The sequence below is a fragment of the Eulemur rufifrons genome, chromosome 18, assembly GCF_041146395.1.
Source record: "Eulemur rufifrons isolate Redbay chromosome 18, OSU_ERuf_1, whole genome shotgun sequence".
NCBI lineage: Eukaryota > Metazoa > Chordata > Mammalia > Primates > Lemuridae > Eulemur > Eulemur rufifrons.
The window spans coordinates 43,381,548-43,525,726 of NC_091000.1; positions in this window are offsets into that span (position 1 = coordinate 43,381,548).

Sequence of the window (144,179 nt, forward strand, 5' to 3'; positions counted from 1 at the left end):
GTATAGTTACTTATTTTCCCTTTGTAATTAATAATTATTTTGTAGAAGGTATGTCAAGATTATATAAATGTCCCATTATTCATTAAACTATGAATCATCTGTGGTGGTTCAATTTTACCATTGAGATATAATCCATTGTGTCCAACTGTCCCATATTTGGCCAGTGGGAAGTCTTTCTATATGGTGTCTGTGCCCTTATCATTTTTTGAAAGCTCTCTTTCTTTCTGGAACAAGATATTTCCGAGAAACACAATAATTGTTTCTTTCTGGAAGGACAAAATATTCCAGTTATGGAATCACCCCTTTCTCCAAGGAGTGCTGCTTTCCTTTAGAGGAAAACGATATTTAGAAACCAAGCTCTGGCCACTAGGTGTTCTCATGATATGGGATTTTTCTGCCCCTGGGCATCTCCAGTGGGAAATCTATATCTAGGCTTCAGACACACACAGATGATATAGAATACACATATATATATATATATATATATATATATGAAAATCATATTTATAAACCAAGATCCAACCTATAGAAATTCTCATATTACTGGATATTGCTGCCCCCAGGAAAAAGCATATATATACACATACACACACACAGATAATATAGAATATAGATATAGATTTATAGATATATAGATAGACATAGATATATAGGATATAGGTATATGCACATAGCCTCCCAAATACATACTTACATCTACATTTATTTTTTATCTATCTCTATCTGTCTAGCATATCTGTATATACATGAATGTGAGCTCATACTGATAGCTTTAATTCCAATTCAACATCACAGGTTTTATCTAGTTTCCTCATATTGATAAATCTCTTCTGTAATAGTGAGAAGGCTGATTCTCATTATCTTTAATATATTTAGACATTTGCTCAATTCTCCTGTACATAACAAATCTCCCAACCACACCAGGACACTGCCTTATTGTTGTCCCTAACCCACCTGCTGAACTGCTGCTATGCTGGGCCTAAAACCTGTGTAGCAGCTCTAACCAGTATTAGGGTGGAGGTGGGGTAGAAGAGAAAGGGTGCTGATGGCTTTGTATTATATTATTCAAATATTTAGGAAGAAAGGAAGGGAGGGAAGGAAGGAAGAAGAGAGGGAGGGAGGGGACGGAGAATAAAGGAAGGAATTGGCATTTAAAAAAAATTTCCCAAATGTAAATCAAGGACTAAAGACTCATTGCTGTAAATAATGTAATTTAAAGACTTTGCAAGATAAGAATTACTTATTGGCCCTATCATATTGATTTAATAACCCATAGGATAAATTGTATATCAAATAAATGATAGACTGATGAAACATAACTTCTTGAAAAGCAGTTGAAATCTTTCTTTGATGTTAGTGCTTCCAACATGCATTGGCCCAGAAGATCCTTTATTCATTCTGGATTTGTTGAGTGAGAAAAATAGCGGAAGAAAATGTATTTCTTATCTGTTCCCTGAGAGATGAGAAACCTCAGGGAAAATACTCCATTTGAAATGGCCTACTTAGAAAGATAATAAAATGGAAGAAGGCCAAACTATTAGCAGTAAATTTGACTATAATATTGTAAGTCCTACAAGCCAGTTGGATAGTCAGAATTTTTTGACATAAAGTATTGGCCGTGATAAATTAATCACCAAAAAATTAAACCTGAATTAAAATGCAACTTTCTAAGGAATTTGTGTTTAGAACTAACAATGGCAATGATAATTGACTCTGCATACATGGTGAGAAAAGCTAAAGGTGAGTCATCACAGTGGAGGATTTCTCTATACACCTAATTCCTAATCGGTTTACAAGTATAAATAAAGGTCTGAGATTAGGACAACTGGTTAAGGACCGACCTGGTATAGCCTCAGAGGAACAACTAGTGAATACTGCTTCTGGGAATCATTTGATTACTAACATCATGAAAAGCTGACATCCAAAGTTTGAGGAAGTATAAGGCACCAGTTCTGAAATAACACAAATACCTCGGTACCAAAAATAGCACTATGGTCCACTAAGAAGAAGGACTTTGGGAATTATTTACTAAATGAAGTTCATCTGATTCATTAATTCAGAAGTCAGCAAACTATAAACCATGTGCCAATTCCAGCCCTTGATCTGTTTTTGTACAGTCAGCAAAGTAATGGTATTTGAATTTAAAAACTTAGGGTTTTTTTTTCTTTTTCTTTTTTAATAAAAAGGATGACAAAAAAAAGAAAAGAAGATATGTTACAGAGATCACTTGTGACCTGTACAGCCTAAAATAGTTACTCTATGACCCTTTATAAAAAACGTTGGCTAACCCTGCTGTTTAAACAACATATACTTTTTCTAGGTGTTTGAGAAAATACAATGGAAAAGTTCAAGTTAGGTGTAATAGGACACCAAATTTATCTACTGTTTATGCCCCAGTTTCTGGTTGTATATGGTTAGAATTAACAGCCCCAGCAACCCAATATTTGCATATTCCATGAAGAAAAGGCAATTTGTAGAAGTAGGTTAAATATAGTATACTACCTTAGAGGGCTTAACTGAATATTAAATGTCTATACATGTATGTAGGTACATGTTCATCTAGATAACCAGCTGTCACATGAAGGCACATAATAAATGTTAGCTATTATTTTTATCCCTAGCTTTACAAAGCTTTATTTCTTCCTACTTACAAGCTGATTCTCCTAGATCCTTGCTGGTTCTCTGAGATCTTAATAAACCAATTGGTTTACACTGTATGCAAATGAAGAATGTTAACTAATAAAAAAGGATGTCTTAGATAATTGTGCTTGCACTTGAATTTTAAAATTAGGGCATTTTGAGAAGCCATAATGCTCAGTCAGCCAACATTACAATGCTATAACATGAGATTTAAAATTTTTGTATATGTATGTTTGTTTTAATGATTAGTGGAACACAGGTAATAGCTATGTAGGAAATTTTCTCCAGCAAAGTTATCTGTCATGGAAATTACTTTACATTTTCTTATTGAGGTAGAATGGAAGAGATGGAATGAAATATAGAAGTTTTTTAAAATATACAATTATTTATTTAAATTCTTAATAAATAAAAAAAAGTGTTTCTATGAAAAAGAAGAAAGATACTTTCACAGTTTCTTTCTGTACATCATAAAGGACAGAAGTCCTAAAACTGAATCATCTTAGCTGAAGCTACACAGTACCCTAAATTGAGAAGTTTCCATCTTCAACATTTGTAGTACACATCATAAATTCTCTATACGCACATACTTCTTCCACATCACTGATATCACTCGCTTTTATCTTTGGGCTGTCATTTTTAAAACCTGAAGTGAAAGACCATTTCTTACATTTTAGTCTTCATAAACTTAGAACTTGGGCATCCGACATTTCAGCCTTAAAGTTCCAAGTGGTCTTAGAGTCAACATATGATAAACTATATAACTAAAAGTGCTGTTTTATGAGTTTAAAGGACTCTACTTGCCTTTGATATAAATTATAGATTCTTGCTTCCTCAGGACATACATTGCAAAATAAAATATATACATTTAGGTTTTTTTTACCAGATGCATAAGTCAATTATATAAGCCTGGATTTTCAAACAAATGAATTGTGAAACTTTTAAATCCAGGCTTCTAGTTTTACCGTACATATTGAATAACTGAATTATCTATATTGAATTATCAGTGTGGAAATATTGTCCAAAAGTACAAAATAATTATCTTTTGAAAAACATAAACAGCTATTATTGGAAGTGTGAAATTTCCAGGAAAACAAAGTAATTTTTAAACTTAATACTTTATTATTCTATGGCAATTTTTCTTGTTTTTGCTTTAAATTTACTTATTACTTTTACCTAAAATTAACTTTTACACTACACTAATTTTATTAGTGTAGTTTTATTATACAAAACATGTTGAAAATAAAGAAAATTCTAATTAGTCAATGAAGGAACATTTTGGTAGTTTATAACATTATCATAAAGAAAAGAATACCTGGAAACATAGAAATCAAATTCCGTCCTTATTTGGTTTCAAAATGTAATTAAACTGCTTCTTTGATAATTAAAATATTATGCAATCTAAAATCTGTTCATAATCACAAGATAACAAGGTGAAAGATCTCTACAGGAGAACTAAGAAACACTGAAGAAATAAATTGAGGATGACTCAAACAAATGGAAAATCATATTATGTTCACATATCGGTAGAATTAACATTGTTAAAATGTCAATACTAGTCAACATAATTTACAGATTAAATACAATCCCCACCAAAATACCAATGCCATATTTCATGGATCTAGGAAAAATAGCTCTGCACTTCATCTGGAACCAGAAAAGAACCCAAATGGCTAAAGCAATCTTAAGCAAAAAGAACAAATCTGGAGGCATTAAATTACAAAACTTCAAACCATACTACAGGCAATAGCAACCTAGAGAGCATGATATTGGCACAAATATAGAGACATAGAACAATAGAACAGAATAGAGAACCCAGATATAATACCTTCCACCCACAGCCAAGTGATTTTTGACAAAACAGACAATAATATACACTATGTAAAAGAAACGCTGTTCAATAAATGATGCTAGAAAAATTGGATAGCCACATGCAGAAGAATGAAACAGGATCCATATCCTTTACCACTCACAAAAGTTAATTCAAGATGGATAAAAGACTTAAATGTGAGGCATAAGAATTCTAGAAGGAAATGTAGGGAAAACTCTTCTAGATATCAGCCTAGGCAAAGAATTTAGGACTAAGACCTCAATGGCAATGACAGCAACAATAAAAATAAATAAATAGGACTTTATTAAATTAAGAAGGCTCTGCACAGTTGAGGAAATAATCAACAGAGCAAAAATAGACAACATACAGAATGGGAGAAAATATTTGGAAACTATATATCCAATAAAGGGCCAATTTCCAGAATTTGCAAAGAACTCAAGCAAATCGGCAAGGAAAAAAATGAACAACCCCATTAAAAAGTGTGCAAGAAAAGGCATGAACAAAAGCTTTTCAAAAGAAGATAGACAAATGGCCAATAAACATACGAAAAAATGTTCCATGTCACTAATCATCAAAGAAATGCAAATTAAAACCACACTGAGATATCACCTTACCCCTGTTTGAATGGCTTTCATTAAAAAGTTCCAAAACAATAGATGTTGGTGTGGATGCAGTGAGAAGGAATGCTTATACACTGTTGGTAGGACTGCAAATTAGTACAACTTCTATGGAATACAGTATGTAGATTCCCCAAAGAACTAAAAGTAGACCTACCCTTCAATCCAGCAATCCCACTGGTGGCTATCTACCCATATGAGAAGAAGTCATTTTATCAAAAAGACACCTGCATGCAAATATTTATTGTAGCACAATTCACAATTGCAAAGATGTATAATCAACTCAAGTGCCCATCAATTCATGAGTGGATTAACAAAATGTGGTATATGTACACCATGAAGTACTGCCCAGCCATAAGAAAGGATGAATTAATGCCTTTTGCAACAATCTGTATGAAGACCACTATCCTAAGTGGAGTATCTAAAGAATGGAAAAACAAATACCACATGTACTCCCTACTAAATTGAACTAAGGGATGAACACGTAAGTGCACAGAGGGAAGTAAAACTCAGTGGAAATCAAGCAGGGGATGGGAGGAGGGGAGAGCAGGGGCCAGGGGAAACCTACCTAATGGACACAATTAGCACTACTCTGGCATGTGCACACTTGTAGCCATGACTCAAGCATTATAAAATCCATCCATGTAACCAAAAACATTTTTACCCTTTTAATATTTTCAAATGAAAAATAATTTTAAAAAGCCGTAAAATATTTAAAAAGCACTCATAAATAAAGGATAAAGTAAAAATATATTATAAATAAAATATCATCAAAGTTCAAGGAAGGTTTTTTTATTCACAGCTATAATTTAAATTGAATCAATGAAAGCTATATTTATTTCCATGCTTCCTCCCTTGTCAGTAACCTCTGCTAGTAATGAATAAGCCTCTATAACCAAGTAAATGAAATAAAAAATAATTAATATGAAATTAATAAAATTTTTGGCCTTCACCTTACTCTTTGTTTTATTTTTCCAATTGTTCAAAATCAAACTAAGATCAAGGGCCACCATATAATGGAGCCTTTCTCAGTGACTACAAACCTAATTGTTTTTATTTGAAATAATAAGATATAAAATCAAAAGTATAGAATTTGGGGTGCTAAATATATATGAAGAGATGACTTTAGTGCAGCCCAGATCTATGAATTGTTCCTTGGATTTTTGTACCTGCAGCCTGTTTTCTACTTTGCAACTTTTGAGTATAAGCCAGATGGGTTTTTCATTTATGCAGTTTTGTTTTTTAGGGCTATGGCTTGAACATGAGTCTTTAGATGGTGTGGAATGGCTGCAGCTTATGTTGACTGTATCCAGAAGAGGATGAAAGCTTCAGGAAGTTCCCTGAGCCTTCAGTGAATAACCCATGAGCATTACTCAACTCTCTGCTTTAGAGGAAAGAAGCAGCTGGGTTGGAGAGGCCAATGCATGGCCTTGGAGAAGAGAAGAGGTGCCTAATAAGCAAGGACAGGCAGACTCAAGCAATACCTCTAAGCCCCCGTTTTCCTAAACCTAACAATGAGATGGCCACATGAAATGTAGTCCTTAGCTAGAAGCTACCAAGCCATAGTATGGACCATTTACAAGGCATGGGCCTGCTCAGGTACAAGCAGTGTCAGGTTCTAGCTATACTTTTGCTAAATATTGTGATTTGGAAAAAAGTTAGATGTGTAAAAGATAAAGTCTTTATTGTCTTTTAGGCCTTAATGATCTGAACAGTATTTAAAGGCTTTAAATTAAAGGTACTAAGTTGTGCAGATGCTATAGAACATTTCTATTTTTATTTTTATTTATTTATTTATTTTTTTGAAGTCTCGCTCTGTTGCCCGGGCTAGAGTGAGTGCCGTGGCATGAGTCTAGCTCACAGCAACCTCAAACTCCTGGGCTTAAGCGATCCTACTGCCTCAGCCTCCCGAGTAGCTGGGACTACAGGCATGTGCCACCATGCCCGGCTAATTTTTTCTATATATATTTTAGTTGGCCAGATAACTTCTTTCTATTTTTAGTAGAGATGGGGTCTCGCTCTTGCTCAGGCTGGTCTCGAACTCCTGACCTTGAGCGATCCACCTGCCTCGGCCTCCCAGAGTGCTAGGACTACAGGCGTGAGCCACCGCGCCCGGCCTAGAAGATTTCTGATGCTCTGTCTTTAAAGTTTTGGTGCCTGGCTGAGGTAAGCAGCATAGATCATCCACTGCAAATTCCTGTTGAAGTCTTGTTTAAGTGCCTTGTTTAAGTTTTGGACTACCTTGACTTCTAGGATAGAGATGAGGAGGGGCTAGCAAACCTTTGTTTATATGGCTTTACACAGGCTAAAATACATGCCTTATCAAGAATTTCAATTTGGCTCTGGATTTTTTAATTAGATGGATTCTGATTACAGCCTTTGATTTCTGGGCCTAAATATTGATTTCATCTATAAAATATAGCATTTTTCTTCAATTAACAGCAAAAGGAAAATAGCAACCTTTCTTTTAAAGAGAATATTTTTAATTCTTGGTTTAAGATAAACAACTTGGTAACATTTTTGCAAATCCAAAGTTGAAATTGAGCATGCCAAATCTTTGCCACTAGTAATCAGCTATACTCAGAAAACAAAAAAGCAACTAGAATGGTTAGAACAATAAATGAGAAGGAATGGAGACAAAATAAAAAAAAATAATAGGCTAATTCAGTCAAAGAAAGAGATACATGCCTTATAAGAAATTTGAGTTCTTAGGAGACAAGCTCAACAAATATAAGGGGAAATTGAATCAAGGAGGCAAGGATAAACTGATAAAAAGGGAAATAGGCTTCTAGTTTAAAGAGAGCATTAGGAAACAGAGAGCTTTACTGTTATTAGATGGGAAATAAATGACTGAGACCAGCAAAAAGTAGGTTTCTGAGAGGAGCAAGAAATGACAGCCTGCAGCCCAGAACCAAAACCAGGAGCCAGGAGATAGGAGCTGATATTTGAGAACAACGGAAGTATTGAAAGATAGTATGTTCCAATTAAAAGTGGGGAATCCATAGTAATAGTAACTTGGAAACATACCTTAAATATTGTGATAGCTTTATTAAGTAGATATATAATATGTGGAAACATTGGAGAATTAATATAATTCTCTATGAGTTTCAAGCTGACACAGCCTTTGTAAGTGGGGATAAAATTATTGTCTGTACTGCAAGAGAACATGCCCAGAAATATGTGGAATTAGAACCTCAAGGGAAGGTAAATGGGACACATTCAAATGGAATTAGTCAATTAGTAGATTGAGTCCTTGCTTTGGTTAGATGGGGAGCCCAATGGGAGAATATCTCTTTTGTGAGATTATTCATCTCAGGACTGCTACAGGGAATATTTTGTTTAAAATAAAAGATCCAACATTTCTGCTTCTTTGACATACTATCTTAAATTAGTTTCCTTCTGCTTATTGACAACTCTAGAGAGATGTAACCTTAAAGATTTATGTTAATGTGCATATGTTTTAGGAAAACTCTCCAAAGTTATATTTTATGAAAAATAATTTTAATTTAATTTTTAAATTTTATTTTTACTGGGTGTAGACTTTAAGACTTATTTTCTTTCAATCCTCGGAAAATATCTCCCTACTGTCTCTTGTCTTCTCTTGTCATTAATAGGAAGTCGGCCATCAGTCAAATCACCATTTCTTTGAAGGGAACTTGTATTTATTTGTTTTGTTTTTTAAGGTAATTTTCTTTTTGGTTTGTTTTATATTCTAAAGTTTTACTGTCTGTAGATTGATGTCTTCTGTTAGTTCAGAGAAATTTTCAACTGTTATCTCTTCAATATTACTACATTTTATCTCCCATCACTTTCTGCATCTCTAATAGAGCAATAATAGAGATAAATAAGTATATATATATCAATATAAAACATATAAAATAATATTTTATATTGTAATTTATATGCAGTGAATTCAAACCCAAAAAGGATATCATATAAGTAGGAAGGGGAGTTATGAGTTAATGTATTCTAAGGTTCTTGAATTATTTAAAAGGATAATAGATTTTTAATTAAAAATAACGTTGGATAAATGAAAAAAGGAAACTGACAAGTTAAAATCTCTGAGAGTATATTAGAAATGCAAATGAATTGGCTAGAAATCAATGAAAAGCAAAATGAAAGGGAGTGATAGATTGCAGCAAACTATACTGGCCCTACATTCCCAGAGAAGGAATAAAGAAACCTAACATACAGAAAGGTAAACCTAATTTAGCTGAGTTATTTTAAAAGACACTGGGCACAGTGGGGGGGGGGAATCTGTGGCCTTCTGATTTCAGGATTCTTCTTTTTTAAGCACAAATGGAGGCAAGAAAAGTTTCATCTTTCTCTGATGCACCTCTTTTCATGAAAGAATTTGTTCTGCAAAATTTGGATTCAGTAAAAAGGCTGCATTTAAGAACCTAGAAGGCCACATTTTGCCTTAAGGCTGGAGGTTTATCCCATTTATTCAGAAAATGACATAGTTCCCCAGTGTATATTTTTGTCTATTTTATCAAAGATAAGTTGGCTGTAGGTGGACGGTTTCATTTCTAGGTCCTCTGTCCTGTTCCATTGATCTATGTCTCTACTTTTGTGTCAATACCATGCTGTTTTGGTTACAATAGCCTTGTAGTATAGTTTGAAGTCTGGTAATGTGATGCCTCCCAATTTGTTCCTTTTGCTTAAGATTGCTTTGGGCTATTTGGGCTCTTTTCTGGTTCCAAACAAAGCATAGAATTATTTTTTCTAGATCTGTGAAATATGACATTGTTATTTTGATGCAGATTGCATTGAATCTGTAAATCACTTTGGGTAGTATGGACATTTTAACAATGCTGAGTCTACCAATCCATGAGCATGATATATTTTTCCATTTGATTGTATCATCTGTGATTTTTGTCCTCGGTGTTTTGTAGTTCTTCATGCAGAGATCTTTCACCTCCTTGGGTAAGTATATTCCTAAGTATTTTATTTTCTTTTAGCTACTGTGAATGGTATTGAGTCTATGATTTGACTTTCAGCTTGACTGATGTTTGTGTATATAATGCTACTTATTTGTGAACATTGATTTTGTAACCTGAGACTGCTGAATTTATTCATTCCTTATTCAGTACATGGTACTGGGACAACTGGATAGCTGCATGCAGAAGAATGAAATAGGACCCATATCTCTTACCACTCACAAAAATTCATTCAAGATCGATAGAAGACTTAAATGTAAGACATGAAAACATAAGAACTCTAGAAGAAAATGTTGGAAAAACTCTTCTAGATGTTGGCATAGGCAAACAATTTATGAAGAAGACCCCAACGGCAATCACAGCAACAACAAAAATAAATAAATGGGACTTTATTAAATTAAAAAGCTTCTTCACAGCCAAGGAAATAAGCAACAGAGCAAACAGACAACCTACAAAATGGGAGAAAATATTTGCAAGCTATACATCTGATAAAGGAATAACTAGAATCTATAAAGGACTCAAGCAAATCAGCAAGGAAAAATGAAACAATCCCATTAAAAAGTGGGCAGAAGACATGAACAGAAGCTTTTCAATAGAAGATAGACAAATGGCCAAGAAACATCTGATAAAATGCTCAATGTCACTAAACAGCAGGGAAATGCAAATTAAAACCACAATGAGATATCACCTTACCCCATTTAGAACAGTTTTTAATAAAAGTCCAAAAATGATAGATGCTGACATGGATGCAGTAAGAAAGGAACACTTGTACACTGTTGGTGGGACTGAAAATTAGTACAATCTCTATGGAAAACAGCATGGAGATTCCTCAAAGAACTAAAACTAGACCTACCATTTAGTCCAGAAATTCCACTAATGGTTATTTACCCAAAGGAAAATAAGTCATTTTATCAAAATGACACCTGTACTTGAATGTTTATTGCAGCATAATTCACAATTGCAAAGATGTGCAATCAACCCAAATGCCCATCAATTCATGAGTGGATTAACAAAATGTGGTATATGTATGCCATAGAATACTATTCAGCACAACGAAGGATGACTTTAATCCCTTTTGCAACAATATAGATGAAACTGAAGACCATTATCCTAAGTAAAATATCTTGAGAATGGAAAAATAGACATCACATGTACTCACTATTAAATTAGAATTAACTGATGAGCACACATGTGCATAGAGGGAAGTATAACTCAATAGAAATCAAACAGGTGGAGGGCAGAGGAGGGGATGGGTGAAAACCTACCTAACGGGTATAATGAACACTCTCTGGGTGAGAGACACACTTATAACCCTGACTCAAGCACTAAAAAAATGATTCATTTATCCAAAAAACATTTGTACACCCGTAATTCTTTGAAATTAAAAAAAAGGAAACTGGCCTAGTTAAAAGCAATGCTGGAAGAATCAAAAAAGGAAGAAAAGACAGGTTTGTGATGTGCATGGAAGTGCTATGGGTGGTAATTTGTATTGTATTGAAATTTAAAAAGTAAATTCAGTTACAAGTTTTTTGAAGGAAACTTTTTAGTTGATCAAAATTTGAGATTGGGGAAAAACTTCCATAGAAAGCAAGTTTCAAAGGTCTAAATAATACATAAGAAGTAGCAGTGGATACATCTACTGTACTTCAGAATTAAAAAAAAAAATTGCTCATAAGAATGAGCAGGCTAAGATACTAGCTATATATTATTCTCACCACAATATAAGGTGCAATGGAGAAAAATGGAATTACGAAGTTCTGAATATAATGGATATATAATAAAGGCATCTTAAATTATTATTTCTGATAACTGGGGCTTTGCCAACATGCCAAATTTCTAAATTTTTCAAAAAAGGCAGCTATGATTCATCTGTATTGATGGAATCTCCCCACAGATATTATACATGGCTAATACAAAATTAGTATGTTGATGACAGATTATGTTTAATTCAAAATATATTTAATTCAGAGGTTGTATATTCTTGACAGCTTCTACCCACTGATTTTAGTGCTAATGAACCTGAGTCAACTTTTATCTTCTCTCCAATACCATTGAATCTATGTTGTGGTCTTTTGCAATATTTCTAACAGTTCTGGGAACATTATTTTGCCTGTGATAACTGTTATTGGGCCTGATTGGATGATAACTGGCTTTTCTAAAATTTTAAGGGATTGGAAACAGCATAATGGTGAGCTTTTCTTTTCTTATTTCTGGACTTCATTAATTGAAGAATATCAGAGATGTGACCTTTAACCAATCCAACTTCTATAAAATTATGGATTTACAATGCCCTCCCTTGTAACTGTTCAAAAATAAAACTAGGGAAGACGATTTTTGGACTTTATTATAACTCAAGAATCTTAAACCTTGAGCTTTATCTCAAAAGGAAAAGATGATATAATTTTGGCCTTAATTTCTTTTAAGGGGCAGTATAGCATAGTTCCTTTTGAGAGGCAGCATTTCATATTAAACAAGAACCAAAGTCTTGATCCATTGCCTGGATTCAAACTCAGGCTTCACTACCTATCAGCTGGATAAACTTGGATAACGTGCCTAACTATTCTACAGACGTGAATATCAATGGGACCAAAAGTGTTGTGAGAAATAAATGATGTTATTTGTAAACTATTTTGAATAGTGCCTCACATATGTTAAGTACTGTACATATGCTTATTTCTAGCACATCTGGACATTAAATTCTGAGTAGATTTAATATTTGGTCCTTAATTTTCCCCCTGGGTTTGATAATAAAAATTATTTCTATTTAGTCAAGAGCATTTTTCTTTTTTTTTTTTTTTTTTTTTTTTTTTTTTTTTTTTTTTTGAGACAGAGTCTCACTCTGTTGCCCAGGCTAGAGTGAGTGCCATGGCGTCAGCCTAGCTCACAGCAACCTCAAACTCCTGGGCTTAAGCGATCCTCCTGTCTCAGCCTCCCGAGTAGCTGGGACTACAGGCCTGCGCCACCATGCCCGGCTAATTTTTTCTATATATATTTTTAGCTGTCCATATAATTTCTTTCTATTTTTGGTAGAGGTGGGGTCTCGCTCTTGCTCAGGCTGGTCTCGAACTCCTGAGCTCAAACGATCCGCCCACCTCGGCCTCCCAGAGTGCTAGGATTACAGGCGTGAGCCACCGCGCCCGGCCAAGAGCATTTTTCATTCCTCATTTGTTATATATTTAGGTAAGAGGTTAAAAGTATGCTAGATTCATTAACACATTATAAATTAACAGAAAATTCATAACCTTTTCTACTTAACTCTTGCAAAGAACAATATATTGTGCATACACAATTCATAGTTATTTAATTACTGAAGTAGTTAACAAGTTTAAGGATAAAATCTCAATTTCCCTGAAACAAAAATCTATGACAGCTTTTGATTGTTAAGCATTTTTCTCTTCCAGCAATTTGTCTGCTAACCTCTCTAATGCCAATGCATATATATTTTTCATTAAACAGTACAAAAACTTCTTCTGTATCTTTTCTTTTTTGTTATTTTGCTCCAATTATCTACATTTTATATAATTTTACAATTGCTCTACTCTTTGTATATTTTTTTAATTTTTTGTTCGTTTTACTGTTTTCAGATTGGGAAGTTTCCATTGACATATTTTTAAGACCACTGATTATTTCTTCAGCCATGTCAATTTACTGATAGGCTTACCAAAACATTCTATATTTTTGTTAATATTTTTATTATAGTCTTTGTTTAAATCTCTAACAGTTCCTTTTGATTATTTCTTACAGTTTCCAATTCTCTGGTATATTACCCATCTGTTCAATCCTCTGTAATATTTCACTTTTTATACTCTGTTGAGCACCTCTTGCCATACTCACTTATTCTCCCTTTAGAACACTTACTCACTTATGCATAAATCAGAATGGAGCTCAGCTTTTTTCCCAACTATGAGTAGTTATTGAATATAATCTGTTTTCACCATTTTTAATAATTTCTGGCTGTGTTTATCTCTGACAGTCCACTGTTATACTAAAGTCCTGCCTATTTTGTGGTAAGGTAGAGAGAGAACACTCATTGAAGACTTAGTTCAATTAACCAATTGGGAATAGGGATCAGACTGAAAAAAATCTTTTTCTTTTATAAAATAGAGCTTAAAACTTTTCCCCTGATGTGTCAATTAGGATATGACACTCTTCTTTGATCATATCATTTTTATAGATAGAGACCAATGCTACAAATTCTTAGAGTAGATAATCATGTTGATTATTTGACTCTGTAAGATTTTGGCAGTGGCATCTCTAATATTACATACATTTTACTTCCTTAAAGGAATTTTCACAGTTACACACTAGCTATTATTGCCCTCCTGCAATGAGTTTCATTGATCTTTCTTAGTGTTTCATTTCTAGCTGTTTGAAACCTACCACAAAGACGTTTGTGTTTTCAGCATTTCTATTTTCAGATGATACTGCTTTCTACCCTTCACCCTCCAGCCTTCAGTTTTTTTTTTTTTTTTTTGTAGATATTTCTTCCTTTCATGTCTACAAGTTTTGGTATGTATTAGGGACAAGGACTAATATTATTACCATCTAAATATATTGCAATATTTATGTCACAATGTATAATATTATGTTCATGATCCTTTTCCAAGAGGCCAGATAGAGACATAACAAAGAAAAATCTTGTCCATTTGGAACAGATCCAGTCTTCTTGCTTAAAGTCAGAATAATTTTGAGAAATTCATACTTCTATTTTGGTATAAACTAGGTAAGGAATTTTCCTTTATGTATGGATCATTTAATAGAAAATGTTTGAGTCACTCAAATATTGTATAATTGGTTGTCATATTTGAACAACGCTGTGAGAGCAATCATGTTTGTTTTGATTTACTTTCCCTGGCAGAATCTGCATTCTTTCTGAATGAAGATCTGTATCTCTGAATGCTGTATCTGGGTTCCACTGCTTTATATAGTCCTTTGAACTGATATTTTACCTTTGACCATACTCAGCTAGGTTTATCCTAGCCAGAAGCCAGGTCTATTTCTATTTATTCTTAGCAGAGCAGTTACAATTTTATGTTCTTTTTCCTATTATTCACGGAGCTCTTTATAATCTCTCTTTTACATGTAAATTTCACTATTTTCCTTTACCATTTGAAAACCTTTGAGAAATGCATTCTATACTAAAGACTGAATAATTAATTCTCTATATCTCAAAAGATGATCTAAGAGACAGATGGTAGATTTGTATAGTGTAGTCAACCACTCTCTTCAAAGGATCCCTAATGTTAGATATTTTTTTTGCCATCAATTATAACTCATCAAATATCCAAGAACATGGTCATAGATTTTCTTTAATAATTGGTAAAAATATATAATTTTAGAGCAGTTTCCTTGTAACATTGTAACGTGATTTTCATTTCATTAAGAAAACAAAAAAACAAAACTACCAAACCATTCCTGCTAGTAACCTAAACCAGTGAAAATGACTAAGTGGAATAATATTAAGCTTCGTTTTTTCACAAGAATTTTACTTTACTCTTGAATCCAAAGAGATAGAAATTCAGAAATGAATATACATAGGGTAATTTAGGGACTACTCGAGGTTGGATTATAAGCCTGACTTCATCTCTCAGATGTTTTTCAGTCACTTATATGTTACTGGAAAAAAAAATAGAAATATTAAAGCAGTAATGTCTTAGTCTGTTGTGCTGCTCTAACAAAATACTGAGGCTGGGTGATGTATAAAGAACAGAAATTTATTTCTCACTGTGCTGGTGGCTTGTAGTCCAGTATCAAGGTTCAGTGACTGGTAACAACCCATTCTCCACTTCCAAGATGACACCTTGTTGCCGTATCCTCCAAAGGGGAGGAATGCTGTGTACTCACATGGTGGAAGAGTAGGAGAGCAAGGGGTGAAATGCTGCATGAACCTCTTTTGTAAGGGCCTCAATTGCATTCACGAGGGAGGAAGCTGATGACCTCTTAAGGCCCCACCTCTTGATAATATCACATTCTCCATTAAGTTTCAACACATAAATTTTGGAAGGGTCACATTTAAACCATAATAAGGAATGAGAAAAGTTACTGATTTCTGAGTGCTTTGACGAGAATTATCAGTGAAATAATCTGAAATGTCCAGAATATTTCAATAGATCTGAGCCCTAGGAATTTCTGGATTTGATAATGGGCCATAGGATATTAGGAATGTCCACACTCAAGATACTATTCATGTTGATTAAAAATGCCTATTTGTGCTAAGGCAGAGTTATTCCAAAGGAGGGGAATCATAAAAGACTCTTGGTTTACTTCATTATATTTCAGCATTTAGCATTAGAAAATAGATTTTGGAAAAGAGATCACAAAACACAACTTTTACCCAGAATCTTTATAGTTCTCATTAAATCCTAAGCAGTGATAGGCTAACATTTGTTGGATCTATATGCTATTTATTTCTTTGCATGCCTTCCTCCACAAGGCCAAGTTGATAATCACCAAATAAACTATCAACTGTTTTTTTTCTTCATTCAGAATGCAGATAAATTTTCTAACCGATGCTCCATCTTCTATAAATTGTATTAATTTTACAGATTTAATTTCCAAATGTATTTTTCTGGTTATAACATGAGAAAAGTTATCAAAGATCAATTCTTTCATTTATCATTTAAATAAGCAAATTTTTATGTATTTTATAAAAGACTTTGGTTATGTGATAAATCCATGCAAAAGATAAAACCATATAAAATGTATGATTTTTACATGTATTATAACCTATATATTTCATTCATTTATAATCACATATTTACTGTACACTATATCTATGCAGAATAGTAATGGAATTATTGTCTTATGCATTTTAAAATTCATTACTTCTGATGCATTTTTTCAAAATTATTTTTCTTAGTATTAACTTATAAATTATTTTTTAATTTCAAAATATTAAGGGGGTACAAATGTGTTTGATTACATGATCCCTTTTATAATGCTTAAGTCATGGCTATAAGTGTTCCCATCACCCAAATAGTGTTCATTGTACCTGTTAGGTAGGTTTTCATCCATCCCCTACTTCCCCCTCCCCCCTGCTTGATTTCCCCTGAGTTTTACTTCCCTCTGTGCATACGTGTGCTCACCACTGAGTTCCAGTTTAACAGCAAGTACATGTGGTATTTGTTTTTCCATTCTTTATATACATCACTTAGGTTAATAGTCTCTAGTTCCATCCAAATTGTTGCAAAAAACATTAATACATCCTTTTTAAATGGCTGAGTAGTACTCCATGGTATACATATAACACATTTTGTTAATCCACTCATGAACTGATGGACACTTGGGTTGATTCCACATCTTTGTAATTGTGAATTGTGCTGCAATAAACATTTGAGTACAAGTGTCTTTTTGATAAAAATACTTCTATTCCTTTGGGTAGATACCCAGTAGTGGGATTACTGTAGCATATTTCGATGGATGGTCTATAAGTTTATTTGCATGGTTTCCAGAAAGCTTTGGTTAACTGACTCAAGTTTCATTGCTCTAAGCCCAGGAACATGATAATCTGAGAAAGATGTTCTGGACTAGAGAGGCTAAGAGTTCTGAATGAAGCCTGAAACTTATGTCTGTTTGTTTTACTATGCTGTACATTATCATCTTACTGTACTGCATGCTGAGATTGTTGAGCGATAATGTGAAACTTGCCCAGATGAGATAGTGAGATAGTTGCTGCCACTCATCCCTTCTCTGTTCTCCCTCTTTTTTTTTTTTCTCTCATTCTTTGGATTGTCTTTGTGTTTTATTTTATTTATTTATTTATTTTTATTTCAGCACACTATGGGGGTACAAGAGTTTAGGTTACGTATAATGCCCTTCCCCCACGCTCCCGAGTTAGAGCTTCAAGTGTGTCCATCCCCTAAACAGTGCGCATCGCACTCATTATGAATGTATATGCCCATCCCCTCCCCCCCCACATCTGCCCAACACCTGATTAATGTTATTCCTAAATGTGCTCTTAGGTGATGGTCAGTGAAACCAATTTGATGGTGAGTACATGTGGTGCTTATTTTTCCATTCTTGGGATACTTCACTTAGTAGAATGGGTTCCAGCTCTATCCAGGAAAATACAAGAGGTGCTATATCACCATTGTTTCTTATAGCTGAGTAGTACTCCAACAACAAAAAATAAATAAATGTTCTCTCTCTTTCTCTTTCTCCCCCAGCTCACACGCACAATCATTAAAACTGTGCAGAACTACTCCGCTCTTCTATCCAGAACTAAAGTATTTATTCTCTCAGCTGCTAACAAGTCACAGTTAATATCACCTCCAAGCATTGTCTTCAGCCAAAGAATGCTGCCTCACACTAGTCTGCCACTGCTTCTATGGGTAACTTGCGTCTAAAAGCAACAACAAATAATTCTGGGGTGTAGGAATGTTCAATACAATATTTGGGGCATATGTAGACTCAAAGTATATATACTAAAATATATACTTACAAAAATTTGTTCATTGTTAATAAGAAACTCAAATTTGACTGGGCATCCTATATTTTTATTTACAGCTCTATCTGAAAGGCTATGTTAGAGATTTCTGCCCAATTTTACTTCTCTCACTCACAGGCAGTTGTTTCAGTGAACTCACCTCAATAAACTGCCTTCATCCTAATAACTATCTCAGAGTCTGTTTCCCAGGGAACCTTATCTATATCAGTTGGTGCTAATTATGTTCCAAAAAGAAGACTCTGAAATTAAATTTTTGGAACTGAAGCATCTGCCAGCCAGCTGGCAAGGAAAACCCTGTGACTGGTAGTACACAGGATAGTAAGAGCCTCTGACATGCAATCATTACAATTTCTATGGTAATATATCAATATGGGATACTATTACAAAAAACAAAACAAGGTAAAACCTTAGTGAATTTCTCAGATCTCAGTCATTTGAGAAATTCAGGAAAAATAGTAATTATAAGAACAATATAATAGAATAGCTATTGCTGAGGGCCATTGATACACTGGGATTTGAAAAGGACGATGTAAGGCTTAGAGCGATTAATCACTAATTTAAGGCAACGCAGCACATAAATACATAAATATAATTATCTCTGACATCTGGAGGGCAAAAAAGCTGACATTCAGGCATGGGACTTCATTAGAAGAATAACAAGAAATACAGAAAGTTTAAAATATTAATTCAGAATGTTATGCCAAAAAGACCCTGATTGGAAAGAAAAATGAAACATAGGATAGGGAAATCTTGGTTAGAAATCTTGAATCTCCAGATTTTTTAACCCTATGGCGGCTTTTTTTTTTGTTGTTAAAGGCCACTCCTCTTTCATTGCTTGAAGATGATGCTGAGACCTTGGCTTCGTAAGACAACTTGCTCCTTCTTAAGATGTATCCCAACCTCTTTCACTACTACTAGATCAATGTGGAAGGATAAGTTTCAATATGAATCATCCAGGCAGGTGCTACTGGTAAGAGCTCCACTATGGGAGGAAAGGGACTACACTCCAAAGAAGATACAGGACTGAGCCAATGTATACTGTCAGGATCCAGGAGTATAGACATGGAACAGAGTCCTACGGAGATTAGACCAAGAGTGGTTCAATATTAAGGTGGATAAAAAGACTATCACTATGGAAGCACACTTTCTGGTTAAGAATTTAATACCCTGGCAAAAACCTTGGAATACAGAAGTAATAGCCTGTTAGAATGGCTTTGGAAGGTTGAGCAAAGTGCTAGCCCACACAAAGTGAAGTAGAAATGCCAAAACTTCTATGTCAGGTGGAGCAAGAAGAACTGAAAAGGTTCAGTGAGGTCAGCAGGCTAAATGGACATATTGATATTACAAAAGACTATAAAATCTACCAGCTGACCATTTTCCCCAGAAGGCCCACAGGTCTGTCTATTTAGCAATGCAATAAGGCATGCACTGTGAAAGGCTCACCAGCATCATTGGATCAATGGTAGCTCCCTACAGAGGTCATGGTTGATAGTAGTTTCTTGACAACAATGAGGATAATAGGATCTTGAATAACAAAGTCAAGAAGGCAGCAGTTAGCTGTCAGGAAAACTAAAAAAGATGAACACAAGTATTGAAATGTGCAGAAAAAAATTAGAGTGGAAACCATACCCAAACAGTCACAAAGCTAGAAAATTGTCAGTAGAATATAATCTCCCTAGGGGAAGAATAAATAAGCAACCTTTAAGAGTAGTCTCAAAGTACCCAATCAGAAGAAATGAAGTATGGATGATTAGAATTCCAAAGGAAGTCTATACAATGAAAAATCATAATCCTCTGCACAGTTTTCATACATGTGCCGGTTTTAAAATCCAGAATCCATTTATTGAAGGAGAAGCCAGTTCCTCATGAAGAAATGATCTGCAAAGCTACAGCAAATTTATATGATAATGATTATTAATATTCTTTCCTAAAAAGCATATAATCATTTATTCTGACAATTATAAACTGAAGAAAGGAAAATACCAAGACATTGCAAGAATTTCTAGACATAGATTCAATTTGTCATTGGTATTTAGATATGCAAAACATTTTTATAGCCCTCTTGTTAGTGAGGGACTTATAAAAATAGAATCTTAGCTTAGGTCTAGTTCATAGCAGGTCCACTGAGCCCATGGACCACTCAGTAACGATTTCCCTGATCTCTCAAGTGATAATTTTAATATAGGCAATTAGTAGCTTTCAGAATCCCAACCTTGGCCTGTTTTAGATAAGAGACATCACAGTCAGGAAGGTCAAATAAAGGCTGTTGAACTGGTCTCTACCCTGTCAAGACAGTAGGGGAAAAACAATGCTGCATCTGAAAGGAAATGGTAGGAAGCAGTGCCACCCTTACAGATTTAAGGTGTGCAGTATGTTAATCCCCATTATCTCCATGTTTAATTCACAAATCTGGCAATTACAAAAGCCAGATGGACTTTAGGCAATGGCAATGGGACCAAGTATTAGAAGTTAAAGGGAAAGAAGTTCTACAGAATCATGCACACAGACTTGGAAGTGCACATGAATTATGAAGTTCTTTGTATTTCACACTAAAGCCCATCAGTCATTAAAAGAAAGCATTTTTAAAAAGCAAGCAGATAGAATGACTTGGCGAGTTATCAGCTGCCAGTTTCTTGCATTGGCCATGGCCCATGCTGATACATTGAGCTCATAAATGGAGCAGCCATGGTGACAAGGATGGAATCTGTAAATAAACTCAATAGTGTGAACCTGCACTCACCAGTGACAACCAAGTTAGTATTACTGTTGGAGACGCAAGCAAAAGAGCCCAACACTGAGCAGTAAAGACAACATAATTGCTGAAAGAGAACAACCAGCCCCTTGATAAGAAGTTTATTATAATAAGCCCATCTATGATGAAAGGAGCAGAGATTTTGATTAGACAGCATAAGTTATGAGTATGGGTTGCCTTCCTTGACCACGGGGCCTCAGAGACCACTACTATCCAAGGATTTATAGAGTGACTAATTCATGGACACACGATTGTGCAAAATATCACAGGAGACCAAGGGACATACATTGCAGAAAATGAATTGTGTATGTAGGATCTTTAAACTCACTTGTTCTATTATGTATTGTGCCATCCAGAAGCTTCCAATCAGATAGAATGATGGGAAGCCTTTTGAAGAATAATCTGAAGTGTCAGCTTGGAAATGAGACACTCTAAAGCTTGGATGTCATTCAAGGATACAGTTTACAGTTTAATGGCCATTACATGGCATTGGGTCTCTAATTGGCTAAAACACATGGTACCATGAACCAAGATATGTAACTAGAATTAAATTCATTTACCTTGATTCTCAGTGACCCATATGTGTGATTTGTATTTTCTATTCCTGCAATTCTAGGATTTTCATATCCAGAGGTCCTGTTCTCACAGTAAATACTATTACTACCAGATATAGCAAGAATCCCATTATATTTTGTGTTTTTTTTTTTTTTTTTTTTCTGTTTTCTGATCTCTTGGGGCTTCTCAATGATGCTAAGAGTTGAGAAATCATGGACAGGAATAAACATCCTGGCAGGAGTAATTTTCTCAGATCATCTCTACAAGGTAGGGCATCTGATTTACAATATGGCTGGGAAGAATACATCCACTGGGGGGTCTCCTGTTACTCTGCTTTCCAAATTCAACAGTCAATAGACATGTACAACAGCTTTAAGAAGGAAATGACAACTAAAATCTTAGAGTTCTCAGGAATGAGTATCTGAGCCACTTTGCCAGGTAAGCTATTGTACTAACTTGAATTTTCTAAGAAGCAAACAAGAAGAACTATAGTATACAAAGACTTTTTTTGAGGGAGTGAGGGATAGGACTGCAAAGGATAAATGAGAGTGGTAGCAAGGAAATCTTTAAACCCTGATGCAAACCTGACACATGTGAAAGAAAAGAGGCAAGAAAGGAAGATTGTGCAAGAGGACCCTCAAAGAGCAGCAGAGCTCCACAAATCTCCAGCAGTCTGCTAGGGAGCTCCTGAGCAAAGAGTAATTGTGACCTTGTGGAGAGCTTTCCCCTCACTCTGCTCAAGCACACCAGTTGTGCTCAATCATTTGAGAAAGAGGAGGAGAGAATATGGCTTCAGGGTGAACACCAAAGTGGAACCAAAGCTATGGTGGCTTGAAGATGTCAGGCAACTACCTTACTTGTAGTGGGTATGCTTGAAGACAGAATCGTGCAATACATCTCTGTGTTTTCCACAGCCACCTGGACCAGCAGAGGTGCTAGATAAAAGTGAAGGGAATCCAGAGTAGCAAAGGAGGAAGAGGATGGATATCAGCTGTAGCCTGCAATTAGATGCAGTGACAGGATGTGTAGCTTATCCCACCAGCATAAATGCTTTAGGATTCATCCAGTTTGTGGCATATATCAAATGTTTATTTCACTTAGCTGATGAGTAAAATTTCATTGTATGGATATACCACATTTTGCTTACCCAGTCATCTGTTCTGTGGACATGATAAAGCCGCTAGAGTGTAGAGAAAGTGACCCAAAGTAATCCAGGTAAATTCTTGTGGTAAGTCCTGGCATCTTGGAAAACTTCCCCAGCCTTGATTTCAAGCCTGGGAGAATATTTAAGAGATGTTATCATGGCAGTGGTACAGCACATACTACAGATTAAACTGAACTCCTTAAACGAACTCCCCACACTATGATTCAAGACTAAATTCAGTCTACGGGCACAAATTTTGGGGCCCCAGCCAGAAAACAATTTGGATTATGTTGCAGAGGCTGAAATAGATGACATCAGTAAAGATGACTTCACACCTGATACAGGGATTTGGGTACCCAAGAAACGCCGCAAGTTCATTTGGTTGAGCCTTGATCGGCCCTTGTATGGCTTGAAAACAAAAATCAATTCGTCATACTTGCTCACACACAGTTGCTCTCTCCCTCTCCATGCCCTAAGACCCTTCCCTTCCTTTCTAGCCCTATCTTAGCTTATTTAAGGAGCAAAATGATTTGGTTGGGCTGAGGTCTTCCTGTTCCCAAGGGAGTCTAAAGTCCATATACATTTGAGGTAATGCATGGAGGTGAGGAATTCAAACTTTTATGACTCTTTTGAATATAAGCACCCAATTCACCATCCTACCCTACAGACCAGCTGAATTCAGCTAATTGAATTAGGGTAAGGTTCACAGGAGAGTGAAGAAGCTAAAGCAGTGTATGTCTGAGGCCAACTGGACCAATTCTTTATCCTATATTGTGGCTTCATGTGCTGAATGTGTAATTGGTGTTGGTATTTTACATGTCTACACTGTGAGTGAAGGCATTTTCCCTATAAGGAAGAGCTTCATACAGAGAAATTCTATATTTTTAAGGCCCCACAAACTCATTACCCCTTTTGAGCTACAACTCTCTGAGGCTTTTGATTTTGCCAACTTGAGCCTCTGTCAAATAGGTGGCAGCCTCCACCTCGTTGAGTCTCTTGGAGTGGACTCATCACTTCCCCGACATAGGTACCAGGTACACCCTTTCGAAAGACAGATTACTGTGGGGCTCTTCCAAAGCTGAACTCCTCACCTCTGAAGTTCTTGTGACTCTCTGGCCTGATAGGCGTCAGCTCATATTGAAAGACTAACAAGGTAGGAAGGGCCCAACAAGTCTTGCTTGTCAAATGGAAGTTGTATATTCAAAAATGCAGTTGGCCTGACTGCAGGAGCATCTCAGCTTTACATGAAAAAGTGGCAAATTTCCCTTTAGGGGAAACTTTATGCCTCAGTCTTTCAATGGAAGCAAAGCCATTGGCTTAGTGGGGCTCTAAATTCATAGTGGTTCCTTTAAATCCCTTGACCTGATTCACAGATGATTTGGCTAAGCTGAAAAACAGATAGGGCTGCTGTGGCTGCTTGGAACCAGCTATGCAGAAACAAAAATGGACATGATCATCCTGCTCAGTGGGTAAAATGAAGCCATCCTTATAGTACCAGCCAATACTCCCCTTGACAAATTCTATTTTTTATGTCTTTTGGCTTTGCCAATGGTCCTAGTTGGACTGCCTTTTGGAAAACTACAGAATGGCAGGTAAATGAAATCCCTTATTAGGACACTCATAAGGATATCCATGTAATGGTCACTCTCTGATGAGATTGAATGGAATCTGCTGGTAATTAAGGCTCCGTCTTCCTGCATGGTCACTAGTGCTGCCTGGATCCATCATCCCATTTGGAATGGCAAGATATCTACCATCATACACTGGAAGCAAAGTAAAGCACTCTGTGTTTATAATATACAGTTATCTGCATGCCAGGCTGTGAGTCCTGCCAAAGTTTGTCACATTTGTCTCATAGTGAGGATGGCAGCATTGCAAGAGGCATACCTGTTTTTTACAAGTTGACTACATTGGCCTTTTACCTGTTCTTTAGGGGTATCATTGGGACCCCACTGCTGTGGACACTCTTTTAGACTGAGTATTTATAGTCCAGTCCAATCAGCTAACTCAAGCAATGTAATTTTGATATTTGAAACTCTCCTGTGTCATGCTTTTAGATTCCTGCACTATTTGTACTCTGAGAATAGCTTGCCTTTCATCACAACATTGGGCTGATAGTGAAGGTATTTAGTGAACCATCCACAGACATTTATTAAATTTTATAACATTGTCCTCAAATGTTGACCCCCAAATATTTCTGATTCTACCTTCTCCACCCCCTCCTGATATATATACCATATTGGGGAATTTTGGTCACTGAATGTGGCTGTCTCCAAAAAGAGATCATCTCCACTTGGCCAATTCCTGGGTAATGATTAGAATGGAAGTGTTTGGAGGCTATACAGAGTGATTTTGAAAACTTGGCATTTTATCATCGTGTTATGCTTCTTTCTTTTTCACAACAGTTCTGAATAACAGCTGGATCAAGAGGGAGGCCTAGAGGATTCAAATTTAATTCTGCACCAGCCACCTGGATTTTCTTGTTGTATTGACACGGTCATAGATCATAATGATAATGACCATGTGATTCAGTGACTTTGAAACTACCTCCAGGTGTCTATACAGGCCATAGTGTAAGACATAATTAGCCTTTGTTAGTTTTATAAAAATACTATTATCCTTCTTGCATCTAACTCTTTCACCTGGTGTGATTCCCCCAAAGTGTTGCAAGTAGCTTAAATTCAACTGACTGTTGGGTCTTCCATTCCTAACCAGAGAATGTTGACCAAGAATTGATCTCCATTCTCCTGATCTTTACTGAAAAGGCCATCAGAAACAGCAGAGAATTACTCTGGCATTGGCACCACCCACACAACATCAACTGTCAATGCCTATAATCATTTTGGTAGCTGTCACTTAATCATTCCATGGGTGGATGAATACCACTCAGCTGGTGTACTAACAAGATAGGCTGGACCAACTACTCTCAGACTGTTACTCCAAAATCAAATCAAGGACTAGACTCAATTTCTATAACTGAACTGGGAATGAATTTGCAGGTCCTACGAGCTGTCCAAGAGGACAGGTGGAAGCAATGACAACATGTCTCTATCACTGATATAGGTCCCACCTGAAAGAGGGCAACAATTGCAAACAACACTTTTTTTTTCCCCAGAGGCAACATGTGCACTCTCTGGGTTACACTTCTTATACAGAAATTCTGTTTTGTGTGTGTATTTTTTTCACTTAACATAAAGACCAGTACAAGAAATTGTTCAGCAATTTATTAATGAGTAATATTAATGACTTTGATTCTATAACCACACATAGAAAGGAAGACATGGCTCTTCATCCACGACACTTTATAGGTCAGGGTCCTTGTTATTTTAGACATGAGAATATCAAAAAGATTCTGCCTAATTTTATCTTAAGGAAGTGTTCTTTGAATTGAAATCAGCAAACATCCTGCTCTCCAAAATGCTATTAAAGCTGTTCAAAATACTGTGATACCGGGAGAGCTGGACAGATGGTAAGTATAAAGAAAATGGAAGTCAGGTCTAGGAAATATTGTGAAAATCTAACAGTAAATTTCAGATTATCACTTCCAAAATATAAATGAAGTTTTCCTAGCGGTAGTAGCAAAGTTAAACATTTAGCTCACATCTTATAAATATATATAGGAACAAAGATGATATGTTCTTTCATAAAAAGGCTAATAATTTTTCATTAATATGACATCAAGCTGTAGAACACACTTTTTAAAATTTTGAATATCTGCGAGAACTATTACAGACTACTGACCACAGTTTTTCCTGAAATTTATGTTGGTGTTTATTCATATAAATATTGTTTCTTTTCACATATGTTACCTATATTACTATCCTATAAATAAAATTTATAAATGTGTATTTTATTATAGATACTGTCATCACAGAATTTTAATGAATACAATTTTAATTATCCTGTTGTAAAAATATTTTATTTGTTATTCTGAGCAGGAATAAATATTTTACTAAATGATCTCAACTTGTCTACAGATTGCAATTAGAAATTCAATGACTTGTAGGAAAAACAAACTGCTGACATTGGGCTATATAAAACACTTAGAGAATTAATTTAAGAATAATAACTAAGCATTTTATAAGCATTTAATTTATCTTATTAATTAAATAATTAAACTCTGACATTCATTAAAATTCTAGCAATTATATTAATGAATTTAGTTTAAAAATTGAATGTGTTATATGCCATGTCATGTTAAGAATATGGAAGCTCTTCAGTCACCTTTGCAAATTGGATTATCCAAGATATTAGAAAATTAGCATCATTATTAAAAAAAAGAATATTAATAAAAGAAATACAGCTATAAATGTCAGTTCAGTATTATTTTCTGTATCAAAACTATCAAATAGGAATAGAATGTGAACTATAAATGAGAATTGCATATGTAACTTTAAATTTTCTGGAAGGTATATTAAAAAGAGAGTAAAAGGAAACTGGTAAAATTACTTTTAATAACATTTTATTTAATTCAATATATCTAAAGATTTGTATTTTAATGTGCAATCAATATAATTTATTAAATTCATATATGGCATTTTCCCCTATACTGATTCTTTAAATATTGATTTGTGTTTTACTTTTAAAGTACTTCTCAAATTGAGCTAGCTGTATTTCAAGAGATCAAAAGCCTTTTTCTGTTAGTAACTAATGTATTGGACAGTAGAGCTTTATATTTTAGACACCTCAATGAATAAAATACGTGTGTCCTTGATTAGCTATAGTTTAGCCCCCCACTTACAAGTGTGAATATGCTACATTTAGTTTTCTGTTCCTGAGTCACTTCACTTAGGAGAATGGCCTCCAGTTTTATCTAAGTTGCTACAAAATACATAATTTATGGCTGATTAGGAACAGAACTACCACATAATACAACAATCCCACTACTGGGTATGTATCCAAAGGAATTGAAGTCAGTATTTCAAAGAGATATCTGCAGTTCCATGTTCAGTGCAGCACCATTCACAATAGCCAAGATATGGAATGAAATTGAGTATCCTTCAACAGATGAATAGCTTAAGAAAATGTAGTATATGTACACAATAGAATATTATTCAGCCACAAAAAAGAAGGAAAACCTGTCATTTGCAATAACCTGGATTAACCTGGAGGACATTATGTTAAGTGAAATAAGCCAGACAGAAAAGACAAATACTGCATGATGTCATTCATGTGTGGAATCTAAAAAAGTTGATATCATAGAAATAGAGAATAGAATAGTGATTACCAGAGGCTGGGGAGCATAGGAGAGGGGTGAGAATGGAGAGAGGTTTGTCAATGGGTACAAAGTTACAGTTAGACTGGAGGAATAAGTTGTGGTATGCTATTGTACAGTAGGGTGACTATAGTTCACAATAATGTATTGAATATTTCAAAATAGCTAGAAGAGAGGATTTTGAATGTTCTTACCACAAAGAAACAGTAAATATATGAGGTGATGGATATGCTAATTAGCCTGATTTGATCATTACACAATGTATGTATTGAAACATCACATTGTACCCCATAAATATGTATAATTATGTGTCAATTAAAAAAACTTAATTCACAAAGGAGCTACAGGATAATTACAAAAATTATCATAAATACAAGCACACGCACACACAAACACTCTCCTATGTATGTATGGCTTCTCCACCTATCCCTTATTTACTGCATTGACTCAAAGAAAATATCTCTGGAGCAAGACTTAGTAAATTAAATTCTATATGTGGTTATAAAGACAGCTTTTCCATAAATAAGTATGACTGTATTTGTAAAATGTTGTTTCAAACCACAGAATTTCCCAAACTATTATTCTTTTATACCTGTGAATATAGAAAAATATGAAAATTGAGTTATTTTATACTATGGTTTTAATGATATGACTTAGACTTATAAGCCAATTTTGATGATAAGCAAGAGCTCTTTCCAGGAAATGTGTTTAATATTTAACGCACTTATATTTTTATTTTTAATATTTAATGAAATTATATATTCATTTGTTGTTTCTTGAAACATTTATTTATTTAAACATGCTTTGGTAAAACTACTCAATATATTTTTACTAAAGAAATATTCTCTCTATAGTATCATTTGTAAATGCAGGAAATTAATGTGTTTTTATTTTCTCATAGAAAAATGGCACTTTAACAACATTACTATTTTAACGTACTGCTGTGGTTCAAGTGAGTGTATTTCATATTTTAGTATTTAGAATGTGAGTCATTAAAGAGCTTTATTTATTAAATTTTTGTGACATATGTTGAATTTATTTTTTTCTGGTTAAAAACACAGAAATATATATCTTTTAAACTGTTCTGTTACTTTCATTGTTATTCATTTAAATGAATCCCATTGCAATATAGTTTTACTTTATATTACTTTATGGTGGATTTATATCATTTAATTTTAATTTAATGGTTCTTTCAGTAAACTTAAAAAAACATATTTTTGAAGCTTCACTATGAGGTCTTGTTCAGTTATTAACATAGAGTTTATCCTTTTAAAGAGTAAGGTCTGATGGCTTGCAATATGGAGTATACTTTTGCTAACCTTCTGAGATTTATGAACAATTGCTTTAGAAGCATTTACGCCAACAGATAAATATCATAAAAACTTTTCATTAAATTACAATTACTTTAATTGATCTGCCAATTTTCTCCTTTAATGAAAATTCATTTTAATGTATGAAATCCAACTCAAAATGTACAAAATTGCCAAAAACCTGTGTTTTTTAATGTGGTTTGACAAATTTTCTATAAAGGGACAGAGAGCAAATATTTTAAACTTTGTGGCCTACATGGTCTCTGTCACCCTCTTCAACTCTGTATTATAACACAAAAGTTGCTATAAACAATAATTAAAAGGATAAGTGTGCATACGTTTTGGTAAAGCTATTTACAAAATCAGCATGCAAGCCAGCTTTTGCCTGCCGTAGTCTGCCAACCTCTACTCTAAAGCAGTGCTTCTTGAAGGATGGTCCGCAAACCAGCACTATCAACATCACCTGTGAACTTAGAAATGCAAATTATCGGCTCCCATCCCTACAAAATCAGCATTTTGTGGTCTGGGTTCCAGTAACCTATGATTCAACACGTCCTTCATTACCTAAAGAACTTAAAACACAGATTGCTAGACCCCACGTGGGAGATTCTGTCTCTGTAGGTCTGGGCTGGGCCTGAAAATTTACACTTCTAACAAGCCCTAGATAATCTTGACGGAGCTGGTCCCCTTTGAATGGCACTGTTCCAGAGGGCACTAAGATTATGTCATGTGTCTTCCTTTCCTAAATAAATTTCATATGCTTTATTTTTAACATAAAATAATTTAATTATTTGCTCATGCATTCATACAAATATGAATACATTCATACAAATATAAAAACAAATATTTATTGAGAAACTACTATGTGCTATGTGTTAGAGATTCAAAGATAAATAACAAAGACCTTAATTTGCGTTGCTATAAAATTGATTCAAACAATTCAGTTTAAAAGAGTAAAACTTTAAAAAAAAACTTTGGATTTATCAAATAAATAATTATTGAACACTACTCATGATATTTTTAGTACTATGCTAAGTGTTGGGTATACAAAGTTGTTTGCTCAAGAACTTACAAACTGGTGGAGGAGTAAACAACAGACATTTTCTATATGATGGTTAGGTATCACATTTAAATTGACACCTGAATATTGTGAACAATAGTTAAATAAGCTAGAAAAAGGACTCCAGTGAGAGGGAGGACTTTGAGAAATGTCAAGGAGCAAAATTAAATGGTGAATGCTTCTTTCTTTAAAGGACCTCTTCCAAAGGATTCAAATCTCAAGTGCTTATCCAAATGATTTCAATTCACCTGTTTACCTCCTGACCAATTTTGATGTTGAATCCAATTTATTGCTCACAAGAAGTCATGTAACACTGCGTAACATGCAACACTCTCTGTGTCTACTCTCTGTAGAATTCCATCCTTCAGTTTCTGTGATAGTCACCATTTATGAGTCACTTGAATCATCATATTTCAATAGTAGGCAATATAGGCCATTTTTCCAGTATTCTTTATTTTTTTGCTTTTTGTTATATTTTATTTTTCTTTTCTATGTTTACATTTCACTATTCATTATGTGATATATTTTGGTGAATTTTTTGAAGTACATGACTAACAGTAGTAGTAACTTCAAAATGTTAAGTAGGTAACTAAATATTCCACCGAGACATTCTAATTTAGCTATATCATTCCTTTTATTTCAGTACTCCTGAAAGCAGTCATATTTCATTCCACTACTGCCCCCTCTCATTTAAATATAATTATATAAGTAAATCTCATAGTTCTACAAAATTGTAAATGCTAATCAGATATGTAAACTACTTTTACTCACAATTTGCTTTTTCAATTGTTATAAATCTTTTTTTTATTCTCCATGTTAGATATTTCTTTCACAATTTACTTTTATTTCTTTATTTTTAAAATAATCATATTTCAACTCCAAATCATCATTTTAAAATAATTTTATTTCTGTTTTAGTCTATAATACTGTGAACTAAAATAAAATCTTAAGGCTCCCCCCCACCGGCTGACTGAATGGACCCCCTCTTGGCCAAGGGGATGTCATAAAACTAAATTGCCTGCCATGAGGAGGGAGGTCAGACATGCCTCATCATGGCCCTCTCCCTTCTTGGAGACATCCTTTGTAACCCATTAACAGGCCTAAGGTTATGCAAGATGAACCTGCAGGTCCTCAATTTACACAACAAATATATGTCAGTGGCTTGTCTCTGATTAACAGCTCCTTATCTTAAAACATTCCAAGCTTTTAGACAAAGCTTCATGTCTTTAACGAATTACAAGTCAAAGAATCTTTAAACTCACCTATAACCTGTAAGTGCCGCGCCCCCCCCCCCCAAAGTTTCACCTTTTTGGGCCAAACCAATGTATCCCTTCCATGCGTTGATTTAAGACTTTACCTGTAACCCCTGTCTCCCTGAAATGTATAAAACCAAACTGTAACCCAACCACAGCGAGTCCACTTGCTCAAGGCTTCTTGGGCATGGCTCCAGGTCACGGTCCTCAAATTTGGTTCAGAATAAATCTCTTTAAAATTCTTTTACAGAGTTTGGCTACTTTTACGTTGTCAAGATGTTATTGTGAATACAACAAATATCTTCTGAACTGAGTTTTATCTATATTTTATTCATATCCCTTTTGAACTACTGTCATTCTACTTTGAATTATCTTTCTCTTTATTACAACAGACATATTTTCAATTTTTTTAATATCTTGACCTAGGTCACTTTGTTTGTTTCAGAACAGTAAATAGGATTTATTATTTATCTATATCATTTGTGTTCTTGACATCAAATTTTTCTACTGCTTACTCTATCAAATCAGTGCATAGTCTCTAAACTTATAAAGCCTTGAGATAAGCAGAAATAAGCATGAGAATTTATATGTATATTTCTATGAGTATATTTGTATTTTAAAAAAATATGTTTATAATGGAAAAATTATAAAATATTTGCGTTTATATTTCTCATCCTAAACATTTTTCCTTTCAAAATGAGCAAATTAACATTGATTTTCTTAATATTTCAATCTGTCATTCAAAATTAACTCCAGTTTTTGAGCCCTGTAGAGAAAAAGATTCTTAACTTACAAATATGCATCACTCCTTTTTCCTATGTTCTATGCTCTCTCTGAAGATTATTTGTTCTTTTTTATTTATGGGATTCATTATTTTGCCTTTTAAATGATATTCAAGCATCCATTGTTGAAAACTAAAATGGTTTCAACATAACTAAATATATATTTAACAAATATTTAATTTTTTCAAACTTTGTGATTGAATTTGTTCTTGTATTTATCTTAGTACTATGGCCTATAAATGATACAATTTTCTTGAATATTTTTATCTATATAATTTAAGAAATAAAATAAACTGGAGGAAAATAATGACCTTTTTAAGAAAATTTGAACATGTACACAAATTCATTATTCAAGTTGCTCTTAAAAGTCCATTTAAATATAGCTCCCAGAATGTAAAGCTGTTTGTGTGCATGTGCAAATGAGAAACATAGGTGGAGAGAAGAGAGAGGAAAATAATAAATCTATAATATCTCAGCTTCTATTTATTTTTTATTTATAAATAATTTCTCTATGATTGTGCTGACAAGGATAATAAATGGTGGAGAAAAATTAAAAGAAATGTATATACACATACATACACACACACATATATATATATATCAGGTTCTGAATATACTTAAGAATAATTTTCTTATACCTGAAAAATATTTATAGATTTCATAGGCAAATTTCTTGATATATGAATAATTTATTCTACCAAAATATTTCACATCATATTGAGCATTTCCAGTAGTACTCTATATTCATCCTGACTGAGTTAATATCAGAAGTCTATGCCAAATGCTTTTACCTCTATTGTCTGCACATGGAAATTTATCTAAAGATTAAATTATTTTTAATTTCAATAACCTTGAAATTTTCGTTTTAACTGTAATGCGTTCTTATGTTGCCTAGGCTTTTCCTGCTGTCCATGATTTTTTTCTTTTCTTTCCCTTTCCTATTATTTAGTCATTTTTAATTTCAGAATATTTTCTTTTTAAGTATAAGAAAGAAGGTTGGATAAATCTCAAAATCTTGACATGGCTTGATATATCAAAGGACTCTACATACACTAATTAGTCTTCTACAAATATACTGTTATTCCATTGTTACAGAATTTAGAAAGAAAATTATCATGGCTCTAATTTCATTTTATATGTTCTCTCTGGTGGCAGAGTCTAGAGATAACCACAGAAATGGCACCTAAGAAGGGGAAGGAAAAGAATTGTTCATCAGCCTTGTATCTCAGGTGACTGAAAAGAGAATACATTTGGTGTCCGCCACATTTTTGCATCCTTCAGTGACACTTCTGTACATGTCACTGATCTCTCTGGCAAAGAAATCATGTTCTATACGACTAGTAGGATGAAGGGGAAAGCTGACCAAGAGGAATTCTTACCATAGGCCACCATGTTGGTTACTCAGGAGGTGGCCCAGAGGTGCAAGGGTCTGGACATCTCTACCTTACACATCAACTTCCAGGCCACAGGAGAAAATAAAACCAAGACCTGTGGGCCCAAGGCCCAGTCTGTCTGCAGAGCCCTTGCCCATTGATGAATGAAGATTGAGTGGATTGAAGATTTCATTGACATCTTCCAACAGCACAGTAAGGGGAGTCGCTATTGTAGCTGTCTATGAGCAAGATTACTTAAAATATTGGTTTCTGTTAATAAATTTGGCTTTACTAAGCCAAAATATAACATATTATCTCTAAAGAACCAATATGTCTGAATGACGGAAATGTTCTGAAATAATGAGCATATCAATGGGATACTATTTTTTTTTATTCAGGTTCTTTTCTTTTATACTTTATTTTGCATGACATTCTCCAGCCAGCCTGAGTAAGCCAGCTGCCACAAAGTTATATGGAAGGTAGGATTAAGATTTTTATAGCAAAAATAATAGAGATAAAAGTTTTTGGCATTAAGTTTTTGACATTCCAAACAGGATTGTTGCCCAATACAGCAGGATTTAAAGCCAGTCTCACTAACAGAAGATATCTTATAAAACTTCTATCATATAAAAGCCAAGTCTAGGGGATTCAGAGTTTCTATCATACTTGGGCTAAATCTTCTCAATTTATGATGGCTAAGCCATAAATGTTTCTGCCTAGGGAAAAAGGGTTATATGATTTAAAAGATGCACAATTTCTGACAGTAGGCCCTTCTTGACCTATAAAGCAAGGAAATCATGGAAGGGAGAGTAGCCATTTTTTATAGTCTTGGTTTTTCTCCTACACATTTTCCACAATCTTGGGGAGAAGAGGAGATATTAGAAACCTATAAGAAAAAATTCAGGGGGCTAGATGGCAATGGAAAATATGGCAGAAATTCCTAAGTAGGTGAAGGGGGAGGCTTGTGGCTTCTTGGTAAAGCTGTCCATATGGTCATTCCTGACATGGACAAAGTGACAAAAATATACTATCAGCAGGTGGCCCCTAGAAGAATGATACTATTGCAAAATTACTCATTTGTTCATGGTGTTTACTTGATATACACAGAATCCATGAAGAGGGACTAAAATGCACTGAGAACACTAATAGACTAGCATAGGTCTGGGGTTGAATGAAAAGGATTCAGTGATTGATTTCTAACCACCAACTAAAAAAAAAAAAAAAAAAACCAGAATAATTGCACCACAGCTGGTAAAATTTCGGGGAATAACATATATATTTTAACTTGCATTTCACCAATGAAGAGTTTAGGCCAGCACGTGATAGCAGAAAAAAAGTATAATTCACTCTAATAAATATGTTTAGGTGATAGAAATTTTCCATTTCTCAAAAAATATAGTTTTATTGGTGCTGAACAGTAAAGCAGACACAGTAGAATTTAAATGATTACACACCTCTTTCATTTGTAACAATTTTTACTTTTATTTGTACTTTCTAATTTATCTTTTTTTTCTTCTTCCTCCTCTTGAGAGGATACTAAATAGACAAAGAAAAAACTGCAGGGAGCAAAATTTTGATACTATCATTACATAGGATGGTTTTCTCATTATAGAACTTCTCTTCCTGTTATCAGTATTAAAATGCCTTTCATTATGGATATGCCTTTGAAAATTATATTAATAATTTTTAGAGGCTCCGAAGCTTCTTTGGGGCTGGACACAAAGGAATGGATAATTAGTTGGTGACCCACAGGAGGGTTTTGCCATGATGGAAATGAAGCAATTTAGCCCAGGGAAGTGTTTCAGAATTAGAATCCATTATATAACATTGCAGGAATTTTAAAAAATACGAGAGAAGCTACTGTTAAAACACAGTAGGAAATAAAATGTGTCTTCTACAAATTAGAGGAAGGTGTCATTTGTAGTCATATGGCATTATGCTAAATATACGAGGTTAAATTTAAACTAACTAAGTGTGATGGCTTGAGAGAAATAAAATCTATGATTATTTGAATTGATAAAGGACAGAATAAAGCTTATAAAAGACATAAGTGGAACTAAGTCTAAGCATTTTTGTTATTCTGTCATTTACACTTACACAAATGAATTACTGAAAACCAATCTTTGAAAAACCAAAATATATGCAAACAAATCTACTTACCTTTTGAATTCTTAAAACTACCTTATTTAGTTTACCAAAAAAAAAAAAAATGAAAGTTCAAATCTGTAAAGTATTAAAACTATACTATGGGCTCTTTTTTAAAAAGCCGTATTTGTCACTTCAAATGTAAAGAATATGGAATGTCCTTTATGAATAAATAACTTTTAAAGTTATATTTTACAAGTCCAATGTCATCTTTAGATAATCATCTCAGTAGCACTGTGGCAATGCATTTGAATCCTTCCTCATCACAGCCGATGAGAACACCATTCTTTTAATTTCTGACACCAAAAATATTGGAAGCTGTCTTGATTCATTTCTTTGTCTCACTAGCCCCCCCCAACCATGTAGCTATCTTCTTGTTTCTACTCTAAAAATATATACAGAATTCAATCACTTCGCCCACTTAGTTGAGCCATCCTCTTCTCTCACTTAGATTAAAGCATTATATTCTTAATGGTCTTCTTGATTCTCTTCTTGCTGTGTTACAGTTTATTTTCCACACAGAGACAAGATTCTTTATTTGCAATAGCCATCACTTCTTGTTACTCTCTGGTCAGGACCCTGCAACAACTCCCATTTCACTCCTAAAAGCCACACTTCTTCCAATTATCTACATGGAGCCCCATAATCTAGCAAGCACTCCCCCAATATATACACTTCTTTTCTACTCTTCTCCTTCATGTTATATAAAAGTTCATTTTGATAGGAATATAGAACAATCTTAAATTAGTAGTATCAGATAGCAGTATTTTCAAAATATAAAAAGCAAAAGTTAATAGAACTAAAAAGGGGAAAAATCCCAATTACAATTCGGTGTTTTTACATTACCCAATGTAAAAGAGGCAAGCAAAAAAAAAAAAAAAATCAGTTATAATACAGAAGACTTGAACAACATACGTAATCAATTTGGTCTAATTGACATATGTAAAACATTATACCCAACAGCTGCAAAAAATGCGTTCAAGTACAGAAGGAGCGTTCAGCTAAACAGACCAGATACCTGGACATAAGACAAGTCACAACTAATTTCAAAACAACAAACATAAAGGATTACTATATTCCCTTATTATAGTGCAGTTAGTATAGAAATAAATACCAGAGAGATAAATAGAAAATTCTCAAATATTTGCAAATTAAGCAGCACACTTTAAAATATCCAGGGGGTAAAAAAGAAGTGCAATCAAATTTCAGTAATAATTTCAATTGAATGATTATATAAATCCGCCAAATCCTTAATCTTGGATGATTGCTAAAGCAGTGCTTATTGCTCCAAATGTATATATTAGGCAAGAAATGCTGACAAAGAATGACCAAAGCTTTGATCAATCTCAAAAAGCTAAAAAAGGACAGTCAATCAAAAACAAATAAAGTAGGTGAAAGGTGAAAATATAGGTAAGGATAGAGGTCAATAAAATATAAAACACATGTTCAATAGAAAAAATTCCACAAAGACAAAATTTTGTTTAACATTGATAAAATGGATAAACCTCTAGAAGAATCAAAGAAGAAAAAGACAAAAAAGAAAACTTGCCAAATAAGAAGAAAAAGAGAACATCAGAAGAGAATTTGTAGACATTTAATAGATAAGACAATATATACTAACAAATTTGGAAATTTATACATAAAGCAAAATTCTCCATAAAACACAGCTTTCTAAAGCTGACAGAAGAGCAATAGAAAATTTGAATTGTCTGTATCTATTTAAAAAATGAATTTAATGAGGCTGGGAAAAAAAGAAATACATTTTTGTAAAACTTCCCGTAAAAAAGGACAAGCAAACAAACAAAAAAAAATCCAACCATAGACAGTCTCTTTGATAAATTCTTCCAAAAATTTGAGGAGGAAAAAATACCAACTTTATACAACTTCTAGTGGAGAGAAAAGAGGAAACACTCTCAACAAGCTTTACAAGGCTAGACGAAGCATGATGTAAAACCCCAGACAAAAACATTCCTGGGAAAATTACTGAGCAATAACTCTCATGAACCTAATGCAAAAATCCTAAATAAAATATTAACAAGTTAAAGACAAATCTGTCTAAAAAGAATAATCCATTATGACTGGGATATATTCCATAAATGCAAATTTGTTTAGCATTTGATAATCAATCAAAGTAGTTCAATACTGATTCATGAAAAAAAAAAACAAATAAAACTCCTAAGCAAACTGGGAATAGAAGGAAACTTCTTTAATCTAATAAAACATACCAACAGCAACAGCAACAACAGAAAAAAACAAAGAAAGAGGCTTCGTAATTTACAAAGAAAAATGGTTTATTTGACTCACAGTTCTTCTGGCTGTACAAAAATCCTGGTGCAGCATCTCCTTCTGGAAAGGGCTTCCAGATGCTTCCACTCATGGTAGAATGTGAAGGGAAGCCACTGTGGACAGAGGCCACAAGGTGAGAGAGAGAAGTTGGAAAGTGCCAGCTCTTTTTAACACTCGGCTCTTGTGGAACTAATAGAGTGAGAACTCGCCATTCATGAGGCATCCACCCCCAGGACCCAAACACCTCCCTTTAGGCTCCACCTCCAACATTGAAAATCAAATTTCAACATGCAGTTTGGAAGGGTCAAACAAACCAAGCTATAGCAGGAACTGAGGAAGTGTGGAATCAAGAGGGACATGCACAGAGCTTCCGCACCATGCTAGTCTTCCAGTTTTTGTCATAGATGGTGGATATGTGGTTTAATAGTTAATAATTATTGTCTAGAACATGTTTGTTTCTTTTGTAGTTAAACTCCAAATCTGGTATATAAGCCCTATAAGAATCAACGTACTTTATATTTTTAATATGAGCAGCTCTATCTCCAATTTGCTTATTTGGTTGTGTAAACACTAGATAAGAGAAAGGAAATAGCATAATAAAATCATTGCAGGTAGAACATGGCTTTGTTGTTTTTGTGAAAAAAATAGTCAAAATATTAAAGAAAGAGTACACTGTAGTACTTAGTATAAAACAGTTTCATTCATTTTTAATACTCTGCTCCCATAGACTCTGCTCCTGTAGTCTTATTGAAAATTGCAATAGAAATATTAAAAGTTCTTAAAATATTTAAAGAAAGCACAATTTTTGAGAATTAAAATTGTGATTTCTACTGTTAACTTTTGCCTTAGAGAAGGCAACTGGGTGGTTTTGTAGTTGTTTATTTTGTTGTTGTTTTTCTTTTATTTTCTCCTTATTGGAGAATTAACTTGCCATTATATCATTTAGCTTTCACACGATATGAATACAACATTTATGTATTTTCTGCTTTTGTTCTTTCTTGCTTATCTAGGGAAAACCTAGTGTATTTGTCACCCAAAAGTTTACAAATATAAGTACAAATACTTGTGCTGAAATCACATGCCAGTTCTGCACTGTTGTATCTCTGAATAGATTTTATTTTCAGCCTCAAAATTCTAATGTATTTCATGTAACATCAGAATGAAAATATTATGTCAAAACTTCCTTTGTAGTTGTCTGAAAGATGCCTAGAGATATGGTCCGAGACCCCAGAAACTGCAGTGTTGCGACAGTTAGGATGAAGATTGAATGCAAGCAATTGCTTGTACAAGAGACAGAAGTCACCATTAGTAACAGCAGGAAGCCTCTACCTCTCTCATCCCAAATCTTTTGCAAGCACTCCCTATTGATTGCAGCCATCCAGAAGCTTACAGACATGAGTGTCTGTAATATAACCTGCTGGGTCAGCCTACTTGCAACACAGAACACAGCAGGCACAAGTGTGGCACCATTATTGCTCAGGATCATCCCTAAATATAGAAATAGCACTTAACTACAAACTTTCGTGTGGTTGCAGTGTACCATAAACTAGGCCCTCTTTTTTTCTTCTTCATGCAGATGGTCATAGAAAATCCTCCATGAAGCCAGAAATTCAGATTGAGAGGGAGAGGAGGCAATGTGGCCCTTCCTTCAAACTTCTGAACTTTCATTCTTCCATTGCTGTGGATGCACTCCATAGGACCAAGACGATTTTACTTTTTAGTTTTAGTCCATAGAGATTATTTGGAAAGTTCGTTCATCTGATAAATCATTAAACTTTCAAATATATGTGCATATATGTGTACATATATCTATACACACACACACAATTATATGGGTTTTTACCAAATAAACTTCAATTTGTGCTGACTTTAACTAGAATCTTATTTAAAATGCCCTAAATTTATTTTATAAGGATGTAATCAGTTCAAATTAGATAAATGTATTACAATGGATAAATATATTAATACATTTATATTCATATATTCACAAAAATGTATGTGTTTGGGGGGAAGTTATTAGGTTTTTATACATTTTGGTCAATAAAACAATAAAACGATTTTTGTTGTCCTAGACCTACTTCCTTTTCCTTGCTATGAAGTGTATTTTTTTGGTTGTCTTAAACTCATTAAGGCATGAGTTTTTACTTCTAAAGTTTTAGTGGCCAGGTAATCAGCAAATCAGATACTAAAAAACAACTTTCATTGATAGAATTAGTCCAAGATATGTATATTGACTCAACTATTTTAAAATCACTTGTTACTCTTTAGTTGTGAGAATCTAGAAACTCACACAACTTAAATTCCTCAAAGTGTTGCACTTGATTCATTAATGTTCCCATTGCTGGTTCAGAGGATTCTTAATGCACCGAATCTAAATGACATTCAGCTAAACCTGCTTCTGAAATTCCGTCACATTTCTTCTAGATGAACCTTCCACGCAGGATTTTTTTAGAGCAATGAAATGTACAGAGAGCTGCAGTGTATGACTATTTAGTGCCTTGCTTGCTAATAAAACTCTCTAAGCATGGCAAAATTAGGCTGAGAATGGTGGTTACCAAGATGTACCAAAAATAATCTAACAGATGTGCATAACCCAAATAGCTTAGGGTGGTGCACAGCTAGGATTGTACTTGAATTTTATTTGTAAAACTTCTGAAGTTTGTAAAACAGATAAATAAATATATTAATATAATTGAAGAGTTTACAAGGTAACAGGTACAGAGGTCATTATAGTTCAATATAGGTCTTTTGGGCATATTTGAAATTCTTGAATATGTTGTCTCTGTGAAATAATTTAAAATTTAATCATACTTGGGGGTACTTTATCCAAGAATGTAATTTCTTTAACAAAGGACAACTAATAAAAACTAATAAAGATACGCTTACTCTCTTCTATTCTTCTCCTTTTGAGGCATGGGGGATTAGGTACTTAGGGCAAAAATATTATACCTATAAATTTCGATTTTATTTTGGTTTTGTCATTTGACTGCTAATTTTACTAATTTATTTTCATAATGGTAAGAAGTAATAGAATATAAAAATACAAAAAGCACTGTTTGAATACCTTATCCTGGCTTTAGATGTCAGTTTACATGCATATGCTTCTTAAAACAGTGAACAATAAAGATGACATCAGAAAAGAACTTTAAGATATTAAAAATTCATTTGGCAAACCTGAACTTCAATCAAGTTTCTGACAACATTCAAACTTCAGAAAGTATATCTTATTTGGGTCATGCCCTGCCTTTGCCCAACTGGCATTTTAGAGCAGTTATATTTTTATCTCTTCATTTTCAAACATTCAATTACTTCTTAAAATGTTATTTATTTTCCTGTTACCTATTACTGTTATAATCACTTGTCATTTAGAAAAAAATCCCTTGGCAAAAAATGTCATCAGGTTACATGGTCAAAGGAAGTGCAAGTGTTCCTCTAGGCAATCTTATTTTGAATTTCATTTACATGAATATGATATTATACAACTAGCTGGAAGATATACTCATACATTTCAAAGAGATTTCAGAGAAGGAAAAATACAAAGCAATATTCAGGAGTTGAAAAAGAGATGCTATTGGTGTCATTATTTATCGTTTTTCCCTTTACCTGCAAACACTATGTTCAAACAGTGTAAGTTTATAGTAACACTTGGTGTGGTGGGTGAGGGAATGGGTATGAGTCACAGAAATAAATGGATTTATTGGAATTTTTTGCTATTTAAATGTAATCATATTTCCTCAGTCTATTTCAATCTAAAGAAATCTTTATTATATTAAAATTGCTAGAAAGGCATTCAAACATTATATTTTCAGAAGTCAACATTCCAAGGTTATTTGTAGACCTGCAACACCATATCAATAGGAAATCACCAACTTCATCCAAGGCACATGTGTAGCTATAGTCTGTAGAAGAAAGGTCTATTCTTCTGCTGTAGTGAGTAAATCATGGAAAATATAGCAAGGTATTAAAAAAGGGCTTAATGATTGTGAGACAGAAATGTATCCCTTAAAAAACAAGCCTTATTATTTTCTTTCTTATAGAGAATGTCTCCATGTATTCTGACTATATCCTCCTGATTCTATGACTATTGGAAGTCCAATGCATTCCCAAGATTTTTTCATATTTCCTAGATTGGCCCATGGCTCTACAAATATTCTTTCAGACTCTTTTATCTCTCGGCTTCCTTCTCGTGATGCAAATATGTGAAAGTTAAGCCACTGAGAGTCACTGGGAATAAACTGTACATTATATCTTCCTTCAAAGATATTTTCTAGATATTAAATATGTAAGAGAAAGAAATCTAAAATCTAAGCAATAAATAATCAAAGACAGATTTTCAGAGAAAGGATTATCAACATGCTCTGAATCAGAATTTCAAGAGGGCTTGGAGGAAGAAGATAGAGTTGTAGAGGCAGAGAAAAATCTTCCGTAGTAGTCTGGTGGTTAAGTGGCAAACTCCACTAATGGGAAGAGGCTGCAAAAACAAACAAACAAACAAACAAAAACAACAAAAACCCCAAAGAGACCAAAAAAGAAAACACACACACACACACGCAAAAACAAAGCAATACACACAAATTACAGTTCTAGCTTGAGAAAAAGGATACACTGTGTGCAGATGTAAGAAAAAATGAAAAATAAGGATTATAGTAATCTTCTCATCAGAAACTATGCAATCCTAAAGACAATTTTAAAAGTATAAAAATTTTTTAAATAATTCAATACACAGCAAATTTCTTTTAAAACTTAAGACAAAATACATGAAATTTCAGAAAAACAAACCTGAAAGAATTAATTGCCATTAAGCTGGTTCCATTAGAAATATTAAAGGAAGTTCATGTAGAAACCTTGTGATACAAAACAAAAGCTTGCATCTAAAGAAAGAAATGAAGAGATCAATAAATAATAAAAATGCATATAAATATAATTTTATTCTTATTTTTATTTCTTTTAAAAGAAAATTGAGAGTCTAAAGCAAAATAAATGACTCATTATGTGGTTTATAATATTTGCAAAGTTAAATGGATGACACTAGCATTATGAGTGGAGGAATTACAAGTGCACTGTTTTAAGTACTTACAGTACATGAGCAGTGGTATAATACTATTTGAAGAAAAGTTGTGGTAAATCAAAGATATAAATTGTAAATTATAGTACATAGTCAATAGTAGACATAAAATGAAATTATAAAAAAAGACACAATCTAAAGTAGATGGAAAAGGGAAAAAAGGAAGAAGAGATGGAACACATTGTAAACTGACAAAATGTTACCTAGATTTAAATCAGTTGACTTAATAATTATATTAAATTAAATGGTATAGATTTGAAAACTTAAAGGAAGACTTTGTGAGATTTGATTTAGAAAGCAAGCTTCATATATATGCTGTCTCCAAGAAATCATCTTTAATTGGAGGTTTAAGTAGAGATTTTTAAAAAATGGAGAAAGGCAGACCATGAAATTATTAATTAAAGGACAAATTGGCTATATTAAGATCAGAAGAGATAGGCTTCAGAACACCCTGGGTAAAGAGGGACTTCACAAAGCAGTTAATTCATTTTAATTTTTAATAATCCTAAATGTGTATAAATCTAATAAAGGACCTTCAATATCTATGAGGCAAAAACCAGATGAAACTGAAATGAAGAGTGCATACATTGTAGTTGGAGACTTCAGCATTCCCTTCCCAGTAATTGATAGATCAGTCAGAAAATTACTAAGAATATAGAATATCTGAGCAATATTAAGAAGCAGCTTGGCCTAATTGACATCTATTGAATATTCCATTCAACAGTAGCAAGAAACTACTCATTTTAGTGCAGAAGGAATATTTACTAGACTAAAACATATTCTGGGACATCAAATATTAACACATTTTAAAAAATTGAAATCACATCAAGTATGTGATTGGAAATAACTAAAAATTGATATCAGAAAGATAACAGAAAATTACCAAATACTAGGAAAATAAACAGCAAATTTTAAATTTGACCTATGTGTCAAATGCAAATTCATAACAGAAATAACATATTTGGCATTTAATAAAAATGAAAATCAACATTTCAAAATATGTGAGGCTCAGCTAAAGAAGGTCATAAAAGGAAATTTATGGTATCAAATGTTATATTTCCAATAAATCTAATTGTAAGACCCTAAAGAAAACATTAAGAAATTAAATTAAGCAATATATAAAGATGATATTACATCATGACCAAGTAGGGCTCATTCTAAGAAGACAAGATCAGTTTGTCCTTAAATATTTAACTAATGACTTTAAAAATAAAGAATAAAAGTATGATCATTTCAATTAGATAAGTTTATATAGAAAGCAAAAACAAAGCAACAACAATAAAAAAACTTTTACACCTACCCCACTCCATATATTGTTAATTTGGATTGGATCACAGACCTCAATGTAGAAGATAAAATAAGAAAGTTTCCGTAAGAAAACATAGAAAATTATATTTAAGATCTGAGGGTAGAGAAGGATTTCATAAAGACCTAACAAACACTGGTAGTAAAATAAAACATGTTAAATTACATCTATTTATCCTTTAAAATCATTAAAATTGAACCAAAAAATTAGAAGAATGATTTAGATCCAATCTTTATAAAGAACTCCTAAAAATTAAGAGGAAAAAAGTTAACTGAGGTGGTTGAAAATTATGCAGAAATGATTTTAAAGAGCACTCTGTCAATATCCAAAAGTTCAATAAACATATGAAATTATGCACATCATTATTCATTATAGATTCAATGTTGTATCATTAGACCCAGACAAGAATGTCTAACACTAAAAAGGCTGCTAATGTTTTGGGTTGAATTTAGAGCAACTAGAACTTTCATACATTGCTAGTAGAAATATAAGTTGTTTTAACTGCTTTGGAAACTGGTAATATTAATTATAACTATCAATATGCCAGTTCCTTAACCAAGCAATTGCACACCTACATATATATCCAAGAGAAATTGTTACTTATGACCACAAAATAATTTTATCAGTGTGTTTATAACAGCTTTATCAGTCAAATTTTAGAAGTAATCGAAATGTTTGTAAACAGGAAACAAGAGATCTAATTTGTGCTGCATTATTACTAAAGAATAGTACACCACAGTAATGAAAAAGAACCAACAACTGATGAAGCAACAACACAGAAGAATCTCACAAATATTATTTTAACAAAAACACCAGGCACAAAAGAGTGTATATTGTGTGATCTCACACATGAGTTTCAAGAATGGATAAAATTAATTAATGGGGATGTTATATTGTTGTTTTTGACTTTGGGAATTTTATTTACTAAAGGAGAAGCATAAGTGTGCCTTCTAGTGTGCTTACAATTCTCTCTCTCTTGGTCTGAGTGGTAATTTCATGGATATATCATATGTTACAATTCAAAGGGCGTTCACTTATGAATACAGCTTTTTAAATAGTTTATTGCACTTATGCTTATCTCATTTATTTCTTTTGAACAGCAGTAGAAATATAAGGGAAGATTTAAACAACATATACATTATAATTGGGTAAACTGTTAAGTAGACCTTAACACGTAATGTCGTATATTTAAGCATTAGAAGAATGGATATGTTTACTATTTACCTATCTCCAAATCAGTTAGGCCCATATGAATTATATCTTTGGTTACCCATGATATGGAAGAAATTATATCTATGACAGTGTTCTTGGCTCCTATTTGTGAGAAAGTTGAAATAAAAGTGTCTGTTTTAGAATACAAAGGGAGATTTTTTTAAAAAATTATACACTATCTGCTATTATGTCTATTTTACCATTTCAGCAAAGTTTGTGCCATATCACATGTGTGATCTTCATCATATGTAAACAACTTACAATAATTTTCATGTTTCCTCATGATTCCATTAAACTTAAGTACCTAAAATATTATGGGGATACTATTCTCAAACTGAGACATATATATGACTAAGAAAAGTACTTTTATATTTTACATGTATGTAATGACTTTTAAAAAATATTTTATGAAGCTTTTTAGTGTACCAATTGTCGGGGTTGCTTTTATGAGGGTGTTGCCCTGGTTCTTTGGCTCCTAGCTTGGAAAATTTGCAAGCAGGGCCAGTGTGAGGAAGTGATGACAGACACGTAGCATTTCCCACAGCAGCTTTTATTGCAGGCTTTTCAGCATAGAATAGAAAGAAAAGTCCATTTCCTGAGGGGGAATCGGTCTATCTCCATGAGTGGAGAAGAAGCTGGGGGCTTACCACACTTCTACTTTTATGTCTACACTTTATGGTATGTCAAATTGTGGGAGAAATATTTATTATTTCTCTGGGAAAAGGGTGGAGAGTTCTTAGAGCTAAGAGTGTCCCCCAGTTTTATCCTTATAGGGTAACTTTCAAGGGTTGCCATGCCATTTGTAACCTGTTGTGGCGTCGGTGGGTGTGATTTTTACTAACTTAATGTATGTTAATTGGGAAAAGGTTATCTATGGACAAAAGCTCCTAGTTTCTGTGCATACTCCTGGCTCAGGAAAGCCCCTAACCTCAAGTTCTTGCTGTTGCAGGTTTGGTTCTAAATGACGATTGGCCTCCTCACTTTTGCCCTCTTTCTCTTTTCCTGTGGTTACCACTGCCAGCCTGCACCTGCCCCTAACATTAATGAGGGCTACAATTCTCAGGAGATACTTCATTAAATATCTTTAATCAAAATTGGATTATGAGGAAAGTGATGAGTGACAATTTAAGAATTCTGTTTACCTAGAAAAAGGGTGAATAGTCAAATCTGGTCTTCTTCTGCCTTCTCCAGATTGAACTTGAATTTACAGAGCTCCTAACCAGTTTTGAATATTGCAGAATTATCTCCCAACTTCATATTCCAATTAACTTTAACCAAAATTTGGAAGTTCTCACACTGCAAAACCCTGGTTTGAATGTCTAGAAGCTTCAGGTTTCAAATTAATAGAGTTGAAAACTTGAGTGCAGATGTAAAAATGGTGTCTTGAGTGTGTTGGGAGGTGGTTGAGCTGATGAAGAGCTGAGTTGATGGCATGATTATGTCAGCCTTCAGCTGCCAGCGCCTTGTTGGCCAGTTCCAGAGAACACTAAGTTGCTTTTACAGTTGAAAACAGTTTCCCTTTCTTAACTGTTTAAAGCCTAATTTAGGTGCTGGGTTCCTAGGTTTACTGTCTGGCTCTCCATAAATCGTATGCTGACTAGAGGAGCATATATTGCAGGATTTAATTTTCATATTATAGCATAATATAAAGAAAAATCATGATGTTCCCAGAAAAAAGTCAAATCCATAAAAAATCTTGAATTTTGTTTATAAGTTTTAAAATGAAGATAAAGTGCACCTAATACATTTGTTTAATAAGTTTATTTTATTCATGCTCCACTTTCAATTTAACCCAGAAACAGTTAAATTTTAATTATAATTTTAAATTGTAATGAAACCAGAACTCCCAGCATGGATGTACTAATGACAAATGTAGCAAGGGCAATGAAAGTATTCCTATAATTTGGTTTAAATAGTTAGTGATTTTCTAATTAGAGTTGTATTAATAATTTGTTCCATGTATGTTTTCATGTTTGAGGATTGTCTCATTTTCTATGATCTGAGTAGAATTAAACTTTGGTTAAACAGGTGTATGCAAAATAGCAAGTGATTGTTCAATTAAACCAATAGAGAACTATTGCTAATTTAGGTCAAGATATATGTCTTTGTGGAATAAGACTTTTTTTTGCAATTATTATTTGGTCTTCACTCTTGAATATAAACTTACCCATATATTCAAATTTTGTACATTAGGTGTGCTGAGAAAATGCATTCCCAATTTACCTTCATGTGTTAAAAGATTTGACTTTGTGTTAAGGTATTAATCCAGTATTTTAGTGTATCACCAAGATTTACTGTTAGATTACATCCTTTCTTTAAAAGTACTTTTATTTTCATTTTATATGATGGTGAAAAAATGCAATGTGAATACTAAGAAATGCAAAGTGGTCTGCAAAACAATGATCTCCCTCTGAGCTGAACTTCTGCTATCCTCATCATAATTTCATTCTTACTATTCAAAGTCAGACACAATAGCATATACTTACTATTTTTTTAGTACAATGTAGTCTAGAAATTCTATGCAAATTTAAGAACTGGAATTTTTTCTTAAGAAAAACTGACCAGAAATACAAGGCATTATAGTAGAGAGAAAAGCTTTTATACTTTCAGTGGGTAGTCTACAAAGGGTTCAAACAAAGGAGAAAAAAAGAAAAGAGGCGATCATATTTACTTTTCCTCATCTCTGTCTGTATCCACAAGGCTTTTCCCAGAAATGCATGGAAGAGAACAGAAACAAAATAGAAACTAAGCAATTATGAAAATTAACTTTGATGTATTTCTGCAATTCTAATGGATAAAAATTTTAAATCATATTGAATAAAGACAAAATTCACTATTTGTGCTTGTGCTCACAAAGAAATATAAATATGAAACAGAATTTAAGAATCAGTGGAAATATTATTTATTGATAAATTTTAGCAAAAATTGGATTCTCACCAGAAAAAAAAATGATTATAATCTTGGCAAAACTATATAGCATTAAATATAAAGAAAAATTGATCACTATGAGTTCATAAAATACACTCTACTTGCAGGATTGCCTTAGCACCAGGCTGTTGTACACTTCCAAAATAAATGTTTTTAGATATAAAATGCTAAATAATTCTATAACCAAAATGCAATCCAAATTTCTCTTCCACCAACATGTTTTTCATAAACAGTACATGAAACACCCCATCAAGCTAACACTTTATTGTAAAACATGAATTTAATTAATTTCAAATCCTAAAAAAAAAAAAAAAAAAAAAAATTCTAATTTTTCTATAACCACTAAATCTACACGGGATTTTCCACTATACTGTACACTTGTTAAAAGCTATTTACTAGCATGTTATCATAAGAAACTGGGCATTCAGTTGCTGTAGTATCCCATTAATGTTAGCAATTAATTTATCTAAATTTTAAAACTCCTTTCAATTAGCTTCCTCAAATTAAAGCCTTGGAGTAACACATTTTATTCAATCCCTAATATGTACCAAAACTGGCACTAATTAATTAGCATACAATCTTTACAATAAAATAAATTTGATTATTTCTATTTTACAAATGAGGCAACTTGGAATGTGAAGCTAAATTAGGTTGAACAAACTAACTTTTTTATTATGCATTAAATACAGGATTCAAACTCAGATCTAACAACCATACTTTTCCTACCACAGATTAATCACCATTGAGAATAAAAAAGGATATCCTAGACATATACAAAGTAGAAATCAAAATATTAAAATATTTATTACATAAGCATTTCCAAAATGTTACTACTTATGAGAAATGATAGTTTTTCAAAAAAAATTTTTATCCAAAGTATGTGTTTGATGTGTATCTATAAATACCTATTACTTTGACATAGAAGAAATGCCTTCTCAGTGCTGAGGTCTCAGGTTTAAATGAGTTTATGACCCATCTCTCAAAGATGCATTGGAGGCTACTTATAATCTTGTTTTTGTTGTATCTTCTCATTATGCTGCAAATGCACTCATTCTTATTCTACTGTCTTCTGTTGTCTGTTGGCTTTTTCTTTGCCAAAATGTGATCTGTTCTTTATATGATGCTCTCTTTTGTTAATATGGGTTTTTTAACTTATATTTTTAAGGCAATAAGGTTGTTATTTCAGCTGTATTTTGGCTTGTATTTGCTTAGTATTTTTCTATCTTTTAAAACTCTTTCTGTCTCCTTGTTTAAGTGTTTTAAATGCAGCCACTGCATTTGAGAACTTTAATTATGTAAAATCTGATTTTCCTCACTTCGTAATGAATACATTTAAATTATTTATATTATTGGAATTGCTATTATATATCACTGATACTTATTTTCATCATTTTATTTCATGTTTCCAATTTACAGAATTTAATTTTTGAGAAATGTTTTTCTTGTAAGATTTCCATTGGATAAAATGTATTCTGTTCTACAGACTTGAAATTTGTACTTTTTATTTTTTTCATTTGTTCACAGTCTTTAACTGAAGTACCACACCCACGTTTCTTTATCACCACTGCATTAAAATTACCAGCAGCTTTATTATCTTCCTAACATTTCAGAATAGTTTAGGATGATTTCATGTTTATTTGGTTCTTCACCCCCTCATTCCATCAGTTTGAAGCAAAATACTCCAATACACACTTTTAATTCATTTCACTGAAAATGAGTAAACAGAAAGTCGAATTACATTTTTAAATAAAACCGCAAATTAGGAGAGTAAACCAGGATAAATTATTTTCAAATCCCAGCAAGAAGGTCAACTCAATACAAATTAGTCTTTTTTTTTTCCTTTAAACAACTTTATTGAAGCATAATTGACAAATAATCTATAACTCCGCAAGAGTTCCTGATGTCCCTTTGCAATCACTCCCTCTTTACTTTCCTGCCCTCTCCTACTCTTGGTTACCACCTAATTTGCTTTCTGTCACTATAAATTCGTTGGTACTTTGTAGAATTTTCTGTAAATGGAATATATATAGTCTTTTTTTTTGTAAGTCTTCTTTCACTCAACATAATTATTTTGAGAATTATTCATGTTATTGAATCAATAACTTATTTGTTTTTATTCCAGAACAGAATTCCATTGTAAGGATATAACATAATTTATTGATCTATTTGCATGATAATGGACATTAATGAGATATAATAGCACTATATACCTAGTAGAATGGCTAAAATTAAAAACCCTGACCATATCAAGTGCTGATGAGGGTCGGAGAAACTCAGATATCACTGGTGGAAATATAAATGGTACAATCACTTGTAAAACAATTTGATGGTTTTAAAAAAGGTTAAATATTACTTACCCTATCATACAAACAGTCAACTCCTAGTTATTTACCCAAGAGAAAAGAATGCATATTTCCATTCAAAAAAATACAAGCACTCTTAAATTTGATTCCAAAATTACACTACATGCTATTTCCAAGAACTTTATATTCAACAGAATTGCAACAGACTCATAATAATGAACATATGTAACGGGTGAAGATTACAACAATAGAAACAATAATGGGCATGACATTTCAACAATATGCAGAGTAAATAAATGGTTATTTTTAAAAGTACATTAAACAATATAGACGGGGTCATCTTATACATTTAAAACATCTAGATAAAATGACAATATAATTAGGGGGCCAGTCCAAAGGCATTGATAGGTATAAAAACACTCTCCCTCCCAGAAAATAAATTAGAACAAAGTAAAAATGAAAGTGAAAACCAATTATTTAAGGCAGTGGTTATCATATTTTCTATGTATTAAAATCCTCTTGGAAGCTTTTTAAAAATTCTGAGGTCCAGATCACACCCATACCAATTGTATCAGAATGTCTATAGCTAAGATCCAGGGAACAGTAAAATGTAGAAATAACGATATTAACCAGTCACCATCAGTTTTATTTTAATGTAATCTTCCGTCACCATGATTTTTGTATTAATGTAGTTTGGTTTTGATATTCAAGATGCCTCTATCTTTCCTGCCATCTTGTTTGTATATTTTATTGTATTATTTTAATTTTCCTTTTGAATTTTTGGCTGAACTTCTTTTAATTATACTTTAGTGATTCTGGAAGGGATGATAATTTACACCTTTAACTAATTAAAATTCTGTTGTTGTTGCTGTTGTAGGAAGTAATTAACTTGCCTGGTCTCAACTTGTAGACTCTATCTTCACTAAACATTCGCTGTTGATGATTCTGCTTACGTTTTTTTCTTTTTTTTTTTTCTTTTTTTTCTTCCTCTTTGCTCCTATTTTTCTTTACCCCTGGAAAGTCTCCTCTGCATCTACGTAGTTTAGTAACCTACTAAGACTTGGAAAAAGTGTGTATTCAACTCAAACTTTGTCCTGGTTGGAGAACATTATCGGTCTAAAGGGTAGCAAGAAACTTCTTAAACCTTGCAAAGATCAGTTTTGCCTTTTAAGAATAGACCTTCATCGCCTATTTTCACTTTCCTTTTTTTTCCCCCCATGGGGTTCTATTTGAATGTGTAGATATATGGTCAGCCATAAATTAGCACAGTTTTATTTTTGGACTTTGGAATTCATTGGAATAATGTCAGAGTTCAGCGTTTTTGTTGTTGTTTCTCTATGATGTTATAGAATACAGATACAATGATAACTGCTTCTTCCTGACCACAGTTGATTCCTATTGTTGTGCTCTAACAAGTTTCTATTTATAGATACAAAATGTAAGTGCTTAATATATTACCCCAAACAAGATGTTTACAAAATTAATTATATTAGCCACAAGCCATGACTAGTGTTCAAAATTTATCTTACTTCTTCCTCCTAGGTATTCTCCATTAAATTAGGATTACCGCTTTAACAATAACTTTTTCTCAAGACAATTAGAAAATATTTTTTATTTGGTTTATTCAAAAACTTTTTCTCAAGACAATTAGAAAATATTTTGCATTTGGTTTATTCCTGTCTAAATTCAAGTGGGGAGATTAATATAATTGATTAAATTACTACAACCTACTTATGGAAACATATTAATAAATTACATTATATTATTGTATCAGGTTATGCTGACTAGTACAAAATCAAAACATAATATCCATTAGAATTAATTATGTTTCTTTCAATGGGCTACTTTTAGTTTAGGAATCATCTCCACACAAAGTGCATTTCTTTACCATTCCTATCACCAGAATGAGATTATCATAAAGTGAATTTTTAAATGTCTTCTACATCCATGCCAGCATCTATTGTTTTTTTAACTTCTTAATAAAAGCCATTCTAACAGGGGTAAGGTGATATCTCATTTTGGTTTTACTTTGCATTTCCCTGATGATTAGTGATGTGGAACATGTTTTCATATGCTTTTTGGCCACTTATCTATCTTCTTTTGAAAAGCTTTTGTTCATGTCTTTTGCCCACTTTTTAATGGGGTTATTTATTTATTTTTCTTGCTGATTAGCTTGAGTTCTTTTTAGATTCTGGATATTAGTCCTTTATCAGATGTGCAGTTAACAAATATTTCTCCCATTCTGTAGATTGTCTATTTGCTCTACTGATTATTTCTTTAGCTGTGCAGAAGCTTTTCAGTTTAGTCAAATCCCATTTATTTACTTTTGTTGCTGCTGCAGTTGCCATTGGGGTCTTAGTCCTAAACTCTTTGCCTAGGCCGATATCTAGAAGAGTCTGTGAATGCAGAGTGAAAGGAACAGAACTCTTATACACGTTTTGTGGGACTGCAAATTAGTACAACCTCTATGGAAAACAGTATGGAGATTCCTCACAGAAATAAATAAAGACCTACCATTCAGTGCAGCGATCCCACTATGGGATATCTACCCAAAGGAAAAGAAGTCATTTTACCAAAAAGATACCTACACTCAAATGTTTAGTACAGCACAATTCACAATTGCAAAGATTTGCATTCAACCCAAGTGCCCATCAGTTCATGAGTGGGTTAATAAAATGGGGTATATGTATACCATGGCGTACTACTCTGACATAAAAAAGGATCAATGGATGCCTTTCACAAAAATTTAGATGTAATTGGAGACCATTATCCTAAGTGAGGTATCTAAAGAATGAAAAACAAACACCACATATATGTGCTATTAAATTGGAACTAACCGATGAGCACACAGTGTGTACAGAGGGAAGTAAAACTCAGTGGAAATCAACCAGGGGGGATGAGGGGAAGAGGGAAGGGGCAAGGGGTACAAGGAATCCTAACTGGGTACACTTAAAGCTGTGACTCAAACATTGTGAAAGCAATCCATGTAACCCAAAACATCTGTACCCCTTAATATTTTGAAATAAAAAAGAAAGATTTCTATAGTTTTGGGTAACTATCCTACTTACTTATTCCAACTCTGACTTTAGTACTGTTGCTGCAGTGTATTTCCAACAGGATTATAAACCACTTCATCCTCATCCCCCTGCCAAAACACAGACACACATATGCACACACAACCCTCACAAATTTTCCTTGGGAAAGTAGTCAATTTCTTTCCAGGATAAAAAGTCTATTCCATTTTTTCAGACAAAATTGCGAGCTGTTGCACACATTATTACTGTTCTTATTGTTCTTATTTTTATTTTGAAATACTCATCATAGCTTCTAACTTCTTACCTTACTTGAAAGTTCATATAAAATGCTACTAACTTCATAATGCCTCTTCTCATTCTCTCTCACTATTCAATTTCTTATTTTGTTCTTTTGACTTTCTCTAGAAATGCATATTCTACTAAAAATAATTATTTTAACATGTTTCACATTATAGCACTTTCATACCTTTATTATTTATTAATAATTCAGTTGAGAGCAAACATGTCTTTATAACAATATGTTTATTAAATATTCTAACTATTGTCATGTAAGTATATTAAAATTTAATTCAAAAACCCATATGAACTATATACTAATATCATCTCATATCTCAGATAAAACAAATGAGGCTAAATTATTTTATGCTGCCTAAGATGACGTAGTTACTACTACATTACAAGATGCAATTTTAATTCTACTCAGCTACATCCAGTCAGCCTTTCATAAATCCTCTGCTTTAGTACTGAGGTTCTTAAAAAATAGTAACTTTATGATCAATTAATTTTTAATTAATTTATCACTATTCATTTAATGTAACAATATATTATAAGTTACAAGATTAAAACAATAAAGAAAACAGACAAAATATCTTTTGTATGAATCTAATGTCACATTTGGCTAACCACAATAATAATAACTCTAATCACAATAAACATTCACAATAATAAAATTTATGTTACTCTATAATTAATGTACTAATTAATTCTTAACAATAACACTAATTAGTAGCTATTACTATTTCCATTTTACATGTGATGAATATAAGGTTCTCTTAGAATCCAATAAGGATAAATTGCCATATTCCTAAATTTAGAATGCCAGTTCTAGCATAAATACAAGCAGTGAATTATATAACATTCAGCACATCCCATCCAGATTCTTGCAAAAAGTATTAATTCATCTTTTTTGTGGCTGAGTAGTACTCCATGTTATACATATACCACATTTTACTAATGCACTCATGAATTGATGGGCACTTGGGTTGATTCCACCTCTTTGCAATTGTGAATTGTGCTGCAATAAACATTCTACTGCAACTGTTTTTTTTTTGATGAAAAGTCTTTTTTTTTCCTTCGGGTAAATACCCAATAGTGGCATTTGTGGGTTGAGAAATGGAGACCATTCTCCTAAATGAAGTGTCTGAAGAATGGAAAAACAAACACCACATGTACTCACTATTAAGTTGGAACTAACCAATGTGCACAAAGGGAAGTAAAACTCAATGGAAATCAACAAGCGGGGAGGAGGGAAAAGGGAACAGGCAAAAACCTACCTAATGTGTACCATGAACACTATTTGGGTGACAGGAACACCATTAGCCAGGACTCAGGCATTACAAAAGTGATCCACATAACCTAAAACATTTGTACTCCCTTAATATTTTGAAATAAAAAGTAATATCCAGCCCTTTTACAGCTTTAAATAGAGCATACTGTAGGGGAAGCAAAACTTTACCTCTACTCATCTTAACTCTTAGTTGGGAATGACCCTTCAAAAGCAAATTAAGAAAAAACAAACAAACAAACCCCAAAACCAAGCAAGTTTATTAATGCATGCAGTACACATCACGGGTGAGAAACCTGAAGGAAAGGTAACTCAAATCAGTGGCTTAGAGCTCTGGCTTACATAGCATCTTCAAAAAAGAATAATAAACCTGTCAAGAAATGACAGGACAAAAGAAAATGGTTTTGGTTTTCCAAGGGTGGGGAAACTATAGGAAGGTAAATACATGAGAGGAAACTAATGGTGTAAGGTTTGTTTGCAGTTTCCTCTAGTGCCATCTCTGGACTATATGAGTGTAGAATTTTGTCCAGTAAAGGAGAATTTATATCTTGTCTTTAGGCAGAAAAAGGAAAGGTAGAGATTTTCATGCATTTGCTCATTCTTAATTAATTGGCTTCTGCTCGACATAATTTTTATGTCAAAGAGGTAGCTTATTTTGTGGTCACATATTCTGGTTTACTTCAATACATAAAATAGAGCAAATTGGTACAGCATACTATCATGAGTTTCCACCAATATTGAGGAAAAAAATCACTGTCTAGAAAAAGTTTCAAAGATTAAGGCTATCTTATTAGTGTTTAAAAGATTATTACTCAAAAAAAGGTTGCATAAAATTCTGGTCAACAGAGCAGTGATAAGTTTAGGACTTTAGTACTCATTAATCAGAGTGAGTAATCTGTATCTGGATATGTTTTTGATGGATACAAAGTATGAAAATAAAAAGTTTGATAATTATGTTTGTATAAAAATCCATATATTTTTAAATGTTCAAGGACTGAAGAAAAGAGTATGAGGGAAAAGAAGGCAGACAAAGAGCAGGGCACATGAACAGATGGATTAGGACAGTCAAAATGAAATTACCAAGTAGGAATAGAGGGCAATGGAAGGATGAAAGATACACTGTGCTCAATTCAGTAAGCTCTCTCTGCCTACACTCTTACTAGGTATTGTGCAGAGCAGAAAACTGCCAGAGCCAATTTGTCAAGTCCTAAAAATATGTCTTAGCATTGTAGTCTTTGAAAATGTTTTCCATTTTTCAATTAGCACAATGTTCAGGTCATTACAAACCAAGAGTAAATGAAGAAGATAGAGTATGAATCAATGAGAATAGTGGAGAAGAAACTCCCTAAACTCCATTGTTACTTAATTTTTCAAATCATTATTCAATTTGCAATCCATTTGAGTCATATTACTTATAAAATAAGCCTAACAATGCATAAATGAGAAACATTTTACCTGATTTCTCTTGGGGAATTAAAATTCCTAACAGATCTAAGTACACAATTATCTCTTTTTAAACAAAGGTACAAGATATACTTGATTGAAAATGAGGCTAGCATCTACCAAGTAGGAAAATGGCATTGTTTGATTAGCCTAACAGAGTACAATTATTAAATTGGTGTTTGCAGGTGAATAGAAAAATGGCTTTAATATTCTTCGTATTTATGATACAGGTATACAGTAATCTAGCTATGCTTTTGCAGATATTTAGCAAGTATTCTGGGGCAGCTTTCCCTGTATAATTTATTAAGACTTGCAAGAAACATCTGATCATTGTATTTATTGAATTAGAAATATTTATTTAATTACAGCTATGCATTGGATAGTGTTCTGTGATGTGTAGACATTGAAATGAATAAAATCTTCAAGTATGTTACTATTTTAGAATCAATGTTCTCAAGCTAAAGAACAAAGTTTCATACTTTAGCTAATATCAGTTATTTTTAGAAGTTGTTAAAAATTTAGTACAGTTTTGTTATTTGTTTTTATTATTTCCATTGATCAAGGTGAAAGGGGAAAACTTAAGAAAATGTACCCTATGTGAAGGTATCTTTCTCAACTTTAATGATTGCAAATGTTCAAAGCTGACCTAGTTTTAGGGGTCTATGCAGCTACAGTTAAACAATTTGAGGGCAGTGCAACTATTTGTTTTAGAGAATGACTTTTTGTCAACAAAGTAATTATAGCTTTATGATATTATGTCCAAACACACTATTATATATTTCATGTAAAATATACTATATATTACGTGTATATTATTTTAAATCTGGAATTTCAAAGACACTATTATTTTCCATAGTTGCATAATTAGGGTTGAATGGTTCTATTTAATTGAGAATTAATTTTTTTACATATATTATATATTTTTTTCCTTTTCTTTGAGACAGAGTCTCACTCTGTTGCCCAGGCTAGAGTGCTGTGTTGTCAGCCGAGCTCACAGCAACCTCAAACTCCTGGGCTTAAGTGATCCTCCTGCCTCAGCCTCCTGAGTAGCTGGAATTACAGATGTGTACCACAACGCCCTGCTAATTTTTTTCTATTTTTAGTGGAGATGGGGTCTCACTCTTGCTCAGGCTGGTCTTGAACTCCTGAGCTCAAATGATCCTGCTGCCTCGGCCTCCCAGAATGCTAGGATTACAGGCATGAGCCACTGCACCCAGCCTGGGAATTATTTTCTTAAGGACAACAGGATTCTGTGTTAAAGTAAAAGATAAAAATAACAACAATCACACACAACAGCAACAAAAAATGTTTTAAAATGCCTAGAATGTTAAATTGGTACTTATTATTGAAAATGTTACAGCATTTCATTAAGTTGTATAAGTTTATGTATGACAACATATTGAGGTAAACTAGAGTTATATAATTGGAGATTATAGAGAATTGTTGAAATGTGTTATATTCATCATAACATGGCTATATCCTTAGTAGTAAGTGTAGAGCATCATGTGCACAAAAATCTGGATTCTTGTTCTCTTCTTTGAAGTATATTAAAATAAAGTGCTTAGCAATTTTTGAAATCATATTTTTTAGATAAATTTTATGATATTTAGTTTTGGCAGTCAATTGGTATACATAAAACAAAACAAAAATTTTAAGAATAACCCAATCACTCCTCCACTCCTCTATTATATTTTCATTATGACTGAAAACTTAACTACTCTCTATGAAAATGCAGATTATTCTATAGCAATCTAAAGCTTCTGTAAGGGAAATACCTTTTTTTAATTTATAATTGTTTCTCAATGGGGTATGTGTGTGTGTATCAGTCTTTTTATATATTGTATAGAAACAAATGTGCTAACCAAATTTCTTACAAACACACATATCATATTTAATTTCTGCAGTTGTCTTTTAGAATTGTCTTGATGTTATGCTCTTATATTCATTTCAAGGACAGTGCTGCATGTAAGATTTTCATTCTCTCTCACCTGGCCTCCTCATGGTTTCACAGTCTCACATTTCTTCCATTTATACTAATCTACACTAATTCAAAAGCATGGAATTGACTAATGTACTTCTTTCCTCAAACATTTTTGTTGACTCTCATTTTGGGATCAAATACAAAAATGGTCAACTGTGGTTTGAAGGTGCTTACAATCTGAGCACATTTTAAAACCTTGGTACTTGGTGGTTCAGCCTCCACTGGTCTCTTTGAACCCTAGACATTCTCACCACTGTTCTTACTTTTTTTTTTAATTTATATAAACTCTCTCCAAATTCTACTAAATTGTCTTCATTATTTCTATAATTCTACAAACAAAATGCTTAATTCATTGTTCTAAATCTATATCTCTCTGATGTGATAAATCCACTTCAATATATGTAACCAACTGCATTCTAGTGAATACACAGCACTTATGTTCCAGTTCTATGCAATTGCTAGATCACATTCTATTGGAGGAAAAAAGTCAAATAGACTAAGGACCTATATAATCATATATCTAATTGTAGCTAATCATATAATCAATAACATTTGTCATCACTGATATTTAAATAGTATGCCTTTAGTCATATTACAATTACACTTTTGTTTCGAGGTAGTTTAGTGTCTCATTTTCTCTGCTCCTGCCTGTTGAAAACCTATTGTAATAACAGTGAAGAGGTATAAATACAAGTAAGTCTTCACTTAACATTGTCAATAGGTGCTTGGAAACTGTGACTCTAAGCAAAACAACATGTAACAAAACCTCTTTACCTAATTGACACAAACAAGAGGTAAGTTTTTATTGCGTATTTTTTTGTCACAAAAACATCATCTAATGTCTACAACAAGACCTAAAACACTTCTAATACTAAACATAATAGCCAAGATACAGAATCAATCTAAGTGCCCATAAATGAATGAATGGTGATAAAATGTATGAGATATACACAGTGGAATATTATTCAGCCATTAAAAAGAATGGAATCCTGTCATTTGCAACAATATGGATGAGTCTTCAGGATATTACATAAAGTAATATAATTCAAGCACAGAAGGAAAATACCATGTGATCTCAATGATGTGAATTTTTAAAAGTTGATCACAGACAAGTAGAGAGTAGAATAGAAATTATCTGAGGCAGGAAAGGGTAGGCAGCAGGGGAGAATGATGAAAGGTTGGTCAATGGGTGCAAAGTTACAGTTAGGAGAAATAGGTTCTGGCATTCTATTGCACAGCAGGGTGACTATAGTTAATAATAATGTATTTACAATAGCTAGAGGAGAGGATTTTGAATATTCTCACCACAAAGAAATAATAAATGTTTGAGGTGATGGGTTACTAATTACTCTGATTTGATCAGTATACATTGTGTAAGATTATAAAAACATCACACTGTACCCCATAAATATATATATTTATTATATATCAATTAAAAATAAAATAAAACAAACAAAAAAGAATATATAACCTTAATAAAATGACATATCTATGATATTTTGTGATTTCATTAAAAAATGGCTGCCTTAATCTGTTTAGAAGAATTACTACAAATTTCTTGAAGAAATTTCTGCCATTTTTATCAATTTATCATCAGTTTGTATCAAGGTTTTGTTTTCAAGAATATGAAACAAGGAAACATATGTTCCTTGACTTCAATTGACAATAAAGCTGCCTTCCACATAATCTCCTTGTAGGCAATTACTTTGTTCTTTATGTAACAGATTTACACAACAAACTTTCTTTAAAGCGTTTTTCCCCTTGATCTCCTCTCACATATGCTACATATATTTCTCTTCTGTTTTTCTTCTTCTCATCTCTTCTGTAAATCATAAATAAATCAACACCATTTGTTCTGCCCTTCCTCCTGTCTTCTAATTTTGATAATATTAATTCTTCGAAAAAACACATTTGAGGCAATGGTACACATCTGGGGCTATGTTAATTTCTTATTATGCAAAAAGGAATCAACCATGTTTTCTGCCCTTAATAATCTCACTACTGGGTACATAGTCAATTAAACAAAAAACTGCAGTAAAGACAGAGCTACAATGGAAATATTATGAAAGTCCAGTAGAAATTCAGTCCCTAGAAACACTGATTGTTTATAGGATAATTGTAAACATTTGACAAAGTTTTTATAATTGTCTTGAATATCAAAAATAAATAATGTTTTGCCAGACAAAAAATTGAGTAGAGCCCAAGAAACAGAATATATAAATAAATGATAATATGAAATAGCCTACATATTCTGTTAAGGAGTTCAGTGCAGCTGAAGTATATTGAGAAAAGGAGAGAATGTGAGACTGTGAGACATGAGGTAATCTTTTTAACCTTTCAAATTGGTGATTGAATTTTGAGTAGAGCCATATTTAACATGTATGTGTACAAATGAGCACAGTCATACTCAGCAAGTGAGAATGTCAATTATTTTTACCTTTATAGAAAACAATTTTTCAATAAAGACAATAGATTCTTTAATTGTTCATATCACTTAGATCAGACTCTACAAATTGATAATTATTAAAAAATTATTGGTCAGACACAGTGGCCTTTAATCCCTAACTTCAGGAGGCTGAGGTGGGAAGATCCACTTGAGGCCAGCAGTTTGAGACCAGCCTGGGTAAGATTGTGGGATTCTATCTCTACAAAATACAAGAAAAATTTTAAAAATTAGCTGGGGGTGATGGAGCACACCGGTAGCCCTAGCTACTTGAGAGGATGAGGCAGGGGGATCACTTCAGCCCAGGAATTGGAGGGTACCATGTGCCATGATCATGCCACTGCACTCTAGGCTGGGTAACAGAGCTAGACTCTGACTAAAAAAAAAAAAAGTTACCATGTATTTGCTCTAGGATTTAGTTGTAAGAAGGTTTGGTCAAGTTTTAAAGTATTGGAAAACTGATAACAAGATAGATGTTGAATAGTAAGTATTAATTACTTAATTGAATAAATTGGGAGTCCTGAAAAATGGATACCAGACATCTTACAAGGGTTTTTATAGTATATTTAGTAGGATAGCAAGCCGTTAATAACATACTGTGAATTAAACCTGCAAATAATATGAGTGTGAACTGTGTCTTTTCAAAAATTTTCATATATATATGAAAACTATTATACATGGGATAGATAATATGAGTATTTTGGGTGATATAGTTTAAGTAATTTATATTAAATATATACTTTTTTACACGTATAATTTTTCAAAAGAGTATCTATTATTGCTTTAATAGCAAATACAGATACTACACTAGATAGACTTACCATCAAGTAATCCTTATCATCTTCATTCAAAGTATCCTTAACAATCTGAATTGGAGATCTTGATACTAGGAGGCGCTTTAAGATGATACAGGTAAAAGAGTATATGAAGTGGGGTAACTAGACAAGGTCATAACCATGAACAATACTCATGTGTAAATTATATGCCGAAGTAGAGAGCTAGAAGTGGAGGCTAAAAGGAAGCAAGACAATAGCACTAAGTCTAGGATCAGTATAAGTGTCTCAAAGATGCACTTTCACAGAACATTTATAATGTTCTATAAAATAAGTATACAATGAGGAGTAGAAATAGTTCTTTTAGCAATTATTTTAATTAAGCTTAATCTTGAGGATTTACTGAGTAAAGATAAGAACGTTTTCTTTAAGATAAAGCAACTTGGCTTAATAAAAAATGCTCTGTATTAGTTTACTTTAACTTAGCAACCTATGCCTTGATATCAGAATCTTGGTGACTGTTAAGGGTAATTTTGTTCAGGCAATCCATTTTACCATATTGATTCTTTGCTAAAAGATCCTGGCGCTATTCTTTTTATCTTAATACTTTAAATATTTGAAATCTTCCTTATAGTCTAGTGACCCCAGCAATAAATTACTTTGCTTCATTTTTTAAAATATGCATATGATGTAGTTCAGTTTTGGTAAAAATATTCATTAAAATCAATCAAACAGTGAGTAAGAAAAATTTCAACAGCTGTGGGATTTTCACGCTCCTAATGTGTATGTATTTTCAGATTCATTAAATGATTTATAAAATAAAGTATTCTATGCACTCTAAATTAAATAAGTAAATATTAAAAAGTAATTGGGAGAATTTCTCTTCAATTTCAAATCACAGAAAAAGTTTTCAAATGGAAAACAGAATGTGTGCTTTCAATTTAAAAATTGAGTAGCATCACTTTTGAAGCCATATGTTAAATTTAATGGGATTAATACATATGTCATTTGTCTGACAGTGAATATGAGAAATTGAGCTTCTTTATTTTGCACTGGGAATCATTAACCAGACAATATATGGACAATACTTCCTTATTTTAGATTTAAAATTGGAATAGTGTAATTAACAGTTTTTGGTGGAATAAAGTGTGCATTATTTTAATGAGGAAAACTTTTCATCAATAGCCCCAGGGAGTTATGAGGTCTTGCTAGTCACTGAACAAATTCAATTCCCTAAGAAAGCTATTAGCCAACCTGTATATGTAGCCGTTTGCTAATACAAATGATCACATATACACTTAGGAAGATACAGATTTACTCTGAATATCTGGCTTACAGACCTGTCTTCGGGTCCCTGAAGCTCAATCCCTGAGTGTGACAGGGAGAAGAGGTCCTGAGTTGCCTATGGGGTGGGTGTTCTAGCAGGTTTGATGAACCTCCCGGGTTACCTCTTACCTGCTGTCTTCCTCTCTTCCCAACAGTATGTAGTGAGTTAGGTCCCCAGCTTAATTTCTGAGATAGTGGGTGGTACCTGTGAGTATGGATCAGCGACTACCTCTGTGCTTGAATTGGAAGACATTGTGCTTAGCTATGGTGTTAGTCTCCCATCATTGATTGAAGTTTGTGTGGAATAGCTAGCTACCAAGATGGTCTTTTGTGCCCTTAGTGAGCTCTAGTTCTCCAGGTGGGGCACAAATGACCCACGTTTTAGGAGGGACTCCATAGCTCCCAGGGTGTTGCTTGATTTCTACTCCCCTGAAGTGGTGGGGAGGAACAAGACAAATTCTGGCGGGATTGCCAGAGCCTGAGGCTTTGCAAAGCCTCTGCAGGGCTCAGAGGTTGCTTATCCAGCGACTAGGGGGAGCCACTGGTATGAAGTTCAGGGCAATCACTCCAAGCCAGGAAGGCTATTACAGAGGGAGGGGTCTAATCTCATGAGAGCTAAGTCCCGGTTCAGATTCTTTCTGCCTTTGTCCGCTAGCACAGTTTCTCTGTAGAATGGGGTGAGCGCCCTCCCGTTTCACTCCCTGGAACTCCGCAGTACTCTCCCATCGTATCAGTCCACAGGAGTTCCCTCAAACCAGAGACTGGCTCTCGAAATACCCCTCAGTCCATAGGTCTGACCCACCAGCATGCATTTCTGCAGGATGCTGGCAGGTAGGGGATCCCCAATTGTGCACACCTGTTCACCACAAGACCCCAGGGGGATAGAGGTAGGCTTCTATCTCTGCAGGGACCTCTCCAGGGACACGCTCCTACCAGGGAGAAGTGGTGGCTCATAAGTTTCTTGGCCAAGCCGCACTTCCTATTGTAATGAGTGGGAGGAGCGGCCACTGCTCCAGTTCAATGGGTGTGCACAGAAGCATTTGGTTGTCATGGGAGCCAAAGGCCAGGCTAATTCACTGCCAGTGCTACACCCCTACCCAATATGGCAGTTCTCCAGTGGGGGTGGGGAATGGGCGCACTCACAGATCCCTATTTCTCAGCGCCCCTCCACACTCTCCTATTGGATATGTCTGCAAGGGCTTTGTCACCACCTGAGTCCAGGACCTAGACCCCATCCCCTGCATCTCCTTGAACCACTCTCATGTCTGGGGGGCACTGGGTCCGGCCTGCCTGTCTAAGCCACCGGAGCATGATCACGTGAAACACTGGCAGGCAGGAAGCTCCCAAATTCTGGAAGACCTGCTCTCAGTCGTGTGGGCTCAGCCAGGAACACACATCGCCATAGAGAAACGGCCGTTCATGTGCTTCTCGGTTCAAAGTATTGCAGTTGCAATGGCGGGGGAGTGGCCAAGGCTACCAGCTGGCCCTGCTAAAATGACTCTCTCCGATGCCGTGATTGAAGGAGACGCAGAGGAGGAAGTGTTTAGGTGCGAGAAAGCTGGCATTCTGGGCTCTCGTGCACTCTCCCATGGAGTGTCCCTTTTGAACACTTGCCCTCCTGGGGTTTGCTGGTTCACCCCACCATTCCAATTTAGCTGCTATGTTTGGGCTTTTGGAGGATGGAAGCACCTTCAATATGTTTTACGTCCTGCTATTCACTGAAGGTATCTAGTTGGGGAGGAGAAGCCTCCATTTATTTTCACTGGACTCCAGACCTCTCTGGGTTTGGTCCATGCTGCTGTCTTCTCTCTATCTTCTTTCTCCGCTTCACAGTTTTTCTCATTTTCATCCTCAGACATCTCTGTTTTCTCTCCCTGTGACCACACCTGACCTGCAACTGCTCTCCATTCTCCTCAGTCCAACATTCTACCTTCCAGGTGGGATGACTGGACAAGTGATGTCTCTAGTTTGCTATGTGGCAGATCCCCCCACATAAAGTCCTATGAGCTATAATTAAAATATAAGATTGTCCTACTTAAAAACAAACAAAACAAAAAAAGAAACAAAAACTTTATGCTTAACTATATCCTGTTTAAAGAAACACACTTAATATACAAATACAAAATGTTTAAAGTAAAAAAAAAAATGAAATCTATAATATGAAATAAGTAAAAAAAGGAAAGTAGGCGAGACCCTATTACTATAATAAAAGGAAGACCAAAAGGTTAAAATGTATTAACAAACATAAAAAGCATATTTCATAATGGTAAAGGTGTAACTTCAATTTGAAGACCAACTAACCCTAAATTTATTTGTACTTAACAATACTACTATAAAAATATTTAGAAAGAAAATTTTGACAGAACAAAAGGAATTAAAAGATGAATGTAAAATCATAATTAGGAAATGTTAATATACATCTCTCAAGAATTCATAGAACAAGCAGGTAAAAAGCTAATGACTATAAAGACGAGTTTTATAACCTGATTATCCAGTTTTGCCTAATTGATACTACTTGCAACAACTACCGAATGCACACTTCTATGGTCAGGTGAAACATTTATTGGAATATACCATATGCTGAATGATTGTTCTGAGAGTTCCCAGATGAACTAGGGTTGCAGTATTGGAAATTAAGGGCAGCTGGATGTGGATGTTTACAGTGTGTCTTTCCCAATATACTTCTTTTACCTGCTGGTCTGTCTAATGCCTTGTAGTCCCACCTACCATTGGCGGGGGGCCTTCCCAGGAGAATCTTGCTTACACTGGCAAACACTCTTGTAGATATTGTCTTATTCACGTCCAGTTTATGCCTTCCTGACTATCCTCTTGTGTTGAGAGCCTAACCTTGTGCTCTCCCCAGCATCCCAGTGGAAACCTGGTCCCAGGCAGCCTCTAGTTCTTCAGATGGAAGGCATAAATTCAATACTCCACAACAGTAAGAAACAAGTGCAAAGATTTGTACTAGCAGTTTCTGGGCATAGTTATTCTGGAGGGCAGCCTTCTGTCCCTGGGTTACTCAAGATGGGAATGAAGAGCCTCCGAGATCTTATTTCTGGCTACTACGCACTTGAGCCTGTTAAATGTGGTGTGGAATTAAACTACGTCAAGGGTGACTGAGCCCTACTTCTGATATGAGAAAGTTAAACCTATATTCAAAATGGATGATGAGGCAACAGAAAATTATAAAAATTCACTACAGGAATAAAAACAATTCATAATTTGGCTAATTGAATTTATCTAAGTCGGTACTCTGATGATAGGAGAAATTAACTTAAAACAAATATGAGATGATAACTAAAAAGACCTAAGGTTTTGAAATTAAATAAATAATTTCTATGTACAACATGAGTCACATAAGAAATAACAACAGGATGTAGAATATATATTCACTTGCAAGATAAAAATATATAATATGCTAAACTGTGGGTTCCAGGTAACAGTGCTTCCCATTAGTAAATTCTTGCTCTAACACATACTGTAGAAATGAAGAAATATCTGAAGTCAATTATCTAAGCTCATATACTATATTTAAAAAAGAAAATCAAATAGCAAATGTCTGCAAAAAATATAGAAGGGAGGAGATACTAAAGATAAAACAGGTAATAAAATGAAAAATATACATTTTAGAAATCTATAAGGCTGCAAACTAAAATAAAATCTTAAGCCCCCCAGCAAAGTAGACTCCCTCTTGGCCAATAGGACCCCAGAGAAGTCTTAATGCTGAGTTGTCAGCCATAAGAAAGGAGGTCAGACATGCCTTTTCATCCCCCTCACTTTTGAAGAAATCTTTATTAAAATAAAATACTAAATCATTAACAAACCTAATGCTATACAAGGCGAAGCCTAAATCACATCTGTAGGCCCTCAATTTACTTAGCAGATCACTTGAGTTTTAGTAAATATCCAATGGCTTGTCTCTAATTAACAGACATCCTTATCTTAAGTTAAAACATTCCAAGCTTTTAGACAAAGCTTCATTTCTTTAACCAATTACAAATCAAAGAATCTTTAAACCCACCTAGAACCTGTAAGCCCCTACTTTGAGATATCCCACTTTTTCAGGCCAAATCAATCTACAACCTGCATGTATTGATTTAGGATCTTACATGTAATTCCTGTCTCCATGAATGTATAAACCCAAACTGTAAAACTCAGCCACCATGAGCACATTTTCTCAGGACCTCCTAAGGCCATGTGCTCTGGGCCTGTCACACACATTCAGCTCAGAATAAACCTCTTATTTCACAGAATTTGTTTTTTTTCTCTGTGAACAAGGCCAAATTTCATTTTTAAATAATTAATAAAATTTATAAGCTCAAGTAAGACTTTGAAGTGAAGAGGCAGAGTATCTGCAACTTATTTTTAATTTGTTCAGAAAACCATATGTATCTATCATCTATCTATCTATCCGTTTGTGTCAAGAAAGAATGACAGAACAAATGGGGGGAAATTAAAGAGTAGGTTAATTTTGTAAGTTAAGTTTGAAATAGTTTCAAACAAAGAATAAAGAGCAAAAAAGTCAATGTGATTCACATTAATGGAATGTGCCATTAATAGACTAAAGAAACAGAAAAATAATTTGATACTAATACACATTTATTATTAAAAAATACCCAAACCAAAAAATAAGCAAATATTTTTAAATTAAGTGATATCTGAAGAAAGAAAAAAGCAAAAAAATAAAAAATAAAACTCTTCCCATAAAAATACTTATTGATGAAATTATTAAATGCATTTTCTCTAAATACAGGAACAGAATGATGATTTTCTCTTGCACCACTTCCATTCAGCATTATATTGGTGATTCACAGTGGAATACATGAAGAAGTAGAAATAACTGACATAAAGATAGAAAGAAATACATAGAATTGCCATTATGTGGAGATGAAATAACTGTATGCATTATAAACTTAAAATATTCACAACTGATAAATGGTTATCTTACAAACCATTGAATACAAAGCCATTAAAATTATTTATATTTCAATAGTCAACCAAAAGCAACTATCAAAAATATTATTTGAAAAGGCTTCAAAACTATCAGGTATCAAAGAATTAATCTCATAAAAAATGACAAAAAATATGCACACTGAAAATTACCAGTACACTGAATGATATAAAGGATATTGGAAAAAATTGAGAGACTTTGGAAGATTCAAGATTGTTAAGATATTAAATCTTGTTAAAATACTAATTCTTCCCTAATAGATCTATACATTTAGCACAATACTCAATGTGTGTGTGTGCACTAGTACTTTTTGAGAAGCTGGTTCTTAATTTTATATGATGATGCAAAATATCTAGGAAAGTCAAGACAATTTTCAAGGAGAATAAAACAGTTTGAGGATTTAAACTGTCAGCTTTTAATGGTATTTTATAATACCATTGTATAATAGCAATAATTAAGTGTTATTAACAAAATGATACAAAAATGAACAGAATAGAGTTTAGGAATAGTTTCATATGCATATAATCATTTTATTTAGTTTCATGTGCATATAAACACAATTATTGCTATAATTGTGAGGAAATAATGGACATTTCAATAAATGATGTTAGAGCAATTAGATAACAATGTGGATCAAAATGACTCATGTCCTTACTTCAATCATCATCAATATACATTTTGTGTATTTTTGTACAAAAATAAATTTAATAGATTATATATCTATATCTACATGTCATAACAATCAACTTTTAGAAGAAAACAATCTTTGCAAGCAAAGATCAAATAAGATCAAAAGTACTAATCACTGAAAATAATGATAAATTGAAATTTATCAAAACTAAAAACTTCCATTTTATTTTTAATAAGAATGTATGTTATTCTGGGTTCCCTGAGAAGAAAATGCCAAAACAGGTTATATATGAAAGAAATTTATGAAGAGAAATGGCTGCAAATAAATGGGAAGGAATACTGGATAAGCTATCAGACTACAATATGAGTTTGACTCAGAGTGAACAAGAGAGGAAACGAAAAAGGGAAGACTGGGCTGGAAACACCTTAGAGTGCAGACTTTTATAAAAAGTCAAAAGTGGTAACAAAGTGTCCTCAAATCAAAGTCAGAAATCCTAGGAGTCCCACATCTCCCAGAAATGGACTTACCTTAGTATCCCTGCTATAGTTAGTCACTCACTGACTAGGAGCAGACCAGGGGAGTAAGTGAATTCACTGAAAAATGAAGTGATGAGTTTCATAATGTAGCAGCTGGGGCCTTCAGTCAATTATGTTTCCTGCAACCACAGATCTGAGAAGTATTAATACTTTCTCATGGGCTTCTGTGAGCTAGGTGATGCCACAGCACTCTAGCCCGGGCAAGAAAGCGAGACTCTGTCTCAAAAAAAAAAAAAAAAAAAAAAAAACAACAAACAAACAAAACTTTCTCATGGCCACCACATGAAAAAAGTTGTTTTTTTTTAATTCAGTGTGCAAAGTCTTTTATTTGAAATTTTGAAAAGTTAAGACTTATGACCACCTCAGTGTATGCCATTCCCATTATAAGGACATGAAAAGCAAGAGAATATATACATATACATATAAATATTTATCATACATATTTTTATATATATAAAGTCAAAAGCAAAACAAACAAGAAACACAAGATATAAATATATTAGTAATAAAAGATATATGTAAAATTGTAGAAATCATTGTCAGTCTTCAAAAATAAAGATTTGAGGAATAAACAAAATAATGGATCAATACCCTTCAATTTTGGAATAATACAGAAGTTTATTAAGTAAATCAATAGACCTAAATTAATTCAATAAAAATCAATCAACAACCTAAAATACCTTGAAGATTGTCTACAAATAAGCCAACTACTATCAATCTCTATGGAGTGTGGGGAAGAGAAACAAAGTGGGGGAGTTTCACTGCTACACAACAGGACTTATTATAAATTTATAGTAGTTAGGGTAGAAAGGTGACTTTTCAAGGATAGGCTAAGAAAATAAAAAAGACCATGAACAAAAAAGATAGCTGGAAGAAAACAAACAACCAAACTCATGCACACATAGAATTCGATTTACTAATGATGTGACACTACAGATTAATAGAAGACAAATCTTTCAGAATTTGGTGGTGGAGCTATTAATTATCTTTTATTAATTATTTATTGCTACATAAACTCCCCCAAGACATAGAGGGTTTAAACAACAAATTTATTCAGCTACCAATTTTGCGGGTCACCTAATACAGTTGTGTTCTTGGCTGGCTTGACCGATCATTGTGGTCATTTAGCAGCTTGGCTGTAACTGGGTAGTGTAGGTTTTCTGGCTAGAATGATTGATCGAGGTTGCCTCTTGTAAGACAGCTCATTTTTGTTCTACATGTTGCAAATCTCCAGTAGGGCTAGCCTAGGCTTATAAACATGGTGGCAGAAGAGATTCAGCAGCATGAGCAGAAAGCCTCAATGAGCAAGTACTCCTTGTATTAATATCTCTGCTTATGCCATACCATTCTTTGTATTGTATTTATGAGACTATACCCACACCAAGACCAGTGTTGATGAATGATGAGAATATTCAAGAGTATGCATAGAGGGAGAGGAATTATGGTAGATAGTTTTCAAAAGAAAGTTATAATATACATACACACACATTCTCACATATATACATGCACACTCTATAGGAAAAAGATAACATTTTGATCCATACAAAATCAATAACAAATGGATTAAGTGTTTAAATTTGAACACAAACCTTAAAAAATTTTTAGTATTGAATATGGGAATATTATAGGAAAAGTTTTCCTAAATAAAAAATGATCAAATAATTGACTTCATTAAATTAAAATTTGAAATTCTGTTAAAAAATACACAATAAAGAAAATGGAAAAATAAGCCATGACATTGGAGAGTATGTTAAATACATATAAGGGACCAATGAGTTATACATTGTACAGCATTAAAAAAAAATTCAAATACAATCCACCAGCTCAGAGATTAAGCTGGGGGACAAAACTAACTACACTCCATTGGGAAGAGGTGAAGACAACAGGTCAGAAGTACCCCAAGAGGTTCATAAAACCTGCTAAGGTTCATAAAACCTGCTAAGACACCCCAAAGGCAACTCAGGACCAGCACTCCTCCCCCTTACACAGTCAGAGACTGATTTGGGGGGACTTGAAGACAGGTCTACAAGCCAGTACCAGTATCCCCAGCTCTCAATTAACAGGCAGATGAGTAGGAATTGGGAAAAGAAGTCTGGGGATGTGAAAAATCAGAGTTAAAGGACACCTCCGAAAGGAATCTATAACTCCTTACCAATGGATACCAACCTAAACAAAATGGCTAAAATGACAGACAAAGAATTTCAAATGTGGCTCATAAGAAAGCTCACATAAATACAAGAGAAAATAGAAACCCTAATACAGGTATAATGTTAATTTGTTGTCTCAATCAGCTAATCATTTGATTTATTTTTGTTGGTTTATTGATTAAGATAATGAATGTGTGTGCATATACAGTGTGTGTATATATACGTGTGTGTGTGTGTGTGTGTGTAGTGGGAGGTTGTTTGTATGTCTGTGTATGTAAATAGAACGTGTCTACTACTATAAAATTCTCATGATTGGTGTCTAGTGATTCATTAAGAGCAACAGATTGTTCTCCAGTCTTTCCAGTGCAAAGATAGTATGTGCTCATGGTTTGAATGTATTTCTGTGGCTGCTCTTTGGGACGACTAATGAGGCTATGTTTCAGTTCTTTTATTTTTACAAAATGTAAAAAAAGATCTTTACAAACACTTGAACTAGCTGGCCAGTTGGACTGGAATTTTGGTCTTAGGTTTCCATCTCTGATGCCAAAGATAGGAGCAGGAAGTTGGATGGCTGCTTCCAGAAGAGCCCAGAGGCCCTCTGCTTCTGCCTTTTCATGGTATCATCACTCTTCATTGGATAAATTTTTCAGGATTCATTTTTAAACCTGGGAGTCACATCTGGAAATAGCTCTGAAACTTTGTTTCCACATGGCAATGTAGCAGGTGTAGATTTTTATTTTGGCATTTGCCAATACAAGTATGAAAAGACAATAAACACTCTTATTCAATAAGAACAAATCAGGAGGCATCACTTTACCAGACTTCAAGCTATCCTACAAGGCCATAGTAAGCAAAACACCATGGTACTGGCACAAAAACAGAGACACAGACCTATGTCTCTGTTCAGAAAAAAGAACCCAGGTATAAAAAATCTTCATGTTGCCATCTGATCTTTGACAAAGCAGACAAAACATACAGTGGAGAAAAGAATCCTTATTCAATAAATGATACCAGGAAAATTGGATAGCCACATGTAGAAGATTGAGACAGGATCCATACCTCTCACTGCTCAAAAAAAATAATTCATAATGGATAACAGACTTAAACCTAAGACATGAAACTACAAGAATGCTCGAAGAAAATGATGGAAAGACTCTTCTAGATATTGGCCTAGTCAAAGAATTTATGAAGAAGACCCCCAAAACAATCACAGCAACAACAAAAATAAATAAATGGGACCTGACCAAATTAAAAAGCTTCTGCACAGCTAAGGGCACAATCAATTGAGCAAATAGACAACCTACACAATCAGAGAAAATATTTGAATGCTATACACCTGATAAGGGGCTGATGACCAGAATCTACAAAGTTCTCAAGCAAATCAGCAAGAAAAATTCAATCCCATTAAAAAGTGGGAAAAAAGTCATGAACAAAAACTTTTCAAATGAAGATTGACTAATGGCCAACAAACACATGAAAAAATGCTCAATGTCTCTCATTATCAGGGAAAATGCAAATCAAAAACACAATGAAATATTACCTAACTCCAGTGAGAATGGCTCTTACCAAAAATTCCCAAGACAACAGTTGCTGGAGTAGATGATGCAAAGACAAAGGAACACTCATACACTGCTGGTGAGAATGCTAATTAGTACAACCCTTGTGGAAAACAGGATGGAGTTCAAAGAACTAAAACTAGACCTATCATTTGATCCAGCAATCCCATTACTATGTATTTACCCAAAGGATAAAAAGACATTTTACAAAAAAGACACTTGTACTCAAATGTTTACAGCAACACAATTCACAATCGCAAAGATGTGGAAACCACGCAAGTGCTCACCAATACATGAGTGGATTAATAAAATGTGGCATATGTATATCATGGGTACTACTCAGCCATAAAAAAGGTGATCTTGTATCTTTTGTAACAACCTGGATAGAACCAGAGATCCTTCTTCTAAGTGAAATATTGCAAGAATAGAAAAACAAACACCACATGTACTCAATACTAAATTGGAACTAATCAATCAACACTTATGTGCACATATGGAAGTAAAACTTAATGGAAATTAAGCAGGTGGAGTGGAAGGAGAGGATGGGTAAATTCACACCTAACAGGTACAATCCACATTATCTAGATGAAGGGCACTCCTATAACTCTACTCAAACTGTACAAAAGCAAATTATTTAAACAAAACGTGTGTATCCTGATAATATTCTGAAATTATAAAAGAAAAAATTGTGAATTTTATAGAAACCTAATATAGAAAACCAAGAAAGGTGGTTGCTAGAGGCTAGAACAGGGGGAAGGGAGGGATGGAGAAAAGGAAGATGTTATGGAAAAATACAAAGTTTTAATTGGACTGGAAGAATATGTAATCTATTGTATTGCATGGTGACCACAGTTAATAATAATGTGTCTTTCAAAATTGTGAAAATAGAATTTTAATGTTCTCAAGATATTAATGAATTGGTGAGGTGATGGGTATGTTCATTAGCTGGATTGACATTTTCCATAATGTATACATATATCAAAACATCACATTTTACCTACCCTATAAAGATACAAAATTATTATTTGGCAATTAAAAGACAAAGTAAACAAAAGTGTTTATTTCACCAAACAGAAACTTGAATGAAAACTCTAACATATTAGAAAACTGAAAACCACTGCCATAAATTCTTATCAATCTATACATGCCAAATTTTTAAAACTTAGAAGTCTGATAATACCCACTTTGGTAAAAATATGGAATATTAGTTATGCTTCTTATGGGAGTGTTAATTGGTACACATTGGAAAATTATGGTATTTGTGAAATTTGAAATTGTTCATACCAATGACCCAGCAGTTCTACTAATTGATGTATTTCACAGTAACATCTCTTATGCATTTACACCCAGAAACATGCATTTAAATGTTTATAAAAATATTGTTTATAAGAAATTAGATACTAACAAAGTACATTGTGTTAGAATAAATATAAAAAAATAAATAAAAACAAAAAACCAGAAATTAGAAAAAATCTAAATGTTTATCAAAGAAGATTATATAATTTAATTGACATATTCTTCCTTCAGTGAAAAACTACATGGATGTAAAAATAGGTTATCTATAGCCATCCATCCACATTCACACATAAAACAATTACAATCATAATGCTGATTCAATGCCCCCACCACAAATATTATAGAATATTATGATTGTGGTCCCAATATATAAATTCCAAAGGCAGAAAAAGCTAAAATAAATTAATGTCCAGTGAAAGTCAAATGAAAATCATTAATATGATATTCATTAATAGTATAGTGTTTACCTTCCTGTAGGAAGACAGGGTAGTGATAGACAAATATTAATATGTAGGAGGTTTCAATGAGAGTAGCAAGACGATAATTCTCAAGCAGCTGTATGCAAGGGTGTTCATTTCATTTCTCCTTACCTCATACATATATGATTTATGAGCACAATATATGTAAAATATTTTATAATATAATTTTTTTAAAAATCAAAGATTGCAAAATTGATTTATAATTTACTCAAAATACATTGTCTATTCCTTAAGAGTCAATAGAACTTAAAAGGGAATAGAGTGCAAAAAAATTCAAAATCAATAGACACACTAGCTTGTACCAAATACTATTATTTCCCATGTAGGTGTTAAATCTTGATTATCCAACTTTCTCAGAGTGTATAATCAGTTACTTAGGCCAAAGGTTTGGTACCATCTAAAACATGGAGTCTGACTACTTTCTTGAATTATCGATCTTTAAAAAATTAGTTAATGCTGTTAATCCTCTCTTCTCTTCTATAAAAGTAAGAATAATAGTAAATTTCACCTGAGTTAGTTGGAGGGCATAGACATGAGAGTGCAAAATATTTGGTACAGTGTATTATGATCCAGTAAGTGTCCCATAAATACTCAATAATGGCTATTAGTAGTATGGCTATTAGTACTATAATATTTATCATTACTATAATCCTGAATGCCAGCTAGGATCACTCCATAATTAATGCAACTTAATTTTAATTGAATAGCATATAAATGCATAACAGATGGATAATTAATTATCCTTTATAATCTTATTCAGATGTTCTTCAATTAACATTCTTATAACCCTTGAAGTTTCATGCATAAGACTCAAGGATGTTTTGATGTTTCTCTCTTAGTAGAATATCAATGATGTTCCCTAATTTCTGTCTAGAACTTGCATTTATTAATATGTGCAATTTTTTTTACTACATATTCTGTAACTTTATTTAGATTAACAAAGTGGCTTATTATCCATTAAAGAAAAAGAGATACTCTTCTAATTAAAATATAAAGAGGTAATATTTCTATGTTCAAACTAAACTTCTTAGTACATTTTTGAAATAATAATTAATACTATGAATAATATGACTATAAAAAATTCCAGAGAGATAGAACATTAAAGATGAACAATTCATTTCCTTTCTCAAAACAAATGCAGAGAAATAATTAGGGTAAGTGACTAATGTTTATTTTTTTGGAGTGAAAAAAAGTCACTGGTGCTTACAGTAAATTGGCATTCTTCTTATTTATTGGGAGATTAATCAATAATTGCTTTCAGAAAAATAGCATAGATGACAGGGGACACACAGGGGAGGTACAGGCTGTAGGAGAGTTAAGTAATATCTTTATTCTGTGCTAGCACTAGTTGTGCCAGATAACACACAGTAAATACCATCTTTGTTTGTTAACTTAAAATATATAGTTTAAAGCTTATATTTTCATTGTCTGAACCACTCTCCAGGGTGTTTTGGCACACAAACTGTGCCTTTACCCTTAGGCACTTTCTTTTTGACTCTACAACAAATGCATCATTTATAAAAAGAGTACCTATACCTTGTTATATTGTGAACAAATAATAATTGAATAGGTAATATTATCTGCTCTTCTAAATACAAGTATTGAGAAGAATTCAAATAAATCTATTAATTAATCATATAAATACCAACAAATTATCTCTCATCACTATCCCCACCACTTCATCCCCCAACACTGATTTTAGGATGACTTTTCACAACCCTAGGTAGAACGTTGAGGCAGGAGTTGGCAAGCAGTGTTCACAAACCATTTTGAGAACACTATGTTTTTTAATTGCACTTACTGGTTCAAAAAAGTAAAAAGATCAGACATACAGTCATCAGCCCATTGGCTAAAATAACCAAATATAACATGTGTTTTGTTTTTTGAGGATCACAGGTGAAAATAAGGAAAGCTTAAAGTTGCATATGTAATATAATTTTCAAAAAGAAAGATAATTTTATATTTTAGGCATATTAGAATATATTATATACTCACATTATACTTTCAGTAATAAGGACAAGCAAACACACTGCTTTCCTTTTCCTGCATACCAATGACTGTTTCAGGGGCTAATGAATTATAAGCCCCTATTTTTTTATGTACTTTCTACCTCTGAGGAATTATTTCAAGCTTTTTTACTAGGATTTCTCTTTTGAAAGGAAAATTTAAGTCCTAATTGTTGCCATCCAACAAGGTTCATTTACCCGCTGTCCAAGAGGAAGCCAATACGCTGACACAGCAGGGTTCACAGCAGAGAAAGAGTTTATTCCTCATAGCGCTCAGCGCTCAGCGCGGAGACAGGAGAAGTTCCTCAAATCTGCTTCCTGGAGACTTTGGGAGACATAGGCAATTGGGTCTGCTAACTGGCTGGGTTTGGAGTGGAACCATAGGGTTGTAGAAATTGTCTTTTTTGCTGACCAGGTTCTTGAGTGGGAGTCACAAACTAGTTGAGTCAATTCATGGGGATGGGCCAGCCATCTGGGTGGGTCAGCCACTCCACTGGAAGGTATCTCAGAAACCATCCCTAGGTTTCAAAAGCTGATGTTATCTATGGAGAAAGCTGACTCTTTATGACCACCAGCTATGTGTCTCCAGAGTGGCAATTATAAAGAAGCAAACAAGAAGACTGTGACTAATTATTATTATTATTTTTAGCTGGGCCTGTGCCTTATTTTTTAGCTAAGTCCTTACCACAGTTCTCGCCTTGCACCCCTTTATTAATTTGTAAGGGCAGTTTCATTATCATACTCTTTCTGGAGAACTGCCACTTAAACAGCAGGCTGGTAGATTAGGAATTGTGGGGGGGTGTTACATAAATTAAACATAAACTTAGTGGTCAAGGAAAAAACACTTTTTATAATGAAACTGAATAATTATTGAGTCGTTAAAATAGGTGTGTATTAGAGCTGAGTTTTTTTTTAATTTACTTAGTATTTGCATTATGTACAATATCAGTACTTAGAAGCAAGAGAGTGCTGTCAAGAGGGCAGCTACAGTTGATATCAATGGATGGGCCCTCATTTCATCACGAACATTTGTGTAGGCCGTGTTCTCCCGAACCATGTGCTGAGATCGAGGTTTGGCATACATGGTGTTCATCAGGGATGAACTACTGTGGAAGGAGGAAGAAGTAGATTTGGAAAAAAGGTACGAGTATATCTACATTATAGGCCTGAAAAAAGTCTCAGCTAAACTTACAGAAAGCTTAGAAGTATATATGGCTCATCACAGATGACCCTGCTGGGCAGAAATGACCAGTGATTTTTCTTTTTTTGAGACAAAGTCTTGCTCTGTCATCTGGGCCAGAGTGCTGTGGTATCAGCCTAGCTCACAGCAACCTCAAACTCCTAGGCTTAAGTGATCCTCCTGCCTCAGCCTCCCAAGTAGCTGGGAGTATAGGCATGTACCACCATGCCCAGCATTTTTTTCTATTTTTTAGTTGCCTGGCTAATTTCTTTCTATTTTTAATAGAGATAGGGTCTTGCTGTTGCTGAGGCTGGTCTCAAATTCCTGAGGTCAAGTGATCCTCCCGCCTCAGCCTCCCAGAGTGCTAGGATTACAGATGTGAGTCACCACACCCAGCCAAGTCTTTTAAACTGTACCAAAATCAGTCAGTAGATACAGGCAGCTCTGGTAGGACAAGCTGAGGCAATTCTCAAAGGAACTGACAGCTGCAGTTTGCCAACAGCTAGAGAAAAAAGTCTTTCCTTAAAGACTTAAAGGGAGAACTGATTAGTTAAATATACATCCCGTATTGTCAGTTTGTATATATTTTTTGGCCATTTTTGGTCCAAATTTGATTCATCACAATACTTTTTAAATTTCCAATTACCCGCTTAATATTTAAGAGTTAGCTATCATCTCTTTGAAATATCGAGCATAGTTTTACAATAGTCTACGTGTCATAATGTAAATGCCTACATTTGAGTAAGTGCTAAATATTTTTAGAAATTAAACTATTTTTAGAAATTATTTGAGAACTAGCATGAAGATTTATTCTTTCAAAAATGAAAAATCAGATTTGGACCAAAAAACAAGAAAATTATAAAAACTAATAAACAGAAATAATAATTACTATTCAATAAATGGATTTAACATATTAAACACAGCTGAAGGGAGAATTAATTGTCTGGAAGATAGGTCTGAAACAAATAATATAGAATGAGAAATAAAGAGAGAAAATAATGGAACATTCAGACCATGAGGAAAGAGACATAGTGGATACAGTCTAACAAATATGTAATTGGAAACCTAGCCTGAATGAAAGAGGGAATGAGGTAAAAGAAATATTTGATTATTTCATGGATAAGAATTTTCCAAAACATTTAATAGTCATTCATTAGTTCACAGTTTCAAGAAGCTCCAATTCTAGTCTATCCCTGAATCAAAAAAAAGAAGCTCCAATTATCATAAATATGATAATCATAAAGAAAATCAAAACTGGATACATCATAATGAAATTGTAGAAATTCAAAGAAAAGGAAAATAAATTATAAATGTTGTTAGAGGGAAAAAAGAGACATATTTCAAAATTAAAAATTTAAACAAATAGCTGCTATCAGAAGAAGCTAGAAGACTGCCTTCAAAATGCTAAGTAAATAAATAATTGTCATTCTACTTCAAGAATTCAAGTGAGCCAAAAATATTTTCTAAAAAGCTAAAAGAAAGAATGTGCTACCAGCAGACCCAAGCTAAAGCCCATTCTAAAAGTGCTCTTCAAGATTAAGCAGAAAGAACATGTTTGGAAATGAAAGATTAGAAATGCAAAAATAAATGAAGAACAAACAGTAACTTAAATTGCATGCCCAAAATATCAAAATCATTTGGGTGGCAATGAATAGAGTTAATATGCTCTAAGCTCCTTTCATTGTTTGTGAGAATGAATGTATTAGTAGATTTTATTATGTAAGACGTGTGCTGTATTTTATTAGTCACTGTGAGAACAAAACAAACAAAATACAGTTTCTAAGCTAATAAAGGGGCATATGGAATAGTAAATGTGGAATGTTAAAGTAATGGATAAACAAGCAGATCGTATCAAAAAGGAAATGGGCATTTTGAATACAAACTAAAAAGATTTATCCATTGTAAGAATTGAGTAACAAATGAGAAACAATATACATTTTATGGACATATGAATAAATGAGAAAATGTTTCAAAAGCAGAATAAGAAAATAATCAACATAAAATCCAGCACAGGTTTAACTTGGAGAATCACAGTCAGGCCAGGGATAGGGTAGAGAAAGGGCTCATAATTAGACACCACAGTTTGGTAAATTTCCCCTTTTTGGATAAGCACGTTATCAGATGTTCATTTTATTATTTTTATGTCCAATATTTGTATATCTTCTTCTAAAATTGATATTCTATAATTGACATTAAGATCAAATAAATATTGGAAGATTGATAAAAGAAAATAACCTAAAATGCAGTTATACGAAATATTTAATAACTATACAAGCAAACAAAGCAAGCAATTAGGCCACACATAGAATAAAATAAGAGGTTTCAACAAAGTCTACTTGGAATTCTAAAAGGAGATTATTGATAGCATAAGGGAGAAGCTTTATCCATAGCCAGTATAGCTAATAATTTTTCTAGAAAAATATAAAAGTGTATTTTTAAGAAAACCTTAAATAGTGAACTGAATATCTAGAAACATAAAGTAAAACTGCCAAACATAACAAATACAGTAAATAGGCTTAAAGACACTAAAAAAATATGTGTAGTACTTATAATGAAAGAACATTGGAAAGAAAGAATATTATTAGACTGACAGATATGTTTTCGTCAGCAACAGTATCCTAGAAAAAACAGAAAAATTATAAAATGTGGGAGAATATTGCCTTTATCTTGTAATTTATCTATGCTAAAATCATAATACTTTTCTTTAATCTTATTTCATAGAGTAAGAGAAAATTTATTTGTGAAATCGCTTTTAATATATTAGTGACATTGATATTATTTGATGTGTTTTTTTCTTTATAATTCTTAGTGGTTAAATGTTGCTGATAAATAACCAATGAATTCTTAAAACACCTGGCATATGTTTTGATGACAATAAATATCCATGCTCTTGACCACCATTTCTGGTCTTTCTTCTAATGCACAACTTGTGACATCAGAAAAATAAATATATTTCCAATCAACAACATTAAAGATTTCACTAAGTGAAAAACCAATGTGAAGCACTTTCATAAATGTTGGAATTATTTTCTTCACAACTTTTTCTTTCTTAGGAATGTTATAGATTCAAGTAGTCAATCTTCATTATCATACAGTGTGATTTCATCTCCTTATGATGAAAATTCACTTCACTACAGTTCATTACACAGCTGATTTTCAACATTTTTGCCATTCCATTGATTCTTCAGGAAACCATGTCATTATCCAGTGGAATGGAAGAAATTATTTTATTTGAATTTCCTTCCATTACCATACTAATAATGTATTGTGCATGCAGTAAAATTAACTATTCTCTCATATTATGCTGCTTACACCCTTTTCTCATCATTCATCTTATTCAACAACAAAGACCATACAATGAGATCACTATCATGATTATAAGTCTTCCTAATCATAGCAGAGGAAAAGCATTGTTTCAGTTGAATTTCTGATAAATACTGGAAATAATATGCATACATAATATTTCATTAGCTTGTTTATTTGTAAAATGTTTACTTAATATTCGTGGGTTCATTTTAGCAATAGTAAAGAATATGTGTTAGTAGAATAAGACATTAATTCCTCCACTTGGATGTAGACCTTGAAAACTAAATTCCAAGTACTAAAATTTAGACTTTACATTTTTATTTCAGCTACTCAAGGTTTTGTGTTTTGTAACAGGACATAACCAAGAAATATATAAATGACCCAGTGTGAATGCTAAAACGCTACAGCTACAAATGCATGTGAAATACAATTGTGCTATATCGGGTACTAAAACACTACAAGTGACTTTGCTATCAGTAATGCTATTTCTGCAAAATGGAAGATAATTCTTAGAAAATTTTTAAGTGAAATAAAATATATTGTTCCTCTATATTTAATAGTTCATGTAAGAAATTACATGCTCATTTGGATTCCATTAATAGTTTTCTCAGAAAATAATTCTTTTCTTTTTTTTGCACTCAGTTTTGCAGATGGGATGTTTTAGTTCTGGCTGGCTTGTTTGTGTATTTTCTCCAGAACTGTATTTACCATTAATTATTTGAAACTGTAACATATGTATATGTGTCAGTAGATAGATAGATAGATAGATAGATATAGAATGAGAGAGAGGGAGGAGAGAAGAGAGATGTTATTGTGAGAGACTGCTACTTCTTTACCAATACAACTTAGCCTCTACTCTTCTCATTTTCTAGATAGGAATATGATGAATATTTGTGTTTCCACAAATATATCTGAGCTTTAATTTAGGATTTTATTAAGTTACTTAGAATTTTTATCCTTCTGGGTCTTAACTTTTAAATTTATTAATTGAGACAACAGCAGTGTTTGGGGCTAATTTCCTTCACTACTGTGGTAAAACACTTCTGCGTAGTCTAGTAAATATCCCATCATCATAAGGTATGCTATTCAAGTAATATTTAACCTCAAAAGGTATTGTTTAATCTCTTCAGATAGATTTTCCTCCACTCTCAGCTAATTTTCATACACTAGCTGCTTCCAGTATGTGCTTATACTAGTTTCCTCAGCATGTGCTAACTTGGTTGGGCCCCTTTGCAGATTTCTGGGGCTCTCTCTGTGCAACTCTTTCTTCTCTGGTACTCAGCCTTCTGAACTCTACCATTACCTTGGCCTTTGTAACTCAGGGTTCAATTCCTGCACCACCGCTTGGAAACTCACTCCAGTAACTAATTTAAACAGCTGTAGGGCTCATGTTCTTTGTTTCCTGCCTCTAAAAGGTCATTGTAATTTTTCATGTAGCTTGATTTTTTAAAAAATTAATAACATGTCTTAAAGAACTTTGCATATCAGTATAGATATATCAACATTCTTTTAAATAACTCCATTGTAGTGCATTGTGTTTTTTTCTTTATTCAAAATGTTGCAATGGATATCTTTAATTTATGAATTGATAAGTTTCATAAGTGTGCACATGCATAAAATATTTAGTGCATTTTACACTGTGGTGGACATTTCCAAATTGTGCATAGGATTTCTATTAATTTACAGTGTATATTAAAAGTGTGAGGAATACTCACTTTCAGTTAATATTATTTGAGTGCCTATCTTACTGAAATGATAGTGACACACTACCAGAGATGTTTATGCGAACCTTGTTTCTGCCACTCACTGGCTAACTTGGCAAACGGTTTAACCTTTCTGAATCTGTTTCTTTTTACGTTAATCTGTGCAAAAGAGTACCATTTTCATAGGTTGAAAGACATAATGTGTAAAGAGTTTACTTACACCAATCCTTGGAACCGAGTAAACCCTGAATTAATGAGTATATTATTATTAATATTATTACACTACTCATATTAATAAAATGGCATTAGGTTGATGCCAGCAACTTTTGGGTTTTGGGGATCCACATAGGTATACAACATTGATATCTGTAGGCTGTCATCTGCTGATGCCTTTCCTTATGAATCTACTTTTATCTCTTAGCAGTAGTTTACAAACAGTTAAAATTGAATGAGATATTCCTGAAAACTTACAAAATTTCATCCTGGGCCAGAGTTTAGGAGGAAGGCTACATCATTGCCAACTGATGTGGAAAATTTGAACCTGTAAGGTCTATTCTTCTAGTCTTCTTTCAATTGAAGTATTTTGCACATGGACTGTGAGTGATATCCAGTGACAGCTGCAGGTGATAAAAAGTGTTGTATGAGTGAAGCCTTAGGCCAGGATAGACAAGAAATGGAAAATGCAAAGAAATAAAATAACCTTTTTCTGTTATTTCTGACCCTGAAGAGAGTATTAGAAGACCTGCTATCTGTTTTTGCCCTTTTTTATGTTAAAATGTTGAAATGTAATATTTCTCGGAATCTCAAAGCTGATTATACTATTTTTACATTCCCACGTGTTAACACAAATCTTGATCAGAAAAGATTTTTACTCATCAATATGCATGGAGATCATGGCATTTCCTTCCTATTTAGATGATATGTCTGCTGCTAAGAAGCCTTTATTAGCCTTGACTTCTTTTCCTCAAGGATAATATAGATAGTTTATGGAGAATAGGAAACCCCAGCTAGAAGTATCAAAGTGGAATATATGACTGAATTTTCTGGAAGACACCAGTAATCCTAAAGAAACAGATTTACTGAGATTCGGATATTTTGATTTTGGATTTCTCTTTTATAATAAATGATACCCTATTATTTTGACTAATATTAATACAATAAGTTCAGGTTGCTCCAGGGAAAGGGAGAATAAGATCATCTATTTTAGTTAATAACATATGGAAAAGTAGTAAGATGTAACAGAGCAGATCAATTAATCGTTTTCAACTTAACGTTTAATACAGCTTATTTCACTTTTGATTTAGCTAAAAAGCCTGGAACAAATTAGCCTTGCCATGGTTCAATAATAAAAAACATAGCCAAGACAATTTAAAAGTTAGGACTTTGTAATTAATTCTATAAATTTAAAATGTAATCATCCTCAACATTGCTCATTTTCTTGTTGATGACTAACCCTCAATTGAAAATCAAATCAGAATTGCAGAGTGTCTATGCCATTGTTTTCATTGCTATACATATTTTAGAAATATATTATTTAGACATGTAGCCGAACAGGTTGTTGGGGGTGGGACCACCTCAATTATCAGAGTTAATATTTTGAACAAATGATTAATTAAGACAGAATTTATATTTGAATGGAAACTAAGAGATTCTAAAGTTCAAGTTATTTTACATTCAGAACAACTTTACTTTTGTACTCATGATATAAAATATACTTTTTCTAATATTCGCAGATGGTTAGTGTTAGTTTGAAGTCAGCAAAAAACATACATAAACAACACCTTTTACTCAAAGTAATGAAATAAAAAAAAAAATCCCTAAGGATTTATGCACACAGTTGGGATTCGGTGTTGAACAATTCCAGGGGACTCAATTCACATTTACATTCACAACCATATTGAGATCTACATTTTTTTTTAAAGCATTGACTGCAATATCTGGAAAAGAAATGTTAAAATTGTTTAAAATTAGTGATCCTATACTATGCAAATATGTTTTAAAAGATACTAAGATGTGAAACACACCTTGCTTCTTGATTTACTTGCAAAAGAACATGGTGGAATTTTCTATTTCTTTTTTAAGCAAGAATGTTGCCCTCTGACAAAAGATAGAGGCCAAGAGAGAGGGCATGGTGAGTAGAGCACAGTCAACAAACACATCTAGCAAGCTCATAGGTGCCTCTGTTTGTTCTTCCTGCTTTGCTTGCAGGTCATGTTGCATTCAGCAAACAAAAAAAGATGTTTCAATTCATGGTCCGGAATAGAGAGACGGGGTTTTTCTCCTTATTTGTGCTTCAAATATCATTTTATTACTTTTCTCAAAGTGAAGAAAGGTAATGTGGTCAGTTCCTTTTCTTTTATTAATAAATCAATCCCAGATCATGGATTCTTTCCTGAGTCAAAGTATAAAGTATAAGAAAGGTAAAAAAAAAAAAAAAATACAAAAATAAAGGAAGAAAAGAAAATATTTTCTAAGTGTTTTCCTTCAATGTATATTTTGAAAGAGTCCTTTCAAAATGCTTTATAAATCCCAAAATAAACAAAAATTGCAATAAATACAATATTGATTCATACATTATATATATTTTTCTATCCAATATAATATTATGAAGTATGATTTTATTTGGTGCTATTACTAAAAATAACAAGTAGAATATATGTTTTGTTTGCTTTGGATATGTGCCAAAATTAAATTCTTCTATTGCAAGTAACTTAGTCAAATCCTGCCAACCCCCAAAGAAATCAATGATGTGTAAACTTCAAGTCATGGCTGTTAACACAAAAACAGTGATTTAGAGGAAAAAATACAGTATTGCAGTAATTTATTGTTTTGAAATGGAAATTGCAAAAACTTTGTACTAAGACAAAGTGGATTGGCAGGGGACTTATGTTCATCAATAGACAAAATCAAAGTTTTCAAAGATTGGTATAGACTTTAATGTTTCTGTATCTTAAAATTGACATTTAGCATTCTCAGCCAGGAGAAAAATTGAATGTAATCATAAAAATTAATTCTCAAAGTTTGGGGAACTTAATTTATGCTTTTTAAAAAGACTATTATAAGAGTCTGAATTTTTGAGGAAATATTTTGCAACTTACTTTCTGCACAACTAAAAGGAATTTCCCACATTTTACTCTAATTTTTCCATACTATGTCATAATTAAAAAAAATAAATTAGATGAAATATTTTATGGGCCATACAGGGTCTTCCAAAAGTTGCCATACCTAGGAAAATGGGAAATTATAGCTAAATGTGCCTTTGTTTGCAAAATATTCATTACAAAATTTTCATTACAAAATTTTACACAATTTTTCCTTTGTATGGAAACTTTTGGGACACTCTGTATAACAATATAAAAACAGTAGCTGTCATGTTATTTTATATTATAGTGTGCATATACAGATATTTAAATTGCAATGGTATTTATGATGTTTATTTAGGAAAATCTTATATTATTATGATTTTTTTCTCTTTGTTCCAACAACAGATAGAATTTGCAGAGTATGTTGATCCTTTAACACTGTCAGTGTAATAGATAGCATGGTGAGGTGTGTGCTACATGGTAAGACCAAAAAAAAATGGGTGGAGATTCAGAGCACACTGTGGAAACAAACTAGAATCAAATCTTTACATGTGTTGACTATATGATAGTAGGCAAATTACATTCTATACATTTCTTAGTTTCTTCAGCAATAAATGGGGCTTAGCAGAGCCTCTTTATAGCTGAATACTGCTTAGAGTAATGTGTGGTGCATAGCGTGCTCTCAATAAATATTAGACATTTATATTATGAACATGGTGCATATTTTGGCCATCAAATAATCTTATAATGATATGTTATTGATGATATTCTATGAATAGGTATACTGGCATATAGAGGTTCATAGAGGTATATATACATACATATATATATATATACACAAAACTTATAGAAATCAGTCATATCTATAATAAAAATTTAGATATCTTACAAATAATATCTTGCCTATTCAAGTGTCTTCTCAATCTATTATCCATTAATTATATCATTAAAGATTTAAAATACTAGTAGACTAAGAGCTGAAACAAGTAGAGGAAGAATGTAGTAAGGGAAGATCAAGGAAAAAATAATTCTTCACTCATTCAGTGTGGTAGCTTCCTCAGAGAATTTGGAATAGAGGAAGGGAGGTTATGGTAAGAAAATTGAGCCTTTAAAGTAAATGGCAAGCTGCCCCACGTGAGCAGGCTAAACTCCAGGGAACTGCTCTTAATGAAGGCCACCTTTCTTAAAACTGACACCAAGAGCAATGTATCTAGCTGTATGATGTGATGTTTCTAACTTGATGTTGAAGCAATATTGGTAGATTCCCTTAAAGCTAATCTTTACTGTTCCTTCATAATTTTAATTTCCATGAAATGTTTTTAAAGACAAGAAGTTTGCAAACTTATTTCTCACTTTTTATCTTTTAGTATACTATGGGGGCTGATATGTACAAAATATTATGTTAATGTATTTGTTACACCTACAGAACAATATTTTTTATGTTTTATTATTCTGTTTTTAGTTTCTAGTTTTTATTCTGTCCTAAATTATTAATCGGAGCTAAATAGTTGAATTTATAAGGAACACATATAGTCTAATCTAATGAAAAAGTATGTATAGAAATGTAGTTACTGTGTTATATACTTTAAAATCCTTCTATCTAAGTAGAAATCTTGCTATGGGGAAGAGAGATGGGGTGGATACGTGACCAGGGAAACTGCAGAGCAGTAAAGAATCAACTTAACCACAACAGTACAAATTTTTAGAAACAAGTTTCTTCTAAATTAAAATAATGTTTGCACTGCTTAATAATTGATTTCTTGATAGGAGAGTCCCCAACTCTATTTTTATTATGCATAAAGCAGGCAGGGAGATTACACAGGCAATGTTTCTATTTCCTTCATGTGACTTCTCAAATTAGCCCAAGGTTCACAAGTGAATAAAAATAAACTTTTTAATTAATACTGTAATTCTTTATTAGGCTTGTTAATGATTACTAGCCCTTCCAATTTTGACAAGAGGTATAATTTTTATTGGTCTGGTTGGCTAATAGACCTTTGCCTATGGTGATGTTCTTGTCACACTCTCTTGCATGTTTCCTAGAAAATAACAATTAAAGTTAATAGAATATTTATCATTATTTCAAAGCTGTAACCTCTTTTTTTTTTTTTTTTGGACCATGCGACTTCTAAGATCCGAATGCAACATTTGCATTTAAATTAATCCTAGAGGGATTAAATGGCAGTTTGTAAAGCACAATAAAATAAATATAGAGATATACCTGACTTAAAATAGCCATTATTTATTTAGTCATTTATGCATTTCAAACATTGTATTATATTAATATTGCCTTAGCTTACTCTTTACAAAAAGTAAATACTAAGCCCAATTTAAAAATTGAGAAACTAAATTCAAACGAGTTATGCATATGTAAAATCATAGGAAATTGTCATTTTAACATCTTTTTTTAACCTAGTTAATTTCATGTGGTGTAACTGGTAAGTGACAGAGCCGTGCTTGACACTCAGATCTTTTGGCCTCCAAGGCACTGTTTACTACATCACTGCCTCTCCTTTTCCCTGGGAATGTCCCCTGTGAACACAGAAAATTTTGTATCATTTTATAGTTTAGATTTACTAGGAAAGCAGGATTTCAAAAAGGTGAATTGCACTTTTTTTTTTTTTATTTAAGTATACGAATGCTTTAAGAGAACTTAAATTCAGCGTTAAGCGGTGATCTTTTTAAAGGTATAGCTTTAAGCTCCCTGATCCATCTCTTAAATAAATTTCTACTTTTATAATGCTATTAGGGTTTAAGACATACAGTTTTGGAAAATAAATTACATAAAAGAAATATCAAATATGTATTAACTGATTAAATTCCACTTGTTAGAGAGCTGAAGAGGACAAAAATTATATCTCTGACTCTTGCTTAGAGGTATGTAGTTGATCATACAAAAGGCAAGTAAATTATTCAGGTCAGAGGAACTTAGGTAGAGGAAACCTGGAAGAAACAAGTGAAAAATCTTATGTGCCTTTGGGAAAATAACTCTTATTATATTTCTAATAACTATGGGGCAAAAATGAAGAATTAAGATACACCAGATAACTTCTAAAGTTTCATCCAGCTCTAAACTTGATGATTCAATGCAGTTAGGCAAGGATTTAATAATTAGCTACTGCATGTCAGCACAGTGGCCCAGTTATTGCAGATCCATACCAAAAGGGGACAATGTTCTAATCTGCATGGGTTTCGATTAATACGATATCATGTAAGAGTGTGGACTGCCTATATATTAAAAATACCTGGGATAATATGCCTTTCTGCTACATATTTTTTAAGATATTAGGAAGCTTCCAAATTCTTTCTTGACAGTGTATAGATAAGTTTTATGAATATTATGAAACACCGATAGTGACAACAATGACTAAACTAACTTAAAATATGTTGATTTCATCATTATTATAGCCTTATAGTATAAACTTAACATGCATCAGTTTAATTTTTGGAGCACACTTAGCATTACTTTAATATGTTTATTATACAGTCAAAAGAACAAATTATATTCACACAAGTTCAAAGCACTGGTCGCTGGCAAAGAAAGCACTTGAAATCACATCTGGCTTCAAAGACTAAAGTTCCTGAGCCTTAGGACTCACTGCCTCTTTGTACATTACTGTGATTTCTTCTATGTAGGAACTGCCATAGAAAGCATAAAGCATGAGTTTTAAAATCACTTTGTCCTAAATTGAATCCCACATTTGAAATTTAATAACTGTGTGATTTAGGAAAATATCAGTTAAACTTTTTGAAAGAACTCCATTATCTCCTAGCGATACTCTAAGAAAAGCATCTATCACAGAGCACATTGTAGTCTCTCTATAAACATTCATTTTTTTTTTTCTCAGTTATAATGAAAAGTAAGGGGTTTTTTTTTTTTTTTTTTTTTTTTTGAGACAGAGTCTCACTCTGTTGCCCAGGCTAGAGTGAGTGCCGTGGCGTCAGCCTAGCTCACAGCAACCTCAAACTCCTGAGCTCAAGCGATCCTCCTGTCTCAGCCTCCCGAGTAGCTGGGACTACAGGCATGCACCACCATGCCCGGCTAATTTTTTCTATATATATTTTTAGCTGTCCATATAATTTCTTTCTATTTTTAGTAGAGATGGGGTCTCGCTCTTGCTCAGGCTGGTCTCGAACTCCTGAGCTGAAACGATCCGCCCACCTCGGCCTCCCAGAGTGCTAGGATTACAGGCGTGAGCCACCACGCCCGGCCAAGTAAGGGGTTTTTAAGAATGTTTCTGGAAACAATATACTGAAATATCGTAATTCAGAAATATGTGGGGAGTAATGATTGAATTAACTAACCCAAATATTTTTAAAGAAATGCATTTGTATTCATTTAAATATATATTCTAACATGAGCTGGAATGATAAGATTCCGAGTAATTTCTTGGATATACTATTAAATCAGCACAATATTTATTTATGTATAAACAAATCATTCACTGGTATTGAAAAACACTTGGAGTCATTAAATTGTTTAGTGGGGGTCCCTAATATCATTCATATATTATGCAGTCATTTTTAGAATATATATTTCTTCAACAGCCTCCAGGTAAAGCATATCTAAGTTCCCTAAAAATTTCAGAAAGTAGGTGAAATTCCAATACATTAATTTTACTGTAAAAGAAACCACAGTGTCAACTCATGTATCCTTAATCTGTCACATCCTTCAATGTGCTAAATAGTAGACAGGCAGAAAATATAACTGTTTTTGTGCTAGAAACATCTTACAATTTTGTTGTAGAAATTATTCTTAAGTAACTCTGCTGGGTTCAAGATTATCACTGAATGACTAATGAATCTCTGAAAAGATCAAAACAGGTATTTTCAATAAAATGTGAATAATGAGAGATAGATAGGCAAAAAGAACCTATTAAAACCGAGAGGAGAGTCATTTAATCAAGTTTAGGTCCAGGAAGGTCAAATTGTGGTGGGGCCTTTTTATCTGTGTATTAAGCCAGAGACCATACAGTCAAAAGGTTCCACCTAGATTCAAATAGTTCTATTTCTGGTGATACCTGATTATGGCTCTTAGAGAATGAAATGGAATTAAATATTTGAGAAAAATTAGTAAATGAGCTAAATTACTTGTACAAACATACAGTGTTTACCTTGGGAAAGCATGGCTTGTTACTTTCTGCCCACATTTAGCATTTGCATTTTTTTCTGCTCTGTGCTTTTAAAAAATCTTCACTGTGTGTGTCAGGACACATGATACCACGAGTATGCAGTCTTCCCCTTTGGATTGTATACTATGACTGACAAAATGCAGTCTTCCTCTTCTTTCTGTGAGGACTAAGTATGCCTCTCCTTCTTCCTCTTAAATTTAACATTATTATTTTTTCTGATCTCCATTTCTGACTCCTTATCTCCACCACTATTGCTTTAGTCTAGGCATAATGTTATGACAATTTATTTTAATAGCTTCTTTTGGGGTCTTCCAGTTTACATCCTAAAGTATTTTAAAATCATCTTCCACATTTTTTGAAGATGCAAGTACAGTCACATCATCGATGTTTTCAGAATGTAATTCAATTATCTTTTTTATTTATTTCAAAATATTCTATATGACTTATTCCTCAGTTATTCATATGTCTGTTGCTGTTTTCATCAGTCACTTACGGACAACACTGGCTGTTTATACTTCCTTCAACAAATGCAGTTTTATACCTGTACAATTTTCCTCATGCTATTTCTTTTGCCTGAAACGACCTGAATTTCCTCACTTTTATTTTTCCCTTGAATATTTTTTCTTTTAATACCCATCTCAAGTATCTTCTTTTCTAAAAAAAAGCTTTTGATCCCAAGTCATATTGGGATGCTTCTCATCAATCTTCATTATCAGAGGCTGTAAGTAAAAATACCCCCACTGATAGTTAGGGTATGATATGAGGGATATGAGACATATGAATTTCTATGCATTTATGTATTTTTAATTAAAAATTTTATTTTGAAATAACAGAATATCCACATGCAGTGGTAACAATAAACACAGGGAGATTCCACGTACATCTTACCCAGTTTCCTTTAATAAAATTTTACCAAACTATAGTAGAATATCTATACTAGGATATTCACTTTGATCCTGTTCAGATTTCCTTGGTTTTACACATACTCATTTGAATATGTATGTTTGTGTTCCTTTAGTTCTATATAATTTTATCACATCTTTACAATATTCCCCACCAAAAAAAAAAAAAAATAGAACAATTTCATCACTACAAAGATACCGTGTTGCCCTTTTATAAGTGCACCCTTTTCCTTATCCCTATCACCTGCCAGCCACTAGTCAGTTCTACATGTCTGTAATTTTTTTTTATTTAAAGAGAGTTACATATTAGATAAATGGATAAACAAAATATGATCTATGCATACCATAAACTATTATTCAGCCTTAAGAAAGAATGAAACTATGACAGATGCTACAGTGTGGATGAACCTTGAGGACATTATGCAGAGTGAAATTGCCCAGTCACAAAAGAACAAATATTGTGATTCTAATTATATAAGGTACCTACAGTATTTAAATTCACAGGGACAGGAAATAAAATGGTGGCACCACAGGCTGGAGGGAAGCAGGAATGAGAAGTCTGTGCTTAACAGGTGCACAGTTTCACTTGGGGAGGAGGAAATAGTTCTGGTAATGGGTAGTGCTCATGATTGCACAATAGTGCAATGTACTGAATGCTACAAAACTACACGCTTAAAATGGTGTTTTTATGTTGTGTATATTTAATCACAATAAGATATCACATAATGGAATAATGCAATATGTCAACTTTTGATAATGAATTCTTTCTAATCAGCATAATTCTGTGGAGATTCATCCCAGTTGAGTGTATCAAAAGCTTATTCTTTTTTAAGGTATTCTGTTCCATTTATCTGTTTGTGTTTTATTTCACCAACACTACACTGTTTTGATTATTGTAGCTTTATAGTAAATAGTAAATCTTGAAGCAGGATAACGTCAGTACTCTGGTTTTATCTTTGCCTTTAATTTTGTCACCTATTCTGGGTCTTTTGCATTTCTATATAAACTTTAGAATGAGTTTGTCAAGATCCAAAAGATAAATTTCTGAAATTTGAATTTAGATTATATTGAATCTATAGATCAAATTGGGAAAAGCAGAGATCTTAATAATATTAAATATTCCTATTCATGAACATGGAATAGCTCTGTGTTTACCTAGCTCTTGCATGATTTCTTTTAGGACAGTTTATTTAGTTTTCCTCATATAAATCTTGGGCTATTTTTTCCAAAAATTTTAAAGTGTAACATTTTCCATATGAGTTTATAATGTATTTTGAATTAATTTTTAAATAAGATGTGAGACTCACATTCTTTTCTTCTTATTTATTTATTTATTTATTCATTTGGTCTATGGATGTTCAATTTCTCCAGCACCATTTGTGAAAAAGGCCATCACTCTTCCATTGAATTGGTTTGGCACTTTGTTCAAAAATTAGCTGTATGTGCATATTTGTTTGATTCTATTTTGGGGCTCTCTATTATGTTTCATTTATCTATGTGTCTATCCCTCCATTAATACCATAATATTTTAATTATTATAGCTTTTTAATATGACTTATTATTGAGTACAGTGATCCTGCCACTCACCTCCTGCTGTGTGCCCCCCCCAACCCCATTTGGTTCCTAAGTTTCATGGAAGTCAATTTTTCCACAGGTGTGGGGGTGACAGAGCTCTGCAGACTGATCCCTAATAGGCCACAGACTGGTCTGTGGCCAGGGCTGGGGACTGCAGTAATAATAGATGTATTATAGTTTCTTCTGAAGCATAATTTTTTCTCTCTCTTTTTATTTTTACCAAGAATAAATCATAGTAGGACCAATTTATTTGCAAAATAAATTTTAGTCATATTATACATGGCTAGATTATTTGCATAAAGTGCAGGAAAAATAGTTATTGGCCAGAGAAGTTTTTTTAAATGTTGGCTTTTGTTGAAACTTTTTTATAAGGAATCCCAGATTAGACATATTTTTAAAAGCCTCTTGAGGCTAGTCAAGCCAAGAATTTTTCATATTGTCTGTAATATCTATATGAAGAATTCCTCTTTTCTTGAGGTCCCAAAATAACGTAAGGCACCTGAACCTGTTGGAAAGTGACATTTCTTACCCAGCACATGTCAGAATCTTATAAAGGACAAGGTACCACGCCAGTCTTTCCAAAGGACCCTCTATGGGCTCTATGAAGTCAGCCAAAATCCCACAAAGCAGTCTGGGCATATACAAAAATATGCCATTCCAGTCAAAGCCTTGGTAAAATTACCAGTATCTCCATGTGTATTCTACTATAAAAGAAAGTAGATTCTTATTCAACTTATGCAAATAACTATATTGTCATAAGAATACTCATAAATGGTTTCTAAATTCTGGAGAAATCAAGTAGAGAGAAAAATTATTGCTTCAAATTTTTTTCACAAAAACATACTTTACTAATTTGTTGTAAGCTACAAATAGCTCAAAATAAGAAAAAAAAAAGTTTCTTGACTTCTGGAAAACAAAAGACAAAAAGAATCAGCAATGTTACAAACAAAAAATCATTTAAAAATGTATTTCAGTTCTACAAATTTCATCCTATGTAATTAATTATTGTTCTACTTGAGGTTGGGTTAGCAATCTTCATGAGCACATCAGCAGGCCTTGGAAGTTGGAAGTTTTTTAAACCCAAATAGTATGAACTCTGAAGTTATCAGAAACTTATGTGCAAGAACTCCTGTCAGAGTCCTTTCTATAAATTTTCATGAAGAAGCAAACTTTGGACTGTAGCTAGTTAAATACCACCTTTGAGAAAAATCAAAGTAAAACAGTAATTGTAGATGACAAAATGTCTTAGAATAACCATAGTTAAACACAGAATTGACAAAGAAATTAGGTTATTTTTGTGGCATACAACTATTTTACATAATAATCATAATTATTACTGATAACATCTATCAAGACCTATCAGAAGTTTTAGAAGTTTCATACAATTTTCAAACGCATTCGTAATATATTTATACAAATATAACCCAAAGAAAGTTAAACACCATTTCATATTTGACAATGCTTCCTGTAAATTTATATACCAAATATGTTTCTCTTGGACTTCTAGGGGCCCAATATAATTTGAAATTTTGATTTTGGAAAGTTTGTCAAATATCTAAAGTTTAAAATGCTTGATATCACAAAACAGAATTATAGGTCATTGTGAAATAAGTCATTTAGGTAACTAAAATGATAATTCAAAGATTTTAAAAGGAAAAACCTTTAATCCTTGACAGATAGCAGACTCAGTTTTCTAAACAATCATAAAACCTAATAAAAACATCATAAAGTAAACAAAATCTGTCTCTATTTCCCATCTTTTTTGTCGTTTACTCAAAAGGTGAATAAGCATTTTTTTACTGTCTCTTTTAATATTGTATGAAAATCTTGTTTAATCCAACTTTATCTTTGTATTAGTGTATTATTAATATTAAAAGCTAAATTTAATAAAAGCTTTTTTAAATGAATCCACCTAATATTAGTCAATTTGACCACAAGTTTAGATTTTTATAAACTTCTTGTAACCTTTTACAATTTTTCAGCATTTTCATTCTTTTTTCAACTTTTTGTATCTATTTAGTTTTATCTATCTTTTTTATTCCTTTAATTTAAAACAATATTTAAAATGTCTAAACTGGGCAAAATTATATTTCTTTAACCAAAACCACATCCTTCTTTTTTTATAACATTTTTCACTAAAAAACATATCCAATATTTTTATACAATTTGAATATAAAATTACTTATTTTATAACAAATAGTTTTAATTAGATACATTATTTATAATGTTAACTCTTGGCACCCTTTGTTTTTAGTAAAAAACTGTTAGGTTTGTTCCTGGTAGAAACCCGAAAAGTATGTATAAGATGGAACGTGGTTAACGGAAAACTTAGGATTGTAAAACAATAGCCACAGGAGCCTGGAGAGTCCTCGGGACTTGTAAATCTAACAGACAGCTGCAGCCAGCATTCCTACCTGCCCCCCACCATAAGGATAAAGGTACCCCCCGCCCTTATCTCTGCAGGATGAAACTGACACAGGGGTCCCAGAAATTGGTTGTTTAAAAAAATTTTATTACAGAGGCTGTTCTGGCCCAGGAACTCATTCCCCCTGAAGAAACCCTCTATAAAACCAAAAGCTTTCCCCTCCCTTGGGGTCTTTAGGCCTTTAGGCCTCCATCCATTTGCGCCCAGATGCTCAAAATAAATAGCATTTTGGTACACATGGGGCTTTGTGTGTCTCTTTCTCAGCTCTGGACCTTAAAAAGCCTAGGAAGTTAAGGTAATTTCTAAATGTTATCAATCTCTAATTGTTTTTTAACATATCTAAATGTAGCTAGCCTTTGATATCATATAAAAATAAGATGTCAATGTATATGAACCTAAACTTATGTTTTTAAAGTATACAAACTTAAACTTACATTTAATGATTATTTTAGTATTTTAATTTATTTTATTAATATATTTTATTTATTTTTAATAAAATATATTAATACCTAAAAGGAGTCAGATATTTTATGATTATTACTTAAATTAACATAACATGAATTTAAGATTTTAAATTACTAAAAAAAATTTTGAAACTATGACACAAGTACCCTCCCTAATGTCCTTCTCCAGGTCTCAAGAACCCACATGGCACCGGAGGACAGGTATGGAGGGCAGGACCCATCTGAGTCTTGAATTTATATAACAAGTGTAGAGTTCTGGACTGAGGACAAAGCTGTGGAGATAATGTCTAACCCTTCCCAGCCTGACCAGGAGGCACAGCTGGCCCAGGGAAAATGCCACATGTTCCTAGGCTGTATGATGGTCATTTGTTTAGAGCCTAGAATCTAATGGCTCTAAGACATAAAATCACAGACCCTAAAACAATTATCAAAAATATTAAAGGAGCAATAGTTTTTAATACCTTAAAACATCTAGCAGAAATTGTCTAAATCTGCCTGACCAGAAGACATTTTTGTTACCAACAATTTTAAAACTATCTCTATTAATGATTTTGAATCTTTATTAATGATTACTAAAGTCACATGAACTTTTTTTTCTGACTATATAGTGAGAGCTTTTAATATTTTTTTAAATTTTTATTCATTCAGTGAGACTACAAAGAGCCTTTAATATTTTTTTTTTTTTTTTTTTTTGAGACAGAGTCTCACTCTGTTGCCCAGGCTAGAGTGAATGCCGTGGCGTCAGCCTAGCTCACAGCAACCTCAAACTCCTGAGCTCAAGCGATCCTCCTGTCTCAGCCTCCCGAGTAGTTGGGACTACAGGCATGCACCACCATGCCCGGCTAATTTTTTCTATATATATTTTTAGCTGTCCATATAATTTCTTTCTATTTTTAGTAGAGATGGGGTCTCGCTCTTGCTCAGGCTGGTCTGGAACTCCTGAGCTCAAACGATCCGCCCACCTCGGCCTCCCAGAGTGCTAGGATTACAGGCATGAGCCACCACGCCCGGCCAAAGAGCCTTTAATATTTATGTATAAAAATGCAGATGAAGTTGTGGGGAAGAGAGTACAATGAATGAGAAGGCAGTAAGCTACCTCTGGGGCAGAAATTGGAAATATTTGCCCATTTTTAAACTCGTGATCTGATACCTTGTGTTACACAAATAAACATTAAAAAGAAACTGTGCTAGGTGGTTCTTTTTTTCTTTTAATTTTACATTTCATTCTAGTTTTCAATTAAAAATTCCCAAAAACTTCAACGTCATCTTCACGACCCTTGACCTTTTTCTGGACTTAATTCTGCCTGCAGAGTTCCACCGGAACTGGGGTCTCCACGGGAAGTATGGTCTCCCCTGGAGAGTATGACACATGCGCTCTGCGCTGCTGTCTACGCCATTTTTCGAGCTTCAGCGCAGGAGAGGGCGAACCTCGCCAGAAAGCTTGTGTGGGGACAGGGCGTGCGCGGGGTTAAATCTTCCTCTCCGCACAGCTCAAGGATGGGGGCACGAGGGCGGGGTGGGGGTGGGGGTGGGGGTGGGGGTGGGGGAGCATTAGTGAGATGCCCGGACGAGGTGATGGTGGGGGTCCTCAGGTTTGTGGAGCTCAGACTTCGGGGTCCCCCTCCTGCCACTGTGACCCACTAGCTGGGGGTGACCTGAGACCGGTGGTGGGGCCGGGCTCGGGCCAGTTCTAAAGTCACATGAGCTTGAAAAGCATTTGGGTAGTTTTTAAAATTTATGAGTACTCGTATTTTTAAGTTAATTTGGTACCACTTATAGACACTATATAAACATGTATATTGACATAACATTTTAACATGTACACACAAAGATTTTAAAGTTTTGGTTTTAGAATTTTAGCCATTGGACAAGTAAAACTTCCCAATTTAAAAGAACAATTAAATTCTAAATGCCTCTGTGAATGGAAAGGTTTAAAATTTTTACCTGTTTCACTTGGCCTGAAGCCCTTCACTGGGTTTTAGGGAAAACAAGGCAGCAATTTACATCTCAAAACACAGAGAGAGACAATCTAAGCTTCTTTTTTGGGGGGAAGAGGTTTGGGTGCTATGGTTAGAGGAAGATTAAAAATGGGTGCCACTATGCCTGGCTAATTTTTTCTCTTTTTGGTAGAGACAGGGTCTTGCTCTTACTCAGGCTGATCTCAAACTCCTGACCTCAAGAATCCTCCTGCCTTGACCTCCCAGAGTGCTAAGATTTACTGTCATAACCCACTGCACTGGGCCTGTTGTTGTTTTTGCAAGAGTGGTTATTCCCACAGGAGCACATACAAAGTATTTTATCTTTTAGGACAGATGTTTATTCTTTACTTTTTCAAGAAAATTTTTAAGGCTAGCCATGACACTGCTATGTATTGTTTTAATTTGATTTTCTTATAAATGTAAATAAGGCAATTATGAATAAGAGATCTCTCAAATCTATCCATATATGTTTAAATTTAGGAGTCTAAAATAAAAGACCCATTTTAATGTCATCTAACCACTGTGTAATAGGACTTTTAGTGGTGTATTTTATTTTACTAGTACAGAGAGACAGAGCTGGAAAGTGGTCTTTTGTGTAAAGGGAACCTCTCATGTTTTTCAGTTCTCAGAGAATGTCAATTTTTAGACTTTCAAAGATCTCAGACTCTTGATTAATATTTGTTGAAAGGACCACTTTAAAATATGTCAAAGAGGGAAGGGGGCAAGATGTCTGACTAGAAGCAGCATACATGCACTTACCAGGGAGCTGCTTATAGTCTGTGCAGTGACATTACCGAGGAAAGTGGGAACAGCAGGGACATGGTGTCTTCCATTCCTGGGTCACTACAACTGATGCCATTCTGAGCTTTCAGGTCCATAGTGCCTAAACTACACTGAGCTGACTTTGCTGGAGCAGCCTCCACATTGCCCAAGCCAGGCCAGGGAGGGAACAGGGAGAATTGACACTCTAGGTGCCCTGTGACTGGGAACCTAGCAACCCTCCCCCTCACAGGGGATTCGAGCAGAATAGGCATCACAGACACCACCTGAAAAGCCCCACAGCAACTGCCTTGGCAGGAGCTGGACAGAGGCAAAGCCCCAGCCACCCAGTAGCCCAACTCTGTGACCCCACCATTGAGGTTTCTGTGCTGCCTCTGACCCTAATGGCCCTGCCCCTGAGGATCCCATGCTGCCTCTTGGGGCCTGGGTCCCTGCCCTTGGTTCTGCCACCAGCCATCTGAATTTCTCTGCATTACAAGTATCCCTGAAATGGAAGAAAAAGAAAATAGAATGGAAAACCTATCCTAGGGAATTATTGAGGAAAACGTCCCTGGTATTGCCGAAGATTCAAATATCCAGATACAAGATGGTCATCTAATGTACATAGAAAAACCCATCAGGCTAACAGCAGACTTCTCAGCAGAGACCTTACAAGCCAGAGACCCCCACTTTAGTATTCTGAAATGGAAAAATTGCCAGCCAAAAATTTTATATAATGCAAAACTAAGTTTCATAAATGATGGAGAAATAAAGACTTTTCCAGACAACAAAACACTAAGGAAATTTGTCACTACTAGACTGCCCTAAAGGAAATACTCAAAAGTGCAATACACATGGAACAGCAAAATAGATAAACACTAGTGTAAAATCATGCAAAAGTTAAAGTTCACAGCTATCATAAAATAATACCATAAGATGAAAAATAAAACAACAACATACCACCCAACATAATAAACAGAACAGTGTCACATATCAGCATAACACTGAATATGAATGGGCTTAATTCCCCACTAAAAAGGCAAAGACTGACTGAATGAATGAAATAACATAAGCAAAGCAGATGCTGCCTTCAAGTAACACATCTAACTCGCAAGGACTTGCACAGACTGAAGGTAAAGGGATGAAAAAAAAAATTTCCATGCAAATGGAAACCAAAAGCAAGCTGGTGTAGCCATTCTCATATTAGATAAAATAGATTTTAAATCAACAATGGCAAAAGAAGATACTGTAAGGTTTTTGGATGGTCGGCGCCAGAGAAAGACGAGCAGAGTAGAAAGGGGTAAGCAACAAGGCTTTATCTGAGTGCTCCCAGGGCGAAGGTAACGGGTCCCAAGAGAGGGGCTTGGGTGAGGTTCAAGGGTCCTGAGAGAGGGGCCCAAGAAGTCGCGCTGCCCAGAAGTTTTATGTGGGCTTATATATGTGTTAGAGCTGGGGGATGGGGGTTTTCGGTGCGAAGAGTTAGGAATTTTTCGTTACGGTTTTAGGTTTTAGGGTGGGTATTGAGAACTAGGAGGGGCTGGTGGTATGTATGGATTCCAGGAAGCGAGACCCTTATCAGGGTAACCATCCAGGTGTGGCTACTCTTTAACTTAGCTGGGCCTTGCAGGCATTGTTTTCAGCAGGTCTAGTGGGCTGCTTCTTTTTTTCATTAGGGAGGGGATGGGTGCCCGCCACCAGCCTTACAGATACAAAGATGGCCATTATATACTGGTAAAGGGAGCAATTCAACAAGGTGTAACAAGCCTAAATATCTATTCACCTAACATGGGAACTCAGAGAGTCATAAAGAAAATTATATTAAATGTGAACAAAGAAATAAACAGTAGCATCATAATTGCCAAGGACTTCAACACCCTACTGACAGAATTGGACAGATCATTAAAGGAGAAAATTTAAAAAAAATGCTGTAATAAAGTACAACCCTAGAACAAGTGGATCTAACACATATTTACAGAACATTCTGCCAAAACTACTAAGTATACATTTTTCTCTTCAGCACATGGGACATTTCCCAACATTGATCATATATTTGGCCACAAAAGTCAGCAAATTGAAAAAACACCGAAATCATATGATGTATCTCTCAGACCACAGTGGAATAAAACTAGAAATCAATTCCAAGAGAAATTCTCAAATCTAAACAAGGTCAGGGAAATTGAACAACCTGATGCTAACTGAGCCGTGGGCCAGGACAAAATTAAGACAGATATCAAAAAAGACCTTGAGGTATGTGACAAAGGGGATATAAGCTTTCAAAAATCTATGGGATACAGAAAAAGCAACATTAAGGGGAAAATTTATAGCTTTAAGTGCCTATGCCAAAAAGTCAGAAATATATGAATTAACAACCTAAGGTCACATCTCAAGGAAGTAGAAAAGGAAGAGCAAACCAAACCCCAAGACAGCAGAAGAAAAGAAAGAACAAAACTCAGAGCAGAACTAAACAAAATGGAAAACAACAATAAAAAAATGCAAAGAACAAAGAAACAAAAGGTTGGTTGTTGGAAAAGATAAACAAAATTAATAGACCACTAGTGAGACTAACTAGAAATAGAACAGACTCAAATAAACTCAATCAGAAATGAGAAAAGGAGATATTACAACTGATAACACAGAAATGAAATATATTATTCATGAATTTTATGAAAAACTCTACACACACAAACTAGAAAACCTAAAGGAAATGGATAAATTTCTGAAAACACACAAGCTCCAAAGCCTGAATGAGGAAGAAATAGAAATCCTGAACAGACCAATAATGAGCAGCCAGTTTAAAGCAGTAATAAAAACTCTCCAAAAAAAAAAAAAAAAAATCCCAGATCTGATGGATTCATACTCAAATTCTACCAGATCTACAAAGAAGAACTGGTACCTATCCTACAGAAACTATTCCATAACATTGAGAAGGAAGGAATCCTCCCTAACTTATTCTGTGAAGCCAGGATCACCTTGGTACCCAAACCAGGAAAGGGAACAACAAATAAAGAAAACTACAGACCAGTATCTCTGAAAACATAGATGCAAAAATCCTCAATATGATATTAGCAAACAGAATTCAATAGCACATCAAAAAGATAATTCACCATGATCAAGTGAGTTTCTTTCTAGGGATGCAGGGAGAGTGCAACATATGCAAATCAATTAATGTGATTCATCACATAAACAGAAGCAAAAACAAAGATCATATGATCATCCCAATAGATGCAGAAAAAGCATTTGATACAATTCAGCACTCTTTCATGATAAAAACTCTTATCAAACTAGGCATAGAAGTAATATATCTCAAAATCATAAAAACCATAGATGACAAACCCATAGCCAACCTCATATTGAAAGGGGAAAAATGTTCAAAGCATTCCCCCTAAAAAGAAGACAAGGGTGCCTGCTGTCACCAATTCGATTCAGAGCAATCAGACAAGAGAAAAAAATATAGGACACCCAAATAGGTAAAGAGAAGGTGAAACTATACCTGTTTGTTGACAATATAATCTTGTAATTAGAAAACCCTGAAGACTACATCAAAAGACTTCTAGAGTTGAAAAATAAATTCAGCAAAGTCTCAGGTTACAAAATCAATGTACTCAAATCAGTAGCATTTTTATATACTAATAACAGTTAAGCTGAGCGTCAAATCAAGGACTCAATATTATTTACAATAGCTACAAAGAAAAAAAATACCTGGAAATATACTTAATCAAGGAGGTGAAAGATCTCTACAAGGAGAACTACAAAACACTGATGAAAGAAATTGTAGATGACACAAAGAAGTGGAAAAACAAATGGAAAAAATGTATGCTTATGGATTGATAGAATCAATATTATTAAAATGTCCATACTCACCAAAGTGATTTACAGATTCAATGCAGTCCCCATCAAAATAACAATGTCATATTTCACAAATCTAGAAAAATTAATTCTAAGTTCATTTGGAACAAATAAAGAGCCCAAATAGCCATGGAAATCTCAAGTTAAAGGAACAAATGTGGAGGCATCACATTACCTGACTTCAAATTACACTGCAAGGCTATCGTAACCAAAACAGCATGATACTGCCATAAAAGTAGTGCTATTCATCAAAATGAACAGAATATAGACTCCAGAAATAAAACCATCTACCTACAACCAACTGATCTTTAATAAAATGGACAACATGCTTGGGGAAATTAAGCCCTATTTAGTAAATTATGCTGGGAAAACTGGATAGCCACATGCAGAAGAATGAAACAGGACCACTATCTCTCATCATATATAAAAATTAATTCAAGATGGATGAAATACTTAAATATAAGGCATTAAAACATAAAAGTTCTAGAAGAAAACAAGTAAAAACTCTTCTAGATGTATAAGCTTAGGCAGTTTATGACTAAAACCTCAAATGCAAATACAGCAATAACAAAAATAAATAAATGGGACTTAATTAAATTAAAAAGTTTCTGCACAGCCAAGGATAAAATCAACAGAGTAAATAGACAAACTATAAAATGGGAGAAAATATTTGCAAACTATACCCCTAATAAAAGGCTAATATCCAGAATGTACAAAGAACTGAAACAAAACAGCAAGAAAGAAAACATGTAACCCCATAAAAATATAAGCAAAAGACATGGACAGAAATTTTTTGGAAGAAGATAGACAAATAGCCGACAAACATATTAAAAAATGCTCAACATCATTAAGTACTAGGCAAATGCAAGTTAAAATCGTAATGAGATACCATCTTACCCTTGTCAGAATGGCCATTATTAAGAAGTCAAAAAACAAGAGATGCTGGGATGGATGCAGAGAAATAGGTACACTTATACACTGTTGGTTGGATTGTAAATTAGTACAACCTTTATGGAAAATAGTATAGATATTTCTCAAAAAAATAAATGTAGACTTACCGTTCTATCCAGCAAGACACCTGTACTTAAATGTTTATTGCAGCACAAGTCAGAATTGCAAAGATGTGGAATCAACCTAAGTGCCCATCAATTCATAAGTGGATAAAGAAAATGTGACATATATTTACCATGGGGTACTACTCAGCCATGAAAAGGAATGAAATAACGACATTCACAGCAATTTGGATCAAGCTGGAGACCACTATCTCAGGAATGGAAAAACGAACACCATGTGTACTCACTGATAACTGAGAGCTAAGTGATGGGCACACATGGGCGTAAGGAGATGCAAAGAACGTTGGAAACCAAGGAGAGAGTGGGAGGGTGGTGAGGGGTAAACACTTATCTGTGGGATACAATGAACACTATTTTGGTGATGGGCATACTAAATGCCTAGACTTAAGCATTATACAAGCTATTTATGTAACAAACAATTGTATTCCCCTGAAGTATTGAAATAAAAAAATTTTAAAAAATATGTTAAAGAAATATGGGGTAAAAGATGTTGGTTCCTTTAAACTGGCTGGTGTCTTTGGAGGTGGAACTTGACTTACTGGAGATGGAAGGGGTTTAGTCTGCTTTAGAGGACTTGCTTTTCATAATTTAAAGTTTTAGTCAGTTTTGACCAACAGTTGTTCAAATATAAGACAGATCAGAACTAAAAACAGAAAAAAAACAATCATACAATTTATATGCTATTAAGGTCTCTAAGCATAATGAGAAATAATAGCTAGCTAACAATAAACCTTGATCTTTAGGTATCAAATTCTAAACAAAACCCTAAATCACTTCCTTACCTAAAGATGAGGCCCAAGTTATAGACTGCTCTCCATTATCACAGAAGCAGCAAACTCATCTTTCTTATGAAAAGTGAGCAAAGTTCCTTATAGAGGAGTTTTCTGACAAAATAAATCTTGGATCTCAAACCAAAATTTTGGGATATCAAGAAACCTTAGAAAAGGTAGTCATGTAGCCTTGGAAAACTTCATAATTGGTTAGATTAAGTCTCTAGCTCTGCGGTCCCCAACCCTTGGGCCATGCACTGGTACTGGTCTGTCTGTGGCCTGTTAGGAACTTGGCCATACAGCAGGAGGCCAGCAGTAGGAGAACCAGCAAAGCTTCATCTGTATTTACAGCCTCACAATCTCTGGCATCACTGTATAAGCTCCGCCTCTTGTCAGATCAGCAGTGGCATTAGATTCTCATAGAAGCGGGAGCCCTACTGTAAACTGAGCATGCAAGGGATCTAGGTTGTGAGCTCCTTATGAGAATCTAATGCCTGATGATCTGAGGTGGGGCTGAAGAGGTGATACAACTGCTGGGGAGTGGCTGCAAATACAGATTATCATGTTTGTGCAATAAATGTAATGCACTTGAATCATCCTGAAACCACCCCACTCCCCGGTCCATGAAAAAACTGTCTTCCATGAAATCAGTCCTTGTGCCAAAAAGGTTGGGGACTGCTGCTCTAACCTTAGCACCAAAAGGAGAATTGCTGCAAGTCAATAGGGGCTCTACTCCAAGGTATTGCTTTTTGTGTTCACCATTATGACAACCCAAAATAAGTGACTGAGACAAAGATCTCAATTGATGCAGGTTTATTAAGCCAAAGCTTGAAGGAACTGTTTCTCTGAAGGCTAATTTGGGTACTTCAGCATTTAAAAGAGACAGGACATACAGAAAAGAAAAAAAAAAAAGGAGTGTGGGTAGGGAGGTAAAATGGTTACATTTTTGAGAGGCCCAGGAAATCTACATTTTACATATGATAAGGTAATTGTTTGGAAAGAAAGGGGAAGGAAGGAAATATCAATTATGTACATGTCCCTGGGTAAGTGGAAGAAGGATTGATATTGTCTCTGTTCTGCACTCAGGAAGATAAACTTGCAATCAATATTATTAGTGTGGAATCAATGGACTTTAGTTTTAGGAGTTAGACTTAGCCTGTAGACCCAAAGTTACAATTTGCATGTCCTTGCTTTTGGGGAACCAGCAAAGAATTTTCTTATGAATGATCTGTGGGGGCAGTCTGCGGAGATGCCTGAGGCCTTTTACCTTCCTGGGGGAATATGGCTGATGCATAGTGTTAGGAACAGCTATTCCTTTGAAAGTGGGTGTTGTGTGACTCAGTCTTCAGGCTTGACCTTTCCTTTTGTTTAAGGAGCTGGAAGGCTGATCCTGAGATTTTTATTCTCCTTTATAAGTGTGATGCATTTAATATCATTTATTGTGTAAACGAAGTATCAAATTGAAGTACTTTTGTTTGGAATTTGTTTTTCATACAATAATATCAATGTTTAGATCATAAAATCATTCTTACCCTTTTATTTTAGATGCTTATAATACATTTATGATAATTCAATTTATAACACCTCTTAATGATATCAAAGCAGATGTGTTGAGAAACCAAACAGAGAAATATCTTGTAGAAAGAGAAACTAACCAATTACATATGAATCCATTTGGTTCTATGAATAAAATGGATAATCCCCCCAATCCCCACAGCATTTTCACAAGAAAAACAAGAAAATCCACAGCCAAAGTATATTTCCTTTAATTCTTAACTAAGGGACTGATTAAAATAGATGGAAGCAGAAGAGAATATTTTATTCTTTCCTGTAAGCAAGCCCTTTTGACATTGTTTCCAAAAAACAAGCTGGAATATATTCCATAATGATATGTTATAAATAGTTGGAAACCAGTAAAATAATGCTATTTCAAGATTTAGGGAAACAAATATAAATTTAACAACTATAAAAATGGCTAAAATTAACGTTAAGAACAAAAGTATAGTAAATTAAATTTTAATGCATATTTCATCAGAAAATTATTAATCATTACCTCACAGCAAATTACACCAGAACTTTGTAGACTAAAACTAGACACAGTTATTATCTTGCAAATTATGTGGGTCAGTAAATTGAGCACAATTTAGTTGGGTGCCTCTAACTCAAGATCTTTTACAAGGCTGAAATTGAGATGCAAATCAGGGCTACAGTCATCTTAACATTTGCCTTAGGGAAGTACCACTTCCAGAAGCCATCTCTGGGCTGTCAGCTGGCCTCAGGTTCCTGCCTAGCATTTAGCAGGAGACATCATATCCTTGCCATGTGGACTTACTGCCAACATTGATGCTTGCTGCCCTTAAACAAGAATGCAAAGAGAGAGAGAGAGAGAGAGGGGAAAGAAAGGGAGAGAGAGAGAGAGAGAGAGAGAGAAGCAAAATGGGAGACACAGTCTTTTTATAATCTAATCTCAAATCAATTATTTTTGTCACAGACACTAGAAGGGAGATACTAGGTTCATCTCAGGAGTAGAGATTACACAAGCACATAAATACCAGAAGGCAGAGACTATTGGAAGCCATTTTATGTGCTGTCTTCAATAATTTATTTGCAAATTTACATATGGATAATTGTCTATCATTTAAAAAAAATGAACAATCTCTCCCTAAGGCTGCATATATTTAGTTGTTTTATATATGAAGATAACTTCTGTGACAGAATACGTATGTTTACATTTCACATTAAAAAATTATGTAGACCAAAAGATCACCCAGTAAATGTTAGCTAATGTTAAATTTATGTGCTTTCAGCTCATATTTTTCTTTCTTTCTTTTTTTTTTTTTCTCGATTCACACTTTAGGAAACGAGATTTCAGCTCATATTTAGGACCCAAATCGATTTTAGAAATTTATCTAAGTGGCAAAATGGTGTCCTATTTTTCTGCATGCTTTACCAGCTGACTCGACTTTCATAGTCAACTAGGGAAAAGCTAACACCACAAGTAATCTCTGCATGTAGTTTATTCTTTAATAAAAGGATTCTAGACAAACATTTGAAAATTCTTTGCAAAGTTTCTAATTACGCTATTTTGCCACTAATGTTGCTAAATTGGGCAAGAACAAAACTCCAGCATCCCAACAGTGCACATTTAAATGTTCCTATTAACTTATTAAAATGAAGAACATTCATAATGATGCAGTAAACACTGGAATTTGAATTTGGATTGCATCAGTAGTACCAAAGAGCACATTTTCCAGATATTTTACATGTTTGTCCAGTGTGCTGCCACATTAAAAAAAAAAATCAAATCATAAGGTGTTATTAAAAAAATAGAACTAAATACTGTCTAAAACTCACTGTATATCTTCTAAATAATACGGAAACTCCAAAGAACCTCAAAAACTAAAAGAAGTAAAGATTTTTCCTCTCAATTGTAGCAGTGAGGGGAAACTTTCCCCCCAAAGTACACTGACATATCAACGCACAATTAAGGCAGATTAGTAAGAGAAAGGTTTATTTACCATGTGCATAGGGAGAATCACAGAGTGATTACCCACCATCTCCATGAAGTTCAGTTATTTTATAAATGCCTTTTAGAGGGGAGTGGGGGAAGAAATCTAGTTTATAATTTAGTCTTATAACTCTACCAGATACAACACCCTTTGCGTAATCCTATTAAAGAGTGATTATTGAAATAGGAAAGATTTATAACCTACTCTTAGACAGAAAACATTATATTCTGATTTATGTTGACTAAGATGCAATTACATTTTACTCACTATGTTATTTTTATATCCTGCTTTGATCAGTAATCAATAATTATTCACTCAACAAATCTATGGAAAGCCCTTCATAGACATGAAGTAATGCATGGTTTCATTGATAAATAAAGGAAACTGCCCTCATATAGTTAACAGATTGGTGGCGGAGGCTGATGTTAATTATTAAATTACAATTGAAATGAATGCTTTAATTGAGAAACATTCTGTGAAGATCTCTTCCATGGGAAAAATGAATAATATTATTTGCTTCAGCATTTCTCTGTGGAAGTGATATTTAAGCTAAAACTGAAGTAATAGTTAGATTAAGAGCTTATGAGATATATCTGAAGCATCTGAACATTTGAACAATTAAGTGTCATTCAATTATGATATTGTATGGTTGTGCTCAAGTTCTTCTAGTATGCCTTTTTACGCTACAGTACCTAGGAAGACAAAACTAAAACTCTTAAGCAAATTTGAACCTAGTGTTGTGTTGACTGTATTTACCCCTTGTTAGTTAAACTCAAATATGCCATAAATACAGCAAAGTTAAATTGGCAAAGGAGTGAGGGAGGCACCAAAGCACCTGTATTGCTATCTGCTTTTTGAAACAACTGCTCAAGCTATGATTTCCTGATTCATCCTGTAGCAGCTTAATTTTTTAAATCAATTTCATTCAGTTATACTTTACATATCATAAATTCAACACAAACATATGAATTATTTACATATTACCAGAAAATTTTAAGTGCTCTTTTGTAGTTAATTCTTTCTAGCCAGGCAATGAGATTTTTATCATTATAGATTAGATTTGCTTGTTTCAGAAATTCTTATAAAATCTAATTGAAATGAATGTGGGTTTTGTAGAGTGGAATACTCTGAAAATGTCAACTAGGTCAAACTGGTTGATTGTGTTCTTAAATCCTCTATTTAACTATTGATTTATTGTCTATTTATTCTATCAATTCCTGAGGAAGTGATGGTAAGTCTCCTACTATGGTTTTGGATTTGTCTATTTCTCTCTTTATTTCTGTCTCTTTTTGTCACATGAATTTTGATGTTCTGTCATTAATGTGCACGAATGTTTGGGATTGCTATTTATTCCAGATAAATAACTCATTTTTATTATTACTTTGGTTATCCATTTGTATTTTATTTTTTGTTGTTATTCCTTTGTTTCTGCTTTCCTGAATTCTTTTGAGTTTTGGATTAAATCTTTGTGCACTTTTTTTAGTTATAGCTATTTTTATTTTTATTTTCTAATTGTTGCTCTAAGGTTATCAGTATGAATCCTTAACTTATCAGTTAGGCAATTTTTACCCCTCATTTTTCCACAAATATTTTTTATACAAATTAATCTCCTTCTGGGAATCCAATTACATGTATATTAGATTGTTTGACATTATCCTGAGCATTTTTTGATACTCATTTTCCTTAAGCTAATTATTGGCATAGCAACTGACCAAACTCATCATTCTATGATCCTGGTTTTATTTTCTCTAAGACATTTCAGAAGAAATCTCCTATTATAAACTTTCAGTCTTTTTATTATATTACATATTGCATCATGTACTAAGTATCCAGTCAACAAATCAGAAATGATTCTAGATATTTCAAAATGAAGACGTGTAGCACAGGGAACAAGTATACAAAGTGTTGAGATAACTAAAATGGAAGAAAGGAAAATCAAGTAACTCAAAGATTAGTAACAGCAGGAAACAGCTACTCTCCTTGGTTTGAGGGAGAGAAAGGAGGTGTCATTAGCAAACTCCAGCATCTCACTTTTTTCCTGCTCTTCTAGGAGTACAACATGGGGTGCTACAAACACCAAGGTAGGAAGGACTCATGACAATGGTTGGAACTTCTGACAATTTAAATTTGAAAAGACTATTCTGAGAATGGGCTTTTTCAAACTGTGCTGCAACCACAGGAAAAAAATCACATGTATAAGATTGAGACCAGCAAGGACACACACCAAGGCCTATCACTGGAAAGAGATTCTGAGCTAGCAGTGTTAAAATGGACAACAATCTCCTTGAACCAGTTGTTACCTGCTGCTGCTGGAGAGGTACTGCTAAAAAATGAATTTAAACAGAAAGAGTGCTATGTATTCCTCTTCGTAGCATTTACCGCCCTCAGAAAAGCTTTGTTTGGCAGAGCTAACCAAGTGGCAAGGAAGTCTGTGGGTGGAAGATCGTGAGGGATCCTATTCCCTTTATGATATGTATCAGAGATAGAAGAGTGAAAATGGGGTCTCTGAGTTTCCAAACAAGAAGTACTTATTCAAATATTACTCAAAATGTTTGGAGAACATATATTTTCATAACAGTTTCACAAAACTAAAACTTTGTGTATTTTCCATTTGCCATTGTTACAGAAGTTCAGGAAACTGAACACCACTATTTTTTAAAAGATATAATTGAATTTCTGGCATGTTTTTATGTTATCTTGAGAAATGATATAATTCTAAAAGTTATCGCTATGTACTTTTCTTGACAATTATTTATGTATTGATGGGAAATTAGAAAATGCTTTCAATAACATTGTATAAAATGTTACTTTATATTTTTAAACTCCTACTTTTTATGACAATGTGTGACAGAGTCTATAAAGAGATGCTTTTAAGTCTACTCTAACGCTTCAGACATTGCTACTCAAGAAAAATGTAGAAACAAAAACAATAAAACAAATTTGATTCTTTTTCAATTGCTCATGAAAAGGTAAATTTATATCATTCTTTTAATTATTGATAAAAATTGGATATTGAGTATGAAGTAATTTCTACATGCTTAGAAGGGAAGATTCAAAGTAGTTGATATTGATCAATATAAATAAAAACTATAATTTCACTTCAATTTATATATGTAAATGGAAGACATGTTTATGTAAATATCTTCCATGATTATTGTTTTCAACAAATTTCAGTTAAATATGAAACATGAATGCTTTGAAGAGAAATGCCTCAGGAGCAGGTTTGTTTGGAGGATGTTTGATGATACTGCACAGTAAGTAGGAGACCCTTTTTTCAAATATGACTGCAGGTAGGAGGCGACTTGCCACCTATTGAGTTGTTTAATGCTTTTCTCATTGTTCAACATACAAAACATAGACCCAGCACTCTCAAGCTAGAGACAGCCACTAGGATCCTGGGTCATGCATGAAGGTGACATTGTTAACCACTAACAAGGGCAGCAAAAATCTCACAGTGTATGCCAGACAGGAGCAAATTTTCCTATAGAAGTCAACATATGAAAACATTAAACATAAAACTCATGAATTCTGCATGAGTTCAGAAGAAAATACCAATGACTTTAATAATTAGTAAAAAGAGCCAGGCTAAAAGGTACAAAATAAAAATTACCCAAAATAGAAGAGGCCCTAGGTTTTGGCATAAAGAGTATTATTATTCTCTTGGCACACTAGTTAAAAACTATCCAATGTTTTTTATCAAGTAAAAAAAATAGATGTATTTTGGAAGTCACTGAATTCCCATAATACATAATGTATAAAAGTGTTTATATTCACAGTTCTCACAAATGTTATTATTCACTATAGTCCAAAATTAAATAAGCACCTAGTGTCCTTACACAAGCAAATCTGAATTGGTTCTGACATTTGCCTTAACTCCAGCTTATTTCAAAATAGATGTGGCCAATATACAAATACACAACAAAAGCTTTATCAATAATGCTTAAATTACTCATGCATTTGCTAGGTTTGTATCAATAGCGTTTTCTCACAATAAAGATTATAGTATAAAAATGTAACTCACTTGCACAGAGGAAAGAGAACATAGAGACAAAATCTATAATGAAAATATAATTATAATAAACCTCAATCACAAAACAGTAAGTGAAATCAATATATAAAGCAAATATAATTGGATATTTAAGGATATATCTATGAAATACATTTTTCATGTATAGTGAAAGACCTTACTATCTCTCTCAAGACTGCACTGATTTAAAAATAATAATAAAAAGTTATGCTGAAGATAATTGTATAACGCATTTAAGAAACTGATCAAATAGACATACAGAGGAACTTACAGTATTTAAATCCAGCATAATTACATATCAAAACCAGGCAAAATTTTTTGATATAAAATTTATATCAAATTCAGATATCCTCATTTGTTTCCACTGGCTAAAACTTTAGATTATTTGAATTTATATTCATGGATGTGATTTATTTTTATGTACTAATTTTGTTTTCACGTGAAAAATTTGTCTGATTATGACAAATCTATCCTGGATTCAAATACTGTATATACAATTCTATGTGTGACTATTTGATCACACTCTTAAATGCTTTACCTTTGGTTGGAAAGACAATGTTATAAAGTATGAGTCTTAGGAAACTTCGAACCATAAACTACAATTAAAATCCCCAAGAATTACTGTTATTTTTATTTTTCTGTATTTCATAAAAATATCTTCAATTTCATTTGAAAGAACATATTTTTAAGAGCTATCAGGAAAATGATAACTGCAGTATTTCAATTATGAAGGAACATCTCAACAGAGGAACATATACTATAAACTCACTGAAATCACATCAATATAGTACCAGCAAAGATAGAGAGAAAAGTAATAACCCAGTAGATCTCATTATATAGAAGAAAGTATGTTAAATACGACAAATAAATGTAAATATATTATTTATTTAATTGTTCTGGCATAACTTGGTATCCATCTGAGTTTTTTTAAAAGCCATTCATCTCACATTATTTTAAAATTAAATTCAAATAGAATTAGTCTTAAAAAGGATCAATATAGACCCTCTGAAAAACATCAATAAAAGTACATGTACTTTCTAGAAGCACAGGACATTTATCTAACAAAAATTTTAAACCTGGGAACTCTAGAATGCATTTGTATGAATAGGTGTTAAAGATTTCATGCATAAACATACAAAATATAAAAAGTAATAAAAGCCCTTTTTATGGCCCCTTCCTTTGCTGAGACAATGGGTCTGGTGCTCATCTGTGGCGTACGTACCATGCTCTGTAAACCTATATCTTGTTCTTGCCCTGCGATCCTATCTTTCTCTCAATAAACCCCATTTTTCAGGCTTATCTTCAAAAAAGTAATAAAAATATTCATTTTTAGCAGATGTGATTGAAACATTATTTCTAATGTGCAAAGATCACTTACAATTGGCAAAAATGGAAAGTACACGCACTTCAATAGAAAAATGGCTTATGTTTGTGGTAGAAAAAAAGCATGTAGAATTTAGTATACATTAAAAAATATGACTAAGAGCTTTAATATATACTAAATAGGGATTTCTATCTTATGCTGTGTGAAAGAAAAAAATCTGCCCCGAAGTGTGCATACTGTTATTTCTGAAAACAAATCATAATACAAATTTCCCTCATATATTCTTATGCCTGCAAAATTATTTACAATGTTTGTGTCTCTACAGGGTTATGTGAACATACTAATAAAACTCCAAAAGATATACACTCTGTTGCTAAAGTAGGTAGACGTTGAGGTATTGAGTGCTGACGTGTGTGACAGGCCAAGGAAGGAGGGAAATTGGCGATGGTGAAATAAGAAAGAAGTAAATAATTTTAAAGATTAAAAATAACTGTTTTAAGCATATAAATACAGTTGCATTTATGCATTTTCTAAAATCATATATGTATGGGTTTTTACATACAATTAATTACAATTTAAGTAATTGAGAAACAGTAAGTTTAGCTTCAGAGATATATACACATATAAACTAAAATTGATCTGTTAAATTTTGACAAAAATTGAGGTATTTGGACGGAAGACACATGGGAGCAATGACAGCAAAATCATCCCACTCCCAGCCTTTTGAGGATACTTCTCTTCAACCACAGGTGCTTACATGCTAACTCTGGATGAGCAGTCTAAAGTCCCTCTCTGCATAGTGCTTAGGGGACCATTACAACCGCCAGACTCCCCTCCTTTTAGCCCTCCCGGATTAAAGCAACTCTGCCCCGACTGCCTCAGTTATCTGAATCAAGTGGGCATGATGAGGGTCAAAAGATAAATTGGGGCAAAATCTGATTTCACATCCTATTTCTATCATTATAATTTAATTTATTTAAAATATGGTCTATTTAACCTTGGAAGAGATATTTCTAGTCTATTCCTTATGCTTTGATATTCATGAATTGTTTCAGGTCTCTGCTGTCACACTCTATCTTAAAGATATAAAAGTTAATTATTCTGCATGGAGTATGTGCTTATTTATGGCCATTAGCAAGAGCACATGGATACTACTCAGCGGGAGTCTCGTATTTAAGTAGAGATGTGGAACACTTTCTTTCGCCTGATCATTTTATTTATGTGATTCAGCACATCATCTTTTCCCCCTTCTAACTGGCCTATTTATCTTATAGCCATTCCACAAAATTCAGTATATGTTCATTAGAGCACTTGATTAAAAGTACACAAAACCCCATTAATCCCACTGTGTCCTATAGAGCTTTGCAGTGTTCTACATCATTAGAGTTTAGGTCACAATCTCACATTTTTATGACTCAAGGTAAACTCCAAGCTGTGAGATCCTGATGTGAACCAGATAGTAAAAATTGAAGCAACAGCATAGCAAGGAACATTAAAAGCATTAATGAACAAACATAACCATAGAAACTTTTAGGAACCAGAAATAGGTCTCCATAAAATAAAATGAAGAACCATTTCATTTAAAGACAAAGGATTTGCAGTGGAGCTAGAGTAATATGAGTACAAGTAAACTCCTCTTTAGGAAGATTATTTGAGATTTCTTCTTAGCCCTAGTAATCACCTCATGACAAAACAGAAACCTGTCTCATTTAGTACTTTTTAAGATCTAAAGCTTTGTTTGTTGTATTAATTTCAATTTACTTAATTTTTGAATCTGGATATCTAGGTACTTGTAAAATATTTAATATAACATTTTAACATTTAAGAGAGAGAGTTAATGCATTAAAAAACATAACTGTACGGTTTGACTTCTAACATGATTATTTCCTTGTCTATAGTACAGTCAGATTATTTAAACAGTAGTCAAAGCAAGCAAATAGCCAATGCTAATCGGATAGCACTAACTACATATGGAATTCTAATTTCTCAAACCTTAAGTTCAAACATAAGTAAAATGCAGAGGTCTTAGAGAATTTATCAACTATAAAACTAGTATTTTAGAAGAAAAAGAAATTAATCAATTTCTTTTGATTTATTAACAACTAAGAAGCTGTTAAATTCAAAATTTTGTTTTATATAAAGTTGACAAGGGACATTTTTTTCTTTTATGTAAAAAAAGTATTGATTGGCCAAAAATTAGTTTTATTAAATTGGGAGACTTTACTTTTCAAAAACTATTTTTAAAACATAACATTTTTAAGGTTAAATAGCCTATACCCAATCACTAAAAGCCAAAACAAAACAACAAAACCCAAAAAACTAATCTTACTTCATTATGATTATCTGAACATTTATAAATATCAATTACCAATTATTCTTGGAACTATTCACATATTTATCAAATTCTTAACTTTCACTAGTACTAAATTCCTGACTTTTTTAAAGAAATGTATATTTTTAAAATTGCTTAATTTTTATTTTTTATAAAAATTACCTGAAATCTTCTTTAAGGATTCCATATTAATCTATTAGGGTTAACTTACTAACTTTAATTCATTTATTAATTTGAGTTTAATTTATTAATCACTCAACAGTTTTATTTTTATTTGACAAAATGCCATTTCCACACACAGAGACTTAAATTCAACCAAATCAAAGATATTGGTAATTCTAACATCTTTTGTATTAAAAATCTATAAATTTCAGCCTTCCTTATTTTATTAATGCTGTCTTATGCTTCTACTGTAGACATTAATCTTTGATAATCATTTTTACAAGATAAATTTAATCAAATATTTTGATTGTCTTTGCATTGAGATGATGGTATATTTTAGGCCTTATAAGTTATTTTTTATTCCATTATAGGATACAAATTGGTCAGACTAAAACTAGGAATTCCATCAATAGATTATTTCTAAAATTCAAGATATTCCCAAGAACAATTACAGAATTCAAATATAATCTGGTAGATAAGTTGGAGCTTGTTTTTTTTTTTTTTTTTTTTTCATTTCCCCCTTCATTTTGAAGGAGCATAATGCCATTTTAATTTGCTTGCAAGTTTGAAATTTTCAAATCAAAATTGTAGTCTGTTATATCAACTTCTCTCAGTTTGAAATCTTTTATTTTATTTTTTTTCTGTTTTGGGGATTAGATAATGCCCCCAGGAAGAGAGTAAATTTAAATCTGATGTTTACCATATCTTTTCCCCTGCTATCAAGAATCCCAGTGCTCCACTGTCAGTTGTCCAATTCTTGAAATAGGTACTTCTATATTCTGTTCAATTTTACAATGTGTATAAATACGTAATTTGTATTTCTATTTTTATATAGACAATTTTTAAATTGAAATAAATTATTAATTCACTTGAGAGTAAAGTTTCTTGGTAAATGCACCTGAAAATTTTGTTCTCATGAGCTTTTGACATTCTACATTTTATCACTTAATATTTTCAAGACGTACTCCTAAAATTGAATAGATTATTAAGCTATGATAATATAATCAGTAGTTTTCTGGTAAATATTTAACATACAGCTGTCTGGAGGAAAAATATGTAGTGTTTGGTGATTTCCATGGTATTAATATTATTGTTGTGGCCAGTTTCAAGCTATCCACACAATGTCACTGAATGTGGAGTTGTGAAGAGATGCAAAAGATTGTCTCTTTCAAGCTGGAAAAAGCCAGGTCCAGCACACACCTGATTATAATTGTTAAGGGTAAATTTATTTGCCTAGCTTTCTTACTAGGCATTTAGAGTTTATACTAATTTATGAGGTATTTAATGACTTTGCACTATCTAATTAGTCTGTTGTTCGTAAGTTTCTAGTTATTTTTTTTTCATGTGTGTGTATGTGTGTGTGTGTGTTCATATATATATGAAGCTTCAACTAACCAGGCTATATATACTTCCACTAAAGTTGTTGGATGGAACTTTCCATATATATGTACATATTTTTTCCAGTATCATATTTAAGCAAAAGGAAAATTAATGTCAAAATCATAAAAAATGCAATGTACTAATGGAGGTTTATAAAAGACAGATATTTGACATCAAAGTATTTATCTACTCCCTCTATCTGGAGAAGTAGTGTACTCTGATTTTTCTTTCTTTTCAATATATTTGTCAAAGAATCACATGACTCATTTTGAGATATATAGGTTTTGATTTAATGGGTAATAAAAAATATGATTCATGAGGCTACTAATATTATTTTTAATGTGGTGTTTTATTTTGAATTTTAAAGTTTATTAGTTATATAAGTATTCTCAACATTTACTGCAATATACTAATTATTTATTTTTAGATTTAATACAGGATATAAATTACAGGGCTTTTTGATATCTAATGAGTTCTAGCTAAGTTTTTTTCCTGAAAACAGTGAGTTTTTTTGAAGGTTTTACAAAATAAATCCTATAATCTGTACATGATTTTTTTAATGTCTCAAGAAGTTATTCCTTATGCCTAACATATATTGCTTGTCATAAGAAGATTGTTGTTTTGATCTCAGTAAAAGTAAAGCACACATAGGTAATATTACATTAGTAATGAAACTTCAAATATATTAGTGATTGTTTTAGTAATCTGTGTTTCTCATCTAAATTGAGTTTAATTTCACAATATTTTCCTAAGTCTAAATTTTAATATTGTGTAATTGCATTTAACTGCACTGTTATATCTAGGTAAACAGAAATTATTTTCTTAGGGCCCAACTTTTAATTGGTAGATAACAATTGTGCTTTATTTTGTGGTTGTCCACAATATGAACCACATTTGTACATATAATAAATGTAAGATAAGTCTTTTAACATGGATTCAAGCACTCAGACACTGTGGTAGGCTTAAAAATGCCCTCCTCCCAAAATTTAATGTCCTAATTGCTAGAACTTGCAAATGTTGCCTATGTGGCAAAGACTTTGCAGATGTGATTAGGTTAACAATCTGGAGATGGCAAAATTATCCTGAATTGTCTGTGTGGGCTCTAAATACCATCAAAAGTATCTTTTAAGAGAGAAGTAAAGTGTGATTTGTCTCAGAAAGGAGAAGAGGAGACATTTTTGTGAACTTGCAGCGGACAGTCAGAAAACACCAGAAACTGGAAGAGGCAAAGGATAGAAACCTTCTGACCTGGAGCCTCTGGAAGGAGCATAGACCTCTTCACACTTTGACTTTGGCACAGTGAGACTGATTTCAGACTTCTGGCCTCCAGAACTGTGGGAGAATAAATTTCTGTTAAGTCACCTGGTTTGTGGTGATTTGTCAGAGCCATCAGAGCAAACTAATACAGATTCTCTCAGTTTAGACTTGATTTGAGAATTGGTGTTCCAAAGAAAAATGCCTACTAGCAGTGGTCTCAGCAACAAAGGGACCTGCAGTTTTCAAGAACAGTAAAAGTAGAATGTTAGTGATAGTTATTTGTATCTTCCTAGGATTCATTTGTAGTAAGGTTTTGGATATGTTTCTGATATCAAACTATAACACAATTTCTACCTATAGCGCAGGTCTGTTTCTTTTTTTCTTTTCTTTTCTTTTCCTTAACATTTCTGTTAACTCTGTGAACTCCTAAAATAATTTAATTAATTTTTTATTTATTCATTAGTCAAAGTCAAGTTATGTTTAATGTGCTAATAACATACACATAATTTTTTCACTTACATACCAATGATCTTACATATCTTTCAAATAAGATAGGTCTGTTGTCCTCTGAGGATTCGGAAGAAAAGGAAACTCATATATTCTAAAAGTTTATTATGTACTCAGTGTTGAAATTAACAATTCTATATACTTCCTAATATAAACCTGACCACAATCATGCTATCTAAATGGCATGCATTATTATTTAGTATTCTTAAGTACTTCAAGTAAATCTTCGAAGTGCTAATTATCTTGTCCAATTTTAGATTAATGGTAATTGGTAGATTTGGCACCTAAATTAGTTCTAAGGCTTGTGGATTTTTACATGTGCCAGGACTACCTTAAGAGAGGAATGTAAAAAATAGAAGTATTTTCATAATTGCAAACAAGACCTCATAACTTGAAAAAGGGATTTTTTTTTGCGCTGCTTTTGATACATTTTTACCCTTGACTCAAGTATCCTTTTAATTGCTTTTGATACATTTTTACCCTTGACTCAAGTATCCTTTTAATTGCTTCTAGCACAACAATGAATTATGCATATTTTTTGGACGTAAAATTGAGCACACTATTCTGATACAAACATTTATATTTTTGTCTGGCTCTTTGTTTTATTTTGTTTTATTAATTGAAGAACTCCTGACAGAAAAATAATATGATGTTTTGATTAGATGGAAAGGTTAATGAATTTCATCAAACAAAAAACTGATGCCCTTTGGCCTTGTTATTTATTGTTATATTTCTAATGATTTGGATAAGTGGACATGAATGAAAATGAGATTTGCATGGCAGTTCAATCAGGTAATAACTATAAAATTAGTATATGTATTCACATACTGCTGTCATTTTTTAAAAATTTTTGTGTTGTCCTCCTTACAAAATTTTAGTCTGTGAGTTGTTCTTATATAGAATATTCTCGGCTTCTAAAAAATGATCAAGGAAATCTGGCTTCAGCTCCAACATGTAAAGAACTTAAAGTCATCATTCCCATGAGTGTAACAAGCAAAGTCTGGACAAACCGAAAATCAACAAATTCTCTTGAACCCTTCATAGAAGAACTAAGGTCACAGGACAAACAAACACTCCAAATTTGCAAAACCCAGATGCATCCAGATGGATGCATCAACTGATATTAGTTTATTTGTAGCAGAAACTGCTAGAGCCTTAAGCTGGTAAAAACATTTTAAATGGTAATTTTGATGAATTGCTGGAAGCTGAGTAGGGACTAGTGTCGGAGTGAGAAACACTTGACCACAGTCTTTAAAAATGCGTAAGAGAATGAAAGACAATCAAAAATACCAAGATAACATATTGTAAATACATATCTATTACAAGATTTTATCCAAAATATAAGAAAATACATAAAACTCAATAATAAGCAAACAACCTAGTTTATAAAAAAGGATAACAGATGTACAAATAGCTGACTAAAGAAGACATATATATGGCAAATATGCATATCAGAATTGCACAAAATCATTTGTTATTAGGGTAGTGCAAACTAAAACAGCAATGAGACTACCACACATTTTATAGAGGTAAACTCCTACAGTACCCCCAAACCCCAAAACTGACAATACCAATTGCCAGTTAAATGTGGAAAAATAGGAATTCTTACCCATTGTGGGTGGAATGCAAAATGATATTGCCCTTTGGAAATGATTTGGTAGTGTCTACAAAGCTATCTGAAGTTCCAACATATGATCCAGAAATTAAATGCCTATGTATTTACCCAATTGATTTGAAAACTTATGGCTATACTAAATGCTGTACACTGATTGATTCCATCAATATAAATTGCGAAAAGCTTTTTGAAAATTAATTTTGGAATTCATAGCTGGGACCTTAAATATCTTTTATCAGTCAAGGACTAGTCAATAAAATAGAAACCATATTAGCTGTTTAAAGTAATAGATTTAATATAAAGAATTGTTTACAGAGGCAAAAAAAAAAAAAAAAACAACTAAAAAGCAAAAGAACAATAAGTACCACCAAATACCTTAAGCACAGGAAGCGTTATCACCCTAAAGATAGGAAAATAAAGAGGTGGATTTCCAGAAATCGGGAGATTGAATAACATGTTCTTTGCAGTTATTACTGAGATATTTGAGAAATGGGTATTCTCATGTATTCTAGTACCTAAGGATCTCAGAGGAGTAGCTCTAGATAGCTGCTGCTCAAATGTTTGAGGAAAGATACTTTCAAAGAGGCTCAACTGAGTTGTTTCAGGGACTGCCAGAAGAAGCAAAGGTGAAATGCTGGCAGTGGGGGGGGGAGGAACTTCCAGCACTAGACTGATGCTGGCAAGGATATAAAAGAGAAAGAGTGTCATTCTCCTTTCCTCCTATCTTCCAATTTTCCTCTAATGACAAAGATGTATAGGTAACATGGTTTGCTGAGTTCCAGCTTTTGCATCACACAGTATAAAAGGTGGATTTGGAGCTGGTAGAAATTATTAATAATTGTGAATAAATTTTAATTCTAAAATTCTGTTCTACTGATTTATAAACAAATGCAAATTGCACTTTTCCTTATTATGATAAGTATGACAACACAAATGACCATCCTTAAGATGCAAATAATGCTATAAATAAATTTTAAAAATTCAAAAATAGATTTTGACATATTCATAATAAAACTAGTATGTGTAAATTTTACTGTTATTTATTTAATATGTAACATTAAATTACTGTGATATTTAACATTAATCTTATTACATGAAAATAATATCATGTGATCTAATATGGATATATGTGCATATGCACAAGTACTAAAATAGTCCTTAGAAAAATACCCTAAAATGTATTGATGACTTTAGCTGAGTCAAAGAAAATTGGTTGACTGTAGTTTCCTTATATATGTTTTTCCTATTTTACAAAATATCTAAGGAGAATTATGATGTTTCTAATCTGAAAATTAATGAAGATGAATGCCATCTCATTTTTCCATTTATGTATTTGACTATATTTGAATTTCTGATTTAAAATCACAGAGTAAATAAGTGCTTTCTATAATCTTATTTTGATTTATTTCAGTGAATTCATCATATTTTCATAAAATTACCTGATTCCCATAAAATATCTGTCAAGGATCCTCATATACGCATGATGATTTTTTGCATGCATAAGGAATATGTTAAGCCACTGACATGCTGCCATTTAAGAGTAGTTAATAACTTTACTCATAAGTGCATATCAATAAATCAGAATTCAACATTTGACGTGAAAAAATGTGCTAATTTCAAATCTGGGTGCACATTTTAACCTTGTGATCCCCAACCCCTGGGCCACAGATCAGTACCGGTAGGTGGTCTGTTAGGAACCAGGCTGCATGCACAGCAGGAGGTTAGGGGCAAGGGAGCAAGGGAAGCTTTACCTGTGTTTATAGTTGCTACTCATTGCTTAGATCACTGCATGAACTCCGCCTCCTGTCAGATCAGCGGCAGCATTAGATTCTCATAGGAGCACGAACCCTACTGTAAATCACTCATGCAAGGGATCTAGGTTGCGCGCTCCTTATTAGAATGTAACACCTGATGATCTGAGGTGGAGCTGAGGTGGAGATACCAGCGCTAGCGAGTGGCTGCCAATGTAGATTGTCATTGGCAAGAGGTTCAACTGCACAATAAATCATCTCAAAACCATCCCTCTCTCCCCATCTCCACCACCTTCCCTTCCTACCTCCCTCACCCCACTCCATCTGTGGACAATTGTCTTCCATGACACCAGTCCCTGGTACGAAAAAGGTTGGGGACCAATGTTTTAGCCCATATCTCAACTATCTTTTACATTTTCTCCTTTCCTAAACTTAGTAGACCTGTGCTAAAACTTGAGTTCGGTTCATAATGACAAAGTCTGTAAGTCTGTGATTTTAAGTCCATCAGGACAACCAAGTTTAAAAATGGCCATTATGAAAATAAAAAAAAGATTGGTGAGGATTGGGCATGCAAAGAATTGAATTGCAAACATATATCCCAAGTCTCTCTCTCACACACACACACAGACACAAAATGGGTGGAGAGAAAGTATGTGGGCAATAATATTAAAATAAGAACGGAAAAACTGAATCCAAGGCCAGACTGAAATAATATCTATGGCATATAAGCTTTTTGCATATGGAAGGGCCATATACTATTATTATTATCAATTTTAAATAGTAATTTTTCCCTGAATACTCACATGAAACATGCTGGATTAGAGAGATTTCTTATGAAAACCTCACAGTAATTGTAACATGTGTAATCTCTCTCTCCTTATCCCAGTTTTTACTCCCAAGGTGACACAATGAGAGCCAGGTCCATTAACCCACAGGAGTAGCCAAGTAAAAAGTAAGAAATAAAATGATTTCTCTCTACTTATAAAGGGGATGGAGGTAATCTTCCTCTCTCCTTCCTGAAAGGATTTCTTCCTTACTCCAGTCCTTCGATTTGCTAATAAGTCTCTTCAGGAGCGCCAAAGGGGCTTAACCTAGGTGCTATGTCTGGTACTGTAACCAATTTGCCCTCTCAGAGAGATAAGAGAAGTTTTATTATCCTTTAGGATCTGAGCAATTAACTGGAGAAATGACTACAGACCTAATTCTGGTGGTTATGTGAAAAGTCTCAGGAGGCTAAGACTGTCACAAGAGCATTGAGAAATCCAGGAGCCTTTAATTTCCCACAATTATGTTGCTTATATCTCATTTAATTCACAGTGATCCTGTCTCCCACATTCTTCTGCCTTTGACTTTTTGCAGAAATTGAGTCATTTGTCCTCTTCAAAGTCACATAGCCTAAATTTGTCTCTCTGCTTCATTAAATTATGTTTTTATTTTTCATGTATGTCTCATATTTCCCATTAATAAAAGTTAGCTCTGGGGTATTGACTAGTTTCAGATTCAATGATTTTGCCAAAAATACATAGATGGGATTGTGCTGTGTGCTTCACTTCAGGAAGCCCACACATTTACTATTTTTTTCTTACGATTTTAAGGTTGATCAGGTGCTCAGGTGGTGATAATGAATGTTTTCAACCATGAATGATCATTGTCTGAGTCGATTATTTCATTAGAAGTTGCACTTAGTTACTTTTCTAATTCTATTATTTCTCCATGGCTATCAGCTGTATATATACACATGCGCACATACATGAGTGTATGTGTCTGTGTGTGTGTGTGTGTGTGTATATATATATATATATATATATATCTCACTCAAATGAACTCTTTTCTCGGGTCATTTAATTACTCAGAAATAATTCAGGGCAGCATTTCTGATTTGCCCTGGTTACTGCTGCGAACACCTGCACTAGCATCTGCAAGCACTGGCAGGGACAGGGCAGCACTGTGAAAGGCAGGGAGAAAACAAAGCAAAGTTCAAGCCGTCTTTCTTCTCCTCATGTTTCCTTCCTCTGCTGCCAGCAACCCCTTTCCCATTCCACTGCCCTTAGCCTTCAAACATCAATGAAAGATAAGTCTCCATATATGTCAATGTGGTTTTTTTTTTTTTGGTTTTGCTTTCAGCTGCCTCTGCTATTTCTTGCATGCATGATGTGTCCTCCTATACATCTTCCAGAGCTGATCTTTTTGAAGAGAGCCAAAAACCTGGGCTGAGTCTTTTAGAAATTCCAAATAATGTAAGAAAATATACTACTTCAATTATAGAGTGGCTAAAATTTGGAAAAGTCAAATCTGACCAGAGGATAGAATATCTGATAGATATTCTAACAAAGAAAACTGATTCAGCAGTCAAGATTTATTTGTTTTTTATTTTTAACACTTGATTATGACACATATGTATAAAAATGTAAATTTCTTTTGGATATTTGAAAATACAGGGTTGTGGAAGAGGTAAGAGGTTTTGATTTGTGAAGCAATTAATCAGAAGGGAAGATGATGCCACAAGAGTAGGAACACAAAAACAGGGGAAAAATGAGTTAAAAACATAATCTCTGGTTGCCGTTATATCAGGGAGGAGAAAATGAAGCCAAGAGAGTACATTCATGAAATATAAAAATGTGACGACATTTGAAAAACAAACGACTGCTATGTTGCAATTGTGACTCAGGTTAAGGAACAATGATATTCTGAATTGCATTCAAGTTCAATAACATCTTTAATTACATTAACAGATTCCAAAATTAATTCACCTGGAAACAACTAATAACACAATAAACTATTTTGATGAAATTGACAATATACTATTGGATACCTAATCATGTAGGAATACTTATGTAAAAATGTAGCACATTTTTAGTACAAAGTTAATGTCTCAAGGAAATTTTATTTGATGATAATATAGTGTGATGTTTCAAAGCCTTAAAATATACTCAATTTGAAAGTATGGATAACTACATTTTCTAAGAACTATGCTTAGATTTTACTAATTAGTGAGAATTTTGACAGGTATTATGTTACCAAGTGTTTTGGGACACTCTTTGCTTTATGCTTCAGAAATTTTGTTTAGCATGATGAATTTAAATAGTACCCTTCACTTGCATACTTTTTATTCCCTTTAAAGTACATCTAATAGACTAAAAGCAGTGGGTGTATTGTACAATCTAATTAGTTTTCAAGCTTCCTGTCAGTTTTGTTTTTCTACTAGTATGAGAAAACATGCTACATAAAGTTAATATGCCTCTCTTCAAGTTTTGTAAAGAACATTATAAAACTCTAGTGTTTAAGCTCAATATTTTTAAAAGTACATTGACTCTTTTAAGTCATTAGGGGAACATTTAGTGCAGTAGAGCAGTAATTCACTGAATTTCAGGCACTGGTGACTTAATGTAGTTAGTACAATGTAATTTACACTCAGGGAGTAGTTTATACACCTGGAAGGATCTAAACCATTGCCTACTTAATTGGCATGATTTTTTAAAGAGAGATGGAGCACCCTAATATTTACATGAAAAGAAAACTGGGATTAAATTACCTCTTCAAGGTCAGGGAAAAAATTAATTACTGAAGTAAGACTTGGAATTCTGTTCTCATTCTCAATGTTCTTCTACTTAGAAAAATTTCTGGAAGTAGCATTAGTGTGATGTGAACCTATGTGAGTATAATTCTGGACTGTGTTTAGGTGGTACTTTAAAAAGACATAGGGTAATGTAATACACAACCCTAAAGTTATACAGAACATTTGCTGCCTATATAAGGGTCAAGTTATAAAGTCAGCAAGTTATACACATATCACAGTCAGGTTATCCTTGAACGATCTCTTTGAAAGGTACCACTACAGGGACCTATATAATTCCTCTTAAGAATCCAACGTAATCAGTTAGTTTTATATATTAGAACATATTCTTATTTCCTTGAATACCAGATAAAAAATAGGTTTAATTTTTTAAATTAAAGCTGAAATAAAGTGAAAACTATATAGTGTTGAACACTAGGATCATGTTGAGGGTGTTATGTTACAACTTTGAGGATTAAGGGGAACTGTAATCAACTGGCATAAAGAAGTTTCAAATATCATATTTCATATGCATAAAATGTAACTACTTATTTAAATGTATCTCTAGCTCTCTCAAAACATACACACTTGCACACACACACACACACACACACACGCCTAAAATATACAGATGAAAGCACATAATTAATTCCATGAATAATTAACTCCACTATGATCTTATATGACAATACATTGCAGGATGCAAATCTGCATACAATGTAACTACTAAAAACAAGACCAACAAATACAAATCATACCAAACTTAACAAACAAAACTGTAAATTCTGCTTCCAGTTAAGTTGTAGAAAACCATGAGGATGCCAGTCTTTCCATAACCAAGAGAAAAAAATGGAAATATCTTCAAAATAATATATTCTTAGCCAGTCAAAAGATAGTGATCTCAAGGAAATCATTTGAAATCAATTCCAAGGTGTAGCAAGCCCCTCCAAGGAGACATGGGACAAATAAAATGTTTCACTTATGCCAGAGTGGTGCCAAAGTTTGCCATAAAAGCAAAAAAGAAAACAGTTGAAGTTTCATACATTCTTCAAGCTTGAGCAGGGGCTGCAGTGACAGTATAGAATATCTAGGAATCACAGACACACTGGAGTCCACACTTGCTCAGCAGTTCTTTCTCATACGTCTTCGCAATGGACTAACAAATAATGCTAAGGACAAAGCAGGAAATTTGAGACAGCCACTCCTTGGTGGTACTCTGAAGCAAAACTGTGTCTGCTCCTTAGGCTCATCTCTCATACAGTGCTAAAGCCAGAAGTCACCATCAGAGAAGCATAAAATACTCCTGATTCTGGATCTCTCACTGAGATACACAGATGCTGAGGGAGAGGGAGAGGCAAAACCCACCTGCTCCTGGAGGAGAGGAAGAAAACACCCCTGTCCCACCACAAGCCTTTCAGCAAATAACAAGCAAGTAAGGTACTTGTCATGAATGAAGGGACAGAAAACACTCTTCCTAAGCAAAGATTCACTTTGGAAGGATTCAAAGCAAAAGCTACCTGACCCCAGTGAAAGAGGAAGCAAAATTAATCAGACCTAAGATCCTGCCCTGACATAAATTAGAAGCCAGTTATCACTAGAGGAAGGGCAGAGCATTCAGTCTCACAAAGCAGCTCTATAAACACAAAGCCAATTTACTACCCCAGGTTTCTGAGGGTGTACTGGAACATTGATACGTCTTTTCCCCAACATCAGGCACACATAACCTTCCTGAAACTGAGCTGAAGGGGGAAATACAGAGAATTCATCCACACAACAATAAGCCATACACCAAATAACAAGAAACAGCAGCATATGATTGAGGAAGGGGCAAATATAATACGTGAGAGCAGAGACAAAAATCCTCTGGTACTTCAGATTCCACAGAAAGTACAAGATACCACCAGAAATTATCCAGATATTAGATCTCTCAGAAAGGCATTTTAACTTTTAGAGGTATCATTAACATGCTAAAGGATCTAGTGAAAAAATTAGAAATATATATGGATAGATGGAAAATTTCAGTGAGAAATTAAAAACTGTAACAAAAGGGTTAAATATGAATGCTAGATTATGTATTATATAAAGAATCACATAAAGAATATGATAATGCAGATATAAAAGATAAAGAATTCCTAAAAGGTATCTAAACAAACAAAAATTCACAGGGAAAGTAAAAGAAGAAATTAATAAAAATTGATAAGCCAATGATAATTATAGAAACTTAAAAACAAAGATACAAAGTGAACAAAGGAAAGCAGAAAACCCAGGAACTGTTTAAACATATTACACGTATTTGAAATGCTAAATAGAGAATAAAAAAAAATGTAGAAGAATTATTTAAAGAAATGATGACCATAACTTTTTTTTTCCAAATTTAATATAAGACAGCACAGCACAAATAGAAAAGGCACAAGAACCCCAAAGGATATTTTTTAAAAAATTAAATCTGAGTCAAGCTGTTGAAAATCAAATATAAAGAAAAAAATTCTTAAAAGCAGTTGAAAGGAATAAAATAAACTTTGCATATAGAAAGATAGATCTAAGAGCACAGAAGACTTTTAATGTGAAATTTTGGAAGCTAGAACACAATGGAAGAACTTCTTTAACATTCTGAAAGTAAAAATTGTGAACACAGAATTATATAGTCAGCTAAAATATCTTTTAGAAATCATGGACAAATATGGGCTTTCTTCAGAAAACAGAACTGGGAGATTCCATTGCCAGCAGATTTTCACCGAAAAATGACTTTAAAAAAGTCTTTTAGGCCAAAGAAGAATGATACTGGATAGAAACATGATCTACACAAAGAAAGAAAGAAAGCTAAAATTGGGAACAAAATAAGGATAGGTAAAAAAGAACTACTTTATTTATTTCTTATATCTTTCAAAGACAATACACTGTCTAAAATATAATGATACTAATATATTGGGGGATTAAAACAAAAATCTTGATGTAATGTGGGGGTTATAATATATATGGAAGCAAAATGTGTGATGAAATTGACACAAAGAATGTGAGGGTGAAAATGGTAGTATGATGTTTTATACTATAAGCTAAGTGGTATAATATCAATTTTAGATAGAATATCAAACATTACATAGATACAATGTAAAACCTAGAGCAAACATGTGAAAAATAAAATAAGCAGATTTACACACTAACCCCCTGGTGGAGATAAAGCATAACAATTAAACCAAAAATTATGTAGAAGTAGAGGAAAGGAAAACAAGGAGGAAGGTAGTATATTTAATTTCAATCATATTGATAACTAAATTATAATTGATTAAATGCCACCATTAAGAGGTAAACATTGTCAAGTTAGACAATCAAAAAAAAAAAAAAAAAAGAAAGAAAGAAAGAAAAAGAAAAAGAAGAACCCAGGGAAGAAAGCCTTTTTAAAAAAATTTTATAGGCCGGGCGCGGTGGCTCACGCCTGTAATCCTAGCACTCTGGGAGGCCGAGGCGGGTGGATTGCTCAAGGTCAGGAGTTCGAGACCAGCCTGAGCGAGACCCCGTCTCTACTAAAAATAGAAAGACATTATATGGACAACTAAAAAATCTATATAGAAAAAATTAGCCGGGCATAGTGGCGCATGCCTGTAGTCCCAGCTACTCGGGAGGCTGAGGCAGAAGATCGTTTAAGCCGAGGAGTCTGAGGTTGCTGTGAGCTAAGCTGACGCCACGGCACTCACTCTAGCCTGGGCAAAAAAGTGAGACTCTGTCTCAACAAAAAAAAAAAAAAAAAAAAAAAAAAAAAAAATTTTATAAATTCATTATCTTATTTAATTTTCTCAATGAAGGGGTTTTTTGTGTGTGTTTTGATTTGTTTTGTTTTTAAGAGATGGGGTCTTGCTCTGTCACCTGGGCTGGAGTGCACTGGCTCAATCATAGCTGACTGAAGCATCATATTTCTGAGTTCAAGGTGTCCTTCACCTCATCCTCCACAGTAGCTGGTACTACAGGTTTGCAACACCATGCCTAGCTAACTTTTAAAATTTTATTTTATTTAGAGACAGGACTAGCAATGTTGCTGATCTGGAACTCCTGTTTTCAAGCAATCCTCCTACTTCAGCCTCCCAAGTGCTTGGGTTACAGGCATAAGCCCTCACGCCTGGCTGAAGAAGGTTTTGTTATCCCCATTTTACATAGGAGAAACTCTGGTGCGGATTAAGTAACATGTCCGAAATCACAGAGCTAATGGTGGCAAAGACAGATTAAGAAAGCCCTTTTAAATATCAAGCTATAGATAACATAAAAGAATAACTATGGGAAAATATATATCATGCAAACACTAACCAAAAGAAACTGGAATATCAATATATCAGACAAAATAGGCTTCAAGACAAGGAATATTACCAAGAATAATGAGGAATATTACTTATTCATAAAATGGTTAATTTACCAAGTGTAAATAACAATCCCTCTCTCTTGCATTGCTGTTTATAGATTTCATTTCCTACTAACTTCACTCCCTATTCTCTCTAATTTGTCATTTATAACCTATGATATTTCCTGCTCTTTTCCACACAAGCACACACACAGATACATAAAGCGACAATTTAAACAAAAGACATTTTTATTTAAAGTAGTGTTTCTCAACTTTTCTTTTTCTTTTGGGATAAATGTAAGGGGTACAAGTGCAATTTTGTTACCATACTGCTCGGTGGTGAAGTCTGGGCTTTTGGTGTATCCATCACCCAAATAATGTACATTGAACCATCAGGTAATTTCTCATCAAGGCTCCCTGCACGCTTCCAAGTCTCTAATGTCTATTGTTCCACACTCTCAGCATTAGTGACTTTTCATGGCCGAAAATTTTAGTAACAGAAAGAAGTTAGATGATATTGGTTGATACAATAATTTTCCCTAGGAGCCATATCCTTTATTGTTATTATTACATATAAAATCATAACGAATTGACTTGTTAAAATGCTTCTAAAAATTGAGAATAAATCCTTCTGCAATTTGGTGAGCTCATGGTCCAACAGAGTTTCTTGAATATAGTAGGTATTCATTAAATAGCTACTTAATAATGGCCATTTTAAAAAATGTATGCTCTAAAGATTAATGTTTTCAAGCCTTAGAGACATAAAAATGCCAAGAGAGATATGATACATCAATATTACCTTAAGATTTTTGAGTGTTATAATTTAAATTATAATTTCAAAGTAATACTAATATAAAAATATTAAACTAGATATTAGAAGCATAGTATTTTTCATCTAATTCTATATTTATCTTAATGAGAAAATTTGTAGCTCATTCAAATTTACAACATATCTTTACGTTTATTAACTTATAAGGTCACACAAATTTATATATTTATTATATATTATTAGTCTCGGTTTATATTCAAGAAAACTGAAATTTAATATATACGTAATTTGTAAGATCAAACAATAATGCCTGGTATGACTCTGAACTTCTCTTTTAATTAGACCAGTTTAGATATAAGGCTAGTTTGTTATTTTTACATCTACAATTTGAAAAAAAAATTAGAACAGATTTTAAACTATAGAGATGTTAAAAAGTTACAATTTCTAAAACTTTAAAAAGAATGTCTTTATTAAGACAAGGAGACCATTTTAAAAACTGCCAATTATTTGTCTTATGCCCATAAATTTTAGAGCTGTGCTTATAAAGAAACATGAAACTTTTCTCCAAAACATTGACATTGACAAGTATTATAGTAAATAGTATGATACAGAACATCAAAAATGGACTAAAATATTTTCCCAACTGGTAATGATTAATTTTAGATGTCAACTTGATGGGATTAAGGAATACCTAGAGAGCTAGTAAAGCAGTAATTCTGGGTGTGTCGGTGAAGGTGTTTTAAGAGGAGACTGGCATGTGACTTGGGGGACTGAATGGGGAAGATGTGTCCTCAGTGTGGTAGGCACCATTCAATAGACTGGGGGCCCTGCTAGACAGAAAGGCAGAAGAAAAGATTTTCTTTCTCTCCTGGAGCAGGGACACACTTTTCTGCTCTTGCCCTTGAACATCAGGAATTCAGGTTCTTCAGCCTTGGGACTTACACCAGCAGCCTCCCACACCCCCCACAGTTCTCAGGCCTTTGGCTTTGGTCTGAGAATTACACATTGGCTTCCCTGGTTCTAAGGCTTTCGTACTTAAACTGAGCCATGCTTGTAGTATCCGAGAGTGTTCAGCTTGCAGATGGCTTGTTGTGGGACTTCTCAGTCTCCAGCATCATGTGAGCCAATTCCCCTAATATAATAAACACCCTTTCATATATCTATATCTCTATTATCTATATAGCTGTATGTGTGTGTGTGTGTGCGAGTGTGTGTATCCTATCGGTTCTCTCTGGAGAACCCTGACTAATACACAAACTATAATAAACTAGTACATTTATTAACCTCTCCAAATAACTTTCGTCATTGTCTTGAGGAGTAACTCCTTTTACATACCCTTCTATTAATAATGGTGTTCTAGTTACTAAATAAATTTAACAGTAACAGTATTTGCTCTTTCCCATTGAATTAGCCTTCAAATAGGCTGTTTATCCTTTTGAAATCCTGTTTCCAGGATTTCTAATTAAACATTCCAGTCCATGAACACAGCTTTTAATTTCCTTGTCCCTCCCACATCCCCACATTTAGTGACCTAACGCCTTACCTAAAATGATCTCTGCTTCAATTATTTATGCTTACAGAATCCAAAACCATTTATTTTATTCTGCTACACTTTCAAAATAAACTCTCCTAATTCATTGTGAAAGCACTTAGAATGTCATTCTCCACATTCTTCCTTCTATTTATCAACTACTTTGCAATTTTCAACTCATTACATTCTAATTTCTCCTTACTACATTATTGGAATTAATTTTCTCAGGGTAGTCATTTATTTCTTAATTATCTCTACATTGTCCATGTCTCAAAACATTGGGAGAAAAAAACAATGGGCTGTCAGTCATGAATATGGATCTAAATATTGGAGCTATGATAAAAGATGGATAATCTATTATAAAATATAACAAAAAAATTCATTTAAAATGGTGTTTTAAAATGAGAAACTACATGGAAAACTTTTAATTACTATGAACTGAGTATAAAAATGTTTTCTATTGTTTATCAAGAGAGACAGAGAGATAAAATAGGTGACAGTGATGATCCAATGATTATTGTTTGAGAAGAATCAAGATCAAATGTGTGAAATTTTATTAAAAGGTTAAATACAACATGAATTTATACAAATCCAAAGATATTTAGAGATGGTTTGAGTCGATCAAATTTTACCTTGGAGAAATATTTGTCAACAGAGGAACTAAGATAGTATACAAATGGTTGCTCCAAATGTGCAGTTATATAGATTATACAGTTGATGTACATGGGAGAATTGTTCCAGGACCACTATGTATATCAAAATCTGTGCATACTCAAGTCCTGCAGTCCACCTTACAGAACCTGCATATATGAAAACTCAGCCCTTCATACATGTGAGTTTCATATCCTAGGAATATTGCATTTCCCCCTGCATTTGGTTGAAAAAACCCACACATAGGAAGACTCCCACAGTCCAAACCTATGTTATGCAAGCATCAGCTGTACATTAAGTAGATTAAAAAATGAAATCCCTCAAGAGATCACAAGGTAAATAATGACAAATTTAGATATGGCAACTAGCTGGAAGAGTAGTCCTCAAGTGGAGTCCTGTGCCCTCAAGGGATAAAAAAGACAATCCATTGGAGAAGTTAAAAAATGTATTAGAATTTCTATTTTTTATGTAGATATTAAAAAATAACTCCAGCTTTTTAAGTTACAAGGATTAGCAACACAAGATACTTAATAAATATATATATATCTGTACCTATCTATAACTACATATATATTAATATCTATATCTATCTTCTATCTTTCTATAAACATGACTTTAGTTCTTTACTAAACATTGATTGTAAGTAACATCCTTATTTATATTCTTGTAGATGTCACAGTTTTCTGAAAAATTGCAGTCTATCTGTGTCTAACCACATGCATATACAGATTATTCATAAAAGAAGCAATAAACATAAAATAGAAATAGTTGGCGACTATTCTCTATACGAAAGGAATTATATTAAAAATCAATAGAAAAATAATATCTGCAAAATTTCTAAATGTTTGTAAATTAACATACTCTTAAATAATCAATAAAGATTAAAATAGAAGTGATATTAGAAAGTATTTTGAGCTGAATAATAAGGAAAATGCAACCTATCAATATTTTGGGGATGTGCATAAAGAAGTGTTTAAAGGAATAATCATATTGTTAATTGTTATTATAAAAAGGGACATAATTAAGATTCTTCCTTAAGAACTTAGAAAAATCAGAGAAAATTAAATATAAAATAAATAACAAATAATAAAGATAATAACCAAAATAGAGAAAAATCAGTAAAACCAATTATTGTTAAAAGATCAATTATTTGAAAAACATTTACCAAGACTGCAAAATAAAAAAATAGAATATAAACAAATTACGGAAATTAAAAACAAAGATTATCATTACAGATCCAACAGGTAGTAAAAGGATGAAAAGGGAGTATTATATACAAATTTATGTCAATGATTTTAACAGCTTAGATATAGTGGACAAATGTCTTGAAATACAGAAAATATTCAAACTGATAGAAGAAGAATTAGAAATCTGAAAAGCCTTGTGTTGACTGAAGAGATTGAAGTGTCATTATGTAAATAAAAGAATGATTGCATTAGATTAAAAAGCAAAATGAAGTAGGAGTTGATTTGTAGAGGTTGATAAAGGTGAGACAAACTGATAAAAATGCTTACAATAAACTCTTTTGTTTCTTTAATAAAATAAACTATACATTGTACACATAAATATAACATTATGTTCCTTTGTGTTCTTACTCAAACATTGTCTTTTTATTGAAGTTCATCTCTGTGGCTATCCTATTGGATATTTCATTCAATCAACCCCTATAGTTTGAAACTTCCCATTTACCTTTTCTTGCTTATCTTTTCTCCTTTATTTTTTAAAAAAATATTATTATTATCTGTTTTACTAGATTGTAAGCTTCATGAAGGCAGTTATTAGAACTGTTTTATTTACTGTGGTATTATTCATGCTTAGATAAGTGACTGGCACCTAATACACTCAGTATATTTTTTCAACGAACAGCTAAAACTATTATAGTGAATGGCATAAAATTCAAATACAAATGTGGGGACTTTAGGCTAAAAAAAAAAAGAGAGAAAGCATATATATATATTCTTAGTATCAGAAAAGAAAAAAGAATGTAGATCATTCAAGATATATAGTTTTATGAAATTCCTTTTCTCCATGAGACCTACTGCATGACAATTTATCATAATGAGCAGTGCTTCTTCAACAATTTTAAGCAAAAGGGAAAGTAACTTTCAAATATGTATTTCCAAAGAATCTAATGAGATAAACTACTTAATTTCAGATGTATATTTATTATGGTCAGTGCTTACATATCAGTCCCCAAAGTCCACATCATTCAAAGCTAATATACAAAGAAGTTAATTTTCTTCAGATAAGCAATTCCATGCATGCACTTTGGCTACTTCATAATGTACATAAGTAGCACTGTCAAGAGCATGTCAAACACATACAGCAAAGATAAAGGAAGAATGCATATAAATTTGAATATAAGAACAGCTGTCCTTCCTCATATTTTACCAACATATTTTTTATGACCTTTATATCCAATGACACATAGGGTGAACAATATTGCTAGGTTTACTGTTGTCCACCTGAGGCACGTAATTCTGAGATTTGGCAACTGTGTATTAAAGTTTTCTACTCCAAAAGAATAAATAGCATCTAAAGTGCATGCTATGGTGTTTAAGCCAGTGCATACAAATGATTATCACATTAGCAAAATTGAGAAAAATAAAGTGGTAGAAATTCTAGGCTTCAATATCAGCGTTACCACATACTAACTTTGTAAGGTTTACTAAATCTCATTGAGCTCTTTTCCCTAATTGTATAGTTAGAAAAATATCATAGTTGGAAGGCAATAGTTATGAACAGTAAGTAGGATAATGTATACGAAATACCAACAGAGTAGCTGGCTTATTATATGTATTTAGTGATGATTTGTTGCCTATTATGCACCCCAATTCCAGGCACTAAGTTGGAAGATAACACTGATGATGTTATTCAAATAAATGGCATGATAAACATTTTCAGTGTGTTAAATTACTCATTAATGATTACACTCCTAATATATCATGCTTAACACATTAACTGCCATATGAGTTGTATTTAACTCACACTAGTTTTGAGCATAGGACCTCATGAAGCAAAACCCTGCAGTTGGATCATGAAAATCTTGCTTATTGATGTTCTTATTGTTACAATTAATATTGACCATTTAATTCTAAAAACATGGATTAGCTTTGCATATAACTCACACAAAACAATAAAATATAACAAATTTTGCAGGAAATTAGAAAGGATCATTTTGTTTTTGAAGTTTTTATTGCATTTTCATAAAATAACACTGTGGACCCAAGGAAAAACTTTTTTTCTAGTGTGGTAGTCAATGTTTTAAACATGGATCTTAGGATAATATATCACACTTTTAAAAAACTATTGAGAATTATTTTGCTAATAAGTTTGAGTCATCCATTCATTTTACTTTAATGCTTTAGCAGTATTTGTAATGAAAATTATAATTACCTTGATAACATGCTATGGTGACACAAAATTATTCTAAACTGGCAGAGAGGTAACGTTAAAAAAGCAATCACTTTAAATATCTCTTGTCCATACTACTGCTATCTACTCATGAAAAAGAAAGAATGAGTTCTTTATATTTCTGACAGAAACTCTGCTCTTAACCAAAATAATCATTTTATATAATGTGTCAACTGTAAAGCCTCATGTAATTTTTTAGAAAATAGCAAAGCTGGCTAAGCCTGTCCCATAAGTTGAATCTTATCTATACAAGATGACTAAATGGTTATTTGGAAGAGATCTCAGAACCAAATGCACCTGCTGCATTCAGATAACACAATGTTCACCAAAATTTCCAGCATCAGAGACATAGAATTTTGAATTAATTAATAGCCACCTGTAGGTTAAAATATAAGTATTTGACAAAGTACTGTAGTAAGTTAAAGTTTTGCTTAATATATGGATAAAAGGAAGCATTTATATGAGGGGAGAAATCTTTTTTTCCCATAATTTAACCCAAGAAAATAATATGCAATTAGACTTCAGCCTGCAGATACACTTTTAAATCATGAAGATATATTATATGTGGAGTAGTATTCATAACGAGAATCATAATTACCTCGTATTTCTCCACATTACATAAATGATCTTATAGTTAATTATGTAATGGAGCACTTTTCTTCCTGGGAGGCATTTTCAAAAATGTTGCAGAGTTTCAAAAGAGTGGAGAATAAGTCATAGAAAGATGATATAACAAATTAGAGGAATACAATAAATAAAGCACAGATGCTATTATATTGTTTCATATAACATTTTTATCATTTGTTCTTTCAAAAAACACACATTTGGCTCTTATTTGCAAGGTAGATATCCTATGATGTCAGAGAATATTATATATAAACATGTTCTATTTAAAAATGTGAGGAAAAATCTTCACTAAATAAATATTATTCTCCTTACTTCACTTTAAGCAGTTTAAGCAGTTTCAAAATATATGTGAAATCAAATGTTGTAACAAGGGGATTATTTAAACTATGTTAAGATTTAAAATGTTAATTTCTATGAATATCTATCAGTATGGCAAATAACTCTGGTTATTTCTCAAATTATATGATTCTTGAGGATATAGACTTTTTTCAATAGATTTCAGTAATTAGACTTTATTAGGTTTTCTTACTAGTTAACTAGTTAACATGAAAATGTTTTGATTTTTTTTTTTTTTTTTTTTTTTTGCATTCTGGCAGCTTGCTTTAGTAGGACTACTCATCATGACAAAAGCATAAATGTCAGCTCTGCAGCTCCCTGCTACCGTTAGCTTCAACAAGAATGTCAGGAGAAGTGACAAGGCATAAAGTGATTCTGAGTGATGACATTCCTGTTGATAATAGATTGCCTCCCATGTATGCTGCTGCAGCTTTGATCTCTGAAACCTCTCATTTCCTAAAAAAAATTTGAGAATTCTACTAGACTGTAAAATTTCATACCAAACATTTTCGGAATTATCTTTAGATGATTTAAATGTCAAGCACACTCTATTTGTTGCATCATTTTACAATATAAAACCAGAGACTAACTACCATCTATAGAATCTAGGACCATTGTCGTCATTTATTTCTGATTACAACGTGTGGTGTGTAAATGGTAAGTATTCATGAGCAGTATGGCATTTTGAGCCAAAATGCCATGCAAAGAGGAGATAAACATTTTCTGAATATGCCAGAGATTATTTATATATCAAAGTCCCAGCTTTCTTGTGCATGATGAGAACACTCAGCACTATCCACTTGCAAATAAACCTCTCTTCATTGGTTTAAATCATGAAGTTTAAAAGAAGGTAAATATTTTTACCTAATATCTCATTGTTGCTTCTATCAACATATTCTTTATTAAATTTAATTAAATGAATACATTTGAATGAAAAAATATTAACTTGCTCCTTCAAATTCTAATATTAAAGCAAATCTCTATAATCAATGATGCTTGAAATATTTTTCCATGGACCTAGCAAACAAAAAAATTACTTAAGACCCAAATAAAATATGTTTGGTAGTTAGGTTTTACTAAATTTTACAGGTTTTGATAATTTTATATACTAATTATGATTATGAAAAAAGGCAGTATATGACTGAGAAATGCAAAATAAAAATATTTACAATAAATGGACTATAATACATCAAGAGACCATTATATCAACACTATATAAACAGAATAAATGAAATTTAAAATTTAAAATCATTTAGGAGTGCATTGAGATACTTATAATAGTGAGCAAAATAGAGTTTTATCACTGAAAAAATTATTGTTAATAATCAATAGATACTACTCTGATATTCAGATAACCTTCTACCTTAGTGTGACACCCAAAAATGAGGTGAGACTCAGGAATTGTGACTATTGCACAAATTATTTCTCTTTTTTTAATTCTTTATGCTTATACTTAACTTTAGGCAAATACTTATACAAAAATAATTTCATCTTTTCTCCAAGAAGAGTAAAGCCAAACTCTCATTAGTCATTCATCTTATTCAAACCAATGTGATATACAAACTCCACCTTCCCTCAATTAAGTCCAACGTGCATAGTTGAGAATCACACCTCAGGGGAGACGAACATATTAAAAATAATTCAATAAGGAAGAACAAAAATGAAATATTGGTTAATATGAAATAACAAAACTCTTCCTAGCTACTATAGTTCTTATACCTGTGCTGGCCATAGTTGACTAGAGTAGACACTTATTAGGTATACTTCCACCACCTTGCACACAGCCAGCACCAAAACTGGTCAGCTTTCTTTACCTGATGAGATGATCCACACTTTCCTTTTGAAGAATCTGAGTCCTTAGTGATCCTTGATTTATGGGGTTTCTGTACAACCAGACTAAACTTGGTCATGGAAGTACTAAGAGATATCCCAGAGAATACCACATTTTCTAAATATGTTCTTTCCTTTTCTAATTTTGTAGCAGAAAAATTAATGCTGGAAATCAATGTTATGGCTCAGTGGATCAAATTTCATTCATTCATTATGTCCGTTCAAGTGTCATAGTCATGGGTATATGTGGTATATGTTTGGTTATAACTCCCCTTTTAGGGCTCAGTAGAAAAACAAGAATTGCTTTTGTAAAAGAGAATACAGTCATATTGACCATGTTTTGGTCAACAACAGCCTGCATATATGACAGTAGTCCCACAGGATTATAATACTGCATTTTTACTGTTCCTTTTCTGTGCTTAGATGTGTGTATGTTTAGATACACAAATACCATTGTGTTACAATTGTCTACAGTATTCAGTATGGTAACATGCTATACAAATTTGTAGCGTAGGAGCAACAAGCTATATCATTTAGCTTAGAGGGGTAGTAGGCTATACCATCTAGGTTTGTGTAAGTACCCTCTGTGATGTTTGCACAACTACAAAATAGTCCCACGATACATTTGTCAGACGTATTTCCATCATTAAGCAACACATGACTGTAGTTGACAATAGAGGAGGGCATTATTGCGCGGGAAAGCATGAAAGTTGATCTAGTCCTGAGGTAAGACAGGGAAGGTGAACTTTTGTTTCTACCTGATGAAAGTAAATTGTTTCTCCTTATTCCTATTAATTGTTTTGGAGAAAAATATTATTGCCACCACTTTCTAGAGAGTGAGTTAATATCATCAAAGGTCAAAATGTAAAAGAACAGCTATATTTAGAGTTATCTACTTAAATTTTAAATAACATAATCCATGTGGCTTTTGCACCAGCCAAACATGTCACTTAAATGGAGATCTGGTAAGAATCACCACCCCTGTATATCTTTACATCTTGTATATTTCTGCTAATTTATCCAATCCCTCTGGGAATAAAGTATTAATAGTAATTTAATATATGTTGTCTCTGATATTTAAGCACAGTTATCTGACCTCTGCCACTCCAATTGCCACCATTTAGGTTGAAAAGAAGTACCCATTTCAGTGGTGACATATCCTATCATTATTCTCAATCCAAAGAACTTTTCAAAAATGCTGGTATCTACATCACTAATATATTTTGTAATGCCTTGGAGAAAGGTGTGTCTTCTGGCTTTGTTTTTAAACACCTATGGGTGAAAGGCAAGTAAATTTTATATAGTAAATCAAATACACCATTTGCATCCCCAAATTTCTTTCTCTGCATTAGACTGAGTAAGTCCTGGCATCTTACGTCGCTTAATGTAGATATAACATTGTTAAATGCAGACTTCACTTATTAAAGCAAAGTGTTAGGGCTACTTCCAGCTGCCTGAGCTAGTACATTAAATCCTTAAATATAATTAACTATGTATAGATAATTTCACTCAAATTCAACCTTATCCTCCAGCCTAACACTCCTAAAATATACTCCCTCCCATGCTCACAAGGTTGATGCTATTAACACTTGCAAGATATTGCAATTCATTTGGCATATAGACAATCTCTTTCTGCATAAGATTTTATAATTCTTCCCCAGGAATCAGACTTACTTTATAGGCTTGGAGGCCAAAAGGATGAGTGATTTGTGTTTCAAAGATCTTCTATTCATCTTATCTACATTAATGTCCTCAAACTTAGCCTGTGGTACCCCAGCTTATCCCATGAATGCCATAACCTCAGTTTAAGAAATTTGGCAGGTTTATGTATTAAACTTGATTTGCAATTCAGCAATTACCACAATCAAATTGGGCCTGGTACTCAGGTACATAGTCCTTGAAAATATAGAAAGTAAAATATTGTTTTACTGTCTGCATAAAGTCCTCTGTATTTCTGTCACTCTTTTAGCTGAGAATTCAAAACCTTCGGCTTATTTAATTTTGTAAAGCTCTCTCATGTTTTCAGAAGTAGCCAGACCATTTTAAAAATCTCTGTAGTCAAAATTTCTGCTATATAAGTTGTATGCAGCAGTTACGTGATTTTCCTATACCTTGCCTTCACCCACTACTTCTCCTATGCAACAGGTGATAACCATCTTCACATATGGATTGTCTGTATCATATCACCCACAAGGAGTTTATTGCAGTGTTTATGCTCAGAGTTGAGGTACCTATTTCCAAGTCCTGTATTATGGTTCTGTTTTCTGGTACAACTCATAGTAGCAAGAACTGTATAAGTCATAGACACAATGGAATATCGCTCACCAATAAAATGGAATGAGCTACTGATTCAGGCAACAATATGAATGAACCTTAAATGAATTTTGCAGGATATAAGGTTTGCTCCTAACCATAGAATATTGCAAAGGTGATGGTATACCATTTCTGTGATTACAGTCCATGCTATGGCTTTCATTGTACTAGCTGATTTCCTCCCAAGTACGTTGTCACACTGAGGAGGCTCATGTGGAATTGAAATGAAGATGACCTCCCACCAACAAGGAATCCAACAACCCAAAGGTGAACTAACTCCTGTCAAAACCCATGTAAGTGAGCTTGGAAGTAGGCTTTTCCCCCTGTCAAACTCTCAGATAAAATATTGGCCCTGGTCAACACTTTGATTAAGCCTCTTGAGAGACCCTGAAGCAGAAGAGTCACCAATCCATGTCCAAATTTCTGAACAGAAACTGTGAGATGATATATGTATGTTGTTTTAAGACACTAAGATAGTGGTAATTTGTGATGCAGAGACAGATAACTAATATAGATGGCAATTATATCAATGTTTCCTTTCAGGCACCTAAGGTGATGTTTTAAATGGTACTTAAACACCATTAGGATGCTGAGAGCCCTTCCCAGTTTCTTTGTCCATTTAATCTTTCCGGTCACTAATTTTCTCAGTTCAGTGATGTATGCTGCTGAGCTCTGAGACAGCTTCAAAAAAATGAAACACTATGATTTATGATTTTTTTTTACTGAGTTCAGACTATTGTTTTGTTACTTCTTGATAAAAAAGCTACCATTTACAATCACCAACTTGAGTTTGGAATTGCTAAGAGAAATCTCATTCTATAGTTTCAGGTAGAGATCATCAGAATTTTCATTACTTCTAGCATTCAGGTATCTAAGGATAAATGAATGAAATGTGGAATATGTGCAATATAACATTTTTAATCATCATAAAATAGAAATTGTATGCTCAAACAAAGAATAAGCAATGTGGTATCAGAAATGATTAAAGTCAAGCAATCATGCTTACCAAGAAACCAAGAAAGATAGCAGACGTGGCAACAAAGGACTACATTCCTTCAGTTCATTAGGGTTTCTAAGATTCAAAAAATACTGAATGCACGAGCAGGTAAACTGATTGCTTTGTGATTTATTTTTCCTCTATGGTTCATTTGCATTACTGACTCTGTTTCAGTATTTTAAAATATTTAAAATATTTTAAAGTTTGGACATTTACACAGAATTTAAAAATATGTTGTATTATTTTTTAATTACAAAAGTATTTTATACTGATTTTGAAAATCACACAATACAAAACCATATAAATTAAAAGTAGACTCCCCTCTCTCATTTAAAATATTCCACATCTATTGATTTATCTGTCTGTCTAGATATGCATGCATTTCCCCACACACAGCTATGTTTCCTAGTGTTTGGAAAAAAACTGTATTATCCCATATAGGT